Genomic DNA, 125,738 nt, shown 5'->3' with positions numbered 1-125,738 from the left:
CTTATCTCAGTGGTTTCAGGAAATAGACGGTGAAGACTCGATTCTAACCCATTGCCTTGTACATCAGTGCGTGATACCACAAGAGATAGAGTTCAATAGGCATTGGGAAGTGGGGGAGCATCTGTCATAAGAAGGCGATACACATGCACACACTTTCCAAGCCATATTCCAGTGCTGACCACTCCCCAGGCCCTGAGCCTTGCTGCACCCCCTCAGTGGAGCCCCCGCACTTGTGAACAGAGAGGAATTATGCACTTGGTCCTGGAGAACAGTGGCCAGTTATCCCAACACGTTTTTCCCTTCTCCAGCTGGGTGAGAGAGCCTCAGACCAGACCAACAGTGTGATGATCATGGCGACAGACACGCCCCACGACTGCGTACGCTTCCCAGGCCTCACATTATCGGGATAAGCAGGCCCAGTCTGCATGTTAGCAGTGTCTTCAGCTTTGTGTGTTCTCAGGCTATGACACCTGGGGATTTGGTGACCCTGGAGAGACTGCCCTTCCCAGGCATGGCCAGTTACACATACTAGAAGGCAACTTTCTCTGCAGGGAAATGGGATTTTCAAATGCAAATGAACAAAATCTGGAGCACAGTTCGCCAGCCACTTTCCTGGCAGAGTTCCTCTATGCTGAGTTACCATTCATCTGCTTATCAGCCCAGGACCAGGTGCCAGTCAAATGGGCACAACCCTATCCCCAGAGCGTACTGAAATGCCTCAGCAGCCAATCTTAAACCTACTAGCCCTCCCTGCCCTGCATTCTCAAGCAGCTGCAAGTAAAACAATATTTTTAGAAAAGAAAATGAGTGACTCACAGATGATATAGTCACATCAATCAGTGCAATATTATATGCACTACACATTTTTCAGATTTATTTATTGGAAAGGCAGATTTACAGAGCAAAGCAAAGACAGAGAGAAAGATCTTTGGTCCACTGGTTCACTCCCCAAATAGCCACAACAGCTGGAGCCAAGCCGATACAAAGCCAGGAGCTTCTTCCAGGTCTCCCATGCAGACACAGGGTCCCAAGGCTTTGGGCCATCCTCTACTGCTTTCCCAGACCATAGACAGGGAGCTGGTTGCGAAGTAGAGCAGCCAGGATACAAACTGTGTCCCTACAAGATGCCAGTGCTTGTACGTAGAGGATTAGCAATTAAGCCATCGTGCCAGCTATTGTGCAACACATTTTTGGAAAGATTTACTTATTTATTGCAAAGTCAGATATACAGAGAGAAAGAGAGACAGAGAGGAAGATCCTCCATTTGATGATTCACTCCCAAGTGACCGCAGCAGCTGGAGCTGTGCCGATCCGAAGCCAGGCGCCCAGAGCCTCCTCCAGGTCTCCCAAGTGGGTGCAGGGTACCAAGGAGTTGGGCTGTCTTCAACTGCCCTCTCAGACCACAAGCAGGGAGCTGGATGGGAAGTGGGGCTGCAGGAATTAGAACCGGCGCCCATATGGGATCCCAGCACATAAAGGCAAGGACTTTAGTGGCTAGGCCACTGCGCTGGGCCCTGTGCAACCCAATTTTAAAAAGAAAGAAATAAATGGGTCATTGGATTAAATGGGAAGCTTGACTGCACCGCTGTACCCTGTGCCTTTAGAATCCCAGCAAAACTACAATAAAAGTTTTTTAAAAATGATTTATTTTATTTTAATTTGAAAGGCAGAATCAAAGAGAAAAAGCAGGATTAAAGTGACGGAAAATCTGGATATCAGCCTTCAATGGGATGGCAAGAGCAACTGGACCAGCACGAAACAAACCTGAGAGCTTGAGGGGATACCCACAGAAGGGCAAACCTGAGAGCTTGAGGGGATACCCACAGAAGGGCAAACCTGAGAGCTTGAGGGGATACCCACAGAAGGGCAAACCTGAGAGCTTGAGGGGATACCCACAGAAGGGCAAAACCTACAAAAGAGACTGATGCAAGTGTCAGGGAGATAAACTTGGAAAAAGAAAATTCTGCACGGCTTTGCCATAAGTGACATTTGTGTCATCATAATGAGGTAATGGTAACATGATCTAAATGAAGGTTAAAATTTTTGTGCAAATGCATTTTATGAAAAAAGCATGTGTGGATTTAAAATTTTTTTTAAATAATTACATTTAGATTTAGATTTCCAAAGCAAAGGGCTAAGGGCAGGGAGAGAGAATGAGAGGGACTACTCCCATCCACGGGGGCACGCTCCTGGGGCCCAAGATGGCATGGCCTGGGCCAAGGCTAAAGCCAGATGCCAAAAACTCAATCCAGGCCTCCTGTGGAGGTGGCAGGAACCCACGGATCTGAATGCTCACCAAGCTGGAGTTAGGAGTCAGAGGCAAAGATTGGTGCCAGGCACTGTGACATTGGTACCCAGGAGTCTTTATTACAAAATAATTATTTAAAAAGCAGAGTGACAGAAAGAGGAGAAGTACAGAGCGAGAGGAGAGAGAATATGTTGCACCTTCTTGTTTATCCCACAAATGCCTACATCAAACAGACTTGCGACAGGCCATTGCCAAGATCCAGGAATTTCATCCAGGCCTCCCATGTGGGTGGCTGGAACCCAAGTACGTGGGCCATCATGTGCTGCCTGCCACATGTATTAGCAGGAAGCCAGGTTGAAAGTGGAGACGGGACTAAACCGCATGCACTCCAGGGTTCTTTCTACCACATAGGAGACCTGCATGGAGCTCCCAGATGCTAGCTCCCGCCTTGCCTAGTCTCAGCCACTACAAACATTGGAGAAGCGAACCAGCAGACAGGAGTTTTCATTCTCTCTTTCTCTTTGCTTCTCAAATTAAGATAAGCCAAACTTTAAAAAATAACAGTTAAAACATAAAATTGAAATTTAAAAAACAAAACCTCCCTTTAGCACTAGCCGTGAGATGTATCACGCTTTAAGAAGGAAGAAATTAACAAAGAAATTACCACTATCACTTTGTAACCCAATTCCCCCTTCATTCCTCCATCTCCTCCTCCACTCTCTTTACCTATTCACCTTATTTTCTTGCCACTTGTCTCTATGATTATTTTTCTTAAATTTTCTTTCCTTTTTCCTGTTCCCTCTATTGCTGGGACCATATACAGATGAAATATCTTGCTTATTATGCTTGGGGAATTTGATATTTCTTGGTGTAGGTTTGTGCTGTTAGAGCAGGATGGAGTGTTCTTTCTCTCCCCCAACCAAAGCAAACCAAAGAGTGACATGACTGGGGAGTTGCTGTTTTTGAAAGCAGTTGTTGTCCTCATCCCTTTCTGACTCAGCAATCTCAAGGTCATCTAAAATAGAAGACTTTTCTTTTCTTACGTGTCCCCCAGGAGCCTATTTACCATGTTTTGCATGTGAGAAGGTGTATTTTTTTTCCCAACATGGGTAGTGATTTACATTTATCCCGCTAAACCCCTGCTAGGGAGTTTTGGCCCAAGGTCGTGCCCTGTTTAAAGGCATTTCTTATGATTCACTTAGATGATCCTATCTGGCCACCAATTACAAATGGCTCATATTAAAATTATTTCATCATCTAATTCCCATACAGAATTTACATCATCTCAGTTCCAAGAAAGTTCCCATTAGAGGGTGTCCTGGGTCATGAGTCTGACAGTTTGCAGAGCTCTGGGCAAGTCCTGCTCTTGGGCCTCTGGTCTACAGCTCTGACAGCGAGGAGACTCATCTGTTTTACCACCTGCAACTCTGGGCCAATGTCAGAAAACCTGAGCTGTCTTACACCTTCTGGAAAAGGAATAAAGTGAGGCAAGCCCCTGGAGCGAAGCAGATGGTTGGGTGGTGTTCCGGGATGGATGACATGCAGGGAACGCCACGAGGAGCCTCTTGCTTCCACCACCTCGGACTTAGCAGCTGCCCACAGGAGAAATCCACATAGAGATGAGAATCCTGTTGGTCTGAGGCTGCCAGCTCTGAAAATAACACAGGCTGATACATGGGAAGTGCTCTAGCATTTTCAAAGCACCTGTCCCCTCATGATCAGGTGTGAGCTGGGAAGGCCTTGGTTTTGTAGACCTGGAAACATAGATTTGAAGGGGTTCCGAGTCTTGCTGTCATCCACAGAGCTGGGAAGGGTGAGCTGGACAACAAAAAGGGACTTGCTTTTTGGAATCCAGTCTTCTCCCATGACATCTGAAGTCCACCATCCTTGTAAGCAACTAGCAAGCACGCATTGAACACATGTCCTAGGCCTTTTTTTTTTGCCTAGACACAGAGTATTGCATGGGGCCTGGTGTTTCTGGTTAAGCCGCCAGTTGGGATGCAACCCTACCGTGTAGGCAATAATTCACGTCTCAACGGTTCTATTTCTGATCCAGCTCCTTGCTAATGTGCCTGGGGATTTAGCAGAAGATGGCCCAAGCGCTTGGGGCCCTGTCATCCATGGGGGCGACCCAGATGGAGTTCCAGGCTTCTGGCTTCAGTGTGGCTCAGCCCCAGCCATTGTAGCCATTGGTGGGAATGAAAGATTTTTCTCTGTCTTTCTGTTTGCAACTCTGCCATTCAGAGAAGTAATTTGTTTTGTTTTGTTTTTACCAAAAAGAAGAAGAAGAAGAAGAAGAAGAAGAAGAAGAAGAAGAAGGAAAAGAAAGGCTGGGATTCTTTTTCAAATTTGGGGGGCCCTGTCTTGATTCTATCTCCTGTGATTTAGCTACTCCTGGCAGGAGGCAGGAGCCTAGCAGCCCAGAGTGATAATGTCTTGCAATGAAGATCAGGTGGGTTCTTAGGACTAAACAATTAATAACAAATTAGAAAGCATCTGCTGTTGATTTGTAAATGTTTATGAAGAAAGTTAGATTCTTATTTCATGAGCGTAACAATTATTTTTCCAAAACTATTTCCTAAGCAAGACCTGTCTGACAAAAGTTTTTATATAAGTAGGCAGTAGTTATTAAAAATGACCAGTCCAGGGGAGCTGAACTGTGACATAGCAGGTAAAGCCACTGCCTGCGAAGCCTGGCATCCACATGGGTGCTGGTTCATGTTCTGGTTGTTCGACTTCTAATCCAGCTCCATGCTCATGTGTCTGGGAAAGCAGTGGAGGATGGTCCAGGACCTTGGACCCCACACCCTCATGGGAGACCTGCAGGAGACTCCTGGCTCCTGGCAGTGATGACAGCAACAAGTGCAGAAGTAATAATACTGTAAGTTGCATCCCAGGGCCTGATGCGGTAGCCTTGTGGCTAAGGTCCTTGCCTTGCATGTATCAGATCCCATAAGAGCGAATAAGCTAGGGCCGTTGCAGCCACTTGGGGCGTGAAATCAGCAGACAGAAGGGCTTTCTCCTTCTCTCTAAAGCTCTGATTTTCCGATAAAAATAAATAAAAACTCAGTAAGGGGGGAGAGAACTGCTGAGGGGTTAAGGGAAATCCCAGGACCTATGAAACTGTATCATAAAATGATAAAAATAAAAAGAAGTAATTTTTTTTTTAAAAAATCAATATATCTCTTAAAAATGCGCAAGAGTAAGAGAGTTTACTGACAATTCAAGTGGCCAGGCCAGGTTTCTACAACCTTGTCACAGGGTCCATGCAATCCCTCAGGTGCTATTGAAGCAATCTTTATATGTATCCTCATGTTACTCTCTTCAAATTAATCCTGTCCCATCTCCATGCCAAGATTTATCTCAAACAAATCAGAGGCAGGGTCTGGCACCGTAGCATAGTGGCTGAAGTCCCTGCCTTGCAGTGCTCGGATCCCATATGGGCGCCGGTACTAATCCCGGCGGCTCCACTTCCACTTTTTAAAAAGTGGGCATCATTTCCTTTATTTTCATGGATGCTACTACTTCAGAAGTTTTTGCTTGTTTTTTTAATCTTTCGTGTAGCTGCATTTTCCCACCTGACAACTTTAGGGGTGAGACAAATGCTTTCTGTGACTGAATGGGAGCCAACCAGTTTCTGGACGATCCTGACGTGAGAGGGGGCAAGAGCTTCTTGCTCAGAGCTAAGAGCTGCACAAAGGATCCGCTCACCGGGGAGCTTGCTGTATAGTTTCTTCCTGCTCGTCCCTTTCAAATAGGCTCTTGCCTCTTTAGGCTGTTTCATTTATAACAGATAACTCTCGGGAACAATACCCTCCAACAGGAAAATACACAAATGAATTGTGGCCTGGTCATGTTGCTATGGGTTGGACATGGTTTGACTGTGTCCCCCCAAAGGCTCCTGTTGGAGGCTTGGACTCCAGGGCGGTAACCTTGAAAGGCAGTGGCCCCTTTAAGAGCTGGAGCCTAGTGGTGGTGTGGTCTAGGTTTGCGCCAGATACTAAGCACAGGCACCAACACGGTAACCGTTTCCTCAGAGGGTGAGGAATACAGACAAATGTGGGCCATGTTCAGGAAGGAGCGAGCCAGAAAACGAAAGACTGTGGGAGAGAGATTGCTACTTGTGTCCTCCGAGTCTGCCGGCCCTCAGGAAGCAAGAGTAAGCGGCTGTGGGGGCGGGGAAGCCGACAGCCCTTGCTTGGGAGGTGAAGAGAGCTGAGCAAAGGGCTAGCGTCTCCTCAAGGACGGGCCTTTACAGGACTTGAGAGGGGCATGGTCGCGTAACAATGACCCTCATCTCCCCCAAACCCCAGGTATTGAAGGGTACCCACTCCCTGATGCACGGGCAGAAAGTATTGGGCAGGAGGGGCAGGTGCCGCTTCCAGACTGAACTAGCTGCCTTATCAGCAGGAGACCCTTGCGGCCTTGGAGGAGCTGCCCTCAGAAGAGATGAAGCAAGCTTGTGGGCATCTTGAGTTCTTTCTTTCTTAAAAAAAAAAAATTAAGTTGTTATTTGAAAGGAGGAGGGAGAGAGACTTCTCCCATCTGCTGCTTCACTCCCCTAGGGGTCGCAATGGCCGGACATGGGTCAGGCGGAGGCTGGGAACCCCATCCAGTTCTCCCACGTGAAGTACTTGAGCCACCATGTCCTGCTTTCCCAGGCCCCTTAGCGGGGAGCTGGATCCGGGGAGGCACGGCAGAGACCTGAGCTGGCTCTCCAGTGGGGCGTGCGGCAGGTGGCATGAGCCACCCTGCCCTGCTTACACATGGGCCCCCACGTCAGCGTGAGGTGAGAACAGCCAAGGAGACTCCACAGAGCCAAGCCATCACCGGTGCCGTGCCCGCCTTCCGGAAGGGTGAGCCCCATGGACCTCTTTTCCTTATAAAGTTAGTGTGCCTCAATATCTTGTTGTTGTGATGAAAAATGGGCTAAAACACATTATCATGGAATAGATTTCAGCAAACGAGCAAACAAAAAATAATCCAGAGAATAAAGTGCTGCTGCATACGACGATAGGACCTAATCTTGTCCGCGCTTTGCCTGGGACAATTGGGTGTAGACAGTTGGCAGCTTTGCAGTTGAATGGGCCTGTGCCCATCTGTGGGTCTTTTGGGTGGGGCATGCACCCTCCATGTCTGAGCTTCAGTGATCCATCCTCTTGGCTCAGCCACAGCTCTGGCGGCTGGGAAACCACCAATCCAGGCGCTGGCATCCGGGAAGCGTGTCTTGCCTGTCCTCACAGGGTGGAGGAGGAAGGGCAGGGGAGTGTGAGTCCCCACTCACACAGTGCTGTGGCCCCCCTCCCCGCCCTGGGTAGGCACTCAACCCGCATCAGCAGCCATGCACCCAGGTTCTTGCTGATATGCATGCAGCTGCCGTGAAGAGCTCTCAACGTCCCATTTTGAGCACTTTTCTGACTTTAAAAAAGCATTTGTTTATTTATTTGCAAAGGAAAAGTTACATAGAGAGAAGGGGAGACAGAGAAAGATCTTCCATCGGCTGCTTCACTCCCCAACTGGCAGCAACAACTGGGCAGGGCCAGGCAGAAGCCAGGAGGCTAGAGTTTCATTTAGCTCACTCATGTGGGCTTGGGCTTCTGCTGCTGTTCTGTGCCGTTAGCAGGGAGCTGAATGGGAAGTGAAGCAGCCGGGACTCGAACCAGTGCTGCTTTGGTATCTCAGGCAGTGGCTTAACTTCACATGCTATAGCGCTGGCCCCTTTGACTTGTTTTTCTTTTTAATTTTTATTTTTCATGATACCAGAAACCTTGGTAGATTGATTGTGACAGGAACATTGGTTTTCATGACAGATCCTACACAGGAGCAGGTGAACAGACCCTTGCGTCAGGCGGCCTGTGGTGCCTTTCCAGCTCACGCGCTGCTCACGTCGACGCCCACGGGCTGAGTGACCTTGGATGACTTCCTCCATCCATGCCCGTGAGGTGGGCGCAGCCGCGGTGCTGTCAGCCTTTCCTGGGCCTGGGTTCCATGTCGGAGGATCCTGCTGGCCCCAGAGAGTGCGCTGTGGGGCGAGGCCTACAGCGGCTGCCCAGTGGCTGCTGGTGAATCTACTAGGCGGAGACTTTTTCTTTTCTCATCATTATCCCTAAATGATCTAGAGTAACAACTCTGGGCTCAGGGCTTGCCTTGCACTGGTTATTGTAAATAATCTAATCTTTTTTAAAGCACCTGGGAAGATGTTCGTGGGTTATTTGCAGACTAGTATAAGAGCACACGCAGGACCTGAGACCCATCCCTGCTGGATACCAGGGACGACTGGATAGGTCCAAAGACCACAAGAAAAATCACTTAGAATTGCCAGGCGCATAGGATTTACTCCAAAGCATTTCTGCTTTTTTTTTCTTACTCCTCCTCCTTTCCCTCTCATTATTATGATAATTATATAATTGCTGGGGCTGTGTCCTGGTGAGCAGGGGCAGTGACTGAAAATGACTAAGTCATTTCTGAGCCAGCTGTGGGCTGGCAACCGGGGAGAGCTGAGCCTTGGCAAACCCTTCTCCTGCACGAAGCCTGACCCTGAAGCGCTGGGGCTCAGCTGCACCCAGCAAGTGGGGACCTACACAGGGGTCTTGCCTTGCGGGTGCCACCTCTAGAGGCCGTCCATGGCACAGGCCGTGTCCCCCATGGCTGGCTCACTCTCCAGGGGAGTTTCCCTGAGGTCTTCCTCTTGTCACTACCTCAGTCTGAATGGTCCCTTAACTTTTGGTTGGGTCTCCTTTGCTGTTGAAGCATTGATTACTACTTACTTGTGACAGGGAGAGAGCAAGAGCAGGAGTGTGGCACACACACAGGAACAAAGTCAAGGAGAGTGCTTATGGGTTAGGTCACTCGCCAGGTGCCTGCAGTGGCTGGGACATGAGAACTCCCAAGTTCCCTCCTGGGTGGTAGGGTCCCGGATGCTTGAGCCATCCCCCTTTCCCTTCCAGGCCATGTGTTAGCACAAGGCTGGAGTCGGATAGAATGGGGGATCCGGCCTAGGTACTCTGATAGGGGATACAGCCCTCTAAATTGGAACCCTAGCTGCAAGGCCCAAAAAAGGCCCATCCCTGATGTTTCTAGGCAGAATTGGTCATGGTTGGATTGACAGTCATTCGCCAGCTAGGCGGACTCAGGGTGCTTTGCTTTGGGAAGTTCCTTCAGAACGTCTGGATGTCTCCAGTGTGGTCCAGCCAGTGCCTGTTAGTGGGGGGTGGATGTGACTTCAGGACAATATATAAAGTGATTCTAGGCCAAGCAATGCCTGCTTAGTCCTATAAATAAATTTACAAGATTGGTTTTTTTGTGCAACTCCTGAAATCAAGTCTAGCTGCTATTCCTCCAGCAGCATTCCAAGAAGTATTTTTTAGCAAGGGCCTTTAGCTGATCCTTGCGTGGGAGATGTAATGCTGACATTGACCACAAGAGGGGGGCCGTGTTCCAGACCCCAGCGCTCCAACAGCTTTTCATAAAGACTGCTGGCGGGAGCAGCTGCAATTCACATCTCAGTCAGTATTTAGCAGAGCTCTGAGTTGCTCCACGGAGCCTTGCCGTCTGCTGCCTGAGACTGACCAAGTCCTCCACAACAAGGAGTCCCCCGGCGCAGAACTCAACCTGGCCACAGGATCCAATTTTTCCTCCCGACCTGGTCATCTTGCAGAAGTGACAACCCCCTTGGGATTTGTCCTGAGACAAGTCACTGGGTACCCCTGCAGCCTCCTTCTATGACTTCTCTTGGATCTGGCTAGTCGTGGGGACGAGCTGTGAGGGGCTGCCTGGATCGCAGTGTAGGGGGCAATCGGCTCTCTCCGACCACCATGGCGAAGGCTAGGAACTGAGGGCAGGGGTTCTGCAAGCTTCAACAAGGGTCCCTCAGGTGAGTCTTAGCCCTGGCTTTGTCCTTGCACCTGTCTGTTCGGGGTGTGGCATCCCAGGACAGTTGGAGGAGCCCGGGACATGCTGAGTGGAGTGGAGTACTTCAGGTGTGTGTGTGTGTGTGTGTGTGTGTGTGTGTGTGCGTGTGTCTGCAGGTAGGGCTGAGGCCGCACTGCAGGTGGGAAGATCACAGCTGGCTGAGCCTCAGCCGTCAGCAGGGCCCTCATGCAGTGCCTGGGCTGGAGGGTGTGAGGATATGTTTGGGTGCCGGAGAGAAACTGTTGCCTTGGTGGTAACTTGCCTGCTCCATGCATCGGCTTAGGAGCCGACTCAGGAAGTTGGTGCTACTGCTGCCAGCCCTTGCCAGTGTGCAGGGTGCCCACACATGCCCAAGGGTAGGGTCTCTGACGTCAAGGAGGAACTGTCTGTGGGCATGTTCACCTCTCCACTTTGGGATGTGAGTCAGGTAAATCAAGTGCAGATGGAAGAAGAAAGGATTGAAGAGCTACTAAGTGATGCTCCCCCTGGGACCACATTCATGGCGACATCTCCTGGGTGCTGATGAGTTTACAACTGAGTGATGCCAGGAAAAGCTGCCAGCCCCAGAGTGCCAAGGATCCCTCTGTAGAGCAGCAGGTGAGCTGGTGCCAGCCCTCGGGCAGGAAGGAGTGATTGCATCCCTCTGCTGCCCAGGGAAGGACTTGGAGAGTCCGGGTCCAGATTTCAGCTCGTGACTGGTTCTGCCTGCCTGCCAAGGGTCTCCTCATGCCCCTCCTGCCCATCCCTGTCTCCTGGAAAAATCTTGTTTCTGGGAATGGCTGGGCAAGAAGGAGAGAAGATGCTGGGGGTGTTGGTACCTCTCCTGGGTGGCCTTGTGACAAGGCCCTTCTGTGCACCTGTGTTTTCTTACCTGTGTGCACAGGTCCCCCAGGGGCTGGCACACAAGGACCTTCCCATCTTAGGGGTGGTGTCTCGAGGCTGAATGAGGTGTACTAACTAGAACAAGTTCCCCAAGTTAAGAAACACGTAGAACCAGCTTGGGAACTCTCATCCTCTTAGCTCCCTGTTCCCCACAAGCCTGCATAAGCCACCTACCTCCTGGTTGGGGAGAGGAGGGAAGTGGGAGGGAGGTAAGAGGTTTGATGAGGGTAGGGATTTGCAGCTCAAAGATGCAGAATCTGGCAGTAGAACTATCACTGGCCTCTCACCTGTCCCTTGAAGCATCTTAGGTAAAATTGCTGGGCCGAGGGTAGGGGGTGGGGTGGGAATCTCAGCTTTAGTTGGTCAGTCGGGTATTGCTCCCTGTGCACAGGACGGCCTCGCTCTCCCCGCACCCCCAATCACAGTGGCCTTCACACTCCGACCACAGTCCCTTGTTCCTTTCTCAGATCCCCTCCTTTGTCTTGGACCCCTACCTGCTGGGGGATGTAGGGTGGCCCTACAAGGGATGACACAGCTTGAGCCAAGCAGTTCTATGCCCAAGCCAGTTTTATGGACAGGGGAGCCTCTGGCCAGTGCCTGGTCCTGCTCTGATATCTTGCTGTCCTTGTCTCTTGAGTCTTGGTAGGTTTCTCTTTCCAGTGGTAATGATAGGATACCAGGCCACCCCCTTGCACAGTGTTGCTTGGTGGTTCTTACTGGTAGACCCTAGAGGACAGACCTTGGGCCCTACAGGGCGTGTGTGTGCATAGCAGCTGTTGATGCTGCATTTGCCACAGTGGACAGTCAGCTGTGTCTTGACTGAGCTGTGTCTTGCACGTGGCCCACAGGGGATGATGACACCTGTATGACCCGAGGGTCTGAACGCCTGCCCCGACTCTCCAAGAAAGACGGAGAGCCTCAAACAGAACCCGAGTGGGCAGGACAGGCTCCAGTTTCCTTTCCAAGCAGTGTCGGAAGCTGATCGCTTCCAAACCCCTCTCACATCTGGCTGTGCTCTCAGCCCCAGGCCCTCTCCCCAGTGGGCTCCTCTGGGCTCCTGCTCCCACCAGCTGTGGGGTGTGGAGCAGGCAGAGGAGGGGCAGCCTGCAGGCACATGCATTCCTGGCTCCTGAAGCTGCCCAGAGCAGGAAGGTGGGGGAGTGACAAGGGGACTCCCTTCCCCCACACCACAGGACAGCACCCAGCGGGTCTTGTATGTCCCTTCGGTGTCAGTAGAGTAAGGGTTATCACAGGCAGAAGCAATGCTGGCCTTCTGCTGTGTGGCTTCCTAGGAGCCGTGCCAGAGGGAGGGGAGCCCACACAGAGATGGGGGGAATGAGGGAGGGTCCCTGCAGCCTGCCGGGGACGGAGCTGGAGGCCCTCCCTGGGTGGAGGACCTGGGCTGAAGGCTGTATTGGGAGCTGTGCAGACCAGAGACTGCTGTGGCGCCGAGAGGCTGGCTGGGAGGTGTTTGGGCAGGGAGCAGAGATCCTGGCTGCACTGTGGACCACCCCCGCCTCTGTCACTCCCATTGGGACCCGGAATGCTGTGAGTGTGAGTGAGTGAGTGTGTGCGAGTGTATGCAACAAGTTCTTGCATATTATGAAAACAACATGGATTTAAACTTTTTTGCACCACAACATACCCATCTTTTCATTGCATTTTTCCTCTGAATGTCTTGAATACACACACACACACACACCCTCCCACACACATGCAGTCTTATTACTTGAAGAAGTGAAAGCAAAAGCCCTACGTTCTTGCAAGGAAAGTTGGACAGCTGGTCAGTTCCAGCTGCTGCATAGCCCTAAACTCAGAGGTCTGTGGAGATCAAGTTGAAGTCAGGAAAAGAAGGCGGTTGGGGTTTGTGGTTTGCTCAGCCTGGCAGGACGTTTCACGCAGCCCTCCTGCCACAGCCTCCCTTCTCACCCTGCCCCTGAGCCCTTCAACCAATGGGTTTTGTCCACCTTCCTTTCACCTGCAGGGTGCCCCATCATCTCCCAGCTGGGCACCTTCTGGCTTCTGGGTTGTGTTTGCTCCGCACTGGATCTTGTCGGTCCTCCCAGGGGGTTTGAGTTTTTGAAACCTGGGTGTTTTTGGTTGGATATCCAGACAATTAAAGAGTATCAGAAATGACAGAACTGATGGCTGGAACTGAGTGAAAGTGTGGAGTGGGTTTGTAACATCTGAGCATGTGTGTAAGAAGATTAGGGTTTTTTTATGTCAGTGAACACACTGACTTAGAGATGAGAGTTGTCTTGTGATATCGAAAGTGCAAATGTAACCTGAGAAGTCCAGAGAACCCACCCATGAGAAGACACTCAGGCCACACCTGTCCATCTCTGAGTCCCACATCCCATCACCCTTTGAAGCTGTAACATCTCCAATTGCAGCTTTCACTCTCTGCTCACATGCTCACTGAAGTGTATGGGGCCATTTCTCTGGGGACAGGATCTGCCTGAGTCTCTACGTTCATTCCTGGAGTTCTGTGGGGTGAACCCGAGCACCCTGTGGGTCAGTGCCATGCCAATGCTGGCTCCAACCCTCCCCTGGCCCGAGGCTGCTCAGTCCTGGAGCATCTCTAGGCCCCCAGGGCTTCCGTGAGAGGTGACTCCTTGCTAAGGTCTCACCAGGCCACACCTACGTCGGCTGGGGGCCTTGCACCCTGATCTCCACGCCCTGGTTGTGCCTGGTTTCCTTCATTTTCAATCGAGAGAAGGCCAGGTCTCTCTGATGTGCCCAGGGTGCTGGGGGCTTCTGAGAATGCTTCCTAGTCACCTTTGGGGTCAGCTGAGTTGGCTCCTAGACCACTCCCTGTGGTGCCCTGTCCCCAGTTCACAGCTCCAAGAGTTAGTGAAAGAAAGTGACAGAGCCCACCATCAGAAAGGTCGACTGGGGTGTCAGACCTGGAAGATGGCATCTGGTGGCTGGGGGTGTGGAGAAGCCCCAGTGCACAAGTTCGGGGACACAGCAGTGGGCACCTTGTCCTAGCCTTGCCTTCCACTTCCACCTGCAGTTGACTCTCTCTGTCTCTCTCTTCCCTCCCTCCCCTCTTGCCACCTCTGCCACTTGCAGGACGTAATGGAAAACAAAGGCATGTACCTGCACACCGTGAGTGACCGGGATACTGGCTCCATCTTCGAGGAGCCCTTTGATGGCAGGAGCCTGTCTAAGCTAAACCTGTGTGAGGATGGTGAGTGCTTCTACACTTGATCTTAGCCAATTGGAAGTGATGGTAGTGAGTGCTCCTGACGCCGCCCTTGGGGTGAGGCAGGATATGCTTCCCACCACCTGCAACCTTGGTATCACTCCTAGTGTTGAACTTCATGCTTGGAAAGGTCTTCTGTGTGATTTTTCACTCATTCATCATGACACACCTGTGTGATGAGCAAGATGTGGGCCCATTTCACAGAAGGGCTTGTCTAGTTGAGTCTGAGAACAGTATGAGGGATCCCCAGCTCATGAATCAAAGAGATGTTCCAGCCCCACGTCTGCTGATAGCTTAGGGCAGCCGTTTGGTCTCTGTGAGGGCAAGGTGGGATCAGACAAGATTGAACCAGTCATCCTAGGCCAACCTTTTCAGGTGCAAAGCTTCCAGTCTACTTCCAGTCTACACTGGTCTGGGGTGAGTAGCCAGGAGGGAAACACACAGCCTCCCTGGGGTGTACTGCCGAGCGGTCCTCCAGCTAGTGAGTGGCAGCAACTCTGAACCCAACTGATGCACACTTGGCTCCAGTGGGGCCCAGAGCACCTTGCCTGCAGCCTGACCCTGGGCACCCAGCACAGGCAGATGCTCAGCAAGTGTGTGACACTCAGCAGATGCTCAGCAAGTGTATGTTGCATTACAGCATGTGGGGGGAGAGGATGGTGTCACTCCCACAGGCAGGAGGGACATGAGGAAGCTGACAGGCAGGTCTTCAGAGACCAACAACCTTAACGTTTATGTGTGCTTATTTGTTGGACAGGCAAAATTATCTGAATGGGGCTGGAGAGCGAGAGAGAACCAGAGAGAGATTGGTCTTCCATCTGATGTTTCATTCCCAGAATGGCCACAACAAGCTGGGCCTGGGCCAGGCAGCCTGGCATTCCATCCAGATCCCTTCAGCTCTTTGTTCAGTCTGGTTCCTCCTTGAGGCCTTGCTGTCCACCGTGATTCCCCTTTCTCCACTTTCCTTGCCCACTTCTGCAGGCTGTTTCCCATCCCAATGATGCACAGAGTCCATCATCACTCACTGGGTTTGCCTTGGGTGGTGTGTTCCCTTGTGCCAGACTGGACGAGGGTGGGCACCCAGACTGGTTAACCACATGTGTGCCACAGGTGGTAAGTATTGATTGAATGAACAAAGACTTCCTTGAAATCTGAAGGCAACGAAACAAAGTCTCATTTCCAGGTTCTCTGGGTCTCCTTCACTTTTGGTCCCTAGTTGCTGGGTTTGGGGAGGGCGTTGCTGAGGTGAAACCTACGGCCTAGTTACTGCCTGCATTCCCTGCCTTCCCCATTTCTCTTTCACGTCTGGGAGGAAAGTGGTGAGCTTGGACTTGGGAGATTCCTAGCCAAGTTTGATCTGTTTCCAAAGGAGTTTGCTGCTTCTTTGATCCTAGAGAGTCTTACAGGAGAGGGAGAGTAAGAAGGGAGGGGCCTGGCCATGGGCAAGGGGAGGAAGGTGTAGGTCGGAGGGAGATGGGATTGGGGACCACCCGCGAGCTTTTGTTAAGTAAGATTGGTGACATAGAGGTTGGGGAGGAACTCTCAGTTCCTTAGAAGTTTCCTCTTTGGGTGAGATGGAAGAAGAGGGGCAGAGGTCCTATTGTTTTCTCCTGGTGGTGGTTGGTCCTGGAGAGATTGACATCAGGGGAGCAAATGTGCAACAATGTGCTGGCAAGCTCTTATTTGATGGGTGTGGGCAGAGAGAGATCATGCAGCCGCCAGAGGTGGGAGGTGGCACTGGGAAAAGCCCTCTCCTTTCTTTGGGGCCCGTGCTGCCTTCACTGCTCTCCTGTGTCATTTCCAAGGTGACAAGGGGCTGGGAGGGCTTGTCAGTCCCTTGGCTCCTCTGTCCTCCCCATCAGAAGGCACCTTGCCCAACTCTGGTGTGCTTCGGCACCAGCTCATCCTCTGTCCCTGATGCCAGCAGGCCCACCCCTGCTCCTAGTGCTTGACTGGATCATCTCTTGGGATCCTGCCTCAGTGGCCTGGGAGGATCCCAGCCAGTCCCTTTGTCATCTGCCCCCTCCTGAGCAGGATCAGGCCAGTGCCAGCCTCCCCCTGCCCTTACCCCTTTTCCCCCTCCTGGTCCGCCTTCTCCCTCCTCTCTCTGTCACCCTCTGCTTCCCTGCCTTTGCTTTATGCCTGGACAGCTGGGAGTCTCTAGCCTCGCCTGGCACTAGGAGGTGGTGGAGGTAGAGGCATGGGAGTGGGTGGGTGGAGGCCTGCGGGGCCTGGCTTCTCCATGGTGCTTTGTAGGGCTGGAGAGGGGTGTTAATGTCAGAAAAACATCGCAGCCCTACTGGCCCCGTGGCCCTAGTCCCACCAGTACACACGTGGCGTCATCTGTGGCCACAAATGGTAGGCTGGTGGAGGTAATGAGTTGCACATGCTGCTGGCGGCAGCTGGACGCCTGTAGCCTGGCCGCTTGCTGGGTGCGGGGCTCCCCATTCCTGTGCTCCTTCCCCATAAAATGAGATGATTCTCCTAGGGGAACCCTACATCCACCTTCTCATCCATCAAACCTCCCTGGTTCAGCTGGTGGGGCTGAGGGATGTTGGGCAGCTGCCCGAGCATGGGAGTGGATTTCTGGGAGGGTCTTGGCTGAGGCCTCTCGAGGGGTCACCACCCTCTATAGGTTGGAGCCTCCAAGCCCCAGTGCAGGGGACAAGCAGGAATATTAACTCCTTCAGCATTGTAGCACAGCCAGGGACTTGTCCTGGCTAAGGCAGAGGAGGAAGCCAAATAATGCTGGGTAAGTCTTGGAATACTGTAATTCCTGGTCTCTCTTGCCAGGAGACCAACCTCCATGGATGGGAGCACTCATGTGGTGTGGTGGGAGGATCCTGAGTGTGCCCATTTGTCAAGCTTAGGCTTGAGTTCATGGGCTGCCCAAGTCTACCTGCTGGACCACAAGCAGGAACCTCTGCTGGCTCTCTACACCTGCCTTCCCTCTTCTTCCTCTGCCTCCTTAGGAGTGGCTTCTGGGGACCAGGGTAGAGTAGGAGAAACACGAGCAGCAGCAGTATAGGGTTTTGCAATGGGGCTGGTGTGCGTGTGGCTTGAAGGCCCCAAGGACACAGCTATGTAAACAGAGCCAGTCTTGTGGTTTGATTAGTGCACAAATAGAAATCCAAGAGGGCCCTGAGGGTTCCTGGGGGAGTAGGAAGGCCTGCAGGAAAGGACACTGGAGGGGACCTGGATGGAAGGAGGAGCTGAGGTGTGCATTGCCAAGGGCAGGGAAAGGCTGTCCCAGCTTCCCAGGGAGCAGGGTGGCCCGGGCTGGGGAAGTGCAGCAGTAGGAGGTAGGGGGCGCTCTTTCCTTGAATTCTGCTGGGTACTGATCTGTTAGACCATTTGACCTCCAAATCTGCCCACTTTCCCACCCAGTTACTTACGTGGGCACAGAGCCTCAGTAAGCAGGGTCACAGAGAGGAGTGGAAGTCAAGACTCACTCTGCCACCTGCACTCTCTTAATGACACTAACATAAAATCCAAGGGAGGGCTCCTGTGGCACCCAGGGGAGTTTGGATCTCTGGAGGTACCAGGGCACCTGTGCAAGGGTTTCCAAGCAAACAAAGGCTGAGAGATGGCTTGGGTTTCAGAATAGGTGATTGAGCTGCAGCAGGAAGCAAGCTGTTCTCAGGGGGAAGATCACAGATACCTGCAAAATTGTCCTAGTAGAGTGGGCGCAGAAGGTGCTAGAGTGCCATGGATTTACATCAAACTTGAAAGATCACAGATGCTTTGTCTTCAAGGTGCTCAACTGTGAACCTGGAAAAAATAATCAGGTGAAGTCCAGTTAGAATCCCCTGGGTGAGGAGGAAGTGGTGTCTGTGGTGAAGAGAAATGACTCCGCTGCTTGGTGGGCTCTGAGGTGCTGGGAAGAGGTCCAGGAGAGAAGTCATGCTGAGAGGTCTGGGAGAGCAGCAGAGGAGGCTGTGCAGGAGCAGGTGGGAGGCCGTCAGAGCTGTGTGGCGCACGTGGAGAAGAGGAAGGGGCCAAGTGTTCCAGGTCAAGTTGGGAGAGCCCTGAGCACTGACTGGTCCCGTTGGAGGGCCTGGGTGACCCGGTGTTAACTGTGATAGGGCTGTGGTGACAAGACACCAAGACTGTGTGGCTTTAACAACAGAGTTGTGTTTTCTCACTGTCCCGGAGGCGGGATGACTAGGAGCAGGGTATCGGTAGAGTTCCTTCCTCTTTTTGTGGAAGTTTAGTTTTTAAAGTTGAGATTCAGAATCACTTTTACACACACTGATATATTTGCCATCCTTGGTTTCACTTTCCACATGCTTGCAGGACTTGGAGCTGGGCCAGGCCAAAGCCAGGAGCCAGAAACTCAATCCAGGTCTTCCTAATGGGCTTAGGGTTAGGGTTAACCTTTGATTGGGGAGAAGAGAGAATAGCAAGAGATAGATTGGAGACAAAGGGGGGTGTGATTCTTTTCAGATGTCTTGTGTAAGAAGACAAAAGGGAGCAGAAAGAAGAGGTCAACAGAGGTTTTGTTTTATTTCTTAAGATGGAAGCTATAGCAGTGCAGTTTATGCTGACAGAGTGGTGAAGGCTGGAGGACTGTGCTGGACAAGCAGAACTGATCAAGTTACCACCTTGAGCCACTCAGAGGAGATGCATTGTTAAGTCCAGCCAGAGGTATTGGCCTCAACTAGGAGGAAAGGGGAGGCCAAGAGGGTGGCAGGTGCAGCTGGTGACTGCCTTGGGGTAGGATCTTAGGGAAGTGCTCTCCTCATTGCCTCTGTCCTCTCTGTCATCTGGGAAGAAAATGAGAAGGCAGGAGGAAGTGTGAGGCAGTGTCCAGGAAAGGGACAGAGTGAAGAGACCAGGAAAGGAGAACAAGCCCTCTGGGTCCTAAGTTTAAATGAGTCTGTTTGCATGTGGCAGGGGGTAACAGGAGCTGGGAGTTGACCCCATGGTGGTGTGGCCATGGAACAGATTCTTGGCATTCAGGGTTTTGAGGTGGAGCTCTTCCGGGTCATGACGTAGCTAGGGTGGGGCCATGGGAATAAATGGCTAAGCACTCGGACAGATGGAATGCATTATCCTAGGAGGTACTGCTGGCAGGAAAGTGATGTAAGTTCCACTGACTTTGGACACAAGCATAATAACAGGGTCTTAAATGGCTTCTGAGGGACACTAAGCAACTTTAGGTTAGAGAATGTTCTGTGGCCCCAGCCCGGACTCCCTCTTCCTCTCCCCTCCCTCCACCCCAGAGCTGTCTGACCTGCAGTCTAGTGTCACATGGCATAACTCAACTGCAGGCTTACATATAAGCACACCCATGAGGAGCGGCTCTGACAGGGTTTTATTGGCTTGACTCCACTCTCAAGATTTGGTTGTGACTTAATGTCAAGGCCATCTGGGGCCCAGGATGACCCAGCCTTCAGCATGGTGTCCGGAAGCCTGCCTATCCCTCTGTCTCTGTTGCAGGCCTGCCTCACCTTCCTTATTCTGTGGCTGGAGTTTTAGTCCAAGGTAAGATAGTCTGAGATGATTGGAGTGGGTGGCAACTGGGGCAGTAGTCTTATCTCTATGAAGTCTGTGTTGAGACCCTGTTGGGGAGGCTCTCCTTACCCCTGGGATCCTCTTTGGATGGAGGTGGTTTTCATCATTGCAGGGTCACCTTGGTGGACACAGGGAACCTCATGGGTGGAGGAGGGACTGGGAAAGTAGGAAATGCTAGAGGCCTGGAGGGCGACCCATGGCAGCAGTGAGATACGGAGGGACAGATTGAGGACTAAGCGGAATGAGAAAATGAATAGAGTCCTCTCAGCTTGAAGGGGCCATCACGATTCATAGGCATACCTGCGCTCCTGGTGTGTTAACAGAAACGCTCCACTCTTGGCAATCTCTCTCTTTGCAAATTGATGTTGTAATTTTCCCATGAGTCAAAGTAAGTATGGCCCTGTCCCCGGGCTAGTGGGTTTTATCCTGGCATCCTCACTCCTCTTCTTGTTTGGGTCTCATTGCATTCTGCCAGTTCTTAGAATACGATTTCTTCCCTCTGAAGTTATGCCCACTTCCCAATCTAGACTCCAGGGAGTTTATTAAAATGTAAATGCCCTTGTGAATGCCTTGTTAACAGTTAAGATGCCCTTGTCTTACACAAGAATGCCTGGCTTCAATTCCTAGTTCCAGCTCCTGACTCCAAATTCCTAATCAGGCAGACCGTAAGAGGTAGTGATGATGGTCAAGGTCACTGGGTCCTTGCCACCTTCCTGGAAAGCCTGAATTGAATTCCTCACTTCTGGATTTAGTCTTGGCCAACCCTCCATCATCTTAGGCATTTGGGGAGTGAAGCAAAGGAGGGGAGCTCTTTAGTTCTTAAATTAAAACCATTGAAAATAGTATCTTCAATATTTTAAACATTTCTAGGCATCCAGCAGGAATGATGCTAACACAGATGTGTATCAGGGATCCTTATAGACAGCTGACTGAAGACATGAGGAGCCCTATCTCATCAGTCAGTGAATGTGAGCAGGGTGTGCCTGCTTGCTCAGCACTAAGGGACGTGTCTGGTGGCCTTAGCTTAGAGGGTGTGCTCTTTCCCCCTACTCTCCTATGAACGGCTGTCTAACAAAGGAATCAGGTTTTGTGGGTATGAAAATTGTTTTTCTATTTCTACAAAACTTTCTGAAGCTCCACTGTCTTTATGGTAACTAGTATAGTATAGATCCTAGATCCTAGGACAAAAGGAATCTTTCCTGGGGGAGAGGGGACACAAAGCTCCATCACCAAAGAAAACCTCAGCAGCAGAGCATCACCCAGGCACACAGGTGAGCAAGTACCCAAGAGGAGAACACTCCCAATCTCAGGTTCTCTGGTTCTAGTTCCTGCCTGGAAAAATCAAAAGAGACAAAGCCAGAAGTCATAGAGCTCTGCCCTGGGGGTGCCTGGAGCAGCACAGCTCTCTAGGATTTGCCAATCACTGGTCTTGGATCTGGCGGTCTTAAGGAGCAGGAACTGTCTGTTCTATGAAGAACATAAATGGGCAGGATGGAGATAGACTCCGGAAATCCACTCTCTTAACCCCTGCACCCTGCTCATAAAGTGGTTGCTCAAAGTCTGCATGTCTTCACATTCTTTCCACTGCCTTCCCCATTACCCACACACGCATTCCTTCTATTGACTTCACCTTACTTTCTACAAAGCTGAAAAATCTCAGCTCTGGCCCTAGTGTTGCGCAAGCGACCTGACTTCTGAGGCCCAGCTTTATCAGACGCAGCATGAGAGTAATAGTGCCCATCTCCATGGTTACTGTTGTGCTTTGAATTAATGGATCCAAAGTGCCCAGTTTTGGGGAGCTGTCGTTCATAATGCCACAGTGTTCAGAGCGGTTCTAAAAATTAGGATCCATCATTACTCCTGAGGCCAGAGCATCAGAAGATGACTGCCATAGAAGCCAGTTCATTAGTCACAGTTCTCAAGAGGAGAGTGCATCCTGTTCATGCAGAGCCACCAACAAAGCAACAGTGGGGGGGCAGGAGGCAAAGGGAGTGGAGGAAATCTTGAGCAAGAGGCTTTCTTACAGTTTCCATGGGAAGAAGAGGGTGAGACTGGGTAGGCAGGCTCCTGATGATCTAGTCTGGATAATTCATCAGGCTCTCGCCCTAGAGTTGTCTGGTACTTGGGGTGACTAGAGGAGAGGCCCAGAAGTCCAGAGTAGAAGAGCCCACTGAGAGAGGTGGTGGAAGGAAACAGGGCCTGCATTGGCTGACTTACATGTGGAAAGTGTGCATGGCTTTATTGTCTCTAGGGATTTGCTGACCTTGACAGGCGGTCTCTCAACCAGTTAAGAAATGGCTGGGCAATTCTTGTGCCTACCACTTGAAGGTGTGGTCAAGATTTTAACGGGCTGGGTTGGTCTAAGGATCCACCATGGCACAACTATTCCTGAACACAAACTGGTTTTTTTGGACACAGAGAAAAAGCTAGCCAAGCTGTTTATTTGTGTTTTGTTTTGTTTTGTTTTGTTTTTCTGTTCTCTCAACAGTTGATGATGGAAACCTTGCATCTGATGGGGGTTTTCTCTGCCAACAATGAGTTCCTTTTGTAGTGGTTATCAAGTGGACACTGCCCAGGTGTCCTCTTACTCAGTGAGGTTCTGATACTGTTGACCTGGAGGTAATTTCAGGTCCTGCAGGTGGGGTGTCAGGCCCCTGGACAGTCCCACTTCTGAGATTAGTCACAAACACAGGTTACAGCATGTAGACTTCTGATTAACCAGCTAACAATTCATTTAACTGGATACACAGGGAAATACTGTTCTCCCATTTACCCACTTACAAAGCAAGTTACAAAAAAACCAGAAAGGATTCAGATGTTAGGGATGCCCAGGGCGAGGTGTGGGAGGAGGGAGGTAACATTTCCAGTCCCTCTCTGAGGACACCACCAGGAGCGTACGAACTTCTGTGTGTCCAGCTATCAGAAGCTCTCCAAAACTTGTCCTTGGGTTTTTGGTTTTTTTTTTTTTAATGTATGCTTATATTTATTTTTGTGTTTGAGAGGCAGAAATAGAGAATCCGTCCACTCGTTCACTCCCCCCAAATGCTCTGGGGCTGGGAGCACAATCATCTATCAGGTGCGTACAGGGATCCAACAACTTGAGCCATTCCTGCTGCCTCCCAGGATGCACATCAGCCCACAACAGGCAACAAGAGTTGTGGGATTTGAACTCAGGCACTCCTGCACGGGATGTAAGCTTCTTAGCCACTGGGCCAAATGCCTGCCCCTGCTTTGAATTTTTGGAGGGTGTTGCATTACACAGGCATGATTGATGAAACCACTATCGTTTGGTGGATAATTCAACTGTCAGCCCCTCTCCCAGGGTTAGAAGGTGGGACTGAAAGTCCCAACCCTCTAATCATGTTGGTTTTTCTGTAGCTATCTAGGGAACATCAACAGGCAGTCAGCTCATTAGCATACAAAGACCAAGCTTACCACGGAGGATTGTAGTTACTTTAGAGGGAGGACATAGAACTCGGGATCACAGTTGTTCAGGAGTCCCTCCTCCAGGTCCAGGCAAGGCTTATTTTCTTGGGTCCCCTAACTCCAGGCTCTTTGCTCTCTTGGGCAGTGTCCCTGCCTCAGGAAGGTGAGTAGCGGTCCCTCCTAGAACCAGGAAGTTGTGATTGCAAAGGCAGAGGTTATTTGGGGCTGTCTATTACAGCGCAGATTGTACCGTGATGAGTAACTGGGGAGAGAGGAGAGGCTGAGCCCAGTGAAGTCAGCTGCGAGTGGGTTTAATCAAGTTCCTTGCATGCGCTGACTTCCCACCCATCAATAAAACACTATCTCCACCTGCTTTTCATGAGCTATGGAGACCAAAGAAAACAAAAAGAAAATGACTATTTGTTGTTAAAGCTCAAGCAGGGGACAGTTGAATCACTGAGTCCTGTTTTTATATTGTTTAGACCCAGTTTCTTTGGAAATGAAATATGCACTTTTATCAGTTCCAATTTATGAGTGTCTTTTTAAATGGCAGAAAAAGAAATCAAACAGATAATTTTCCCACATGTTCTGAAATGATGATTAAGAAATTGAAATACTAGTTTTCAAGAAGTTGGAAGCTCTGTTTTTCCAAGGGAGTGATACACTGGTGAAGAGGCTAACTCAGAACTCTCTCCCGTGGTCTCACTGTCCATACGTGGAGGAGGCAGAGTTTGAATTAGTCTCCAAAGAGCCTTGAGCCCACGCTTGTCAGGCATCAGGGATGCTGACCTGCCTAGCTAGGGAGGCTGGGTTCACAGGTACTAAGATTCCTTCTGCAATGTTACCTTCTCATTGGAGGGGGGGCCTCTCTGCACATCCTTAGCATAGTTCTCCAGGGCTGTTTTTGTGTGTATTTTTCTTTCTTCTTTAATTCCTACTGCCAATTCACCTCCCTAACCTTCAGCACGCGGTATTTTAGCAACGCTTTTTGGGTGTATCCTTGTTCACATTATAAAAAGGAGCCGATCACAATTATAACCTCTGAAGATTGATAAAGTATTTTCAGAGAATGTTATCTGAAGGTGTCACATTAAAAACAAATCAGGATTTTGTTTTTCCGGTAGTGCTCTTAGAATAGTCAGACTTCTTGTTTACTTTCCAAGAATGTGTTTTCACCTTCACTATTGATATAACAAATGCCTGCCTCTAGGGTGGTACACCTCTGGGTTACAGATGTGTGATTTTGGGCCCAGTGAAGCGTGATGGTTGAGTGGCTAAATTCTCATTTTACACGTATCTGAGATCCCATATGGGTGCTGATTTGTGTCCCAGCTGTTCTACTTCCAATTCAGCTCAATGTTTGTGGCCTGGGAAAGCAGTAGAGGAAGGCCCAAAGCCTTGGAACTCTGCACCCACATTGGAGACCAGAAGAAGCTCCTGGCTCCTGGCTTAAGAGTGACTAAGCTTCAGCCATTGTGACCACTTGGAGAGTGAACCAGTGGACAGAAAATCTTTCTCTCTGTATCTCCTTCTCTCTGTGCAAATATTCCTTTCCAATAAAATTAATGAATCTTTTTAAAATGTGATTTTACTACTAAATCAGAATCATAGCATCCAGGACAGAGTTCAGGCCTCCATGTGGCTAAGAGGCTGTGAGGATGATTTCTGTATGTTGCAGAGTCAGGTTCCAGGCAGTGCCAGTGAGCTAGTCCTACAGTTTATCACCTGGGAGTGATGTTGCAATCAGAAGCTATGGACATGCAAGGGAAGTCAAGCTTTTGTTGGACTTCAGGATGGAGTTTTGCTCAATAATATGTTTTTACAACCAATTTGAATATGTCAATTGTTTGCAAAAGGCCAGTGTAAGAGATGATCTTGGCAGCAAAAATAAATATTGGACACATGTGTTTGTTCTTACAAAGCAGCTGAGGGAGGCTTTGGTGTTTTCTGAGAGCTGCTGGCTGAGGGTGAGGCTCACCCTGCCCCAGAAGAGCCTACGAATTGCTGGGGCAGCTAACGAGGACAGCAGGCAATGCTACCCAGTGAGGATAGTGGTGGGGATGTATGCTGTGTTCTGACATGGTCCCAATAGTGGTATATAACATTCCTTAAGGTACTTAACCATCCAGAGCCTTCTGGGCACTAAAACGTTTGGTCTATCTTCTCTCTAAATGAAATCTTAGTGGTCCTTAATGTTGGTTTTGAACTGATACGGATCACTTTTACTAAAGTCAATGTTTCTGGAAATGTGGCTAAATACATAGCTAATATTTAATAGCTAGATATTTATTTTAATGTATGATAAGAAGATACTAATTTTCCACTTCTAGTGATGCAAAGTTTTCTGCTTAAATAAATTTAAAACAGTGGGAAGATTTCAGGAAAATCATAATCCAGAAATATATAGATCTGTCCAAGTTGTGCACACCCTGCACACAAAGATGCCTAAGATGAAGAAGCCATTGATCTGCCTGCTTCCAGCACTCACTAGGGCGCTGTTCTCCAGGCTGAGATAAAGAGTATCTCCCAGCCTGGCATTGTGGCTTGATTATTTATTTGATAGTGAAGCAGACACACAGAGAACAAGAAAGGCAGACAGAGCTCCCATCACCTGGATTATTCCTCCAAATACCCACAATCGTCAGGTTTCGGTCTTGCTAATGTTAGGAGCTGGGAATTCAATCCAGATCTCCCATTTGTGTGACAGAAACTCGATGACTTCACCCATCACCTGCTGCCTCCCAGGGTGTGCATTAGCTGGAGATGGGAATCAACGCGAGTTTGGACTTGAACCCAGAGGTCTAATAAGAGATAAGCCCATCCCAACTTGCAGCTCTACCACCAAATGCCTGCCACATTCCCACTCTGTGCTGACTCCTCGTCACCTTGTGTTTGTCTTTTCATTTCTGTTGGCTTGTTTGGAGCCACTGGCCCTGTGCTCTCTGGGCCTCTTGGGTCCCCTTCCCTTGACCTTGGTGTCTCCTGGTGATGCCACCCTCATTACTGGAGGACACTGTGAGATGGAGCTCTCCTCCCTATGACTCTTCTGCATCTTGGAAGAGTTTCTGCTGTAGTTGTTGTTGTCATCGTTGTTGTTAACATTTCCCCCTATCGATCTGGTCTCATGCGTGCCTTTGACTGCAAACACGAACTTCATGTAATAACAAACAGCTTTGTCTGACATCTCCGAAGCTGTTCTCATGCAGAGGAAGGAGGGGTTCTCAGAAAGACATAGCATTCACACTTGCAGTAGCTGTTCCAATAGACACTGAGGCTGAAAAGAGAGAGAACAAATTTCAGCCCATCTTGAAAAGTTGGTCTTTCAAGCTAGGTGGAATGGCTGGCTGTTCGACACAGCCCCTACAACAACCGCCCCAAGGCGGAGGCAGTCACCACCTCTACACAACAGCTGCATCTTGTCACCTGCTTCATTCTTCCTTGTATCCTGGCTTCCTGGTCACATGTCTTCTCCCTTTCCCATGGAAGCATCTGAAGAATAGGGGCTCCGTCTTCCTCTCTTGCTTGACAAATCATCACTGAGCACCTGCAAGTGCCAGGAAAGTGGCAAGTTGATGCAGAAAATGCCTCACCTTTGTGAAGCTTGTTCTCCTTGCATTTCTCCATGTCTATGTTATTTGCTATCTATTGCCGCTAAGAAATTATCCCAAAACTTAGCATATAAAACAACAGAAGTTTGTTCCACCCATAGTTTCTAAGGAAGTTATGAATGTGTAAGGAAAGTCAATATTTTTTGACTTGTGTAGATAATTGTTGTGCTGAGAAATGGGTTTTCTAAGAGGAAACTGGGAGAGGTTTAGAGAGTGGTTCTGATTCAGGCTCCCTCCTGAGAGTGCAGTCAAGCTAGCGGCCAGACCGCAGTGATGGGAAGGTTTGACCACGCTGGAGGATGTGGCTTCAGGGCTACACATGTGGTTGCAGGCCTAGGGCCTCGGTTTCTCACCACACTTCCCCTTGGGATGTTCATGATGTGGCAGCTGGCTGATTCCCACATGAATGTTCCAAGAGAGGCTGCAGTGTCTTCTGTCTCATCTCAGAAGTGACACATAGTCACTTCTTTTTTATTTGTCACACAAAGCCACCCTGGCACAGTTCTGAAAGAGATTACACAAGGGGGCAAAGTATCATTGGAGGAGGTTGTCTTGAAGACTCACTACCCCAGACAGGCAATAGAGATTGGGTATTCAATGAACATCTGGGAAAGGGGTTGCCCCTATAATTCTTAAGTCAAAACCTCTGTGTTTACTCATTTTTCTCAATTTTTATTTCTAATAGACTTCGTTTTTAGCACAGTTGCAAGTTCAAAATTAACTGGATAGAATGGGGTTCTCTTTCCTGCTCAGTTTCCCACACTGTCAACATCCCCCACTTACAGTGGAACCTTTTCTGGCATGAATGAATTTATACTGACATGCCATTGTCCTGTACTCTCTAGCTTGCATTAGGATTCTCTCCTGGTGTAGGGCATTCTCTATGGATCTCAACATGTGCATAATGAGAATGTCTTGAAAATGCATCAGGACTTTTAATATGTAGAGATGCGACTTGGTGACAACATGGAGTGGGAAATGCTACTGAAGTGAGAACCTCCTTTCAGCATTTCATGAGAGAAGAGGACATGCCTCACCATGCAGGGCCACAGGACTTGGTCAGGCAGATGCTGGAGGGAGAGGTGGGTAGTGGAAAGTGTCTTTACAGGTGTCCTTGGGAAAGGTAAAGACAGGGCAGGGTCAACACTTTGGGACTGGTATGAGTGATTCTGCCAGGCTCTGGTCTGTGTGTGTGGTCTCTAGCTCCTGGTACTTGGCCCTGGTGTTACTTAGGGTGGGGAGCTGGGGCTGGCTGTGTGAGAGGGATGAGGTGGTGGTGGGGAGGTGTCTTGCATCAGCCTTTGCATGTGAGAGGTAAGCTCCGTGCAAGCCAACTTGCAGGGCGACACTGGGGAGATACTTTGGCCAGCAGCTTGGCCTGTGGTTAGTAGATGCTAAAGAGACACACGGCTTCTAAGGAAATAAAGTCAGAGCATGTGGTCCACTGTTATAGAATCACACTGGGTATGTCACCACGTGTTACTTATGCTTCCTTCCTTCCCCTTCACCTCCTACAGCAACTGGCTATTTCATTTTATTTTTTACACACTGTCTCCATGGTTTTACCTTTCCCCAAATCTTGTGAGGTTGAAATCATGCAAAATACAGTCTTTTCAAGTTAATCTGTTTCACATCATAGTATGTTTTTAAATTTCCTCTCTTTTCATGACTTACATTTCATTTTTTTTACATGTTAGGTTTTTTTTTTCATTTTCTTTCTAATAAAATAGGAAGCACACTGGCTTTGCAAATCATACCATTTGGTGTTTTTAACTCTTCCCCACCAAGCTTAAAAAATGTGAAACATTTCCAAGTCTAAGGACCAAATGGGTGAGAATTCATTTCTCCAGGAGAGTATTTGGCCCAGCAATGAAGACGCATTGGGACCCCCATAACCTTTACCAGAGTCCCTGAGTTTGAGCCCCAGCTTTGATTCTGATTCCAGCTTCCTCTTAACGCACACACCCTGGGAGGCAGCAGGTGGCCGTTCAGGTACTCAAGTTCCTGCCACCCAAGTGAGAGACCTGCTTTGGCCTGCTCCAGTCTCGGCTGCTGTGGATATTGGGAAGGAGTAAGCCAGCAGATAGAAACCATCCCCCACTCCGACCACTCTGAAATAAACAAACATATAAACACAGAATTATAAAGACATTGGTCCTCACCTCCAGAGACCAAGGCTGTTTGGAACTTAAGGCATCAGGAGTCACTGCAGTTTCACTTGTGATGACAAAACTTCTTGAATATCAAGGAGGTGCTAATGTTTCCTGAGAGGTAAAACAGCACCTGAAACCTGCCAAGGAATTGCAGACATCGCACCACCTTTCAGGACATTTTCAGTGATTTCATCTTATCTTGCCAGCCTTAGCAAGTCAGCAAGTTCCTCTGGTAGAATGGCTTTGTCACCCACAGGGGCTGGGAATTAGTGTAATGGGTCCTTATATGCCTTATATGGGATCAGGGTGGGAAACTATCCCTTCCTTTGCTTTTACTTGACATAGCAGGTAGACTTTAGTAAATTTCCAGGTCGCTGCGTGGCTGTCTGAGAAGGCTGTCTTGAAGGACAAATAGAGTTGAAGGATCAACCAGGAGTCAAGGCACCTGGGACCTGGTGCAGGGTTTGCCACAATCTGACACTTGATGTTTTTGACCTTTAAACCAAAAGGGGTTGGTTGGTAGAATTCACTACAGTGTTGATATTGTGGTTCCATTTTGGGTGGAGGATGTCGGATCCTTTGTAGGTAGGAAGGTTGAGGCTGCCATGTTTTCTGGTAAATCTAAAACGAGAGTTGCAACAGGATATTCAGATTCAACTTGCAAATGTGTGTTTTTTACCCTCTCCAGATTTTGCTTTGTTTTCAAATTGGTTGCCAACAGTTGTAGAGATGTCTCCTAACCACTTCTAGCTTGTCTTCAAAATTCCAGATCTGGCAATGCCTGGCCCTCATTTCTACATAGCAACAGAAAGCCTCTGCCAGAGTGGTTGTGTGCTATTGGATTCTCTCTCTAGCCCATTTTGCCCATTCACATCCCTTCCTGGCCGCTGGAAAAGTCTGAGTTTGCAACTCTGAATTCCTGCGACATTCCCTGGATCACAAGGGGAAAATCCTGCATCACGAAGCTCTGTCACCCACAAGTCTACAGTTCGATTTTACTTATTGCAGTTGATACATGGCTCTTTGTTTGCAGTCACTTATGCCACTCCCTCTAGTGAGTTCTTGGTCTGGGTTCTTATATTAAATTTCCACCATGGTCTCTGTAGCCCCAGCTCCTGGCTCACCACTCTCCACCACCTTTGATACTATGCTGAGGCTGTACAACCTTTCTCCCACTTCTGGTTGGAGCAGGTCCAGGATTAAGGAGACACCAGGTGTCCTATATAGCTAGGTTGCTTTTGGTAGTAATCTTACAGGAACCTGTTGGCCTATTTTGACCCGTATGATACCATAGTCGGTATTATTTTCCCTGTGGGACCAGTGCATGCACAGCTCACCACTGTTCCTACAGTCTTCAATTCTTTGCCACACCATACAAAATGGTGTCCAATGAGCCACTACTAGAGTTCTTTTTTTTTTTTTTAAGATTTATTTATTTTATTACAAAGTCATATATACAGAGAGGAGGAGAGACAGAGAGGAAGATCTTCCCTGTCTGATGATTCACTCCCAAGTGAGCTGCAATGGGTCAGTGCGTGCCGATCCGATGCCGGGAACCAGGAACTTCTTCCAGACCTCCCACACAGGTGCAGGGTCCCAATGCATTGGGCCGTCCTCAACTGCTTTCCCAGGCCACAAGCAGGGAGCTGGATGGGAAGTGGAGCTGCTGGGATTAGAACCGGCGTCCATATGGGATCCTGGCGCGTTCAAGGCGAGGACTTTAGCTGCTAGGCCACGCCGCCAGGCCCACTACTAGCGTTCTTGATCTGCTGACCGTCAGGTCTGAGGGCTACTTGGACCTATCTTGGGTGAAAGCTGTAGGATGTCGTGTTGTTGCAGCTCACTGAGCCAGAAATTAGTTCACTCTCAGCTCAGTGCATGCACAGTACTGTCCATAGTCTTTGCTTTCTTAAACAAAAATGGTGGACTGGGCTGTGAAATCCACCCTGTTCCTTCACTGCTTATCTGGGATCTGCTGGTATGTCTATGCTCCTGGTAAAATCAAACAGATCAGCAAGATGGGAAGTTCTCTGTCTGGCTTCACCACCTGAGCTCTCAGTGAATGTCCCTTCCCACCTTGTTGCTGGTGGAGTTTTGGCTGCCAGTGGAGTTCAGATCGCCACTTGCTGAATGCTGTTGGGGTATCAGTCACTGCAACACCACACTGTTGTGTCCACTGCTTTCCAGTGTCTCTCATTCTCCAGTTACCCCTCTGCTGTTGTTCCATTTTCTCCTGTTTCCTGGAATGTGCCCTCTCTGTTTCACATTGGCTAGTGTTTCTCTGTCCATTTAAATGTGTTCCTACCCTATTCCTCTATCTTGATTCTCCCTGCCTCACAAAGGACCACATATCCCAACCTATCTCAGTGTTTTGCTGCTGCTGCACCTGACTCAGAGCCTGGCCTGGGTGAGCCTGTGAACTGTGGTCTTGCCTGTTAGGCTCTCTCATGGACGCAGACAATGGGAAGAGAGTCACAAGTTGAGCCTCTTGCAGCAGTGCTGGAAAGCCCCTCACCAAGATAGCTGTATTACAGATGTGCCAGAGGGTACAAGAGGTGCCTCTTGAACATCTGTATGTGTCATGGAGAGACGGGGCCAAAAGAGAAAAAGTAAGCATTTCAATTTTTTTTCTTGTCTCTTTTTTTGTGCAGGTCCATGCCATAAGCGACGGGCAGGTGGCTGTTGTACCCAGCTGGGTTCCCTGTCAGCTCTGAAGCATGCTGTCCTGGGACTCTACTTGCTGGTCTTCTTGATTCTTGTTGGCATCTTCATCTTGGCAGGTAAGAGCGGCCTTTCGTGCCCTGGCGTTTTGAGACAAGGAAGGGAGAACTGGAGTCTGCTGTCCACTCCCTCTGTCAGGAGCCTAGCCTTGTCACCATGGTAGCTTTGGCCTTTCCAGCCCAGCACGGCAGTAGAATTGGTTGTTTCATCTTGGGTTGGAAGGGGCTGCATGAACTTGTAGATTGTCTACAAGAGCTCAGCAGTTGATCTCCAGCTGCTTGCAGTGACTTCTGGCATTCTCTGCATTACTGTGGGCCTCCCTGCACCCCTGGGATGTGCTTTGCCCTAAGCAGCCTGGGTATTGCTTTCACTCCTGGGATGCCATGCAGAAAGCTGTAATGCACTTGGTGGCATACACTACTCAGGGTCATGGTCAACCTGCTTCCTTTAGTAATGTGGAATGTGGGAATGGTTTGCCCTGCTTCAGCCAGCCTCCTCTACAATTTCTGCCTGTGAGATGGTCAGGTGATGATCTTGAGTTTGGACCATATCCTCTAGCTTGGGAAAAGCAGAGCCTATAGATGTAGAAATGGATCCAATGGGGGCAGAGTGTCTCACTGACTTGATGCTTTGAGTGCCTCTGGCAGTCCCACTGTGAGGGACAGTGTGAAGGTCTGACTCCCCACCCAGTGTAAGAGTGGCTCAGTTCTCACCTTTCCCATTGGAGGTGTGAGAAATAAGGGCAAGAGACCAGTTTTAATCCAATGGGTCTTGCAGGAATCATTTCCTTGTGCTAGAATTAAAGATGCAGCTATACAAGACTTGGGACCTTCTCTCATGGACCTCCTAGTCTGGCCTCAAGGCAGGCTCATGCAGGTAGGGCCCAATCTCAAGGCAGGAGGTGCAAGATACTGTGATGGGATCAACACGGAGCGTTGGTGATGCATAGGAAACCTGTAAGCCACCCAGGCAACAGGACTGTTTCATGGAGCATGGTGAGTTGATTGAGTGAGGTTGTTGGCTAGCCAGAGCTGACTTGTAGCACTGAAAGCAGGCCCTTTAGTTAACTCTAGGGCAGGAATCTGGGGGTTCAAGTTCAGCCCCAATAGATGACCCTTCACTGGAAGTCCTGAGGTAGAAGCCCAGGACCTTTCTGGCTTGGAGCTCTGTCCATGAAATGAAGCAAGTCATTGGAGCTTGGTAAGGGGCCGGTCAATGCAGCCTATGTCAATTTCCACATTTAGGGCAAGGACACACATCAGGCAAGTAACTGTCCCACCAATCAGTGACCTGTGGGCAGCCAACTACAACTATAAGAGAAATTCATGATTCATCCCAGGGACCCAAAGATGGTGTCCAGCAAGAACTATCACAGACTGAGCCAGGAAGAGTTGAACATATGCTTGGGCTGTTTGGCGAGAGCTTGGGATTGGGGTTTTGTGGGTTTGGCCATCAGGACCATAACAAATTTCTGGAATGTTTGGAAAGAGCTTCAGCCCAGCAGGAAAGCTGGTCTAGGATGGTACAAGTGCTCTGCAGAGCAGAGCCTGGTAAGTGACAGAAGAGGGTCTAGGGGACATGGAGTAGGCTAGGAGGGGCCAGGAAAGGACTCTGGAAGCCTGGAGAGCCTGGACAGACATGCTAGGGTAGAAGAGACCTTTGTCTCTTCTGGTGTCTGAAGGTCTGCCCCGTGAAAAGGGCAGAATGTTCTGTGTGACCCAAGGGTCGAGCCAGGATGCTGTGAAGAAGCAGCTGACCATTCAGAAAAGAAGAGAGTGTCCAGCAGGACTTGGAAGAGCTTGGCCTGGCTGGGAGGCTGGACATGATTTATGGCAACAACCTGGCACATTCAGAACGGAGGGTGACCACAGTCTCTCAATCTGAAAAAAATGTTGCCGTGCTCCTGGTTTGTTCCAGCTGGAAATCTGGGGAGTCTGTTGATCATCGTGATCCCTCAGAAACTTGATATGGTGAAACAAACATCTGGGGTAGATTGGAACTGATCCAATGACACAAAGTGTTGTACTTGACCTTGTGAGTCTGGGTGTGTAGCCACTGTTGCCTCTCCAGGTTCTTGCCTGGAAAGTCACGCTGTGACTTGGAGCAGGGTGGTAGGAGAAGTCAGCAGTGGCCTCTCCCCAAGGAGCTCAGCATGTGGAGGAGTGGGGTTCTATTAAGGAGGACCCATCAGATGGGATGAGGGGAGCATTCTTCAGATGGCCTCAGAGATGCTGTCTTGCAGCAGGTACCAAAACAGCAGGGAGATTGGCAGTGAAGTGTGAGTCAGAGCTTTTCTGGACCATTTCTGGGTGTTCTGATGAAGCTGCTTCCTGTCTTGGGTGGGATCCACTGTCCGTGCCTGCAGCAGTTACCTGGCATAAAGATCTGTGTGAACCACTCTTAGGCTTCAAAACCTTCTCATCAACACAAATCTCATGTAGTCCACACTGGATGGTAAGATTATGCACTGCAGCCAGGGACATTTCTGAATACTTCATGGGGAATAGCTCATTAGGCTGTAAATACTTACTCTCATTGTTTCCCAACACAATATGGTTATAACCAATGACATACATATATTATAAACCCTACATGGAACTTGTCTCAACTCATCTCTTTGTCTGATTATTCAAAGTAAAAGACAGATACTGTACCTTGCACCTGTGAATCATCCAGGTTTCCTCTGTTGGAGGCTAACCTAGCCATCACCCCAATTATTCTCTCAGCTGAACTTTCGGCTACCATCTAACTATGCATTCCTGGTTAGTATCCTCTGAGGGACTGTTAGTTTCTCAGCATTTCTGGGTTCTGTTGCCTCAGCTCACAGATTCCCACTGTCTCCTAAGGAGGCTGTACTGCTATATTTCTCTAATCTTGTAATCCTCTTCAACACATTTTGTTTGTTGCCTGGAATGATAGTTCCCTACTAGCTTTCATTCTCCAGATTCATTTTGGACAGTATACACCATTGGATTTAAGTTTAGAAACAAGAGAACTGGTAGTGAATGATTATGTGATCAGGTGACCTTCAATCTAGCACTTTAAGCAAAGTGTTCTCTGTGATGGGGTTCGAGTACTTATAGTGGTTCCATCTCACTCATGCCTGGTATAAGAATCACTGGAGTGACAATGTGTGGTCACAAGGAACCATCTCTTCCTCTTTTCTCCTATAGAAAAGTGCAGGCATCTGAGGATCTAACTTGGAAGGAACCTTCAGAAAGATGTGGATTATAGCAATCGCTATAATCGCTGCAGAAGCCTCTGGTTGACACAATCCACCTTAGAGTCTCCGTTTGCCCAGATTTTCATTGCCAACACATGACTGGGGTAGTTGATTGATCTGCTCTGTCCTCCATCCTCTGTTGTGTTACCAGGTGTCCTCTGCAGGTTGCTATAGACTGCCATATCCTCTATGTGCACCTGAATATGCTGTCCACTGCTCCATCTGAGCCTCTGAGGAGGCTCAGCTTTGACACATGCACTCCCTGGTCAGACTATGGAACCTGCACTTCTCTTCATGGTTGGGGTTTTGAGTCCAGTAGTTTGATTGGAGAGATCCCAAAGGAACTTTGTCTGAGGTGATCCTAGACCAGATTCTTGTATGTGCTTGCCAGTACAGGCCCAGCACAATCCGTTGCCCTGATCAGTTGGTGGTTGCCATTGCTGGTCAGTTCTGTTTCCAGCCCTGTCTTCCACATGAACCAATGAGTGTTGCAGTTCAGCCTAATTCTGCCCAGTACACACTCAACCCTCACACAAACCAGTGGGAGCTGCAGCCTAGTCGGAGTGACCTGCAATAACCCCCACCAGGCCTGCCTCCTACTCTGGTTCCTGTGCTTGCCCGCATGTACTGTAGACTTGTCCAGTCTGTCCCACATCCCATTCAGCTCTCCTACATGTCAATGGGTATTGAAGCCTAATTCAACCCAACCCGGCCCACTATCCAGCCCATGCACATGCTGCTGGGTGCCTTTCTGTCCAGCCAGGTTTGCCCCAGTCCTGGTTTTCATGCTCTCCAGTTGGAGTGGTAACCCAAGAAGGAGGTGCCCACTGTTTCCCTCCTGGGCCCACTCCCGGATCATGCACTTTTCAGTGCTTCCGCAGTTTAACTTGACAGAATTAGCCCCAAGTACCAGCATCTGCCAGCTGATGCTGCCACAAAGCCCAATCCTCACCCATTCTGATTTATGTTTGCATCAGTAGGGACAGTCAATCAAGCCTGGCTCTTCTTTGATCTGTCTCACATGAGGTCCACTGGTGTTGTAGCTCTGCCCAGTCTGGTCTGTCCCCATCCCAACTCATGCTCTCCAGTGGGAGAGATGGTCCAGTAGGGGGGCTCTCCACATTCCCCCTACCAGCTTAACCCCCTCCCTCCCTGGTTCCTATATGTGCTGGTTGGGTGCTGTGGCCCTGTTTGGCATGGCCCCCCTCGCCTTGGCATTTGCCAGTAGGTGCAGTAGCCTGGCCTGGGTGGACCTACCCCCAATTTCAGTTGACACTGGTGAGGGTTATAGTTTAGCCCAGCCTGGCCGGCACCCAATCCCAGCTGTAATGTGTACTGGTATGGGTTGTGACTGAACCTGGCCCAACCTATACTGTTTTGGTGCTCGGATTCGCCAGCGGGTGATGTGAACTGGTTCAGCCTGGTCCGCCCCAACCTATGCCAAATGTATTCTGATGGGTACCTTTCCCTGGCCTGGTCTGGGATGCTCCCTATCATGGTTCTTGTGCTCAACTGCAGGGACTGTGTCCTGCCAGAGGAGTTGCCCAGGCTCCTCCATCAGAACTTCTCCAGTGCCAGATCTCGTGCATACTGGTGGGTCATGAGCCAGCCCTACTTAGTCCACCTCCTGTCCTAGCAGGAACAGTGGCCTTTCCTGACTGGCTTTCAACCCATTGCGGTTCTTACTGTTGGATGTTTCAGCCTAGCTAAGGGTCATCCATACCCAGACATGGCTCACACATGGCTCAGTAGGGGCAGAGACCTAGCCTAGTCCATCCTACATCTATCCTGGTCCTCCAGAGCACCAAATGGTGCTGGAGTCTAGCGCGGCTTGGTGTGTCTAGTCCCAGTCCACACTTGTGCCAAGGGAGACGGCAGCCATATCCGGACCAGAACGCAGCCCCCACTCCAGCCCCTGAACTCATCAGTGGGAACCCTAACCCAGTTAGAGTGTCTTCTTAGCTCCACAACTAGGCCTATTCCCAGCCATAGATCACTCACATGCCAGTGGTTGCTCTGACCCAGCTTGGCATAGCCCCTTACCTGTCTTGGCCTTTGCCTTAGATCCTGTGGCCTAGCATCCCTGTCATGCAGACCAACAGGTGTAAGAGCCTAGCTCAGCATGACCTGTGCACCATCCTGATTTCTATTCTTGCTTGTGAGCTAAAGTTTACTCGGCCCTGCCCCTTCCATAACCAACCCCCTTCCATTACCAAATCATACATTAGCCAGCTGTTGGAGCTATTCTTGCCCAACTTGCCCAACTCGCAGGCCTGGATCATGTGATCATCAGTGAGAGCTGTAACCCACTAGGGGAGCTTCCTAAGTTCCCCCACTTGACCCACTCCCAGACCCAGTTCTCATACATGCCAGTGGGTGTTACACCATTGCCTGGCATAGTCTGACTTTCTATTTTGGCCTTGTATGAGCTGGTGAATGTTGCCTACCCCACACCCTGTTTTAGGATGTACATTCAGGTGCTGCTGCCTTGACCAGCCCAGACTGTTGTCGGTTCCTTTACCCGTGAGTGATGGCAGGTTCCCTGGTCACACCTAGCTCAGCCCATCACCATCTCAGACTTTTAATAAAAGATTTATTTATTTACTTAAAAAAAAAAAACAGAGTTACAGAGATCAAGAGGAAGAGATAAAAAGAGAGAACTTCCATTTTCTGGTTCACTCCCCAAATGGCTATAATGGCCAGAGATGGCCTGATCTGAAGCCAGGAGCTTCTTCCAAGTCTCCCATGTGGGTTCAGGGACCCAAGCTCTTGGACCACCCTCTGCTACTTTCCCAAGAACATTAGCAGGGAGTTAGAAGTGGATGCATTTGGGACATGAACTTATATGGAGGCTGGCATCAGAGCTGGTAACTCAATGTGTTATATCACAGCCACAGCCCCTTGACTCTTTTTTTTTTTTTTATAATCTATTTTATTGTGTTGTTGACAATCTTTACATAGTTAATTACAGTTAAAGAAAGAAAAAGAAAAGAAAAAAAAAAGGTTCAGGGGGATAGGGAAGTGGGTAATACTATTATGTCCACATTGTTTCCATCTTGTATCTGAGGTAAAGGGGGATATTGAGGGGGAAGCCCCACCCGGTTTCCCGCCCACCCCAAGTCCCGGATGTGGGGCATGCTCTGAGATATGTGCTCGAGTGGTGTTAATAGTTCTCCGGTTATGAATCGCTGCCAGTTTCGCTCGATGAGGTCGTCCACTGATTGATATGGTCCATCATAAAGTCTCTGTTTGCCCCATATATCGCTGCCAACATATAGCTGAGATGAATGATTGATCTGCTCTGTCTTCTGTCTTTTCTTGATTAGAGTTCTGAGTCCAGCAGTTCGATTAGGGAGATCTCCAAAGAAACTTTGAGGTATTCCCAGACTAGTTTCTTGTATGCTCTAGCAAGCACAGGGCCCGGCACAGTTCATCACCACGATCAGCTGGTGGTTGCAATTGCTGGGTTGGTTCTGTTTTCAGTCCCGAGTTGCACTGGAACCAATGGGTGTTGCAGTCCAGTCTGGTTCTGCCCAGCACGTACTCGGCCCTCACACAAACCAGTGGGAGCTGCAGCCTAGTCGGGGCGACCCACAATAACCCCCACCAGGCCCGCCCCCTACCCTGGTTTGCCAGTATGTGTACAGAGATCAAGAGGAAGAGACAAAAAGAGAGAACTTCCATTTTCTGGTTCACTCCCCAAATGGCTATAATGGCCAGAGATGGCCTGATCTGAAGCCAGGAGCTTCTTCCAAGTCTCCCATGTGGGTTCAGGGACCCAAGCTCTTGGACCACCCTCTGCTACTTTCCCAAGAACATTAGCAGGGAGTTAGAAGTGGACGCATTTGGGACATGAACTTATATGGAGGCTGGCATCAGAGCTGGTAACTCAATGTGCTATATCACAGCCACAGCCCCTTGACTCTTTATCTCAATTCTTTCTTTGTGGAGGAACTAACTGGTCATTGTCATAAACATCCTCAACAAGTGCATAATTTTTGTATGAGCACTTGATGAGTGTGATCAGGGTGAAAAACCCTGGGAATTTAAAGTTTTGAGACATGGTCCTTGCCTGGGGAGGATTTAATCTCTCTCTCTCTCTCTCTCTCTCTCTCTCTCTCTCTCAAACACACACACACACACACACACACACACACACACACACACACACAATGGAGCTATGATGTAGCTATATCAGATACTGACTTAGGCAAATGAGAGCCTCATTTCTGAGAACTCTAATGGTAGCAGAAGGCCTCAGTCTGGGTGAGACTTGTCAAATTGTTGTTTGAACTTAGCTTTTTTCTTTGATCACCCTGTTTCAAGCAGATCTATCCTTGGACTCCCCTTCTGGAGAACATGTGTTCAGGGTTCATGTCCATTTATACTGTAGATTCTGATTTCCTCTCACATTTGGAGACAAGAGCATGATGCCATCAGCCTTTACTAAGAGACCATCAGAAATATCCCCCTGAAGCTTGCTCCTTATTGTAAGGTTGTATAGTTGAGGGTGCTGTGGATTCTATCACCTTATGCAATGTCAGCCTCAGGGGACCTGTACAGGAAATTGTTTTCTGTTTCTGACAAAGAAGTCAACATTCATTTGTTTTTAGTTTATAGAAATGGGGCATCTAAAAGTGATTAAAGTTATTTTGAGGAAGTAAACTACTTTCCTATGTAATCAATTAAACTTCATAGTGCAAACTGTAATTTAGTCTCGCTTCACCTGCTAACACTCCATGATGTTGGGAACATCAGTTAGCTATGTGAATATTAGAACATTCATTTGTGAAATAAGCAGGTTGGACAAGATCGATGTTTCTCAAACTTTGTTGACCATGACATACACACATTTTACATTGTAATTAGTCTATGTGTAGAAACAAAACTGATTATTAAATGTGCAATGAATGCTGATGGATTTCTATTCTGCTGTTTTTGAAATGATCACAATCAATCCATAATCCACCAAGAGGACATAGCTATTGCTATTGTCCAAATAACAGTATGCTAAAAGACAACTGAATCATATGTGTTTCAAACATTTCAAGAAGCTAGCTGTATTTCTCTAACATATGGGTTTTATGGCCAAAATTCCACCTTCGAATTCAGGTTTTGTTCCACTGGAAATCTTTATCAATTTGGGAAAAATAATTTAACCTCTAAGTTTCTTTAGTTTCCCTATCTATAAATGGGATGGTGATGGTACCAATCCTGTAGAGTGGTTGTGATGATTGCGTTAAGTAAAGCGTGCAAGCTGTTAGTGCCTGGCACAAAGAAATTATTCAATATTATTCATATTATGCTAGGTATTGTCACAGTCATGGGGATTTTGCTCTCAGAATAGCAAAGGGTAAGAGACCTATTTGCTTAGCGTGAGCACCTAGGACTATGTGTGTAAACAGAAATGTGCAATATGTGCCCAACCCACATGTTCCTTACAAATACACGAAGGAAGTCTAGAAGCACTGCTCTTGACCTGCTGGGAGAATTCATGGCTCAGTGAGCCTATAAGCAGTATTTCCTGCACTGTGGCTCTTGAGTAGAGAGAGCACCTAAGCCAGCTGCATGGCAGTCCCCCTCCCACTTCACTCCCCTCCCTCACAATGGCACTGAGAAGCTTAGCTTTGGAAGGGACCTCAGATGACCTCTCAACCTCCCAGATGAACCAAGTGTTGTGCGTTCACTTAAGAGCAGCTCTGAGTGACAGAGCCTTCTTCCTCATCCTTTCTGACTGTCCCACAAGCTGTTTCTAACTCTTTTTGCAGAAAGAACACATGAGTAAACATTCTTTTCATTCTCAAGATTGCTCACGAGGGAGTTGGAAACACCTTCCTGAGCAAGCCCAGTTCCTCCAGAAGTAGCGGACCCTCAGACCTGATTTGGAGACCTCTGAGTGTGGAAGCCTCTGCCTTCACATTTGTCCCATCTTACTGAAAGCATAACTTTGTGTGCTGTATTAGTCTGCTGTATTAGTCTGCTTTTCATTATGATAATGAAATACCTGAGGCTGAGTAGCTTATAAAGAAGTTTATTTTGGCTCATGGTTCTGGTCTGAAGCTGAAGGCCCACTCTGGGGATGGTCTCCCCCCTGGCAGAGTCCAAAGGTAACACGGGGCTTTGCATATAAGATACAGTGTGTGTGTGTGTGGCCTCTATCTGCTTATAAAACCACCTATACTCAGTAATGGAGACTCTACCATGTTGATTGTATCCTAATCACCCCCAAGAAGTGTAACCTCTAAACACCACAGCTGAATTAAATTTATATATATGTTTATAACTTCTAATGGAGACTCATTTCAACAAATGAGCCCTTGAGGGACAGGATCACTCAAGCTGTTTCCAAAGTTTAGCATGTACCTGCTCCCTTTGCAGTCTTATTCGTTCACAGTAAGGTGCCATATCGTCTTCATTTTTATGCCCTCAAAGTTCAACACAATTCCCTGTGTATAGCAAGGGCTCAGCAAATGGACAGACTAAACTAAATGCCTACACATAATGACTATCCTTCCCATCCTATCTCCACATAACCAGTTCCAGATTTGTGTGGTGAGATCAATTAGACAGTCCTCTTGGTGTGTTCTTGCCAGGTTCTCAGCCAAGAGCGCTGAGTTGTGATCATCTTTGATCTGGTCCACAAATGCTGATGTAGCGTTAACTTGCATGAGCCTTTCTAGTAATGACTAATAGTAATTCACACACTGTATCCAAATAAAATATTGTGCAACCCTTAATGGCCAAATCCACTCACCTCCCCATACCAACTCAAGAGCTCTTTCCAAGGACTCAGTGCCCAGTGAGGACCCTGGGCATTTCATGTCAGTATAACTGACTTTGTTTTATTTTGTTTTGTTTCTGCTTCACCTTCAGTGCAGATCTTGTTAGTAATCTCAGTTCAATGTCATCACATTGGTTTCTGCCAAGCATTACAGCCTGTTGGATTAGTCTGATGTTGGATTCAGACATTTGTCATCTCAGCCTATGTCATCAGTCATGTTTAAGCCTCTGCCCCAACTTGATCCCCATTCCATTGCCTGGTGCCACGTTTGCAGTTCCCTGGAGGATGTGATCCAGGGCTCGCTAGCTCATGCATGTGCTTGTGTTGTGGGTGGCGAGGCAAGCTCACCTAAGAGACCTCCATAGTCTCTTCTCTGGATGTCAACTGCACTTTCCTGAGATGCTGATGCCCCTTTGTCCTGCATCCATCTTGGGCTTCATTGGGCTTCCTCAGCAGGAAGTACCTGTCTCACTTTGGGCCCGGAGACTGGGAGGAAAGAGGATCAAGAGAACTTGAAATCCTGACTTCCTCTGTGAAAGCTTCTACTTCCCACGATGATGTGTCTGATATCAATTGTGGCTAGAAGAAAAGGAGGCAGCCAACGTGATGTCTGCAAATGTAACAGGCGTACCACTGGGGGCATCAGAAGACTCCTCATTGATGAGGGTGAACCAAGAGGAGGACAGGTCTTGCTGGAACCTTTCCTGCCGAGACAAATGTCCAGATCTGGCCACTGTCTGTTTTCGTAAATAAAGTTTTATAGGAACGTAGCCACCCGCAGTCACTTGTGCATGGTGTCTGTGGCTGCTTTCACACCACCGCCGAAAGTTGAGTGGCTGTGTTCAAGACTACATGGCCCATGGCGCCTGAAATATTTACTGCCTGGCCTGTTATAGAAAATGTTCTCCAACCCTACTCCAGGCTTAACTCAGGGGTGGAGAAGCTTGTTTCTGCCAAGGGCTGTTTGGATACTTAGAACATCATTTGGGGGCCGTACAGAATTGTCAGTTTCAAAATTAGCCTGCTATAGATTTATTGAATTTTGAGTCCTGCCTGTGGTTGCCTGGGCAGGGGCAGGGCAAATGATTTTGTGGGCCTTATATGGCCTATGGACTGTATATTCCCTGTGTCTGGCTTGATTGATCACTAATAATTAGCCCTTTCAGCCTTTGCTCCTGGCTTATGCTTTATAGTTTTCACAGATTTTTATGTAAGTGATGTCATCTATTCCTTACAGCAATTTAAGGAATCCAGAAAATAGTTCAGTTTATGGAAAGGGAAACTGAGACCCAAAGGAGTTTCCAGTTCTGGCTCACAGTCCTCAGGTGGGGGTTGGGAGCCTAGACTTAGATAGGAATGACATGAATTATCAGGCTTTTGGTCAAAGGCAGACTCTCATCCAGTAGCAAAGAGCATGGGCCACGACACAATTCGTGGCTTTGCCACTTAACTATAGGACCTTGGGCAAGTTTCTCAACTTACCTGGTTCTTATAAATTTGTAAAATCTATCTGAAAACCAGATAGGCAGAAGAGAGAAGAGAGATAGTAACAGAAACCAACAGAGATCTTCCACCAAATGCCTACACAGCCAGGACTAAGCTAGCCCAAAGCCAGAAGCTGGGAACTCAATCCAGATCTTTCGTGAAGATGGCAGTGACCCAACTACTCGAGCCATCACATACTGCCTCTCAGAGTACACATTAGCAAGAAGAATTAGAAGTCGAGCTGGGACTCAAATTCAGGCACTCCAATATGGGATGTGGGAATCCCAAATGACATCTTAACCAAATGCCTGCCCCCATACCTGATTCTTACTGTCCTCACCTATAAAATGAAACTTATAGCGCTACCTGCTTCAGTTTTGTGGCAAATGCTGGCCTTGTGGCAGATTTTGATGCCAACATCTTATATTCAATGTACAATAGAAGATGGCAGATGGCCCAGTTACTTGGATCCCTGCTGCCCACATGGAAGACTCTGATGAAGTTCCAAGCTCCTGGCTTCATCTTGGCGAACCCTGGTTATGGTAGTTACTTGACAAGTGAACCAGCAGATGGAAGATTTTCTCTCTCACATACTCTGCTTCCAAATAAATTATTCTTCAAAAAGTGTTGTGATGAGATTGAAATTAGTTCATCCATGTAAGCAGTGTAGAATAGTATTTGGCAAGCTGTCAGTATCCTCAGTGTTTATTAGGTGATTATAACCACATAGTACTGCCACCCACTGTGTTACAATCCAGTCCTTATTTCACCATGCACTATAGAAAATATCAAGAGAAGCTTTGGTTTGTACTGAAAGTACAGGATGGAGGGAACTTTGGGGTGCTGTGTAGGTCTCAGGGCTTGCTGCGATGTGAGCTTACCTGCTTAATCAAAAAGAAAACTAGAGTGGACTGGAAATAATTGCTTGCTTCTTTCCACAAATTCACGACTCCCTATCAGTTGCTCAGCCTTGCTGTCTGACAGATCCCTCTTTCCCTCTGCTTTCTGTGACTTCTTCAGCAAGGTGTGCCACTGCTAGGAAACAAATGGAGCCTTTGAGTGTGGGCTTTAATTGAAGCCCAGCAACAAGCAAACTCTTGTTCCTCACCTTTTTATTTGAGAGAAGAAGTTATGAACGCTACAGTTTCTGCCTCAATCCTGTAAGCTTTGTGCCTTGGCTGACCATGCCCAAGGCCTTGAACCCTGTCCTATCAACACCAAAACAACAGCTCCTTATTGGGTGCCCATGATGAGCCTGGCACCACTGTTTGAGACATGGGGAGTTGTGAGGAAGGATCAAGAGAGGCCCTGCCTTGAGAAAGCATGAACGGATAGAGCAGATAGCTTAACAGAAACTATAAGGTGGTGTGGAATAGAAGGTTGGGAACTTGGCAAGCCCAAATTCCAATAACAATTTGACATTTATGAGCTGTGATGAGAGAAAATTATTCAAGCCTCTCTGAGCTTCTTTCAAAACCCATTAAAATGGGGGTAATAATGATCACTTGTCTGCATCATGAAGACTCCATGAGCTAGCGCATGAAGAGTCTTCACCCAATGTCTCGCCTACAGCAGGATTCAATTGATGTGTGCCTGAAAATATCAAGACAGAGGTCCTAAAGTATTCTGGCAAGCTCCAGTTAAATTTCATGAGGCAATATCTGGGTTCCCTTTGCTGTCTCATCTCTGCCTACCCCACCTGTAAACCTTGACATAATTAGAAATTCAGTCCTTGGCTTCCTCCTGCAAATTTTCTACTGAATGATATTCCTAGTGATCATTAATTCCATCAGATTTTGTCTTGTCTTAACCTCTGACTCTTGCCCTGAATTCCAGACTAACGTGATATGCCCAGTTGTTCATTTAGGAAGCATCTCAAATTCAATGTGGAATCAAAACTTACAGTTTTCCTTCCCAAGCCTGTTTTCCCTTAGGTCTGCTCCATATCTGTACTGACACCTTGATCTACCCAGGTGTATGAACCCCAAACCAAGGAATGTGTCTGCGCTTACCTCACCCACTTCCCCTGTTCATGCCATCAGCAAACCCAGTGGTTCCTTGCCATGTTTTTTGGGCAGGGTTACTAATCGATGCTCAGCAGTCATTGGTGGCCAATATCCCTTGTCTCAGTGTTGCCCATCTCTGCTGGGGTCTTTGGAATACCTCTCCCTCAATTGTCCCCTGGATGGACATGGAGGACAGCAATGAGGAAAGTGTCCACATTGACTTCCAGATGGCGAAGGAGCCACTTCCACAGGCCCATGCTGATCCTCTCCAGAGGGAGTCCTGCTGGGATGCACTGTGTTTCTCCTTTTTGCTGTTGTCAAAAACAACAGAATCTGGCCAGTGTCCTCTGTGAAGCGTTGTCTGTGTCTTGTCTGCCAGAGTTTTGGGAAAACTGCATCATTCTGGGAGGAGCTGTGGAAAGGCATCTCTCATTTGCCGTTAGCACTTACCCCCGACCCTTAGCCATGATCATTGAGCAATGGATAAACAGATTTCTTTGAGGGAGTCTGTGTCCTTTTAGAGCCCATTAAAACAGTTTATAAACCTTTAACTCAGAACTCCTTCTCTACTGTCTCAAGGATATGATTACAAGGAGACTGGCATATGTAAACTCTTAGGCACGTGACACACAATCACTCAAAACCGGAAAAAAAAAACCCTAAGTGGTCAGTCCTAGGGGGTGGTTTAGCTAAATCACAACAACTCAACACAAAGGAATATTACACAGCCTTTCCCAACGATAACTGAAGCCATGAACTGGTTTTCATGTTTATGAGATCAGATGAAGGTAATAGGCACCCCAGCTGTGTGCATGTGTGGTAAGCACTGTTATGCAAATTTGTATACACAAGAACAAGGGCTGGAAGGGAGCTTGGAGGAATGCAAACAGCTATGGGGTGTGTGTGTGTGTGTGTGTGTGTGTGTGTGTTGTCAGGCAGGGCAGGGCAGAGGTGGGGGGTATAGCTTGTGCTCCAATTATTCTCTTGCAGTTCTCTGATGTTGCTGCTAATGGAGCCACCTTCTTACAAAGTCCCAAGGATCCCTCTCAGCCCTGCCTTCACAGCACCTGCTTCAGACTGTCCCCATTAGGAAGAGGAACTAGATGTCTAATAGTCGTTCTCCAGGGGCTGGCCCACCTGTCACAGACCCTGAAGGCTGAGGTGTGCCTAGTCAGGTGGATGAGGTGGCCCTCATCCTCACTGCAGGATTTTTATCGGACTCCCTCCCAGTGAATGCAGATCAACCAGGAACCAGAGTGCTGAGCCAGGGGGGCTTAGATCTTGGATGGTAACAGCTCTCCTGGGACTCCAGTGTTCCTAAGTCCACTGCTCTGGCCAGCATACCAGCAGACTATAGTGGAGAAGGAGAAGGAGACAGGGCAAGTAGGGCCCCAAGAGTGAAGAGAAAGCAGGGTGCTTTCCACAGGGAAGACCAGTGCCAGCTACTCTTCTGTCTGCCCATCTGTGTGCAGCTCACACAGGACGACTGTGGGCATTTGTATGGGGTCTGCTGTTAGGGTAAGATCTATGAATTCACATACCTCATATACACACAGAAAGGGTTATGTGACCATGCTGCCAGTGACTAAACAAAGCACATGAACTCTCAGAGATGGGTGTGCAAATGTCTTTGATAAAAAGGCTTTTTTTTTTTTTTTGCCTTTGTGTCTTGGACCGTATCCCGCAGCCATAGCAGCCAGCCCTCAGCTGTTTGTTTTCCTTCCTTGGAGAGGGACTTGGGAATGTTACCCACCAAACCCCAAGGGAATGGCCAGTTTGAAGAGTTCTCAAGTCTTGGGCCATACAAACCACAAACACACGGAGCCCCCAAACTGCTGCCTTCTTTAGTCAACAAATACTATTTGAACTAAAAATGTAGCGACACTGTTAGGATATGGACTAAAATTTACAATGCTATCACTCTAAAGTCACTTTGGACAATTCTGGTTTTTAAGAAACCTTTTTGTGTTGATGCGTATATGTTTGCTTGCTATTAATGGCATGAGCATAACCCATGTCATTATTTAGTAGACCCCACAGCAGTCATTTTGAGAGCTTTATCAAAGCCCATCTAGTTGATGTGCATTGATTTGGTTACTGTCAATTGCTCATTCATGACTTCTCCAGCTCTTCACTGTTCTAAGTAAGATTGCATTGATTTTTTTTCCCCTACACTCTTTCTTTTGGATTATTCCTTGGCACAAATTCCCAGGAGTGAGATTATTTTACAAATGATATAAACATTTTTATGGTTCTTAATACTTTTGCCAAATTGCTTTCCAAAGTTGTTTTGCACAGTCATCAGCAATGCACAAACACCAGTTTTCACCATAGCTTTGTCAGCATGATATAGCGTTGTTTCATTATTTTAAAAGAGATTTCCTTTCTTAAACTTTGTATTTCTTTGCTAGTTAATGATCTCATAAATTTTTTCCATACATTTGATTATTGTATCATTTATTAAAAGGAACAGACTCTTTAAGCCTTTTGTCTGTTTGCTAGGTAGAGCAAATTGGGCATTTATTAAGTATTTACTCAATGTTCAGTACCATAATGTATTTGGGGTGACCGAGAAATTTAAAGACCTGGTTTTTATCTTCCAGAAAACAATAATCAGCAATCATGACTTATTTATTTGTTATTGATTTCTTTGCACACAACCCACTGGTTTGTACATGTAATAAATTTTTGTTGCATTTAGTTTAATCCCAGATGGCATGTTTATCTTCTTTGTGGTTCATGGAGATCTACACCAATTTCAAAGGAATGCAGAGTCAGAATGCAAAATGAGCCTGGAAACTAGAGAGATGATTTAATATGGATGAACATGATTAGTGCATTTTGGAGTGGGGGAAGAGCTGGCATGACAAAAAAATGTTTTATTTTTAAATTTTGAATTGATACTTTACAACTATACATATTCGTGGGGGATCATGTGATGTTCCAACAGATGTTTGGCTGCACTTTTAGTGGAAGGTATAGGGGTTAAGATTGACTATTTGATCAGTTTGTGTAAATGTGTCATGCAGCCACCCACTAACAGCTACTGCCATTGAAGTTACAGTAACAGAGATGCAATATGAAGAACAAGGGAGCTGATATTCTTGTTTGGCTCCCTGAGAATCAGATATCAATGTGTCTTTGTTTCCCTGTGATTGATGTAGCTTAAACCTTCTCAATGCCAACAATGTATGAATTGTACTGAGGAGGAAGTTCATGTGAATTTGCTCCTTGATCGGTTATATTAGTTAGCTTCTTATTACTGCAGCAAAATGCCTGAGACAAGCTGCTGATGGAAGAAAGAGGAGTTTATGTAGCTCACAGTTTTGGAGGTCAAAAGTCTGAACATATGATGTAGACGTTAGTGGAGGCTATATGGCAGTTAGTGAGCCAGGAAGCAAAGAGAAGATGAGCCCACCTTAAGCTTTGAAAACCAATCTCTCTCGAGAACTCAAGAGAGCACATGAGAATTGCCTCCCTATAGCATAGTCCAAGACTTAAGGACCTTTCCCAAACCCCAGCTCTTAAACGTCCCACCATCTACCACTAGCACTACCCTAGGAACCAAAGTAGTTCAAGGAGATACCTAGACTACTGTCTGTCCATAGCACTGGTGATGGTCCATTTGATTACCTAGTTAAGGTGAGCCCCGCCTGAATTATCAATTGCAAATGTATCTTCGATTCCCTCTGATTGCCTCCATAGTTAAGAAATGTCCTATGGGGAGACACTTTAATGATATGTTGGTATACTGATTCCTAACATTCCATCTCTCAGTCTACTGATGTTTTCCTGAATTATACATTGAGCATTCCTTATCCAAATTTCTGGAGTCCAAAATGCTTCAGATTTGGTAATATTTGCATAAACATAATGAGATATCTTGGGAATGGGACTCAAATCTAACATGAAATTCACTTCTGTCTCATATACACACAGCATCTGAAGGGGACTGTGTTTGCTATATTAGTACATCTGCGTTTTGACTGCAACCAGTCATGTGAAATCAAACGTAGAATTTTCTGCTTGTGGCATCATGTTGGTGTTCAAAGCTTCAGATTTTGAAGTATTTTGGATTTCAGATTTGAAGTTAGGAATATCCAATCTGTATTATAAAGATTTTCATGAGATGGTGGTCTTTCTAACACCCTTGTATTATTGTTCTTTTGGGGTACCACAGTTTGAGATGGATGCAGGCAGTGGCATCCTGAGGTTAGCTCCAAATAAGCTCATGTTTTCTTAATTCCTTGTTCAGTGACATCATGTTGCTATCTTGAAGTTGGTCATAGTGGGGACATTTACACTTTTAGAAACTGGCAATTACAGGAACTGGCATTGTGGCTTAACAAGTTAAACCTCAGCCTTCGATGCCAGGATTTCATATAAACACTGATCAAGACTGGCTGCTTCCCTTCTGATTCAGCTCCCTGGTAATACACTTAGGAAAGCAGCAGAAGGTGGTCCTATGGCTTGGACTGCTGTACCCACATGGGAGAGCTGGTTGTATCTCCAGCTTCCAAGCTTCAGGTTGACCCAGCTTTGACCATTACACCTATTTGGGGAGTCGCAAGTTGAGGGATGATTCTCTCTGTGTCTGTCTGTCTCCTTTTCCTTTTCTCTATAATTTTGCCTTTTAAATAATAATAAGTTTTTTTAAAAAGAAGAAGCTAGCAAGCACCATAAATAAGGGCTTTTCCCCGCTTGGGGAATCAGTCGTTAAATATGTATCAGCATACCACTCACTGGATGCAGGAAACTGAAACACATTCAAGGAGGAATGGAGGACTTGAAACTTTAAGGAAAATGGATCTGTTTTCAAATATCTAAAAGGCCATTTTCCAGTTAGTCCCTGTTAGTTGGGAGGCAACCCCTTAATATGCCCCCAACTTCTGCCCCTTGGAGCTCTAGTCATGCCCATGTCCTTGAAGAACTCTTGGGACTGCACATCTCCCACTTCTACCTCTACATGGAGGAGCTTGCAGCAGGAAGAATAAAACACAGAGGGCTCCAGTCAGGTGCAAAAGGGGAACAGTTGCTTTTTACTTTGATTCTGGCAGAAGCGATGTGGGTACAGGGGATACAATGAGGTACAGAGAGGATAGAGTTCCTGTTCAATCACTTTTTTGTGTATGTGCAATGGGTACAGACCTATCTCCAGGAATGAGAGAAATAAAGCCAGCCTGTGCATTGAGGAGCAGGGACTTTTGGTGAGCAGCAAAGTGTTTTCTCCATGCTAGCAAACCGTACTAGGCAGTCCAATCCCAGGTATGTTGACATAGCACAAGGACTGACAGTGCAATTGTGGATCAATACAATTCTCAGTCAGTCCTTACTGATTCAAGAGTTAAAATAGGGAAAGGAGGTGGATGTCATAGCTGAGTCCATAACCAATGAATGTAGATGTAGACAAACTCCTCCCAAAAGCTGAGGGCATGTAAAAGTGGCACCGAATCCAGGCTCCATTATCAGCTAAAGGAGAAAGAAGGTCAAGGTGCTGGACCCACTTGTTCCTTAAGGACAATGGGAGGCTTCTCTTCAGGTTTGAGTGCTGATAACCTCAGCAGAGGTGATTGGAAAAAAATAAAACAAACAAACAAACAAAAAAAGAATGTTCCAGATCTCTTTGGAGAGTACCAAGTGATTGCCAGGTCTTGGGGAAGATCCTGGTGATGAAGAAGATAGCTAGCTATGTGTGTAGGTAATCAGCAACTGTGTGAAAACGACAAGGCATAAAAGGGTTGGAGCATACATTGACTTACATTTTTTAACTTAGTCTGAAAACCTTACTCTTACTGACTGGGGTGGAGAGAATCTTTGCTCTTACAGACTTGGGTTCTTCACCTACTGTAACTGGGGATTAACTTCTGGTCAAGGTGTTGGTGGTTAACAGTGGTCTATAACCTGAAGTTCTATACTGCTGTTTGAATGAAGCTCTAAATAAATATCATCGCTGATAAATCTGACAACTAATGAGAAGGGAGGGATTTAAAGGAGAGGATGTATGTGGGAAGGAGTTAATGATGGCACCAAGAGCTCAGGTTTGAACAAGGCCTTTCCTCCCACATAGTTGACTTCCTCAAAAGAAACAAAATCTGACTAAAACATAAAGCACAGTGCCCATAGTACATGCTGCCTTAGAGTTCATCCCCTTACACGGATCTTTTACCATTGTGTGAGATAGACCATCATTTACTCACTTTTAGAGGAAAAGGAAGAAACTGAGGATGATTCATTTCCTTAAACTAGACAACGCAGGGTGACCAGACCTTGAACACAGGTATTTGAATTCCAGCCTCAATGGATATGCTTATTTTTCTATTTTAACTATGTCCCAGGAGCCAGCAAATTTGCAGAGTCTAGAAAATCCTTAAACCTACTTCCTCTATATTGTCATTGCACTTCATATATATCTGCCAGTGTTTGAAAAACTTGTAAACATAAGAAGCATACAATGGATTTTTATCACAAGATGTTAAACATTGTCATCAAAATTTTTCACTTTTGTAGAAAAGGCAGTGAATAACACACATTGTGATTGATGATTGTTACTGGCACAATTTCATATGACTCTTTTGCAATATTAAATATTTTTACAATACTGGAAATTTCCAGCCAACTTAACATGTGAAATACTTGGGGACCAAATAGTCCTTCAGAGGAACTCTCACTCTTAGTCTTAATATTTTTAACTGGGTAGACTCTGCCTGCTTGGATGATAATGCACACACAGATAGTTTGGATGAATAGAGGCAGGGATGGGTGGATGGATGGAAGTATGGATGAATGAATTGGAAAGTGAATGTAAGAGTGGTGGGTAGATAGATAGATGGGTGATCTGAGGTAAACATATAATTCTGGTTTCTTCCACAGCAGTGCTATAGTAGAAAGAGATGTGTACTGGGTTTTAGAAGTGTGAATACTAGCTCTAGTTGTGCCACTTTTGACCGAGATGGCTTGGGATATTTCATATCAACTTTGAAATCTTTGTTTATTCATCTGAAAATGAGAAGTAAATAATTATGAGGATCCCTTTCAGTTCAGAGTGTCTATGGTTTTTGCTGTACCATAAGTCTACTTTTTGAAGAACAGCAACATGAGAAATGTGACACGTGGGCTCTGGTGTTCTGAGAGAGGAAACCCAATAAATATCTCAATTCCTGGCAAGCTTGGCCTAGATTCCTTAAATGCTTATTAGTGAGAATAATTTTCAACTTTCTTAAAATACTTTATGACAGGCTCAACGAGTGAAGAAAGATGGATCAGAAAAAAGCAGCCAACAGGGAGAGCTTACAGCACTCTAACCCAAAGCCATGTGGAAACCCTGGGGGAATGATATTGAACCATTTGAAAACAAGTACTTAAGGAACAAATTGTCCAGAAAGATAGAAACAGAAACATACTGGCTGTCCTTGCTGATTTCAGATTGCAGTGTTATGGGACTGTGGCCACGAGGCCGAACAGAGAGATATAGGAGAGGCCTCTATATCCCAGCCTTACTGCTGCAGTAAGAAGGGGTGGATTATGCACTGTGGTGTAGTAGAAGGAGTCATATAGTCAGGGCTTAGAGTCTGGATTTTGTTCTTGCTTGCAGTGTTGAAAAAATTTTCATCTCTTTAAGCTTCACCTATAAAGCTGGACATGTGAACAATGATCTTCGAGGCTCACAGGACACAAATTCATACTTACACTGAGCAGATACTCTCACATGTTCCTTTTCTGTCTTGTTCCATCCAGAGAAGTGAGCAGACCTTTGGGCTCTTCATCTCATCTAAATTTTATTGAACGTCATGATCTGGAGCAAGAAAATTTTTTCTAAGACTCCATCTCCTTACCTGGAAAATAGGGAGGACATTCTAGAGGTCACCAAGGTGACTTTAAGACCTGAAGTGACCACATTTTGTTTAATTCCTGCTGAGACCACAAGGGCATTTGGGGGAGCTAAAAGGACAGAGACAAATGGCCCTGATGGGGGACCTGGAAAAGACAAGGCACATCTGCTAGCTTAAAGGTGGAATGCATGCAACTGGGCATGTGAGCACAGACCCCGGCTCTGACACAGTGGCCTGTACTGAGTGCTCTCCTTAGAGTCCCCCAGCCTCCCACCCCTGAGTCCTAACCAGGGGCCCAGCATTTCATGAATCAATGAGAAAGGACATGGTGTTTGGGATGGTGGAGCATAGGAAGAACCTGTTCCACCACACTCATTTAATTTTACAGTGATGTGAGCATCTGGTCTGCAGATCCAGAACCCTAAGTTTCCACAACATCCAGGGATTGCTAATAAAAGCCAAAAGATCTAAGCACATAGTGGATATCCCACATATGACAAAGCAGTCAACACAGTGCCTGCCCATGCTTAAGTGCTGAAAATGTGAAAGTCTTTTCCCATTAGTTATTCAGGGCCCAATAATTATATAAACAGAGATAATATGTCTTCAGTAAGTGTTGAAACTGTCTCATATTTTTTCTTAATAAAGTTTGAAACACTTACTTATGGGTTAAAATATATACATGGCCAACTTGCCAGCTCTATAATGAAAGGAAATTCCAGAAAGAAGTTACTGCTTTATGATGGGTGGGTGCTACATTTATATAAAAGGGCTGCATATTAAGCAAAACACAGCAAATTAGGATCCTCCCCTTTTCCAAATAAAATGAAAAGTGCCAGAAACACGTTTAACCCTAGGCTCTGAAAGAGTAGTGCTCACACGTATCTTATCATTGCAGGTTGGGACTTGCTTGTATTGTGTGCACTATGGCATATTTGGCCGAAGTGCCAAAGAAGGGTACCTGGCCTAGTCAGTGTCTGCCATGGGACAAGTCACCTTTTTCTAAATGAGATCCTGCTTTCCCTGTGAGATTTGAGAAAAGGATCTAAGTTCATGAGAAGACTTTTTATATTTCTTGGTAGCTATATTCAGTTATTAAGTCTTTGAGTGTCCCTTTCTAGAAATAACTGTACGAAAGTGCCAGAGCCGCTGTTAAAGTATGGAGAAGATTTCCCACAGGGAGATTTTTAAGTTTCTAAACTGAGTAGTCAGATCCTTAAAGCACATCATCGCAGCAGTAGGAGCAATTTGAAGATGCACTTGTTCCTGGGAGGAGTGGGCAGCTTGGCCCAAGCAGAAGCTCACCACAGAACTGGCTGAGTCAGTGTACTGGTAATGTGGCTAAGGCTGGGAAGCCAGCACCTGCCGTTATTATTCCCCAAACTTCTTTTCAGGTCATGTCCTATAGGAGCTGTCTCTGATCCCTAATTTTTGGCTGAGTTTTTTTCCTCCTAAATTCTTTTGTTGAAGCCCTCACAGTCTACATGTTAGAATGTGACTGAATATGGAAATAGGGCCTTTAAAAAGTTTTAATTTACAGTGAAGTTTTGCAGTGAACCCTACTCCAGCGAGACTGGTATCCTTTGAAAAGAAGAGGAGGTTGGTGCACACAGTAAGTCACTACAGATGTGGAAACACAAAGGAAAGACTGTGTGAGAATATAGAAAAGGTACTCATCTCAGAGCAAGGAAGGGGGACACTCAGAAGGAGCCAAAACTAACAATAAACTTGATCTCAGACTTCAGAACTGTCAGAAGATAAATGTGTGTTCAGGCCATTCAGTTTGTGGAGTCAAGTTAGGGCAATCAGAGCATACTAACACCTTTCTCATGGGTGTTTTAAAAAAATATGTATTGGAGCTGGTGCCATGGCTTAACAGGCTAATTCTCCACTCTATGGCACCGGCATCCAATATGGGTACATTTTTGTGTCCTGGTTGCTCCACTTCGAATCCAGCTGACTGCTTGTGGCCTGAAAAAGCTAAGTCCTTGCGATCCTGCACCCACGTAGGAGACCTGAAAGAGACTCCTGGTCCCGGCTTCAAATCAGATCAGCTCTGGCTGTTGCAGCCATTTGAGGAGTGAACCAGTGGATGGAAGATTTTTTCTCTCTGTAAATCTGCCTTTCCAATAAAAATAAATAAATCTCACATACACACACATACATATGTGCATACTATATATATATATATAGTGTGTGTGTGTGTGTATATATATATATTATATATATATATATATACATACATACATATATATATCCCTCACTCCAATCCCTCATGAGGTGAAGCCAAGAGAAGGATTGTGGTCAAGAATTTATCCTTCTCAGCTCTTTAAAATAGGCATAAGAATGATCACTTACAAGGGTAGCTTTGAAGATTACAGGACATGAGTTATGTGAAATGTCTTAGGAATATGATAAATGGAAGAAGACTCATGGTGCATCAAGCGATCCCTTTTAGAGTCTTGTAAATGCAAATGACCACGTCTGTCCTTTCACACAAGGTAATCATCTTACCTTCAGTGGAACCTGTGTGTCTATGAAGACAATTTTGATTTTTCATTTACCGTATCACTCCAGCAACTTTGCCCCTGCTGGGTGTCATCAACAAGCCCACTGGCCCAAAGGAGCTGAGGGTTGCATTTCATCAGTATGGTCTCTTTTAGACATGATAAGGTCTTCCTGTTCTTCAATATCCAATTCCCTGGGGCCTCTGAGTCTTGTATTATTTGTTGTGTCCACTCCAGCACCCCAGCCTGAGTGTGGCTTTAGATTCAGGGCCTTCTGTCTCACTAGCATCACAGACTCATCTATTTCCCTCGCCCAAGTTCCAGTTTCTTTGCAGCTCATTCTTCATACCACTGGCAGAGAGATTTCATGAAAACAAAAAAAGGATTCCCCTCCCCTATAGACAAATGAAAGGTGGTCACTAATTATACTACTAGTATTCAACCTCTTTAGATCATCTCAATATCCAATTTTATGCTTGTCCTTAAAATTTTTTAAAGATTTGTTTTTATTTATTTGAAAGACACAATTATAGAGCAGGAGGGAGGGAGAGAGATCTTCCATCCACTCTTTTACTCCCTAAATGGCTGCGGTTACCCAAATGACTGGGCCAAGCTGAAGTCAGAAGCCAGGAGTTTTCTCCAGGTCTCCCACAGGGGTGGGTGCAGAGGCCCAAGGACTTGAACCTTTCTTCAGTGAGTTAGCAAGGAGTTGGATTGGAAATGGAACAGCTTGGTCTCAAATCATTGCCCTAATGGACTTAACTTGTTACATTATAATACCAACTCCCCTACACTTGCCCTTTATCCAATAATCATTCTAATATATTAAGACAGAATATTTTAAAATAGAGGTATATGTAGATTTCTCTTTTATGTGTGGTTTTCTCCCCAAACATTAGATTAACAGGAGGACTTGTGATTTAGGATTCTCTACTCACCATCATCCAGGCTAGAAAGTGAATTGGTGCCTCACATACTCATTGTGAATGACTTCATGCAGGTGTGAACAAACTAGTAGCCAAAATTTGAGCTTACCTGGGATAAGGAGGAATCTGGACATAAGAGAGCCAAGAGCAAACAGGAAGATGAGGCAAGTGCTTGGCCAGTTGGTGCTACAGGAGGAAGGGATGCTTCTTGTCTCAGCGAGGGATTTCATTGGAAATCAGCCTGAGCCAGAGTCTTGGTGGCTGATTGTGACAAGTGGTCCTGGGAAGCAGGAATGGGAATTTGGAGCTACAGGAATGAGGAAGTCGAGAAAGCAACAGTGGCAGGTGGCCTTGAGTTGTTCCCTGCTGTGGCAACAAGGGCTCCATCCCATCAGAACAAAGGGCTGTGTTGTCTAGAGACAGCATTTGTCCCTCAGCTCTTGCTCTCAGTGGCCATGCATGTCTGAGTCCCAAGTAATTTCCAAGGATCACATCCTAGAATGGCACCACTCTACATCATAACACACTCTACTTTCCTTAAGTCACTATACAATTGACAAATAGAGGTTGAGTGTTCCATATCCAAAATGCTTGGGACTAGAAATGTTTGGAATTTCATATTTTCTCAGATTTTGGAATATTTGTGTATACTTAATGAGATATCTTGGGATATGGGACCCAAGTCTAAAATACAAAACTTATTTCTGCTTCATAGGTACCTTATACACATAGGCTAAATATAATTTTGCCCAATATTTTAAATAATTTTCCACATAAAACTAAGTTTGTGGTTGTATTTTCTACTTTGAGGGCTTTCTCACAGCACTCAAAAAATGTTAGATGGCAAAGGATTTCAGATTTCAGATTTTCAGATCAGGAATGCTCAGTATGTTTAGTGATCACCTCCCAAGTTCAAGGTTGTGTGAGAGTCTAAATAGAAAGTCCTGAAGTTAATTTTGAAATCTATGCAGAATTGGACTCTTCCTATTAGGTGTATGGTTTCCAATATAACTGTGGGTTCCTGGCATTGCTGGCTATGGTTTCAGGCACTCTATCCTCAAAGATGTAGAAGGGGATAATAGTTTCATGAGGAGGCTTTGATTTGTAATTCATCTTGAATCTCATTTTTTATACCATCCAGCACTAAGTTATCAGAGAGCTCATGTGCTTGGACTGCTCCCCCCCCCACCCAATAGCTAACCTCTGTGCCAAGGGCTTAGAGTATCCAGCCCCACCTCTGGGGATAATAATAAACATATTGATGAGGGTTTCTTCTTTGGAACTTCTAACAGACCGTCCTAGTACAAATCTCCGTGATCATCTACTGGCCACGGGGCAGCACGTGTTCTCTGCATCCTCCAGTTGCAGTTTGTGATCCCCAGTGGACTAGAGATAGGATGGAATTGTAGATCCAGGGCATCTGGATTGTGGCCAATGTACCATTCCAGTGGGTGAGCCCTTTGCTTTGTTAGCTAGAACCTACTAGAGTTAGAGTTGGCCTGCGCTTGATATGGTTCCTCAGTGGGGTTTCAGCAAGGTGAAGTTTTCAAAGGTGTGAACAGACTGGATAAGCACTGGGGAAGGAACTCTATTCTGGGGCCTGACATGGCCCAGCCTAAGCCTAGTTCTGCTGCCTCAGGGCTTTGCTACTGTGCTGGGGCTGGGCAGGCCTGGTGACCTGCCCATCTTTCCCATGTTACAGAGGCAGAGACCCAGGCCAGGAGGGCAACACCTCATGACACGCCTGGTGGTCCTTGTGCCAGGTTCAGGATATGGCTCCCTCCAGAAGCTTCACTATTGAGTCATCCATATGAGGAAAGATTCCCTAAAATCGCAAGGCTTCCAGGGACTGCCCACAGCACATCTTACCCTGGAACTGCTGAAATCACCCCTGTTAGGAGTTGATGAGAACCTGGTGTATCTGTCCAGGATTTCACTCGCCCTGGTGATGAGATTGGGCATGGCAGGTGGGGAACATGATGGTCTCCGGTTAGTCTCCCTCACTTGAGAGAGACCAGATCAGGGAGACCCATGGCCTCTCAGAGGCAGCAAGGACACGCGCTGAGCCATGTCAGTGCTGGCTTTACAGTGGGCCTGTGCCTCACTGGGAAAACTGCACAGCCTCCTGAATTGGAAGCACAGGGCTGCTTGGAGGCCACATTTGTCCATCATGGGCACCGTTTGCTTCCTCCCCTCTCTCTCCAGGTCCCAGCCTCCTCCTTTCTTCCTCAGGTGGTCCCTGTGCCCACCTGGCCTTCTGTGACCTTGCAGGGCCCTAACCCTGCCCACCAGCCAACTCTCTTGGGCACCTAACAGTTCAAGGTTTTCTCTCTGCACAGGAACCTGCACTGGAATCTTGTTGGTGGGGAGACGGCTGATGGTCAGCTCCCTTTTCTAGATAGTCCTTGTGGGGACATTATGTTGTCCATTGCACAATCAACATGAACATGCACCCAAATAAAGGAAAGGAAAATTCTTCCATTACTCCACAGCTTCCAACAGAGTATGCTGGTTTTCTTCTCATTTTCTTTTCCCAGTCCTTTCCATATGCACACTCAATCTTTACAATTTGATTTCTGGGTCCCTCTTCATTTATTATTATTACTATAATTGCTTTATAAGCTTTTTCCCATCTTTCACAATTACAGTTGTGACGACTGAGAAAGAGCTCCCCCTACCCCCCGCAAGATGACACACTGTAATTTTCCCATTATCTTTCACCATCATGGTAAATAAGTACACAAAGCTTTCCCTCTCTTTTGAAATCTTTCTGAACGTTAAATTCCCAGAAGTTGAATTAGTTGGTTTAAGACAGGGACATTTTTATGTTCTAGCCCAACCACTTTCCAAAAGTTATATTAATTTGTATTTTCATTTCAGCTTTTGAAATAAGACAATCTTTTTTTGAAGGTTTATTTGTTTTTATTGGAAAAACAGATATAGAGAGAGGAGGAGAGACATAGAGAAAGATCTTCCATCCAATGATTCACTCCTCAAGCGACCTCAACTGCCAGAGCTCAGCTGATCCAAAGCCAGGAGCTTCTTCCAGGTCTCCCAAGAAGGTGCAGGGTCCCAAGGCTTTGGGCCGTCCTCCACTGCTTTCCCTGGCCAAAAGCAGGGAACTGGATGGGAAGCGTGGCCACCAGGATTAGAACCGGCGCCCATATGGGATCCTGGTGCGATCAAGGCGAGGACTTTAGCTGTTAGGCTACTGTGCTGGGCCCCTGAATTATGACAAATCTTAATGCAGCCTCACTGTACTGAGTGTCACAATGTTCATTTTGCTAATTTCTCTGCCAGCAATTGGTGCTGTGTTCTTTTCTTACTTGTGCTTCCCGAGTGCCCTGTTTAAGATGATGCATGATCTCATAGGATTGATACAGATGTTCTAGGTAACCAGGCTACTCAGAAAGTACGTGACTTGGTGGGGTACAGCTGTGGTGGGGGTGGCGGAAATATCCTCAGGGCATTAGAGCATGCAGGAATAGCCTAGAATGGTCCTCTTGTTTAAGGATCACTTACACACTCCAGGATGAATTATCTCCTCCCAGCAGTCACAGTGTGTTCTCTGCTTCCCTTCCTCCACCTCCCATCCTCCCCTCATTTGATTCCTTCCAGATGTTTGCTGTCCTCAACAGGGAACAAGTCTTACTTGAGTGTGACTCTCTTAATTCGTGTTTGTGCAAACAGCTCATCTTTCTCTCTGCCTGGCATATGTAGTTGATTCTTCAACTTTTATACTTTCACAAATATCAATATAAATCAAAGAATAACAATAATGGCTGGCATTTACAACTCTGTAAGTATTGCTGATATCTTCATTTTCCAAATAAAGAAACTAAGACAGGGATGGTAAACAACTCACAAAGTCATTGTCAGTAAATGCTGGAAACTGACTTTGCCCCACAGGTTGATTCTAAGGTCTCAGCTCCTAACCCCATTGCTATACCAACTGAAAAGGTAGCAGACTGAGAATGAGATTGTGAATGGTCGGACACACAAGGAAGTGAGGTTTACAAGGAGTGAGTTCTTCATGAGAAAACTTTGCTGGAGTCAGCCTGCTTGGAGAAGTGCAGTTGGGATGCAACTTTGAATTCTGAATAAGTATTGATTACAGAATACTAATAGCCCATGAATGCATGTTTGTGGTGGTATATGATGAATGTATCAGTGGCTGTGGCCAGGTGGGAAGCTCCAGCCACTTCCTTGTTGGTGCCTGCCACCCAAGTCTGCTCTGTTCCCTAGTTAGCCTTTATGAGGGTTTAGACCCAGTGCTTTCTCTAAATGCTGCAAGCAGACCCACAACCCCAGCTAGGCACATATGAATGTGTGAGGTAGGGAGAGGGATGCTCAGCATTGTATTAGGCATTTAGCTTCCCAAAGCCTACACACTGGTGTTCATAACCCTTTGCATGGATTTCCGTATGTGTTACCTCACTTAATTTTCAGCCTAACTAACCTTGGAAGGTGAGGAGGGCTGGTCTTTGTAGTCTTACTGAAGGATGAGCTGATAAAGGCTCAGGACGTCGAGAAAACAAATGGATGAAGCACAAAACAAGTATGAGTTCAGGCTATCTACCCTGTCTTCTGGTACTCTGTCCTCTAAACCTCTTTCTGGGATAGACAGCCACTGGCTAAAGTCCAAACTGGTGCAGCAGGAAAGATGACATTTAGTAAACACCAACTGTATGCTAAATGTGGTTTTAATCCCTTACCAGAAATTGCTTCCTTTCCTTTCTCAGTAACCTTTTCAAAGTTGGGACTGCCATGCCCATTTCTGGATGGGGAAGTTCAGGAGGGTGGCAGGATATGACAGCAGCCCTGCCACTCTCTTCCCTTGCATGTGAAGCAGCAGGGAGCATCTCCTCTCCTCCTAGGGGAGCCCTGGTGGAAAGCATGGTGTCAAAGGTCCATGCTGCCAGCAGGTGGTATCAACATTTCCCAGAAGAAAAAACCCAACTAGAGTCCTTCGGAAACTAGTTTAAGTCTACCACTCCAGGAGACAGTGGCACTGAGCCAGGCTCCTTCTGTGGCCCAGCCTAGGTCCTGCCTTTCCTTCAGGTCAGTGACCAATGAGGACAGCAAGAATCAGAATGCCTAGGACATGATGATAAGAATGGGCTGAAGAGCAGCTGCCATGCACACGTATCTGTGGCAGTGTGTGCCTGGGAGACTTCTTCAGGCAGTCTGCAAGCCTGTGCTGTTCAGATAAGGTCACGGTGGCTGGGAGTTCAGTGGGCAATTCTTGTCAAAGCAGTGAAGAATGTTCATTAGGATCTCCTAACGAACAAGTTATCAGTAGAGCATTAGCACTTAAAGTAACACACACAGACTTCAATGAGGGGGTCCCTGACCTCCAAAGATGCGGGAGAACACTAAGGCCTGGCCTCATGATGTAGTGTCTGCACCTTTGCATAAGGCCCCAAGCTTGGAATCCAGTGTTCTGCAGTCATCTTCCTGGTACTGCTGATGACTTGATCTTGGAGGTTGTATTTCCTTGGTGAGGTCCCCCTGGGGACAGTAGCACTTAGCCTCTGTGCACTTCCACCTCCCATGACCCCCTTGTTAGCTCAGGATGAAGGCTCCACCTCCTGCCTGTTTCTGTCTCCTCTATCCCTGTGGGGTTGCTCAGAGTAGGACGTGTGTGTGTGTGTGTGTGTGTGTGTGTGTGTAAGGGTCAAGTTCCAGGCACCTGGGCTAGTCTGCACTGGGCCCTCAGAGGGACAGATGCCACAGTAGCAACAAATGAAACCCACAGGGACATGTCAAGAGAGACATTATAGAAACAAGGAAATACTCCCCTGAGCTATTTTGGACAAAAACTCTGTTTTTGCTGAGCACGGAGCTTGCAAATTACAAAATTGATGCAGGGAAGTAATCAAGCCGTGGATGTTCTGGGGCCAGGAGAGGGACCGTGCGTCAGCAGGTCCCAGGGGCCATGTGAGTGTCCAGAGGCCAGGGCAGGCCGCTCCAACAGCAAATAGCTGCTATCCTGCTGTGAAGATCAAGGTGCCGCTGGTGGCTGGGTTCCTCCTGAGGCCTGTCCTCCCTGCTGGCACAAGACACTCTTCCTGTGTCCTCACATGGCCCTTTTCCTGGTGTCCTGGTGTGTCCTACACCACCTACTACAACACCAGTGATAGTCCCAGTCACAGGGGACTAGGACACACCCTTACCAGCCTCTTCACTGAATGGCTTCCTTTTAGGCTGTAGATCCAAATCCAGTTACATTAGGGAGCAGGACTCCCCATGTATGGATATGCAGAGAGGGGTGCAGATGTTCAGTCCACCACAGAGTCAGGAAGGGTTTCCGCTGCCCACATGGGGTGTAGGGAAAGGTCTTTAGGACTCCGTATATAGTATATATTCTTCACAGGAGGCAGTGAGAAGTGGCCAGAATAGAATAGACCTGAGGGGCATGTGGGAAACATTAAGCCGCCCATAATGTAAATTTGTGGAAATAATTTGGCTGAAATTTTAAAAATTTATTTGGGACGTATATTGTAGTACAGTAGGTTAAAATGCCACTTGCAATGCTGGTATCCCCTATAAGAGTACTGGCTCAAGTCCCAGCCACTCTACTTCTGATCCAGCTTCCTGCCAATGTTCCTGGGAAGGAAGTGGATAATAACCGAAGTGCTTGGGTTCCTGCTGTTCATGTAGGAGATCAGGATGGAGTTCCTGGCTTTTGACTTCTGCCTTCTCAGATACTAGCAAGTATCTGAGGAATGAACCAGTAGATGGAAGATTCTCTCCCCTGTTCCTACCCACTTGACCCCCTTCTGTTCTCTGTTTCTCTGACATAATGTCTTTGGAATAAACAATGAAATGTTTTAAAGATTACTTTATTGAGACCTGTATTGTGGTGAAGCTGATTAAGTCACCACCTGCAATGCTAGCATTACGTAGGGACACTGACTTAAATCTCTACTGCTCTGCTTTCAATCCACTTCCTGATGATGAACCTGGTAAAGCAGTGGAAGATGGCCCAAGCGTTTGGGCTCCTACACCCATGTGGAATTAAGGCTCCTGGCTTTAGCCTAGACATTATGGCCATTTGGGGAGTGAATCAGAGCTGGCAGATCTTAGATCTCTTTCTCTCTCTCTCACTCTGTCTTTAAAATAAATAAATAGATAAATAAATAAATAAATAAATAAATAAATGGGTTGTTGCACTAGCTCAATTGGCTAATCCTCTACCTGCAAGCACTAGCATCCCATATAAGCACTAGTTCATGTCCTGGCTGCTCCACTTGCCATCCAGCTCCCTATTGTGGCCTGGGAAAGCAGTTGAGGACGGCCCAAAGCCTTGGGAGCCTGCACCCAAGTGGGAGATCTGGAAGAAGCTCCTGGCTCCTGGCTTCAATCGGCTGAGCTCCAGCCATTGAGGCCATTTGAGAAGTGAACCAGCCAAAGGAAGATCCTTCATTCTGTCTCTTTGTAAATCTGGCTTTCCAATAAAGATAAATAAGTCTTTAAAAAATAGATTTAAAAGCTGCTTATTACATGAATGAATCTTAAAGAATTTTTTTTTTAATTCTGAAAGGCAGAGACATTTGGAGAGATTTCCTATCTTCTGGTTGACTCCTCAAATGCCCTAAAGAGCCAGGGCAGGGCCGGGTCAAAGCCAGGAGCCAGTAACCTGGTACTGATCACCTGTGTGAATAGCAGGGTCCAAGTACTTGAGCCATACCTGTTTCCTCCCCAGGAGGCAAGAATTGGAGCCAAGATTGGAACTCAGGTACTCCAACATGGGATGTAGGCAACCTGAGAGATGCCACAACTTCTGTGCCAAACACCTGCCCCTGGAATTAAGAGTCATTAAAAACTCCCAGGCCTTTTGACCTATTCATCTAACTTCTAGGAATTTTTGGTCTGGAAATATTTCACAAGGGTGAAATTCTTTGCATTAATTTACCATGATTGAAACTGATGCACCACTAAAAGACTGGGTCAATTGCCATGCATATCTGTGAGTCTGTAAAACATAAATTTGCTCTTCCCTCCATTTCCAGACTGAAGGTCTTAGAAACTGCTGAGTGATCCCAGTTGCTTTGATGCTGGTTACTGGCAGCTCCAGGATTGGGCTTCAGTGGAAAGACCAAGGTATAAGTTGAGGGCCGGTCTTTCAACCTGTGAATTTATCCCCAGTGGCCAATGATGTGGTCAATCATGCTTGCAGAATTAAATTTTCATTAAAATGATCAGGCTCGAAGACTGAACCACTGACCAGTGGGGGTGCTAGGAGCTTGGGCTGCTGGAGAGGGTATGAAAGCCCATGCCCCTTACTCCATACCTTGCCCTGTGTTTCTCGTCATTCATATCCTTGGTAACAACCTTTATAACACATCAGCATGGACGTTTTCCTGAGTTCTGTGAGCCACTCCAGCAAATTACCAACCCAAGTGTGGGAGCTGTGGGAACCCTGACTTACCACCAGTCTGTCACAAGGACAGCTAACTGGAGCTTAGGATGGCATCAGAAGTAGTGGGAGCAGCCTTAGGGACTGAGCTCTCCACCTGTGGGATGCAACGCTAGTTCTACTTGGACAATGTTAAAATGGAGTTAGGGGACACCCAGCTGGCATCTATGCATAATCACTTGCTTGCTTGACATGTGGAGAAAGCTGTGACATGTGTGGCCACAGCAATGTCCTGTGTTGACTGTTGAGCAACAGCAGGGGCATGCCTATGTTTCCTCAGTCCCTTGGAATCATCAGAATTTTGATTATCAAAACAAGAAGCAGGACTGGAAATGGTAAGAAGTAATTATAGTAATAATAATAACGGATGGGAGGCGGAGCCCAGATATCAACTTGTAAGGATTGATTGTGCATTGTTGGAAGCTGTGGAGTAATGGAAGAATTTTCCTTTCCTTTATTTGGGTGCATGTTCATGTTGATTGTGCAATGGACAACATAATGTCCCCACAAGGACTATCTAGAAAAGGGAGCTGACCATCAGCCGTCTCCCCACCAACAAGATTCCAGTGCAGGTTCCTGTGCAGAGAGAAAACCTTGAACCATTAGGTGCCCAAGAGAGTTGGCTGGTGGGCAGGGTTAGGGCCCTGCAAGGTCACAGAAGGCCAGGTGGGCACAGGGACCACCTGAGGAAGAAAGGAGGAGGCTGGGACCTGGAGAGAGAGGGGAGGAAGCAAACGGTGCCCATGATGGACAAATGTGGCCTCCAAGCAGCCCTGTGCTTCCAATTCAGGAGGCTGTGCAGTTTTCCCAGTGAGGCACAGGCCCACTGTAAAGCCAGCACTGACATTGCTCAGCGCGTGTCCTTGCTGCCTCTGAGAGGCCATGGGTCTCCCATGGGTCTCTCTCAAGTGAGGGAGACTAACCGGAGACCATCAAGCTGGTTGTTCCCCACCTGCCATGTAGAGGCAGTCCTTCCCCAGCGCTTGCCCAGTCTGTCCACACCTTGGAAAACCTCACTTTGCTGAAGCCCCACCTGCTAAGGGAGGTTGCAAGACTGGAATCTGTACTGACAAAAGGCAATGTGAGAAGATTTAGTCATGAGAAAAGAAATGAAAGAATCAAAGGTTTTCCACTAGAACAGTTACTGTGTAACCTGATGTGATAAGTCTGAAATTTTGAAGTGCTGTTTTTCAGGCAGGGTAAAAATTTTGTTTTACCCTCAAAGGGCAGCATCAATAAGTTGAAACTGGGGGAAAGCAAAGTGAAGTCCAGGCACGTGCACAGCATTCCAGCACCCAGACTAACTGAAAGTGTAATAACCACTTGGCCATGTAACTTTCTTGGATTATATTCTGGGATGGTGCCAGTGTTGTGGCACAGTCAGTTAAGCCACCACCTGTAACAACAGCATCCTTCTTGAGTGTGAGTTTGAGTTCCTGCTGATCCACCTCTCTGCTAATGTGTCTGGGAAAGCAGCAGAAGATGGCACAGGTGCTTGGGCACCTGCTACTTATGTAGGAGATCCAGATGAAGCCCTTGGCCTGGCTCCGGCCATTGTGTTCATTTGGGAAGCAAACCAGTGAATGGAAGATCCCCTGTTCTCTCTGTCTCTCCCTCTCTCTGTAATTCTTTTATAAATCCTTTTTAAAAATAAAAAAAAAATTCTGGGTGCAGAAGAAATTGAAACAGAATTACAGGGGCCCATTTAGCCCTTACTAACTAGAAGTAGCTCATCTCCAAGGCAATCATCTCAAATGTTCTGAGCTTCCAGAAGCTTCTGTGAGGAACTGCCACAGCTGGTCTTCATGTGGCCCCAGAATCCTTCCAACTTCCTTCCTTCCTTCCTTCCTTTTCAATATGACATTCTGGAAGACCATTTATTCTGTCCAGATTTTCTAGCTATTTGAACCAGCCAGAAACCAAGTTCCCTGGTACTCTGCATTCCAAGATTTCCAGGCCCAGTTCCCTCTATGCTTTCTCTACCCCAAACTCTTATCCAGTCTGACCTCCACTACCAATGCCATGTCCCTGGTTCACAAAGCAAAGCCAGGGAATAAGCATCCTAGGCCTCTCCTGGCAGGGTTTGTAGAGGGTCTCAGCACGGCAGTCCCCAGGCTCCAAGGAGCACAGGGAGGCTAGAATAAGGAGACGAGGCTCATGTCCTTGCTCCTAGGGTTGTGAAACCAACTGCTGCCCATTAGCCAAAAGCAGGAGATGGCTCCAAGTGGAGAAGGTAGAGAAGACCCAAGGTGGTCATTAGTTGAGGAAGGAAACAGGGGAACTAGGAGGAAGGCTGGTCGATACAGAAGAGGGAGAGGTAGATGACTAGGGAAGCATTCTTCAGCCACCTCGATCGCTCCTGGCTGCCACATGTGTGCAGCAAGGCCCTGGGGTCCTGGCTCCGTGGGCTATACCAACAGCTCTAACCATACAAGGGGAATAAGGATGGCACAGTCTCCATCTACCATTTGGGCTGCTGTAAGGAAACACCACAGACTGCACAATTTACAACAGGATTATATTGCTGGGCTGGTACAGTGGATTAAGCCTCCGCTGTGATGCTGGCATCTCAGAACAGAGTGCTGGCTCAGATCATGACGACTTTGTTTCCAATCCTGCCTCCTGCTAACTCTCCTGGGAAGGCAGAGGATAATAGCCTAATCATCTGGACCTCTGCCACCCATGTGGGAGACCTGGATGGAATTTTGGATTCCTGGCTTCACCTTAGCCCAGCCATAGCCATTTGGGCCACTTGGGTATTGAACCTGTAGATGGAAAATCTCTCTGTCACTTTCCTTTACAAATACATTTTTTAAAATGTATTGCTCACTGTTCCAGAGGCTGGAAATCCAAGGCCAAGACTGCCAGAAAATTCAGGGCTAGTCAGGGCCTGGTTCCCATAGCTGACAAGTCCTATGTGCCAACGGCTCCCTCGGCCCCTTTTTACAAGGCTACTGATCTCATTTATGAGGGCTCTGCCCTTCTGAGGGCCCTACCTCTTAATACTGTCATCTTGGCAATGAAGTTTCCACATATAAACAGGGTGAGGGAGGACCTAAGAAGAACTTCCCTCCTGAAGTTGACAGAATCACAACCCCAGGCATCTCAAGCTGTCCTACACTAAACTGCTGCTGCTACTGTCACCCCTTTGAGGTATGAGAAACTGACAGCTTCCCCAGCATCCACCTGATAGGCAGTTCGGCAATTAGTTGAACATGTCAGCACCTCAGACTCATGTTGAGCTCTTTTGAAAAGGCCAGGCCACACCCTAGAGCAATTCAATCATATTTTTCAGCAGGTGGGACACCTGGCCAGGTGATGCAAATGAGCAGGTGAATTTAGGATCTCCCTCCACTGGCTCAGGTCACACAATGCCTGGGGCCTGTGAAAGCGCTCCACCTTAGCCACTTCTGCCTTTTCATTCTTCTTTCCTGGCTGGAGCTCAACTGAATGCCAGGCTTCAGTCAGACTTGATTCCTGTTAGATCGAGACCTCCCTCGGCAGTGGTGCTCACATCTCCCCTCCTCCTCTGCAGTGTCCAGGCCCCGCAGTTCCCCGGATGACCTGAAGGCCCTAACTCGGCACGTGAACCGGCTAAATGAGAGTTTTCGGGACTTGCAGCTGCGGCTGCTACAGGCGGACCTGATGGAGCAAGCATGGAAGGTTCAGGATGCACTGCAGAACCAGACAGATTCGCTTCTGGCACTGGCAGGGGCCGTGCAGCGACTGGAGGGCGCCCTGTGGGGGCTACAAGCTCAGGCGGCACAGACAGAGCAGGCGGTGGCCTTGCTACGTGACCACACTGGCCAGCAGAGCGACACAACGCAGCTGGAGCTGTACCAGCTGCAGGTGGAGAGCAATCGCAGTCAGCTGCTGCTGCAACGCCACGCGGGCCTACTGGATGGGCTGGCGCACAGGGTGGGCGGCCTGGGCGAGGAGCTGGCTGACATGGGTGGTGCGCTGCGTGGCCTCAACCACAGCCTGTCCTACGACGTGGCCCTGCACAGCACGCGTCTGCAGGACCTGCAGGTGCTTGTGAGCAACGCCAGTGAGGACACACGTCATATGCGCCTGGTGCACATGGCCATGGAACTTCAGCTCAAGCAGGAACTGGCCTTGCTCAACACTGTCACCGAGGACCTGCGCCTCAAGGATTGGGAGCACTCGATCGCGCTTAAGAACATCTCTTTGGCCAAAGGTACCTGTCTAGCCCACCCCAGTCCCCCACATCTCCTTGCAACTCTTCTGCTTAGCTAACTCTTAGGTGCACCCCTCCCCAAGATTCCAGGTGTCCCCACATCCCCAAGTGCATTTGCTGTGACATTTCTACTTGCTTTGCCATGCCTTACCTATACATCCTTCTCTTAAGTCTTGCCCTACAGGACTCTGGAATTTTCTGCTCACCTCCAAGACCTACACTATTCTGTCCCTGGGTAGACCTCCTTAGGGCATAAAGCAGATTCAGTGGGAAAATGTGTGCCATACAACCACCAAGGTTAGTGCCTCAGAATCCAGTTTTCCCCTCTTTACTCATAATAAGCTAGTGCCCTGCTTCCTCTTGTACCCTTGCTTTCCTGCCCCCAACACACTGCCAGAGGAGCCTTCCTGAAGAGCCTTTTTCCCACATCACTCCTCACCCCTCAAACAAAACCCACCATGGCTCCCCAAAGTGTGCTCAAATGATGGACGACTCCATAGCTCAACAGGCACTGTCACCACCTACTATATGCTGGGAACCATGCCAACATAAGGCATCTTTTCAAAGTAATTCTCCAAGATAGTTATGTGGTCCCTTTGCTTGCCCGTGAGGTGATGGAGCAGGAGCTGTGCTCACCTTTCTTTCTCATGGCTAGATGAAGGGGCACTTCAACCCACTCTGCAGCTCACGTGAGGTGTTTCCCCCTGAACTTCCACATTCATCAAAGCAAAAACTAGTTGTGATGGGGCCTCCCATCTGGGTCCTCCTTTCCAGCATGCGGGGCGTTTGCTGTGGCTGTCATTTTTTTTTTTTGAGTGGGTCCTTATGACAAGCTGTAGGGTTGATCTGATGCAGGTGCTGTTACTGAGGGAGGGGCAGGGTTCTGGCAGGAAGGTGACTGAGGCATGAGGAGCAAATACCTGGCTTATACAAGGCCACACGGCTGGTAATGGAACCCAGGACCTTTGTTTTCAACAAGGTGTAGGTTACATCCCTAAAACTCACCCATTCTCAGGGTACAATTCAAGGAACAGTCCACAACTTTAAAAAAAATGTCTTAATATAAAGAGAACAGCTTTTAGGTATTCCATAAGGGCAATTCCAAGAAGACAGCCACACATGTGGGAGACCTGGAAGAAGCTCCTGGCTTCAGATGGACTCAGCTCCAGTCATTGCAGCTATCTGGGGAGTGAACAGCAGGTGGACTATTATTTCCAATAAAAATTTTTTTAAAGGCAGAGCTACAGAGAGCAGAGACAGAGAGGAAAGAGTGGTCTCCCATCCACTGTTTCACTTACCAAATGGTTGCAATGGCGAGGCAAAGTTGGAGCCAAGAAACTAGAGTCTCTTTCAGGTCTCTCTTAAGAACCTAGGCACTTGGGCTGTCCTCTGCTGCTTTCCCACATGCTTTAGCAGAGAGCTGGATTAGAAGTAGAACAACCAGTTCTTGAATAGGCATCAATATGGGATGCAGGCACCACAGGAGAGGTTCAATCTGATACACTATAATGACAAATAGCATCTCTTTTCTGAGACCATGAATACCATCAACAAGGGCCCCACTCTTATGACCTGATCACCTCCTTAGAACCCCCACCTGACAACACCATCACACTGCTGATTAGGGCTCTAACATTCCCATCACAGCACTGGGGCTCCTGGCTCTTCTGGGATGACCATAACTTGGTCTCTCCAGCTCTCTGTATCACCATCCTATCTGCTGGCTTCCTGTTCCACCTCCCCATCTCATTGTTGCCAAGTAACTATTATTATGTAAAAGGCTCCTGTTGATGTATCTATATGTCATTACCATTCCACTGATTGTGAATATGCTTACAAATCTTCATTTATTTGAGAGGCAGAAAGAGAGAAATCCCATCAATTGGTTCATTCTCCCACTCTCCCAATACCCACAACAGCATGGCAGGGAAGGGCACCAATTGGAAGCCAGGACTCCTGTATTGGTGGCAGTAGCCACATTTCTTGAGCCGTCACCATTGGACCATTTAATCTTAATAAGAAAAAACTCCCTTCGCTTTTGGACAAGCGATCTTTCATCAAATAAGCTTCCATGCATCCCCGTACAGCTGTCTGGAATGACCTTGCCACCCTCACTTTATCCAGCTCCTCTTATGGGCTGAGAACTGTGTGTACACTTATGTGCATGTGTGTTCACACACACACACACACACACACACACACACAACCTTCCCACTCTGCCCTTTCCTGCTTCAGAATTCACAAAGATTAACTCCATGTATTTTTCAAATATAAACTTATTTACATTATCCTGAGCTTAACTCAAGTGGTTTTCATTTCCTCACTCTGTTACACACTTTCCTATCACTTTGGTCTGCAGTTTGTCTTGTGTGTGCATCCACCCTGGGGCTTTCTGGGTTGTGTCTGGGATTTTCTGAATCAGTCAGAGCTGTTGGAATCTGTCTTGGGCTGGAGAGAAGCATGAGAAGTTCAACAGTGAGAGGGGAGGCATCCCAGAATAGGGAGGGGTAGCAAGGAAAGGGGTCACACCAGAAGGGAATGTAGGCCCACTGCCCTCCTTTCTCCCCTGCTCCCCCCAAACCACCCAGCCATTCTCAGAGGTTTGGTCTGCTGGAGGACAAATATGACAGAAGCACAACACAGTGGAGAGGCCATGCATCTCTGCATCACCCAGTCCCATCCTTTGGCTCTGCAGAGGAGGACCTGGGCCTGGGGAGGAGACTTGATTGGTCCAACTGGAATACCAAGCCCATGGCTAGCAAATGGACTAGCAAATTAGTCTCTTGATTTGTGAAAGCAAGATCACAAGGCAGAGTTCCTTCAAGCACCACGTAGGAGAGTAGAGTCTAGTTGAACAAGCATTTATATAGGGAAGGCCTGTCACGGAGGGGGCCTTGGACCCTAGGCTCTGACCTTGACTCCAGCTAACAGGGGTCTGCAGGATGGCTGGGGCTTCCCTGGGAAGAGACTGATGGGAGATCTGAGGTTTCTACTCCAGAGCACTACCCAGAGATCCCAGGTCACTTCCATGACCCCTTGGCCTCTCATCTTCCGCACCTGCCTCTGCCAGGCATGGGGTCGCTGGGATACTGTGAACATGAGCACTTCCTAGGCACTGTTTTGGCCCCTGGGGCTTGGAAGGCTGTAGCTGGACAGACCCCTGGGCCTTATGGGGCACAAGTCTCCTTGGCTGTGGCACAAGACTGACGATTCATTGGGGGTCCTCGATGACGGAGGTAAGGCTTCTCCTGAGACTACAAAGGGAGTGAGTGTCAGGAGCCACTGCAGGGGCTTGAGAACGGAGGGATTAATCTAAGAACTCTACTCTCTCCCCATGACCCTGGGGTTAGTGTGTGTTAGAGTCCGGGCCAAAGCCCCCGGACATCAGGGTGTGAGCTAGTCAACCCCCAGAGAATGACAAAGAGTCTCGCTGGTAATGCAAGCAGCAAACAGAGTTTATCGCGCCAGCATGCTGGGGTCAGACCGCACTTGGGCCAGGCAAGCAGGGCGGTCGGACCCTGAACAAGCCCAAGATAGAAGCTTATGTAGGCCCTTTTGGGCTGGGAAATACATCAAAAGTAGCAACCTTTAGGCACAGGCAGCCTGTTCTGTTCCCATACCCATTATCTGTATGGCTCATCCCATTCTCACACCCTTATCTTCCTCCTGGTTCCTGGGACTGGAGAAAAATTGCACCCTTGCCTTCACAAAGTTGCAAGGCAGCAAAGAACAGATTTATCGCTAAGGCGGAATCCTCCCAAAGTCCAGGCACCTCCTGGCCCAGCAAAGTAGCAGTTTTTCAGTACAAAGGAATGTCACACTGCCCAACAATAACATTTTACCCAGACTCTAACATTTGGTCCTGGGGTGCTGTCTCCATCAAGACCTTGGTTGCTGTGCTGCTGGCTTCAGGTGGGTCTGATCATCTGCTCTTGGCACACACACAGGTCCTGGCCTCACCATCAGGGTTCTGGGATGCAGGAATGGAGAAAGCATTGCTTTCCCCTCCCATTGGTTGCTCCCCAGGAAAACCACAATGCTTACCCTAAATATTCAGTCCCGGGTCTTCTCTTCTGTTCAGAGCATACTTCCAAGCAGTGTTTCCTGGCAGTTCAGTGAGATCCACATGGAGTATGTAGGGGGCGAGGAGGGATGGGTGCTAGACAGTTGGATAGGTCCTGGGAGGAGAGGGACCCTAGGATCCCGCTTGTCCTCCCAGCCACCTCCATACCCTGGCCTACCCCAGTAATGCAGAAGATGACGTGTGGCTGAGGAAAAAGAAGTGAGAAGCAGGTGGGACCAATGAGACTGTAACTTCTTCGGGGTCACCCAAACGTTGTTTGAACCCTAGCTGTGTCCCAGGTGTAGCGCGATGTTGAGGCTTTGACCCTACAGGCAGACCTATCATCTTTGGGACCACAGTGCCAGGACAGGGAACCACATCAGCGGGCAGGGTCTGCCTGACTAGGCCCTGGGTGCTCCAGTGAGATTTTAGATGGCAGGGTTGATCTCCCACACAAGGCGTTGGAGCTATTTTAGACCCACTATGTCACTGACTCCACCTACTCCTCACTACAGAGCATAGGAAAGGGGTAGAAGCAACAATGATCAAAATCACAACCTAGACCCAAGATGTTCTGTATCCACACTTGGCTCGTATCTGTACCCCTACCTGCCAGTCTCTGCTACCCTAGTGCCCTGCTTGCAGGCTGCCCTGGGTAGTGGCCTCCCTTTGTGGGAACTGTTTCTAGAAAGGGCCAGACATTGGTTTGCACCAGCATCAGCCTGAACAGGACAAAGTCAAGTGTATGGTGCTTTGCATCTGTGACCAGCTCAATGTCTAGAGCCCCTGGATTCCCAATGGGGAGGGTGAAGGGTGTCCAGGGGTTGGGGTCTTGCCCAGACATCCTCTCTATTCCCTTTACTGCAGTCTTGACCTGGAGGGACAGCTATGGGAGGGGAACTATGGTTTTCATCTGTGTCTTAACTTGGCTTCCCATTGGCTGAACAACCTTCACTCTGGCTCCAACACGTCTGTGTCTCAATCCTAAGGTCAGTGTGGCCAGTTCTTTGTAGAAAATCAGTTGATGGTGCCATAACCCGGTCCTCCTTAAATACACTGGGCAACTCATAGTTTTAACAACGCTGATTGCTTTTTCCCTGTGCATGTGCCATTGAATTATTAAACAGCTGTCAACTTCGGTTAGGGTCTGAGGACAATGCCAACTTTCGGAATGTATCAGTACATCGTGATCCTGGCGTCCTGGTTGTTTTGCATGTATTAACACCCTCTGAGCTCATATAACTCCTTCATTCATCAAATATGTATTGTGCAAGACAAAGCTGCTAGGCTACAAGTGTCTGTGTGTAGGATTCCTTGCCACAATGAGGTCCCACACCCTGGGCAGCTGAAGACAACACCACAGCTTACTTGCTCTGGGCTCTGGGGGCTGGAAGTGGGAAATCAAGGTGTCTGTGGGGCTGCATTCCTTGGCAAAGCCCCACAGAAGGATTCCTGCCTGGCTGCTCTTTGTCAGCAGTCCTTGGTGTGCCTTTGCTTGCAGAAGTGTCGCTCAAAGCTCTGCCTCTGTCATCACATGGTGTGCTTCCTGCGTGTCTGTACAAGTCTTCTTATTTAGTAGGCCCTGCCTTGCCTAACCTGACCTTATCTTGACCGCTGTCCTGCAAAGGCCTCATTTCCTAATGAGGTCACATCTGGGGGTTCCAGGTGGGCGTGACTGCCACCTTCTTGCTGTCTCCTCCCCCAGAAGAGGATGGGGAGGAAGAGCACTTTCTGTTGGCTTTCACTATGAAGCTGCCTTTTGTAAGATCCCTGTGCTCACGGCCTCATCTCAACCTAATCACCTGTCCAGGGTCTTCACTTTTAAACTCATCCCACTGAGGGGTGACAGCCTTAAGGTAGGTATCTGGGCCCAGCAAACACAGATTCAATCCATCACACATGGCCATCCTCTCTTTACCTTGGCATCCTCTGTGGTTTCCCTTTGGATACTACTTCCTCCAGGAAGCCTTCCTCAACTTTCCCCTGATTTGGTACTTCCCTCTGTACTTCCGAAGTGCAACAGCAGCCCTTCCTCTTACAGAGAAGGGAGTCTGCATTTCCTCCAGGCCCACCTGCTCCTCTAACCTTAGTGCTCTCTCAACCCTTTTAGGGCCACCAGGACCCAAAGGAGATCCAGGCAATGAAGGGAAGGAAGGCGAGCCCGGCATCCCTGGGTTACCTGGACTTCGAGGTAATGGGGAAGCCCCTGGGAGCGGGGGTACTGAGGAAGACCTCTAAATCTGTCCCTGCTACCCCCTTCCCATTGGTGTACCCAGCCAGCACACTCAGCTGGCTGTGCTGTGTTCCATCAGGGGATGAGCAGGCTGTTGGCACAACAGGGGGGTGCAGCAAATACTTTTTCCTAGGAAGTGCCAGGATCTGAATGGAAAGGTTGCATGAGAGGCCTGTGGCTCTCTGAAACCAGCCCTCCTGCCTGACCCTCTTAGAGCTGTGTGGCCATGACCTTCAGAAAGAACTGGGGGAAGGGGTGTGTTCTGGGGTCCAGACCTACCCTCTAAGTAATGCTGTGTCCTCTCTTTGTTCCCTGAGTCACCAGGTGGCTTATACTCCCACTCTACCTCCCCAGCCTGCTACTCACAGGGACAGCCCTATAGGACTCGCTGGCTGGTGGAGAGGGTCCTTCCAGGGCAAAGCGACATTTTTAGTAGCCTCACTGTCTCAGATATCCAGTTATCTAGTTACTTGGTCCCCATCAGTCCATTCCTGAACCCAGGTGGGCCACTGGCAACATTTTCCCAAGAGAGAACTGTCTGATAAGTGCAACAAGGAAAAGGTGATAAAACAGGAGAAAGTATCTGGTTATCATAGGAATTATAGCTGCAAGGCAACTCTTTCCTAAGCCTGTATGGGAATCGCACACATAGGGGAGAGGCTGAGGCAGAGGAGAAAGAGCCCCAGTCATGCCTCCTCTTCTGGCTTCTCCTCCCCAAGCTCAGAATGGAGGCGCCCAGGGCCGTGGGATCACTTTTTGTGCCTAATGAACCATAGATAGGGTGGGGAACCTGGGGCACAGCCTGCACTGGGTCCAAACTGTTGTGGCCACAGGCTCTGGGAATAGACACATCATGTCAGAATGGAAAAGGCAGAAATCCGATCTACACTCCCCGGTTCCGCCCTCTCTCCGGAGTCCCTGCCTTGGCCACTTGACGTTAGCAATGTGGGCAGAAGTCCTGGGGGACAGGTTGCAAGAAAGCTCACATTTCGAGCAGGAAAGAGCAATTAGTCAGAGAATGAAGGGTACTCCAATGAGCTTAGGCCAGGCTTCTTGGGAGCCCAGAGGTCCCGCCTGCTCAAAGCATTTGTTGATTCTGGCTCTCAGTGATGCAGTGCAGGCCGTGGGGCCTGGAGCCCAGGAGCCATGAGGCCTGATCCCACTTAGTGACCTTGCTGACTTCATCCTTCTCGGCCTCCAGTCCCCTTTGCTATACCCCCCTGTGCTTACAGAGGGTTAGGGATCTTTTCATTTTGCTTTTAAATAGGATGGGGACCTGCCTCTTTCTCCCGCTTCCTAATGACCCACCCCATTACCCTCCTGAAGTACCCAGGAACCCTATTGATCTAGCATGTGGTAGAGCTGACCTGCTATGAACTTTTGGCTCAGAAAGAGTAGGGCTCAGATCCCACTCTATCTCTGTGTCCTCAGGCAAGTTACTTAACCTCTCTGAGCCTCTGTGTCCTCAGGTGGAATGATGCCCATGAAGCCTCAGTGAGACAGTTTATGAGAAGCATCCCGTGCGGTGCCTGGCACCTGTAATGTGCTCCAGAGAGTATTGGCTGTTTGCCTCTCTCCAGCAGCATGCAGGGGAAAGGACATCTCCCTGATGGATGGGCGTTGCCTCCACCACCACCATCATACACTTTTCAGTAAAACAGGATCTGGGCCCAACCAAAAGAGGTGTTCACAGGGAAGGTCCATGCCCACCTGCTTGACTTAGCTTTGTCTGTGTCCTGAAATGAATGAAGAAAAAATCAGGAAGCAAGGGCTATCATTGAACCAGACCATGACCTCTCAGGGTGCTTGCAGTTTCAAGTCTAATGCTCCACCATTTGTCTCTTTGCTCCCTAGGCCTGCCTGGGGAGAGAGGTACTCCAGGATTGCCTGGCCCCAAGGGTGATGATGGGAAGCTGGGGGCCACAGGACCAATGGGCATGCGTGGGTTCAAAGGTAATAACTGGTGATAGGGTACCCAGGGCCTTGCTCACCGGCAGCTGCTGGGCAGGACAGGGGCATGGGCTTTGCCTGGCTGATCAACTCTGATCAAGTCACTATCTCTTAACCAGCATCGATTTTCATCTAAAAATTAGAGATTCTCAAGGTACCAAGTCACACAGACCTTTTCCCAGGCACAAAAAAGAATATAGGTGTATAAATGTTTTCAATACTGTAGGCTTATGCAAGGAGAGTGTTGCTGCTAGGTGCAGCTGAGAGATGTGAGCAGAGGCGGCCAGGAGGGTGGGTCCAGCAGGCCCAGGACTGCACCTTCTTGCCAGGACTGCCGCATTCCTCCTCTCTGTAAGACTCTTCATTCTTCTCATATTTACAACTCTAGTTCACTTTTCAAGTCTGCAATGCCTAAAAAGTCCCTTTGTTCATGCTTTGGGGGACCCACTTTATAGTAATAGGTCCCAATCTTTTCATGGTGTTTTCGAGATTGTTCAGACCTCCTGTCACCATGGCAGAAGGCAGGACCTCGATGCCCTCCCTCCAGGCTTCCGACTCTGCACCTGTGAGAGTGAAAACAGAAAACTCTATTCATCATCCCTCCCTCGGGAATGTCTCAGAAGGACTCTTGATCTTGGGACTTTTTGTTTTGTTTTTTGATTGATAATGAGGCAGGCTGAAGTTTTCCTGTCTTTTCCCTATTTCACAAAAATATGAATCCTCTAACAGCTTTTAAAGCCATTCATATTCACTGACAAACATTAAATCATAAACAAGGTACAAAGGATCAAGTAAAGAAGTGGGTTCTTTTCTCCCCAGCTCCTTTAAAATAACTACTGCCTGTGTTCAGGAGCACATCCTGCCAGACCTTTCTCAAACCACTTTCAAACACGTGTGTGGTTGCCCGTTTTTGTTTTGTTTGTCAAAACTTGGATCACCTCAGGCTTTCTCCCTTAGAACTTTCTGACTTGCTTTTTAAATTTTTTTTTTAACCAGTGTGCTCTGGACTTTTGGTTTGCAGCTATCTTTCTAGACATTCTTGAACTAGGATGCCCTCATCAATTTAGCGTCCTCTGAGGGCTGCCAGGATTTTCTACATCTCTGTAGGAGGAGATGCCAGCTGGGGAAAGAACTTGCTCTTTTAACCACATCCTGGGAAGGAAATCCCACAGTGGCAATCCTCAGTCATGGTTTAGCGTCTGATAGACAACGTGCCTCTATCCTAACATAACTGAAGTCCCTTTGATGGAACACACTTGGCCGTGCACAGCTAAGACTTTGACTGTCTAATAGGAGCATCTTTGCTTTGCCTTCTGGCAGCTGACTGTCTGGCAGTCTTTGGGTTTGTGTTGTGGATGCCACTTTCCTCAGGGAGTGAGCCATCCTCAGCTGTGCCCTTTCCTGCCTGGGCTGATCACAGCAGGTGGTCTCCCGGGCTCTGTGCTGCTCTCCACTGCATGGGTGCCGGCTCCTGCCTGAGACATTCTCTAGTGAAGTCTTCAACAGATGCTGTTTAATCATGCCTGGGGTTATTTCCATTCCTTACACCACTTTCCTCTGTTTCAGGTGACCGAGGCCCAAAAGGAGAGAAGGGAGAAAGAGGAGACAGAGCAGGAGACGGCAGTAAGGAAATTCTGCTGGGTCACTGGGTCTTGGGGTGGCGCAGGTGGAGCAGTGGCCCAGGCAGCCCCACAAACATGGGTGACTTAGTCGGCTGGGCCCCACCGCACTCCCCTTTTCTGGGGTGCTGCTGGTCAGGGAGGGATAAACCTTGTGTTTTCATGGATGCACCTGGAGGCTTCTGCCAATCTGTCACTGGCTGTGTGTAATCACTGTGCCTCAGATTTTTCATCTGTGAAAATGGGGATAATAGGAGCCCAGGGTTGTTGCAAGAATTAATGCATGCAAAGTGCTCACTGCAGTGCCTTGATACCAGGTTAGGACACAGCAGATGTTCACTATCATTTTGCCATGTCATTCACCAGTTCTAACACATGAAAGAGCTTACGAATGTTCATGTAAAATTCACATTGCCTTTTAACTGTATCTTCCCATGTATGTGTCGGAGTACACTTTGATGCCCTAAAGCCATCAGTTGCTTGTTAAATATCACTTTCTCTGCGTTACACAGGGAGCTGTACAGAGGCAGCGTGAGATCCACTTTGTTTTCCTCCTTTGCTTTGGGTTGTGCTATGAGTTGGGAGATCTCTGTATCTGATGGGCCGCCCAGGGTAGGACTGGGCATCTTACTGGTGAGGGTCTCCTCTTAATTATTCACCAAGGAGGCCAGCATATTTTGGACTGCTGTTTTCTAGGGTTAGATTATTGCCTTGCCACGTGGGAATGCTCTACTATGCTCTCCTGTGGAGCACTGAGGCTTGGGGAGGGAGCACCTACCTTCCAGGTTCTCCTGTGGGCCCCTGGGGTCATGGACCACTGCAGAGACACAAGCTTTCCTTCTTCCCCGAGACAGTGAAATGCACAAAGCAATTTGTGTGCTCACAGTGCTCCTGGTTTCATTCAGAGTCCCTCCAGCGGGCTTGCATGCGAGTGTCCAAGCAGACGAGGGGGTCGGGCGGATGCTGCCAGTGGCCAGAAAGACATCTTGAATACCAGGCTGGGAGGCGAAGAGAACTGTGACATATCTAGGTCACGCTTATCTAAAGGGCTGGGTGCTGAAAGCTCTCTTTGGGGTGCTGCCGGGCTCTGCCTGGCTTGCTGGCTGTGTGTGTGTAGCAGAACACTGCCAAGTCGGCTCAGAAGGACCGAGGCATTTAGTTCTGAGGAATAAATAACAGCCACCACTGGGGTGGGCAGTTAGGGAGGTGCTGTGGGGAAAGATGACCTTTGAGGAGGGAATCAGACATGCTGCCCTGTTGCCCTAGCCAGGGGATGGATGGGTCTTGCCAGTGGTACCCTGGTCACTGACTGGAGAGAGGAGATGGAGGGCCGTGGGAGGGCAGAGCTGGAGCTGCCCCTGATAGGAAGGGCACTCTGGTCACTGCATGTTTACCTGCCCACCATGGGCTGAGCCACATGGGCTCTGCACTTGGACTTGGCCAGGGTGGGACATACACAGTATCTGGGTAGGGAGGGAGGTATGGAAGCAGGGGCCCAGCAATGGGCGGGAAGGCCTGGGGGAAGGACGCCCAGTGCACTTGGCCCTGGTACTTCTTGGCCCTACAACAAAAGGCTGACCTCAACTCTGAACAGTCATCCTCGGGGACTGGGCTACACCCTCACTGGAGCCCTGAACTCAGACACCGGCTCCCAACATCTCCCTCCAAGACCTCCAATGCGGTCGGCCTGAGCCATGGAGCCAAAATGTGACAGGACTGCACAGATGGCTGCATGGGCCAGGGGCTTTATACAGTGTTAGGGAGGACCTGGGGGCACCAGCATCAGCGAGAAAGGCAGAGAGGCCCAGACGGGAGCACTGATTTCTGCATGGCTTTTTTTTTTTTCACCTTTTTTTTTTTTTAATTGAAAAGAGAGTTGGAGAGAGAAAAAGAAAGATCTTTCTTCAATCCACTGATTCCCCAAATGGCTCAAACTTCTGGGGCTAGGTCAGGCAAAAGCTTCTTCCAGATCTCCCACGTGGGCACAGGGGTCAAAGCACTTGGGTCATCCTCCATTACTCTTCCAAATGCATTATTAGGAAGCATCATCAGAAGTGGAGCAGCCAGGACTCGAACCAGTGCTCAGTGGGATGCTGGTGTTGCAGGTGACGGCTTAACCTATTGTGCCACAGGGCTGGCTCCTCTGTATGTCTTGCGGCAGGGCAGAGCCCAAAAGGGAAACCCTCAGTCTCAACTTCCTTCTGCCTGGGATGAGACCATGAGCCCAAGTCAATGGACAGAAGAACCATTCCGGCTCCTCCAAACCCTGCCCCACTGGTGGCTACAGATGGGTGGGGAATTGCTGAAGGCATTCAGGGTGTCCACGGCACACAGGAAGGCTACCACCTTCCCACGGCCTCACTGCCTTCCCATGGCCTCCACCCCCCTGGCCTGCCTTGGGCTACACCAAAGCCAAGCTTTATTCAGCCTCCCCCACTGTGTTTCCAAGGCCCCATGTCCCAGAGGTGTTAACCAGATCCCAGAGACCCAGGCTCCAAGTAGAGAGCTGAGGCTCAGCTTTCAGAAAAGTGCCAAAGTGCTGACCAGCACATTGCCGCTCTGGAGAGTGCCTTGTCATCCCCTGGGCCCTGGGGCAGCCCCACCCGAGGACGCACAGGGTGGGAAGGGGGAGTTCTGAGCACAAAAGAGCTCCTCCCCTCCAAACACCACCACTCCCCGTGCCCCTGCGCCCCCGGTCCCACACACACCTTCAGTGTGTACCTTCAGCAGCAAGCACCTCCACTTCCAGCAGATGTTCCCATGTCAAAGGTATTTGGTGAGAAAAGCAAGAGATACCGCTCCTGCCTGGGGAATGAGACAGAGGGCTTTTCCTTCGAGATGTCTCAGCGCCAGGGTTTGAGTCAATATTACAATATGCTTCAAAGCACAGTCTTACCATTTTTTAGCCATGCAGTGAACTGGAGTCACGGGATTTGGGGGTTGGATGTGTTTCAGGTCAGTTCCCTCTCTCAACCCCACCCCACCAATGAACAGAAACACAAGAACAGACAAGTGGAGGGAATCCCAAGGTCACGCTATGGAGGCCATGGCCAAATTGGGTGTAGAGTCCAGATCACTTGATTTCTATTTGATGAGAGGTGAAAGTTTTGTGAGTGTTTCTTTTTATGTTTTTTGGGTTGTCTTTCCTTTTGTTTTGTTTTGTTTTGCTTTTCAAAGTAGAGCAAAATCAATCACTTTGTTAGCTGCCGAACTTTTGGAAGTTTGGCCAAGAAGAAAAAAAAAAGAAACTAACATGTACACAACTTAAGAGAAAAAAGCATTTGTTTTACCCTGGTAAATGGCCCATTTGCAGGGAAAATAAATAGTATTTTTGCAGTGAGCGGGTGAGTTTAAGATTCTGTTTAGTTTAAGTCCCACAGCCTGAACATACAGCAAGGTGTAAATTTATATTGTTTATGGAAATTTTCTCAATTAGTTTCCACACAGAAAGGAATACACAAAGTGATGCAGAGGTGAATTCTGGGCCAGTTGAGGACGTGAAGTTGATAGTTACCACTGGCAGCTCAGAAAGCTTGGAATCCATTGAATACTTAGTGTGTATTTGGTATTTAAGGGTGGGGGACTGGGGAAACTCAGAAGCAGTGGTCAGGTGAGGGGCTTCCACATGCTTGTCCCCAGGCCCGCTGGGCGGCTTGCACCTTGGTTCCAATGGAGAGGAGGCAAAGGGTCAGCTTTGGAGTCCGGGAGCCACCTACCTCCCCCACCGCTGCCTAGAGTGAGCTGGGGGAATCAATTTAGGAATCAACACAGCCTCGAAAGCGAGCCTCATCCAGGACCAGTGAGACAGGGCGGTCACACACACATCCTTAATGTCTGGCATCACTTTACTAGCCCAGTGATAGTGCGATTTAATAGTAAACCACACCCCTGCCCACCCAGAGTGGGCACTGTGGTGCAGTTAGGTCAGGGCATGAGATGCCCTCATTCTGTACTGGGGTGCCAGGATTCCAGTTCTGCATACACTTCCTGTCTCAGCTTTGTGCGAATAGATGACCTGGAAGGTGGCAAATGACAGCTCACATACTTGGGCTCCTGCCAACTTCACTGAGTCTTGGGTGGAATTCCTGGCTCTGGCTTTGGCCTGACCCATCCTGGATGTGGCAAGCATTTGGAGAATGAGAAAGGACAGAATATCTCCTTTCTCATTCTCTCTAGCTTTCAAATAAATGCAACTTTTTTTAAAAAAAGATTTATTTATTTTTATTGGAAAGTCAGATTTACAGAGAGAAGGAAAGACAGAAAGCTCTTCCATCCGCTGATTCACTCCCCAAGTAGCTGCAATGCCCAGAACTGAGCCAATCTGAAACCAAGAGTCAGGAGCTTTTTCCAGGTCTCCCACATGGATGCAGGGTCCCAAGGCTTTGGGCCATCCTCCACTGTTTTCCCAGGCTATAAGCAGGGAATTAGATGGAAAGTATAGCAGCTGGGACACTAACCGGTGCCCAAATGAAATCCTGGTGTGTGCAAAGCGAGGACTTTAGCCACTAGGCTACTGCACCGGGCCTAAAATCCAACTTTTTAAAAACAATAAAACACTGGTAAGAAAAATAGCATCTTCACATTTTACTACCAATTCATTCACACCTGGGCCAACAGGAAGCCGGTTCCTTAGCAGAAGACATAGTTCTCCAAGAGAGATGTGGGAGGCAGGAGTCCACCCCTGTGAGATGGCAGATGGAAGACAGGATCATGGACTGGCCTCCATCACCAGAGTTTGTAAAAGAGCAACACTTAAACCAGTCCTGTCTGGCCTGGAGCCCTCACTGTCACCCCTTTCATGGTGATCTTCGATCATCATTCCTGAAGTCTGGGGTCCTCCTGGGTCCCCGTATGTTCTTAGTGGTCTGATATGACACTGCTAATTTTGTCCTTAGCAATTCATTCTTGTGAAGGCACCCTTCTGTGTCCCAGAATTCACTCTGTCAGTCACCAAGCTTTGATTGCCTTGACTCATTTCTGAGACTCTGAGCTAGACAAGCACAAACTGTCACATGACAGGAGCGGGACTCTGCAGGGCCACAGCCCTTCTGAGCCAGTTGCCTTCCCCAGGCTTCCTGGCTGTGTGCATCAATCACAGGTTCATCGAGCTGAAGGCTGCCAGAGTACCCAGGATTCCTCTGATGCAGCTTGTTTACTCATGCGTTTGTTCACTCATTCACTCTCTCTTTTGTCCTTATAATATCTAACATGTGTTGCCAGATGCAAACATGAAAGTGTATGTGGAAATGGAAAAGTGTTTTTCAAATATTTTCTCCCCTGAGTTTGTGCCTGGTAACTGAAACTACACAGGGATGTGTCCTCAGGCTGAAACCAAAGCAGAGGGGGAGACACCAGGGAGGGAGAACAGTGAGCTCCAAGCAGTGGTCAATGAGATAATGGGGAGAGTGGAATGATGCCTGGCAGAGCAGGCTGCAGTGTGGACAGGGCCAGGGAAGGTGCTGGAAGGTGCTGGCTTCCCAAAGGAAATGAGGCCTAGAGATTGAGGGGGACACTCAGGGAAGCAGGAGCTGGCTTCTCTCACTCCTGTCACACTGGAAGGCAGATATGTAGACAGAGGTAAAGCATCCAGGGTAGAAGGCATTGGCTTACTCACTTACTCGGTACACCTTTGTAGAATATTCAAGATTTACCTAGCCCCTAACTGGAAGACTGGACAAGAGGAAGGCCTAACCTCACCTTTGAGGAGCCCATGGCATGGAAGAGTGTGGGGAGGGACTGTGCTAAATAGAGAGGGGGACAAAGTCTTGAACCTGAGTCTTAAAGGGAAACTTGGTGTCCAACAGGTGCATGTGGAAGGCGAGGGTGTCCCTCACACGGAACAGCACAGTGTTGGCTGATAGTCCAGGGTTAGCACAGCAAAGGTCTGGGATATAAGCAGCCAAGGATCACAAAGGGCCTGGTAATGTCGGGAACTTTGGGCTTGTCTCTCTGGGCCCTAGGAGGATACTGAGGGACTGAAATCATGGGTGGCAGGGCAGCAGTGTCAGGAGGCTGGGAGGAACCAGTGCTAATGAGTAATGAGGCCAAGGCCCTAGCAGCAACGCCTCGGCATCCACAGGTGTTGAGTCTGGCTGGCAGCCCATTGTCCCCAGGGGTGAGTCCCTGTTCCAAACCCACATTTCTCTTCTGCTCCAACTCCCTCTGCTAGTCGGAGCTGCTGCCCCCTTGTAAAGCTTGCCTTTTGAGCGATACATTTACCCCAGAATATGACACTTGAATGTTACGCCTTTCTCGGGTGCAGCCCTGGCTGTGGAGTAACTGAAAGGAAAATTACATTTCCCCTGTGCTCATTCACGTGCTTCTGGCCCCCAGGGTGAGTCTCCCTGACACTCCCCAATGCTCTGGCACTGAATTCAGCTCCAACACTCATGGCTTGGAGTTGGCAGGCACCCAAGCTAAGGGCTCAATTTGTCAAGGCTGCCAACACCTTTGCGTGTCAAGTTCAAGGGCCAGGTGTGCAAAACTTCTGACTACCCAGCTCAGACTCCTTGGGTTTGATTTCTGCTCACCGAACTCAGGAAATCATCCACATCTATCAGCTTATTACCAAGGACAGAACTCATGTACAGCTACACAGAACAGGTGCACAAGGCAAAGTACTGCGTGGGGGGAAGAAGCTAAGAGGAATATCCCTGCCTATAGGGGGTACTACCCAGCTGCTTCTGCAATCACAGAGCTCTCCAGACCTGTCCCGTTGTGTTTTGGGGGAGGCTTCATTATGTAAGCACCCTGGGCTAAATCCAGCCAAGGATTTAGCCCACATAAAATGCCTACATCTCCAGCCCCTCCCCCCTTCCTGGAGGCTGGTGGATAAGGCACCGAATGTCACAAACTCCTAATCCTGTGTTTGATTTCTCTGCCATCCAGCTCCCACACTTCCAAATTCCCCATCTTCAAGGTCACCTCTGTAACTCAGGTGTGGTTGAAAAGGGCTTATCATGAATAATAAAAGATGCCCCTGGTACATGTTTGGCAAGCCAGGGACAAATAGCAAATGACACACACAAAGATACTCCTGGGATTCTTGCAACTTAGGAAGTTACAAGAGTTTAAGGTGCTTTGGCCAAAAGCTAGGGCAGCAGAGCGAATACATTTTGTTGACTGTCTCAAGATCCCAGTATGTCTCAAGATCCCAGGTCTGGCTTCCTGACTGACAGGCTGTGTGGCCCTGAGAACCAGTTACTCAGCCTCCCTGGCCACAATTGCCTCTTGTTGCTCTTGTTTGTACAGAGGATGGAATCTGGCCTCCCGGATGTTCTGGTTTGCTGAGATCCTGTCTCAAGTCTTCCAAAAACAAACTCAGTGACTGTTCTTGAAGCTCCTGCTGACCCCTCCCAGGAGAGCCCTCCCAGGGCCATGTGCAGAAAATACTGCAATTCAGATTCCTCCATGCTCGCTTCACACAGACCCAAGAGGGCCTGGTGACATTCGAAGGCTGGCTCCCTTAAGAAGTTAGGAGGTCAAATTGATGTGGGCATGGGGGTTTTAATGTTTTACTGCAGGTCCTTGTCTTGCAGGAATACAGAGTTCTAAGTGGAGACATGGGCATAAGAGGTGTGGAGTGGTAACGGGATGTATTCAAATGGTGAGAAAGTGAGCATAGATACGCATCAGAGTAGAGTACCCCCATATAGGGCCAGGAGAGCAAAGGAGGAGAGAGAAAAAGAGTATCTTGAAGCAGCTCCAGGTGTGGTCCCCAGCAAGAGAGCTCTCTCCAGTTATTGGCCTCTTTTATGAAATAGAGAGTGGTGCCTCTGCAGCATGAAGCCACCTGACAATTTTATGATACCTCTGCTGGCTGCACCTGGAGATTTGTACCCATACTTTCATGGTGTCCCCTATAGGTCCCAGATGAAGCAAGTATTTGGATTGATAGGCAGCAGAGTAGAATGACATATGAGGGCTTGTAACTCACACTTAGAAGACTTCAGCTAACTGCCTGCCTGTTTCTCCTGTGAGGCAAGGGAGCCAAAGCTGTTCCCTTCCCTTCCTCTCTCATTAAAGGCGTTTGCAGCATCCCTAGCCAGACAAAAGCTGGGGTTCTGTGCCCAGATGAGAAAGAGATGCTAAGGCCGGAGGCAATGAATCCCCTTAGGAATGGAGTCATTCACCAGGTAACCCACATTTGTGCTTTAAATGTAAGCTAGGTGAAAGCAAGAACTGGGCCAGAGCCCCACGAAGGCTGCTTGGTGGATAAATAAAAAGTCAGCCAGTGTTGGGAGAAGCCAGCTGTGTAAGTGGAACTTGGGACATGGTTCAGCCATTGTGCTGCTCCCCCAACCTCCAGTGGCTTTGGGGTAAGGGAGCTGCCCATCTACCAGCCTGCTCCCCACTTTCTCCATTTCCTGTTGGCTGTGCTAAGCTCAGGCTGCTGAGCCTACACCTCCCACCAGGGACCTAGAGACCACCCATCCCCAAAGGCTGCCTTGTCCAATCCCTGGGCCAATAGGCAGCAGTTTCCAGAAATCCTTCCACCTCATGAAAGCAGAGTAATGTAAACCTCAGATTGAAGGTAAGCACAGAACAAGTTCACTTCAAACACAGGGCCTTGAAGCCACCAAAAGAATTGTTTGGGTCTTTGATGTGGCTTAGGTTAGAAACAACTTTTCATTTGAGACAGAAAGGCATATGTTAAAACCAAGCATGGGCTCATTGTTTATTTAGAAAACATTTCGAACAACTTTGGGGCTTGTTCTGGATCCCCCGTGACCCTGCCCCTGTCCCGCTAATGCTGAGGGCCAAGTGTGTGCTGTGGGCATGTGGTTGAAATCTGAGGGGTCCCCACGGTGCCTTCATGCTGAAATTGGATTGGCTTTTGCTACCACTGTATCACCCACACTCAGGGCTCCAAGTCCCCTGCTGTTCTTTGATGCAGAAACCACCCTGCAGGGGTAGAAGGCTTGGGACCAGCCCTATGGGTGGATTGACTTTCCTGTTTTCCCTGGGGAACTGGTGGAAGAGGAGGAAGATGAGAGAGACAATGCCTGTGGTCCCTTGTGGAGGCTGTGGCAACAGGGTTGGGCGGTTTGCTTTCTCACTGACTCAAGCCGGCCTCAGACTTGTCCTTGTTCCCCTTTTGGGGCACTGCATGGGGTCCCTGAACCCCTCCCCACCGGTCCTCAAGCCTTTATGTCTTTCAGGATAACTCCAAGGAGCAGGGTCCTGATCCCATTGCACCGAGGGGGAAACTGCTCAGAGGGGTCATATCCCTGGCCCAAGTCAGATTTGGAAAGTAGAAGCCTACTTTACCGGGCTGTCTATGGACTTGAAGGAGGCGCAGGACAGAGACAGGATGACGATGAGGTAGGGACAGCAAACAAAGGCAGGGGCATGAAAGAGTCCCCCAGGTCCCCAGAGATGGTCACTAGTGCGGTTATGGAGTCTGTTGTAACAGGTTCAGGAAGCCCCTGAGAGGTGGCCCTGCAGATGCCAGCATGCCCAAGGAGGTGGGCACCCAGGGCCTCTTGACTATGGCTCTCACTGCCCTGTGAAAGGTCCAGGAGAAAAGGGGGTTCAGCTTGCTGGCCAGGTACCCAAGACAATCCAAACAGTTCAGTTCTGGGCATTGCCTGTGGGCCTCAAGGGCATGCCCCCTCCTCTCCTCCACTACCACTACCACCATCACCAAGGAAGGGGCAGGGTAGCCCTTCAGTTAGTATTGATCTGACACATTGCTGGAGGCCCAGCCCCTGGGAACAGTGACACCACAGACTAATTCTCAGTCCCCAAAGAAGGAGCAAGCAGAGTCAGTCGCTGGATGATGTGCAATGTGAGCTTGATGTGACTGGACAGGGCTGACTCGAGATATTCCAGTTCCTTCCTAAGCCCATGTGACCCGTGGAAGACAAACACAATGTAGACCTGAGAGCAGCCAGGTGACCTTGAGAGAGACACTGGCCTTCTCCCAGCCTCAGCTTCCGTGCCTGTACCATGGGGATGGAGAAGGGACTAGGATCGAGGGAGCCAGGCTAAGGAGCCTGGCCAAGCTCTCCCTAGGCTGCAGGTGGAGCTGGAAGAAGTTACCAGGAAGAAGCAGCGGCCTATGGAGCACTTCTGCAAGCCACCTTTAAAAAGCAGTGCATGCCATGATTAGAACTGCCTTTTTTTTTTCCTTTGATGATAGCTTCTGTCCTTCCCATGTGGCTCCCATTTCCCATTGAGAAGTGGTACCCCAGCCTGCGTGCTGAGGAAGGGACCCAGAGCCCCTGGGCTGCAGGCTGGCTGAGGGCACTGAGAGTTCTTTCTTTACAAGAGAATGAAAGTTCAACTTCCTTAATGGGCAGATGGTCCGAATTATCCCTGGGGCTCTCTTCTGCAGCTGCGGAGAATCAGGGCCGATTTTCCCAGCGCCCTGTGTTTATTTCTGTTCTCCACAGCCTCCTTTCTTGCGTCTTGTTGTGCTTTGGCAGGGGAACTGCGAGGCAGGAAAAACAAACAAGGGGCTGTGATACTCCAAGCTGGGTTTGGGTGTTCTCTGCCTACTTTTCTTCAGAAGCGAAGTGTCTGGGGACCCCAGGGCCCTTGGAATGTGTGAGCCATGCAGATTCTGTGGTAGAGAGCAGTTCCACTTCTAGAGCCCATCAGAGTGCCGTGGGCCCCGTCAGTAATTCTCGCTCCCTGTGCAATGTGCGGAGTGTTACTGCATGCCGTGCTCTCTGTGTGCATATGGGAATGCCATGGAACATGAAGGCTGATTGACAGTGCCTGTCACATGGCTTTGATGCAGAATGCATAGAGGCTGGGGAGAGAGTAGCAGGGCAATATTTCTGATAACCCAGTGGGACATAGGGAACATGTATTGGGGGTCACAGGTCAGGAAACTTGTGGACAATCCCTGTGCTTCTCTGTTGTTGTGTGTGAAGGTTGTGAGCTGAGTGGTCAGAACTTGCCTGCCTTGGCACACTGCCAAGCTGCCCCAGAGAGCTCTCAGAGGCAGTCGGGACCAGGATTCTCTACTTCAGTCCAGGACACAGTCCTGGAAGTCCCAGATGGTGAGAGGGGTAGAACCCATGTGAACCTGGTGGGAAAGTTTCCACAGAAGGGAGAAGACTGTGGTCTGGTCCCGTATCTCTCTGAAAGTTCACAGCCAGAGTTGGTGCTGAGGGGTTGAATATGAAAGGCTTTTGCTCTTCTCTCCTGTTTGTCCTTGGAGCAGTGATGTGACTTTGGGTGAATTACTTGCCTTTTCCAAGCCAGTTGCAGGCTCATAAATCATAACACACTGCAAGGCTTTTGTGAATGATAAGTGAGAAAATGCCATGGAAAGCGCTTTGCACAAAGCCTGGCGTATAGAGGAAGCTCAGTAGACATATTCATTCTCTTGGCTGTTAGTGCTTGATTTGACATCTCTCCTGGGAAATGCCCAGAACTTGGCTTTGTGGTTGTTGGGTATGGGGCAGGTTGTGAGCCAGACATGGCCAAGTGCTGATGGCAGTGGCGATTCTGAGGCTATGGTGGCTGGTTCTGAGAGATGGAAGTTACCAGCCTCTTCTCCTACACCTGCAAAGGGGCCCCTACTTGCTTAGCTGTGCTGAGTGGATGGGAGACTGTGCCGCTCACTTGCTAGTGATAACCATGGAAGCAGAGCATAGAGTTAGGTGGGGAGTTGGGGTGAAAACCCACCAGTCAGAGATGCCGGTGCTTAGTGAAGGGGGCCAGGTGCTGGTTTCAAAACCCTGGAGTGGATTTCCTTGAGATATGGGTGAGTACCCTGGCATACCCAGGGCTGGGAAGAGCAATTGTCAGGCCAGGCACACAGAAGAGGATTCCTGAGCTTGAGTTGGGTAGGAGGGGCTTCAGGCCAGTGGTCAATGCTCTTATAGCTCCAGAGGCCAAGATCCAAAGCCACAGCAGCTGGGATGAGACCAGCTTGCTCTTGTCCCAAGCCTTGCTTTTCTTTCCTAGAGATATACAAAACAGAGAAAGCAGAGTATTTTGAGAGAATTCTCTCTCCCTGCTTATTGCTTCCCACCACCAGGGAGGATTTGCAAGGTCTGTGCTAGGAGCCCAGGAGTGGCCTTGAGTTCCTGGCCTGTTCTGGAGTTGCCTTGCTCACCTAGTCACATCCCATTTGCATTAGTGAACAGAAAGTTGCTGATGGCAGCAGCCAGCCTTCTGCCACTTGTCCTCACTCCCCCCATGGAATACAGGGAGGAGTCAGAGACTGAGCAGCCGAAGTTAGGAGGAGATTGATCTAACTGAGGGGATGCACCCACCCCTTATCCCTCTCCCCACACAGCTCAGTTGCTCTGCAAAGAGGCTTTCAAGGGTTTGATCCATTCTTAGGCTGTTGGTGGCCAGACTGTCCTCAGCAATGTAGGGAGCCTGCTCCAAGTTGATCCACATGCTGGGCAGTGGACTGCCACTGGCAAAGGCTGGGAGCTCACAGTATCGGGTCACTTTTGAACACTTTTCATTTATTATTTTATTTGAAAGACTGAAAAACAAGCAAAAAGGGATTGTCAGTCTATTAGTTCTCTCCCCTCAAATATCTGCAACAGCCAAGGCCCACCCAGGCTGAAGCCAGAATCCTGGAACTACATTTAGGTTTCCTGTACTGCTGGCAGGGACCAAAGTAGCCGAACCATCACCTCTGTCCCCCTAGGATGCGCATTATCAGGAAGCTGCACAGGAGAAGAGGAGCAGGGATGCCAGTAGCATTTTAATTACTGCACCTGAGACCTTTGACTAGTGCTGCTGCTATGCAATGCCACCATTCCATCCATTTCAAGAGGAGGTTGGGCATCTGGAAGTCATATCTGGCCAATTGTAGAGTTGAATTTGAAGCTTAATTCCAAGTGCAGAGCTAGCCCCCATTCACCTTCTCAGGTTGTCTTCCCGCAAACATGTTTGCCTCTGTCCAAACTCTCTAGTCTACACCATTGGTACACAAGGAGGCAAGGAGCTAATCAGCCCTTAAATGGGATTCAGGCTTGCCTTCTTTGGGCTTTACTGGCAGCAAGGGCCAAAGACTCAAATGAAGACCACCCAGTAAGAGGCCTTGGAAGACATTCTAAGCTTAGCACCCATATGGCAGGTAGGCTATGCAGAGCCCACAATGACCTGGTCATTTAGAATCCAAGGTGGTTCCAAGGGCTGGGGGACCCAGGGTTTGGCTGTTTGCTCTGATGCCTCCCCGTTCACAGGCTCATGGCCGCTACCATCCTGCCTCTCTTCTTTGTGTTTCTGCTTTGCTTTTCACTTCTCCCTGTGTTCCCCAACTCATTCTTGCAGCAGAAATGGGTGGTTCTGGTACTCCTATAGTGCTTTAGACAGAACTTCTGCGCTTGGCTAATCCCGCACCATCTTTCCCATGCATAAGGGAGTGTTTCCAGAGGAGAGCACAGCACACGCCTTGGCAGCTTATCTGCAGCTATAGTCTTACCACATCTAATGGCAAAGACAAGGGCAGACACTAGCTAAAATGGTTAGGATGAATTTGAATCAGGAATAACTTTTGCTAAAGTGCCCAGCATGGACTGACTCAACCCAATTTCCACCAAAGTGAAGAGGCATCTTATTTTTTTTAATTTTATTTATTTTTTGCATTAATTTTTTTATTATGTTTTTTACAATGTTTACATAGTTAATTAGGGTAAAAAAAAAAAGGTTCAAGGGCTATAGGAAAGTGGGTAAGACTATTATTTCCATATTGGTTCCTTCATGTTTAAAGGGGATTTTAAGGGAGAAGGCCCACCCAATTTCCCACCCTCCCCAGGTCCCAGATGTAGGGCATGCTCCGAGGTTCTTGCTCAAGTGGTTTGGATAGTTCACCAGTTATGAATCGCTGCCAATCTTGCCACTCCAAGCACGATGAGGTCTCTGAAGAATCCACTGATTGACATAGTCCATCATAGAGTCTCCGTTTGCCCAGTATTTCGCTGCCAACATATAGCTGAGATAGCTGATTGACCTGTCTGTCTTCTGTCTTTTCTTGGTTAGGGTTCTGAGTCCAGCATTTCGATTGGGCAGATCCCCAAAGAAACTTTGTCTGAGGTGTTCTCAGACCAGATTCTTGTATGTACTATCAAGTACAGGGCCCGGCACAGTCCATTGTCCCAATCAGCTGGTGGTTGCGATCGCTGGGTTGGTTCTGTTTTCAGCCCCGACTTCCACTGGAACCAATGGGTATTGCAGTCCAGCCTGGTTCTGCCCAGCACATACTCGGCCCTCGCATAAACCAGTGGGAGCTGCAGCCTAGTTGGAGCAACCCACAATAACCCCCACCAGGCCCGCCCCCTACCCTGGTTTGCCAGTATGTGTAGCAATAGTCCAGTCTGTCCCACATCCCATTCAGCTCTCATACATGTCAATGGGTATTAAGGCTTAGTTCCATCTAACCAGCTCCACTATGCAGCCCACACAGATGCTGTTGGGTGTCTGTCTAGCCACCCCAGCCCCTGTCCTAGTTTTCATGCCTGAAGAGGAATCTTAAAAGGGGAAATTGGGGGCAGACATTTGGCACAGTGGCTAAGATGCCACTTGGGGTGCTATTATCCCGGATCAGAGTTCTGGGTTTGAGTTGGCTCTGCTTCTAGCTTCCTACTAAGGTACACCCTGGAAGGCTTCAAGTAATGGCTCAAGTACTTGGGTCCTGCCACTCATGTGGGAGGCCTGGATTGAGTACCTGGTTCCTGGCTTCAGCCTGGCCTAACACTAGCTGTTGCAGGCATTTGGAGAGTTAGCCAGCAGGTGGAAGATCTCCCGCTTTTCAAATATATAAAATTTTAAAAATACTTAAAACAAGGGAGAACAAGGGACTAAGGAACAGGGTAAATCGGGTACAATAGAATCAAAGTGAGAAATTGCAAAGACAAAAAGTGGGGTAGGGAATACAGGAAGCCCCTGTGACTTTGCTAACTGGAATTTATCCAAGTTAAGTTTTTGTCATCCACAGAGGCCAGGACACAGGGACCCTGTCTTTGGGTTTTGGCTAGAATTAGTGGTAAATTCTTCTGGTGGCCTTGAGTTTTCTCAGGCAGGAACTGTAATGGTCATTCGACAGATGTGGTGTGGGGCTTTTAACACCAGGTGAGTGCTTGTTATAGTTTTTCCAAGCAGAGGACTCAGATGAGCATGGGAAAGGTCCTTTTTCATGGAGTGCTCCCAGTGATCCTGCAGAGGAAGCAGAAACATGCAGACAGATATAAGGCTAGGCCACAGTTGCCTGAAAGAAGCTCCATGCACCAAGTGGTGAGACATCTGTGTTCTACAGGTAGGCTCATGGAGCTTGTTACAAGCAATGCATTCAAAACTACAAAGCTTCACCAGTCCCAGCCCTCCATGACCCAATCCCCCGTTTGCTAGAGAACTGGGTCAGAATTTGAGAGATAAAAGGGCCACCAGGTTAGTGCCTGGCATAGCCTGGGTGCTGGGTAAGCTCAGAGCAGCGTGTCAGGGAACAGGACAGTGGGATCTGTAACTTGGGACTGTAGTGAGGCAGAAAGCTGTAAGCACAGGTCATACACCCCAGTGCTTTAGAAAATTCAGGGAGTGAAATGACAAGCCTGGTGCCCTGGGAGGGAACAAGGAGGCCATCCAGTCAAAAGGGGGGCTGCCTTGTACCCTGAGTTTCCCCCATCTGAGGGTATGCAGCCACCCCTAACAGTTACTGTCCTGAACTGGAATTTGAGTTGAAGGTACATTTTGGCGTTTCTCTGTCAAAAAAGAGTGAACCTCCTTACCAGGTGGTGTTGGGGCTTCTAACTCACCCAAGGACAGCAGGGTACAGGGACCCAATCCTGTAGACACCTGGGTGTCCCTCTAGGTGGGAGTGAGGTTGACAAACAGAAGCTTTGCTCAGAACTTGTTGAATTAGAACATGCTCTACCTCTCCTCCATGTTTTGAGTGAGAAACAGCTATCTGGCAATTCTCATAAGCTTGGCTCTTCCAGCCAAGACATGGAGGGCAGATGGTACAAATCCAGCACAGAGCTCAGCGACTGGCCTTGTGGTCAGAATAATGCTCTCCCTTGCAAACCACGGGCACACAGGCACACAGATCCAGTCTGCAGGTGGAGGATGCAGAGGAAGAGCCAAAGTGTGGTTTTCTTTACCCAAGACCTTTGACTGATGAATGCATATCAAGAATCCACATGGGGATAATGGGACAGGGCTGGGGGCTTTCCTGGGGGTTGCTAATCTCCATTTTGCTCAACAAGGATTTTCCAGGGCTTGGTGAAGTTGGATGCAAAGAGGAAGGTAGAGGGGCCTGCTGGCGGATGGAGGGAGATTATGGAGTGGCTGCTGGCTCTAAAGCCTGGGGTTCCATTTCTCACGAGATCCCTTTTCCTGCTGCAGAGTTGAGAGGGCCTGAATGGAGTTCAACTAGCTTTCCTGCCATCCCTTTGCATCTTGTATCACACACAGAGCACAGACCCCTGACCCCAAGGAACTACACACTCCCAGCAGGGACCCCCATGGAGGGGGATGGTCTGAGGAAGAAGCTGCCAGGGTTAGTCAGCAGCATCATGGGGGGGTGGGTCACACAGCTGGGGCCACCTCTCAGGCACCATGTCTGGTTAAGTGGAGGCTGGCACTTGTGTGGGGTGAGAGTGTTTCCAAGTGGCGCTTGGTCATTGGATGGGAAAGCTTCACCCTGGGGCAGAAACTCCTGGGGAAAAAAAAGCAGAATGCAATCTTTCTGCCCACAGAAACCCAAACCTCTTAGCAAGACAGGGCATTCACAGGCTTGGGGATAGGTGGGATCACCGTTGGCATATGTTTTGTTAATCCCCAAGAGCATTACTGTGGGTGGCATCATCACTTAGGCCTGGGAAAGGCGCTTGCCTGCCCACTGGACTCCCCTGGGTTGTTCAGGGGGAAAGCAAAGTGGCGATGCTTCGTGGAACAGCCCTTTGGGCTTTGAATTCCTGAACCAGAGGCAGACTAGATCACAAGCAGATCCAGGCTCAGCTTACAGTTTTCCAGGGAGACTGTAGAACAACTGAGACTTAGCAAGCAGAAAGGATGTGAAAACCACAGCTTAGGGCCACATTCTATAAGATGCAACAGGAGCAAGATGGGCCATCTGGTTTGCATGAGTGCAGGGGCTTACAGCATAGTTTTGACCCTTCTGAAGCTTGCAGCATCTGTTGGCTCAGTGGGCGGGAGGTCAACCACTGGGAGCAGCCAGCGGTGCTCTGGGAACCAGTGCTGAGGCCTGAATGGGTTGCTGCTGCTGAACAGTGCTCTCTGGCTGTTCAGCCCACTCAAGGACATTTCTTCTCTTTTCAGCCACCAAGGTCAGTGTGGTCCTAGGCGGGGGCAGGTCACCCCCCCACCAAGGGAGCCTTGACTTGGCTTGGTGTATGGGGGCCACAAGCCAGAGACATCCCAGAAATCAATTCTGTAGTCCCATCATTACGGTTACCACATGTTTCCAATCTTTAGCAGTTGCCCTGTTGGCAAATATTCTCTTGTCATGTCCATATACATTGAAACCTCCCAGGAATTTCAATATTTCAGCATCTGAGTGATATTTTCCAGACTTCCTCCAGGGCCCACTATAAACATATGACAGATCACATCCCTGTTTTCTCCTGTGGAACATATGGTCATTGTACCAAGAGATTGAGCTCTGAGTCTAAAACCCAGAATCATTAAATAGAAGCCAATGGGCAAGTGAACAGAAGGGGCTGTGATGTCCCAACCAGGACGTTGGATCCATGGGTACCCTGGGGAAGATGCTCCAATCTGTGTCTCTCCTTGAAAAGTCACCAGGATTTAATGGAAGAGGGGAGGGTTCCACCTTAGCAAAGTGATCACTTCTCAAAGGCCCCAACTATGAATGGCATCATTGGCTTACGTTTCTATCCTCTGGGTGCCACTAACAGGTGACCTTGGGGACCAAGTCTTTGATACATGGGTCTTTAGAGGACACTCCGTGTCCAAGTTAATAGACAAACCACAGCACTCCCTTTCCCTTGTGTAGCTGAAGGACCACATGAACAGTGAGCTGAGGGTGGCCATGGCGAAGGCACCAAGTGGGAGGATCTCAGTGGGCATGTCAGTTCCAGCTGCCCCACAAGCCTGACTCTGGGAGTTAGTTCCACCCAATACCCTGCAGCTTGGAGCACACAGCATCCTCCCGTCCCAGCTCACTCAACTCATCCTCCTTATATAAGGCCCTGATCTGGGCCTCGTGGTGTGCCATGGTTCATTGCCCAGTGACCACAGGCTGACAGAGATGAAGCAGGTCTGGTAGAAACCAGGACTGACTGTTCAGCCCCAGCCAACCCTGATCTCAATTGGTGCTGCTGACTTCACGAGAGCTTGGTGGTATGGACCCTTGTGGGGGTTTCTCTGAGTCCAACCCAGCTTCAGATTTCTCACTTTCTTCTCCGTGATGACTATGTTTTTTTTGCACACCCTACGCCCCACCCCCACCTGTTTTGGGCAGTCTGTGGAAACTTGTACTTGGTGATGACTTAGTCTAGGGAGAAGGGCTGTCTTGCCCAAAGGTAAAGGGGCTACCTGGTACATTGCATTAGCTATAGAGAGGGGCTGTTCAAAGTGATCTTGCAGAATGTTAAGGGTGGTGTGGTTTCCTGGGACCTGCTTGGCTCCATTCTGCAGAATATTCTGAGGTTTTCCTCTGCCGTGTAGCATGTAACAGATGCATGGCCAGTTCCAAGTCCCCCCTTGTCCCATGGAGCACAGATGTGGATTTGGCAGCTCTGTTGTCCCTTCAGGGGCCTACAAGGTCTTTGCCAGTAACAGCAACTATAAGGAAGATTCCTAAGCTTGCTTTGCCACCAAAAACAAAATGGGGTGTGGTACCTATTGTAGCAATATTTCTTGGGAGCAGTATTGATGGAGGATGCTGTTCCCCCTGGATGTTCCCATAGCAGTGTTCCTGCATTGTCACCCACTTGTCACTGTGTCACAGTGCAGTGTTTCCCACTCTTATCCCGTGTGTCCAGGATAGTTTCTGATTAGGGAAACAATGACCCTGACCTCTTCTTTGGACTCAGAACCAAGGAACTGAATTTTGGCTCTGGAAATGGACTTGATATTTGTCTAATCTTGTGTCTCCCAAATGCAAGTGCATTGGCTATTTGCCACTGAATCATTTGGGAGACTCAAGAAAATATAGCTGCCCTGGTCCTACCACTCAGATTCTGATTCTAAAGGGCCAGCTTAGCCCAGGAATCTGCATTTGAATAGTCCTAATGATGTGGATGTGTACCCCAACTCAGGACCCACTGGTTGTTCCAGTCAGTGTCTTTAATAATTAAGGGTGCTTAAGTCTCTGAGGAATTAAGTAGCCTCCTATGAGTAACAGGGCAGGCTCGATGGTAGATCTGTCTCTCCCTCTCTTTCTCTGTATTTCTAAGCTACAAAATAGATAAACAAAGACACACCAGTGACCTAACTCTGGTGCTAACTGTGTGTGTTGCCCTGGGTCTGTGACCCCTCAGCCAAACCCCACCTTTGCTGCAAGAAGTCCACGGTTTTCAGTTTCCTCAATGTCTTTCTGAGTGCCCAGAAGTGCCTATGGAGAACACAGGCAAATTCTTTGTAATGCCGAAAAATGAACCTTTGGCCATCCTGCAAGCATTTCCGGTCTGTTTCTACCAGCCAGGTTCTACACCAAATCGTGACTTAGAGATGTGAAGACACCAGTAATCCAGCAATTAGAGAAGGAGTAAACCAGGGTATATTATACCTGGCCCTATTCTCAAAGCTTTACAGGCATCATTTCATTACTCCTGCAGGACAGCCTGGTGAAGCAGGTGCTGTCCCCATAACTGAGGAAATAGAATGGGGAACTTCCCTTGTGCCAGGTGCCAGATTGTTCTGTATTTATATTTCTGTATTTCATTGATTCTGGGATAGCTTTTAGCATGTAATAGATCAGGAAGCACCCAGCAATATATATAGTTTGTCACCATAACTGGCGGAAATTTCTCCTTTTTAGTGATATGTAAGATAGTTATACGCCTTTCAAAATAACGCATTTTAAATTTGTGGAATTGTTGTGTCTCACAGATAATAAAAATGTATAGCCATGTCTCTATGGCTTCAGGCATTGTCACACTGACAGTCTAGCAGGAAAATCCACGTGAATGACAAATTCAGAGCATAAACACTCCTCAGAGAATCTCCCACCTCTGAGCCATGCAGCGAGGCCTGTCCTGTTCTTGGGTTTCTCTGTTTACCTCCTACACCCTCCTTCCTAGCAGGTGTGGCTGCTGGTCACCAGGTCTTGAACAGTGGGGAGAAATCCATGCCTCGCATTCTCTGATATACACCCAAGGGAGCTGAAACCCTTTGTGTACGTACAAGTCTGTGCACACTTATGTTTGCAGTAGCTTCTCCCATGATTGTCTAAACGTGGAAGCAATTAAGATGTCTTCAGCAGGCAAAGGGATAAACAAATTGGGCCACATCCAAACGATAGAATATTAGCCATCACTAAAAGGAAATGATCTCTCGAGCCACGAAAAGACATGGAATACATGCATATCATGAAGTACAAGAAGCCAGTCTAGCTTCCAGAAAAGGCCAAACTCTGAAGACAGGGAAAGAGCTGCAGCTGCTGGGGTGAGCGGTGATGACTAAGTGGAGCCCAGGGGACCCAGGGGTGGAGGCTGTGGAGGGCGGGCAGTGAAGCTACTGTGACTATGGGGATGGTTCATTCATGTTGTTGGACATTTATACACTCCCAGAGAGAACACTAATGCAAACTGTGGACTCTGGGAGAACATGGCTGATCATGCAGATTCACCCTGCAATGGAGGATGCTGACAGTAAAGGAGGTGGTACAGGTGTCATGAGATGTATGCATTCATCTGGATACTTCCCAATTAACTTTATGACAAAACTCAAACAATGCTAAAAAGTATATTTCAAGATAGAGAGACTCAATGGAAATTGGCCAAACACTTAAAATATTTGTTAAGGTACCCACATCCCAAACGGAAGTACTTGGGTTTGGTATCTGGGTCCAACCTCCTGGCAATGCAAACCCTGAGAGGCAGCAAAGATGGTTCAAGCAATTGGCTTCCTGCCTTCTACATGAGAGGTCTAGATTGAGTTCCTGGCTCTCCGCTTTAGCTCAGTCCAGCCCTACAGGTATTTGGGAGTGAATCCGTGGATAGAAGCTCGCTCTCTCTCTCTCTATCTCTACTTGCCTCTCAAATACATAAATGAAGTCGTAAGTATATAGAGAGAGAGTTGGGGAGACAGCTGACCCAGGGCAAGAGAAGCTCACTATGACTTCTGGGATCCCACCACTCTCTTCCCTCTTGCCCAGGGTACCAGGGAATCAGAGAAGGTGCCCCATGGTGGGGTGTGTCCACAGCTGTCTGTAACAGTAACTGTCTTTGCAGGTATTGTGGAGGCCTCGATGGTTCGCCTGGTAAACGGCTCAGGCCCCTATGAAGGCCGTGTGGAAGTGTACCACGAGCGGCGCTGGGGCACCGTGTGTGATGATGGCTGGGACAGGAAGGATGGCGATGTGGTGTGCCGCATGCTGGGTTTCCGCGGCGTGGAGGAGGTGTACCGCACAGCTCGCTTCGGGCAAGGTAATGCTTCCAGAGACAAGATACAGGGAGATGGTTCCCAATCCTAGAAATGGTCTCCTCTCCAAAGCCCAGGTCCCCTTGACTGTCCCCAGGCCACCCCCTGGACACTTACAGGGAGTTGTTGTTTAGAGTTCTCACTGTTACCCAGATATGTGTCTGGGGTGTCTTCAGACAATTCTGATCGTGAGAGCATGCTTCCTTTTGCCACAGCTTAATCTGTTCTCTGCCAATTTCCCCCATTGGCTCTCATTGCACTCCTGAGTTCTGGGTACGTAACCAGTCTCTCCCACACTGGGCAGCTCTTAATGCACTCTCTTCCTGCACTGGGCAGCTCTTAATGCACTCTCTTATCTCAATCATGTTGTTCTTCTTGCTTAATGTTTATTCCAAAGCACTCACTGCCTGCCAGCCAGGCTGTTATTAAATGTGTCACAAATAGTCACGCACTCAATCCTTATGGCCCTCTGAAGGAGATATGGCTATCCCATATCCAAATGAGAGACAGAGAGGGCAAGCAACTTGTCCAGTGTCCACCAGCTGACAGAGAGCAGAGCCTGGATTCAGACCCAAGGAGGTCTGGCAAAACTCAAACAATGGCTTGGGAGGCAATGCCCTCAGCCACTCTGCTGGCTGCTTATGCCTCTCAGAGTCACTTTGTCCCCAGTTAAGATCCCCAGGTAGTCCATTGTGTCTTAATATCACGTTTCCAAAGCCTTTCCCTTGGATTGCTCTCTTGACACTGTTGAGCACATCTGCAGATGGGGGAACCTTGCCCAGGAAAGTGGCCAACTGTAACTACTCATCCGGTCCCCACTATGTGGAGGCCAGCTCTCTCCTGGTTCCTGTCTCTGCTCACTCCCTGGTGTGTCTCTCAGGTTGGTTCTCAAGGTTCTTACACGAGTGCTATCCCAACCAATGTTACATGTTGGCAGTTAAAATGTGCACATCCTGCATCCCGCTCTTAGTTCTGGAGGCTGGGATGTTCAAGATCAAGGCCCTGGTGGATTTCGTGTCACCCAAGGGCGTTCGGTTTCTGAGACACACACCATGTTTTGACTGTGTTCTGACGTTAGAAACTGGGCAGGGGTGCTCTGGAGTCTTTCCCATAAGGGCACTAAGCACATCCTTGAGGGCTCTACCCCCAGGACATAATGACCTCCCAAGATGCCACCTTCTAATACCGTCACGTGAGCCATTAGGCTTTCCATACATGTGTTTTGGGGTGACAGGTAGTCTTGGGCCACCCCCCAAGCTGATGCAAAGATCTTCAGAAATGCAAACAGGGAACCTGCATGCCACCCCCAACACTGGCTGAGCACCCAGTGCAGCCTGGACACTCATAATCACGCCAGCTTTCTTCAGCCTTGAAAAGGGAGAGACCCATTTTGATTCACAACCCAAACTCTTGATGCCCATGGAATGGGGGCTGCCATTAGCTGTGTGGTCTTGGACCTGTCACTTCTCCTTTGGGTCTCAAGGTCTTCATGTGTCACTAAAGGGGTATGCAGTTGGGAGACACTGCTGCTCACCTGCTGAGAGCCGCTGCTCTGGTGGCCACGGTAGGGCTGATGTACCATGACCCCTGGAGATTGTTGGGCTCCTGGTCTTGTGGCCTGCAGGAGCTGGGAGTCTTGCCCAAGGCTTTGGCTATCCAATTCTCTTGTTAATGGACTCCAAGGACCCCTGGTACTGTGTGAGGACCACTGTGTTGGTTGCCCCTAGGAAACTGAGCCAGGACACATGAAGACCCCTATGGATGTACCACTTTCCCTGCTCATACCCAAGATGGGGTTTGCTCAGAATTGCATCCTTTCCAAGCCCCTGTCAGGTGGACTGAAAGAAACTCTTGGTGAAGTCTGTTGAGAAAGCTACCAGAGAGCACCAACTGATTGTGATGCACCCCAGACGGGGAGCATGTTGGGAAATCCAGGGCCCAGCACCCACTGGGAGAAAGTCCCTCCTCCGGAAGGCAGGCTGGACTGACACTGCCTTCTTCCAGGTCAGCCACCACTGTTTTCCCAAGAAAAAGCATCAACAGCCCTCACTTTTCTATCTCAGGTTCCAATGAGGATTTTTTCCTCCCAAGTGGGTGTAAAGCCATTTTAGGAAGGAAAAAAATTATAAGCTCTTTCCAAGAAGCCAAAGAAGTGGTTTGATAGTCACGGGTCATGTTAGCTTCAAACCACAGGTTGGTGAGAAACAGTCCAGGCCCAAACTTGTGGGCTTGGAGTGCTTGGCCTGCCTTGATACAGGCTTCACGGCTTCCTCCAGACCCCCACAGAGCACCCCTGTGAAAGCCCTAAGCTTCTGCCAAGGCAGCCTTCCCACTGTAGTTCAGCAGCTGCTCCCGGGTGCCATTCAAGACCTTGGCAGGTTTCCCTACAGGTGTCGCTAGTGAGTGCACAGAGGGATGTGGGGCTTGTGCAGGCGGGAATGACACCACTAAGGCCTGTCTGGGAATCTTCCTAGCAGCCCCGACTGTGCTCCAGGCCATCTCTTCCTTCTCTCCATAATGGTTTCTGGACACCTGCCATGGGCCACGTGCCAGGGGCAAGAGTAAGAGCAGAGGGCTGAGGAAGGGGGCTTTCATTCTGCAGCTTGGAAAGGATGGCTGCTCTGTAGGAGCTGTGGGTGGGGAGAAGGGAAAACCCACCTCTTCTGGCAGCAGGCGACACTGTGGACATGATGTCTCCAACTCCAGCTTCCTCCCCACCAGTGCCCAGTCCTGCACTCCCAGTTCATCTACTCTTAAGCCACACAAAGCCTCCAAGGTCCAGGCCGCTCTACCAGTTCTGTCCCTCTCAGTTTAGTCTTCCCTGCTGGCCAAGACCACAGGCCCCTCCCCTCTCCCTCCCTCCCCCCAGCCCACCGGGAGCCATCACTCTGCCTCTTGGCCCTGTCTGCGTGCCCTTTCTTCCTCCTCCTCCGTCTCAGCTGCCACTGCCATCCTTGCCCCCTGTCTCTCCCACACTCTGCATGCTCTCCCAGACCTGGGGCTTGAGTCACCATCTAAGTCTTCCTCACTGCCAACAGATGGTAGCTCCACTTGAGACTCCACCAGCACCCCTAGTGCTCCTATCTGAAGGATACACATTCCCTTCCCCACATGCTGTACCTCGCCCGTTGGACCCTGACACCACTGCCTCAGCTGAACCCTATCTGAGGCAGGTCCCTTCCCCCTTTGCTCTCACTGGCTTCAATTCAGAAGCCTGTGCGGGGAAATGCACAGGGTTGTCAGGAGACAACCCTGCCCCTCCATGCCAGCACCCTATTGCACCTGCTGCTTAGCAGATGGTGACCTTGAGCAGATTTCTTAGCCTGTCTCAGCTTTAGTTTATCCACTTTGTAAGGATGGTTGCAAGCGTTAGATGAGTCCACAGATGTCGAGCAGCTAGCCCAGAGCAAACATGGTTACACACATCTGCCTAGTACACACTGGGTGTTGTGTGTTACACACACTGCCTAGTCCTCCCTGGGCTGCCCTTGGCTGCAGCCTCACCCGCTCTGCCTCCCTCTTGTGGTTACCAGGGATGAGCTTTCTACTACAAGCACTTGTTCATGTCACTCCATGTTTATTTTTTCATTTTAAAATTTAGAGAGAGTGAGAGAGAGTGAGAGAGAGACCCCATCCATTACTTCACTACCCAGATGGCTACAATAGTCAGGACTGGGCCAGCCTGAAGTAGGGAGCTTCATTGAAGTCTCCCCCATAGGTACAGGGACTCAAGCATCCCAGGCACTCGGGCCATCTGCTGCTGCTCTCCCAGGCACATTAGTAGGCAGCTAAATCAGAAGTAGAGCAGTCCAGACTTGAGCCAGTACCCATATGCAATGCTGGGGTAGCAGGCAGCAGCTTTACCCGCTGTGCCCCAGTACTAGTACAAATATTCCCTGTTTAGGTCTTCCACAGATCTTTGCCCTCAAGGTGGAACTTGGTTCCTTTAGCTTAACACCTGATGTGCTCTGTGCCTGTCCTCCTCCCACCTTGTCATGCTGCCCTTCCATCCTAGGCACCTGCTTAGTGCCGCTTTGTGTGTGTCTTGTGTGCTGCTGCTCTCACTGCAAGATACTCCTTCAGCCAGCAAATTCCTGCTCAGCTTTTATTGTATATATGTATGAAAGATTCATTACATTTGTTTGAAAGGCACACCAGAGAGGTAGAGACAGAGATCTTACATTCATTGGTTCACCCCCCAAGAGGACCACAACAGCCACAGATGAACCAGGTGTGGGCAAGAGACCCAAGCACCTGAGCCATGTTCTGCTACTTTCTGGGATGTATGAGCAGGGAACTTGGTGGGAAGCGGAGTGGCTGTGGCTTGGACCAGGGCTCATAAGGGAGGCCAGTGTCTCAGCTGGCTACTTTAACAGTGCAGGCCCCTCCCTACTCAGGTTTTAAGTCAGCTCAGTTATCAACTTCTGAGAAAACGTATGCTCCGTTCCATCCCTCACTCCATGATGTATATGTCCCTTACTCTATATTCCTGTGTCCTTTTTTTTTTTTAAAAAAAAATGTTTATTTATTTGAAAGACCAATACAGAGTGAGAGACTAAGATATGGAGAGGTGTTTTCATTCACCAGTTCACTCTCCAAATGGCTGCAACAACTAGAGCTAAGCTAGTCCAAAGCCAGGAGCCAAGAGCCAGGAGCTTCTTTCAGGTCTCCCAAGTGGGTACAGGGGCCCAAGCCTTGAGCCATTGCTTCCCCAGGCACATTAGCAGGGAGCTGGATCAGAAGTGGAGCAGCCAGGACTCAACCCAGTGCCCAAATGGGATGGCAGCAGTGAAGGTGGCAGGTTTAGCCAACAACACAGTGCCAGCCCCTGTCATGTCCTGTGTGTGTGTGTGTGTGTGTGTGTGTGTGTGAGAGAGAGAGAGAGAGAGAGAGAGAGAGAGAGAGAGATAAGACTTCTCACATTCTCCAGGTCTCTGCTACATTCATATGTGTGAGCCTCTTGAGGGCTTTGCATTGAATGTTCAGAAACCCAGCCTGTGCCTGGAGCACAGGAAGCATGGAGTAAACAAGGAAAAGCCAGAGGAACCCCAGAGCCTGCCTCCCAGAGCCCTCCCCAGTGTAATGAAAGATGCCTCCAACCCCTGGCACTTCTCCCAGTACTCTGGCACCATAAAATGTTTCTTGGACAGGGCTCAGTAATCAAATAAAATTATCTGTTTCCCTGGGGAAAAATCATGGAACGATCCAAATGGAGAGACTTAAAGAAGTCTTAAATTTTAAATGTGTCCAGCAGGAATTGGAGAAGAGATGTGAATGGCGAAGGCGCAGGGGGTGCTGGCTAGAATAGATGTTGGGGAAGCAGAAAGGGGGGATGCAGCACAACTAGGAATAGCCGGGAGTCAGCAGGAAAACTCTCCTTGGGAGACAGCAAAGGAGGAGAAGATGGGTTCAAATCAGAGAGCTGTAGGCGGCTGTGGGTGCATGGAATTGGGAAGATTCACTAGTAATTTCACTGTGGCAGTCATTTATTTTATTCAGTTGCTCTGGGTTATGAACAGTGAAAGATGGATCAGTGCAAATGTCTGCCAGCATCCTCTGTAGAAAGCCAAAGAGTCAACATTTGGAGCTTTTTCCATCACAACTGCTCCATTCTGCATTTGTAGCAGGAAATTAGGGCCCATACGTAACCCAGCGGGTGAGGCTTGTTCCAATAAAACTTTATTGATAAAACTGCACTGACCCAGATGTGGCCCTTGGCTTGCCACTCCCTGGGGCAGTGTTAATGCCGTGAGCAGTGGTTCTGAGGAGCAGGCCCTGTGTGGGCTGAGCATCAGGCCTGAGGCTTAGCCTCTGCCCCCTTAAGAGTTACAGGATCATGGACAAGTCATTCTATCCAGGCCCTGGGGGGAGCCCAGTCGTCTTCACTCTGAAACACCTGTTAAATAACTGGCCTGCTTTCTTGGTGAGGCCCAGCAGCGGGCTGTAAGATTCAGTATAACTTATTCCTACTCTTAATGTTACTCTAAATAAACAGAGATGCTCCAATGTTAGCTCAATGAGGCGGAGAAGTTTTACTTCTGTTTGTTTTATTCAGTGATGTATACCAAATGCTCTGAGCATAACGGAGGCTTTTGAATGTCAGTTGAGTGAATGAATGATAAGGGCAAAATAAAATCTCCTCTTATTCACCCAAACAAGATCACCTTCCCAGAGTTCCAGGTGCTGTAGCCAACCACCTGGGTTTTTTCTCCTCAAGAGGATATGAGAACCATGGTTGGTTTTTCTCATTTGTAAAATGGAGCGCATAGGACCCTCCCCTGCTGACCTGGTAAGGCTCTACTGCACAGATCATGAAAGGGAGCTGGTGTGGAAATACAGACAATAGAGACCTGGACACTAACAAGCAGATGCCTCACCTGGGGTTGCATTTCTTTTTAAGTTTATTTGAAAGGCAGAGTTACGGAGAAAGAGAAATATCTTTCATCTCTGGTTCACTCCCTGGCTGAGTCACACTGAAGCCAGGAGACTGAAACTCCATCCAGGTCTGTGTGGGTGTCAGGGGCCCAAAAGCTTGGGCCACCCTCCACTGCCTTCCCAGGTGCATGAGGAGGAAGAAAAGATTGCAATCTCTACATTGCAAGAGAAGATGCTGGTGCTCCAACCAGTGCTCATCTGGGATGCTGATGTTGCAGATGGCAGCTTGACTGGATTTGCCACAATACTACCTTGGTTGGGCTCTCAGCAGTATCTATACTTCTGGCCCAGGTCCCACACCTGGAACTGTCCTTTCAATTTGAAAGCTAAAGCAATGGTCGGTACCCACAGTCCACAAAGTTCTAGCCTCTATGGTGAGATGTGAAGAACAACCCGGGCTTGCAGGATAATTAACCTTTCTTCAGTGATGACAACATTGTCATAGCTGCAAAGCCACAGTGCTGCTCAGGCAATGATTTTACTTCCATTTTATGGGCCTTCCCATGCGGGGACATTGGCCAGAACATTAGCAAAACGCCAGTGAGCATTTGGGGATTGGAGATCCTATGTACACCTTAGGGCTGGGGAGCATCAGGCCTGTTCTTCATTTGTCAGTTTCCTTTTTGTGCTTCTTGATTTGCTTTGGGTGTGACTAATCCCACAGAGCTCTTGGGCGTGCAGCCTTTTCCTGGGTAATTTGTAAACTGATGTGTTTTCCAGGAGATGTTTAATCTGCAAATTATTGCTCTGCCTCAAAGGGCTTATTGTGTAAGGGCCACAGCTCTGCAGGCCAGCGAGAGCTCTGGATAAGACACAGCCCAAGAGGATGGCAGAAGGAGGAATCCCCTCCCTGCTGTTTCCAGCTCCACTGTGTGGCCCCTCCATGACATTCATGCTGAACAGCTCTGAATAATAAACACATGGCTGAACAGCTTAATTCACACTGTGGCTTCATCAATGGTGAGATGGTTTAGATGTCCCCTTGACATTCTTGGAAAAGGGATTTCACCCATGCAGTTCAGAAGTGAACAACAGAGCATGAGATTTTAGCTGTCAGGGCCGGCCTGGTAGCACAGTGGATTAAGCTGCCACCAGACACACAACATCCCATATGGGCATCAGCTCAAGTCCTAACTGTTTTACTTCTGATCTAGCCCTGTGCTATTGTGCCTAGGAAATAGTGAAAGATGGCCCAAGTGCACAGGTCCCTGAGACTTATGTGAAAGATCAGGATGCAGTTCTAGGCCCCTGCCTTTGACCTGGCCTGGCCTTGGCTACTATGGCCTCCTGGAGCCCAGTTTGTTACCTGGAACCCTGTACATTTTGGTACCAGGTTATAGACCCAACAATTGGCTAAGAACCACCATGGTTTGGCCAGAATTTACCAGCTTTTAGCATCAAAACCCCCACATCAGGGGCCAGTCTTGTACCACGAAGACGTGCCTGCCATGCTGCCATCCCATACTGAGCATGGGTTTACATCCTGGCTACTTCCCTTCCTATCTAGCTCCCTGGTAATGTGCCTGGGAGAGCAAAGGAAGAAGGTCCAAACACTGCGTCCCCTATCACCTGTATGAGTTCCAGGTTCCTGGTTTGCCCTGGCCTAGCATTAGCACTGGGGGCCATTTGGAAAGTGACCTGGGGTTGAAAGATCTTTGTTGCTCTCTCTATTCCCAACAATTCATGGTATCTTGTCATTCTGTTTCTCCGTGACCATTAAGAAGGCAAATCCGTCACCATTGTAGGCTGCCCCTGCATGTGTTTGTGTATGTGTCTGATTTTAATGTGAAATGTAGGGCTCCCCTGCTGTGCCTGCACCACTGTTCCAGGCTCACAGAATGGCCCCCTGAACCATAAACATCACAGGATCAGAAGCAATGTTGGTATGTTCATAGCAGGCCAGAGAGCAGCAAGGGGTCCAGGAGCTATGAATGACTGTGAGTTCTTGAAGGGGTGGAGAAGGCACTGGAAGCCATCAGACTGCTTGCAAAGCCAGGGGCAGCATGGTCCAGAGGAGACACCGGGGTGCTCCCATTCCTTCCTGCTCCTGTGCACCTGCTGAGAAACCCTATTGACCTGTCTCCACAGGCACTGGGAAGATCTGGATGGATGATGTGGCCTGCAAGGGCACGGAGGACTCCATCTTCCGCTGCAGCTTCTCCAAATGGGGGGTAACAAACTGTGGACACGCGGAGGATGCTGGGGTGACATGCAGCATACACTGAAAGTGAGCATGGTCCATGGCTGGGACCCTGCCCAGGAGCCTCCTCCCAGCATTCCTAGAGTGAGGGCAAAACTAGAGGCAACCCTGACCATGCCTCTGCCCCCACACCCCTAATGCAGGACCATGGTGACTGTCATCTTTCTCCTCCTGGACTCCAAAGTCATCTCTGGGATCTACTGCTTTCTACCAGTGTTCCTCCACAGGGAGTTCTGGTCAGCTGGATCACCAATTGTCCCAGCCCCCTGAACACCAGCACTGGGTCTCAAAATCCAGGTTTGCTTCGGTCTGTTCCAGAAGAGTGCCCAGATGTCAAAGCAAAAAAAAAAACATACATAGCAGTGGGGATAGGCGGTATTATGGACCATTTATTCTTCATACACTTCCCAAACCTGGAATTTTGATATCTTCCTCCCAGCAAGTGACAGCACTGCATGATTCATGCTCCTCTCTTTCCTCTGCCTCCACACACCATTTGTTAGTTTGGGGAAGTGACATAGAGAAGCCAGCTGCAAGAGCTAGAGGGAAATGCAAATCACACCTGCAGGAATCCAACTGGGTTTGGAGAAGGGGTGTGAGATTAGCATTTATGACTACCTTGTGTGCGCAATAGTATCTTGGGTGCTAAATCCATTATATCTCCTTTGCCGCATTGTGCAAGGCACATCAGCCCCATGGAAGCCCTGATCTCCAAGTAGCACACATAAGGCCTGACTTACAAGCCAGAAGACTCAGACTGACAGACCAGGTTCCCCCTGGAACTTCAGTGTGTCCGCGCTGCCTGAGCAAGAAGATTGAGACTGAAACAAGTGTGGCTAGAAAGTTGCCTACTCCCAAAATTAAAGCATGTGAGTCTGAGACGACATGATGGGCTTCCAGGTCAACGGTCTGGGTAGAAGGAGAGCTGGCTTGGAGGGTGCCACAGGGGCAGGCTGGGTTAACGCTGGGTCACTTGTGTCTCAGACTTGCTTGACAGTGATGATGCTGCACCTTCTGGGTCACTTAAGGTGTGACCCTTTGGTCAGGAAAACAAGTTCTGATGTGTCCTACAGACATAGGAGGAAGAGAGGATTACCCCTAATTCCTGGGCCCTGGAAGGGATTAGGGGCCTCTGTGAGTTGGTGATCCACATTGCTCTCTTAGGGCAGGGAGATCCATATGCTCTGTTCCATCTGTGTTCTAGTACTAGGGGAGTCACATGGCAGCAAGTGAGTACAGACTGACCTCCCCTTGAAGGCATCAGAAACTCAGATTTAGGCCTTGGATGCACAATCACCTGTCATATCAGGTGCACATTGGCCTCCCCAGGGTCCCTGGCTAACAACTAAGCCAATATGTGATCTTGGTCATTGCTTGCTTACAGGATGCTTATTATTCATTAATGCCAGATCAGAAATGTTTCTCCTTCTGACAATTGCTACATTTATGTAACACACATGTACTCATTTTTTTCCAGAGCTAATATATGTATACATATATAAACTTAGCACTCTTTACTACATAGCTTATCACAGTGCCAAGTTTGTACTAAAATAATCATACACTACAGGTGGCAAGATGCCACCTCGGATGTGATAAATTCTGAACTCAATTCTGCCAAGACTCCAGTCATCCCACCTGTGGAGAACCACATCACCATCTTACTTGGTCTTTTCATTTGGGAAAACAAATGAAAAAGTCTTGTTTTACACCAAGTAAAACTATCGAAAAGTGTTTTAACTTAAAACAATCTATTAGTTTACATGCCTATTTAAGAGGACATGGAAATGACCATGGACCTGTGTTTCAGGGACTAAAGAAAATTAGGCCTGGCCTAAAATACATCATACTCTTTTGTAAGGAAGAATTTCAATAAAGTAAAACACATGTCACTCAGTAGCATTTCATCATGTTCTTTCTCCTGAAAAACCCATTGCATGTGGAGATGGCAGGAGGCCTGCGAGAGTGTTTCTCATTTTTCAGCAGGGATCAGCAGTTGATTCAGTGGACAACTGAATACTTTTTGAAGACCATCAGCATGGCCCAGGACAAGAACATGAAGGAAGATGATCTCTCAAGCTTTACTTGGTAACTAGAGGAAGCAAGTCCCAAGCAATAACAAGGCCATCTCATCAGAGAATTGCATTTGTATCCCACAGGAAAGAGATCTCCCTGCTCTCGCCATCCCCAACATTCTCCCTTGGGGCTGCACTTCCTTTTGGAGTTTCATTCACACATAAGCACAATCGTTCCAAGTTTGGTGAGCGGCCCATGAAGCCACTCGGCCTGTTCATCTAATATGACAGCAGTTCTAGGGATAGGACCTGGGCAGTGTGGGAATGCCTCCAGATCCCTCAGAGTCCAGGCCACCTGCTCAGATCAGCCCCTCCAGAAATTCTCATTGCCCCGAGATGCCCATGGGACACAGTCATTGGCTAAAAGGCAACTGAAAAGATGTCCTTCTGAAAATCCACAAAGGATGTACTTTTTTTCCCTCTCCTCTACAAGGCCCAGTGCTAGGTGTCCCCCTACCCCAGGATGGCTTCCATTCTGGAAACAGCCTCCACGGGGAAGTCCATCAGCCTCTTTCCCTGCCCTGGCTCCTTTCTAGAAGTCACCATACTTTCCCTCATCTCAAGTGCCTGTGAGCACCTGTCTTGCTCCCTATGTGGATCAAAGTTTAATGCAACCACAGGCACCCCTTAGATTCTTCAGTGTCATTATGTGATAATAATCAGTTATTCTAGTGTATCTTTAAGATGTCAAGTGTGGGGGCCTGTGCTGTGGCTCAGTGGGTTAAGCTGCAGCCTGTAGCATTGGCATCCCATGTGGGCAGCAATTCAAGTATCAGCTATGCCCCCTTCTGATGTGCCTGGGAAAACAGCGGGAGATGGCCCAAGTCCTTGGGACCCTGCCACCCATGTGGGAGACCAAGAAGCTGCTCTAAGCTCCTAGTTCCAACCTGGCCCAGCCCTTGTCATTGCAGCCATTTGGGGAATGAATCTCTTCCTCTGTCTTCCCTTTATCTATATAGAACTCTGCCTTCCAAATAAATATTTTTAAAAAGATGTCACAAATATAGATCATTTTTTAAATTAACTTATTTGAATGGCAGAATGACAAAGGCAAAAACTCCCAGAATTGGACCAAGCTAAAGCCAAAAGCCAGAAACTCCATCTGGGTCTTTCCTATGAGTAGCAAAAGGCCAAGTACTTGGACCACGCTCTGCTACCTTACGAGGCACATTAGCATGGAGCTGGATTGGAAGCAGAGCTGCCCAAGAGTCAAACTGGCACTCCAGTGCAAACTGCTTCTGCTACAGGTAGTAGCCCAACCTAGAACACCACAACACAGACCCCCTAAACACCGGTCTTCTTTCTTAGCATAGCTGTACTTTCATTTTGCCTCCCCGAAGCCTCATTCTGCCCATCCCTCCTCCTCTGGCTTTTTGGAACTGAAGCAAGGCTCTGACCGAGTGGGCTCCCTCTGCCAGGTGGAATGGCTTATAGAACTTCCAACGAGGACTTCCAGTGCCTGGGTAGGTGTTCCTCTTGATGGAGGTTAATGAGTTGTGTGTGCAGTGGTCATGGCTCTTTGCTCAGATGTTGATCTTGCCAGCCGAAGACCCGAACCCCCATGCACCTTTCTGGGAACTTTTCTGGGTAGTTTCCTTCCCTTGGGTGCTATATCCTGCCAATCCTGGTCACATTGCCTTCTCCTATTTCCAGCCTTTGCTTCTTAATCTTAAACAGCCAAACTTTGGGGGTCTGCCCCTGGTGTTGCAATCAGAAAAGCCAAAGTCAAAATAGGGATCTACTTAACCCTTTCCCCTCTCTCAGGGATCACAGCCTTGTGTTACATGCTGTCAAATCTCTGAAACATTAGGTTTCTGATATTTCTGCACAACTCACAATTATGTAGTGATGATAGAGAGGGTTATTCTGGTTCATACTCTCTGGCGGCTAGAAGCAGAAGTCCTCCCTGTGGTTATTTTCTGGTCAAAGAAAATCACAGGGAAACATCTTTATTGTTCAAACAAAATGCAACACGAAGATCTGGCCAAGACCACCTCTGGCAAGAGAGTCTCGGGCGGGGAGGGGTGACTGAGCTTGCAGAGGCTTCTGCTAACATTCTCTCGTCATCCCTGCCATGGTTCCCTCCCCACCAGATTCCTCTCACAAATTAACTCCAAGACTCTTGCTTCGTTCTTCTTAGCACTGGCAGAAATCACCTATGGAAGAGCAAATAGGAAATAATTTCAGAAAAATCCGAACAGCTTTAAAATAAAGAAGCATCCAAAATATTTTAAAAATTCCTGTTGCATTTCTCAAAGGGCTGGAAACAATATCCTGGCCCCTTATTTGGCTGCCTTCTCAGCTCCTGTCTAGGTTCCCATCATGCATACTTTCTTCCCACCCATCCAGTGTTCCCTGCTACACGCCGAGACACGGCCCTGGCTCCGCGGAACAGACCCCACACTTCTGCAACTGATGGATCCAGAAACATTTTCATGGACACAATCAGCTTTCTCTCCCTGTGGGTGCCTATGCCCTATTCACAGGGGAATATTATGAACACAATTCTTGTCATTCAATTGCATACTCACCTACCTGTTGAGTTCCTGCCACGTGCAAAGCCCTGTACTAAGCACAGGACATCTGCTAGTGGACTCAGTGAATCAGTTTGTGCTCCTCTGGAGCTGACCTGGTAGCTCTCATCCTGTCCATGGACTTTTGATATCACATTAGCCATACTTAAACAATAACGTCCAACAGAAATCTACACGTGAAGAGGACAGAGGTTGTTTATTGAACTACTTAAGCAAAACAGAAATGTAACTCAGTGTTGAAAACAAATGAAAACAGTCTTGATTGCTAGTGAATTAGAAGTAGCATAGGTGACTCTCATTATACAAATCATCAACCATATGAGAGATGGTTAAGCATTAATACTGCAAACCCATTTGTGCACACAACGGTGGTAGGCAGTCATCCCTTGAGCATCACCATGTGGAAGCTCTGAGGGTTTCACAGGCATGAATTCCTGAAATCTTATAATCGTGAGTTCTTTTTTCATCATTCCCATTCTACATAGGGTGTGAGGAACAGAAAATTAAGCATTAGGAGAATCACATAGTAAATGGAGAAGTTAGGATCTGAATGCAAGAAATCATAAACATTACTTTGATGTTACTAATGTAACAGAAACAGTAGTAGTAGTAGAAGAAGAATTCTGAAACATCAATGCTAAAGAAAATAGAAGCCAGGCCCAGCACAGTAGATTAGCGGCTAAAGTCCTCTCCTTGCACGCACCAGGATCCTATATGGATGCCAGTTTTAATCCTGGCAGCCCCACTTTCCATCCATTCCCTGTTTGTGGCCTGGAAAAAGCAGTTGAGGAGGACCCAATGCCTTGGGACCCTGCACCTGCATGGGAGACCTGGAAGAGACTCTTGGATTCAGATTGGCTGAGCTCCAGCCATTGCAGCCGCTTGGGGAATGAACCAATGGACGAAGATCTTCCTCAAAATCTTCCTCTCTGTCTCTCCTCCTCTCTCTGTGTATCTGGCTTTACAATAAAAATAAAAAATAAATCTTTAAGGAAAGAAGAAGATAGAAGCCAAGACCATGGATCAGCTGTGTTAAAAAAATCAGCCTTTGGAGGCGACAAGGGAGCATGGGAGCCTAAACTTCACCTGCTGCACCCTCACAGAGGCCCATCCGTGATGCAGAAAACTCTGGGTTCCTTTGTTTCCTCTCCCATCTAATGCAATACCTTTGGCCTTTCAGAAATTGTTCCTCAAACTTTGTTTCTTTCTTGGCAAATAGCTTCAAGCTAAACCACTTTTTGTGCGTGATTTCTCTCCTCTCAGAATCCAGTTGACATCGATGCCTTTATTCTTGAATCACCAATGAGCCTGAGGAGGAAGTTGCTGGACATTTGGGGCTGTATAACCTTAGACAAAGAATGTGAGGCAGCTCTCACCATGGCACAGGCTGACAGTGGAGAATTCAGTGGCATCTCCAGAATCAGGATGAAAAGTCACTTAACTATTTACATGGAACTTATTCTTTGGGTTATCTAGGTATAGTCAGACAGTAGTTTATTTTTTCCATGTGTTTTGGAGACGTATGCACAAGTGTACAAAACCAGGGAGCTAAGAGACTTATAAAGCTTAGTCTTTTGAGCTCCTTCCTGAAGAGCTTAGTATTGGTTGGCAGGGGCACATGGTGTGGATGGAAATCCCTGCATTTTTATAGGCGTGGTGTGCCAGAGCCTGATGTGGTTCAGACTGAGGGAGCAGAGGTGATGGAAAATCTGGATAGCAGTTGACCTTGTGGAAACCTGGAGCCTCTGTGAAGGCTCAGAGTTTTATGCTGTGGAACCAGAAAGTTCTGACTTTGTCTTATAAACATACCCTGAGGAAGATCATTAGCATGAGGAAGTCTGATGAAGTGTGATAGCCCTCGTCCTGCCAGCTTCCTATGGACAGTCCCAGGCAGTATTAGCTTCCAACAGAAGACTCTCCTAAGAAAAAGAATGGCTGGCCCTGATTTGATCAGTATACATTGAAGGCATTTACTGAAATATGAAGCCATCTCTGATAGATTACTAAGTTCCATCAAAAATATTCTTTAGTTTTTAAAGGAAATGGAAATGTTAACGAACCTGATTACCTGACTTCATTATCACATTGAAAAATATGTAGAATTATCACAATGTACAACTCAAATTTAAAATGTCCATGAAAAGAAGACTAAGTACATCACTTGGTGGTTGTTGATTCATATCTTGGATATTGAGCCTTCGTTTAGGGTCATCTCCCATCAGGTGGCCAGTGATGATCCTGCTCACACAGGAGCCTTGCTGGAATGACCTGCCTGCAGTTGTCACCAGAAGATCCAGAGCCACTCATTCTCTCCTCATTTTAGTAAATGTAAAACAAGAACTCTTCATAATAATGTTCACTCATTTTACACAAAGGTGACTAACATGCCAGATTTGATGAAATATTCAGCCAACTACCAACTTCTGCTTCAGTGCCCACTCAGACTCTAAATGTTTTGCAAGGGCTGAATTGGAAGCTGCAGTCGTAATTCTTCACTGCTTATAGAGTCAAAAGTCCTGTCCATATGGTCGGGGGCGATGGACTGACCTGCTTGGCATGTCAGCTGTCACATGGCAGTCTCTCAGCCCAGCCCAACTCTGCCCTCCCACCCAGCTTTGCCATGCTTTCAGGTTCTCTGTTCCTGGTGTTTCTGTGCTGGGGGCTTCCTGGTGGGCTCAGTACTTAGTACACTGGAGGGAGACTGGAGCTGTGACCTGTTCCTGCTTGCGTGAAGTTTCTACAAGCATTTCCCGCAAGTGAGGCTCCTGAGGCTTTGTCCCCCAGCATTCAGCATCTGTTGGATCTCTCCACACACATGCAGAATCTGCCTCCTCACTTCCTCTCCCAGACAGCGTCCCTCCTCACAGGTTCAGCTCTGCAGTGCCCCTCCTTAAAGGCTCCCACAGCTTCCCCCTGAGTTTTCTTGGTGCCCTCAGCCGTAAGGGAACACAGTTGTGCCACACAGCTGTTACCACCATGATGCTTTCCAGTTACCAACCTAACAATTTTTTATATTGAATTTCCTGTCAAATAGCTGGTGTGGTTCTGCCTCCTGGCAGCTCCCTGACTGATCTACCTCAAAGAGACATGAACTCATGGTCGAGAACTCCCATCTTCAAAGGTAGCCATCAAGTCAAGTCATATTATTAAACAGTGAAAACAAAGAAACAAAATTCTCAAGGTTTGTATCAACACCACTACCAACAACAATAACATCAACATTTGGCTCTCACCTTATTTAGAATGTAAGAAATGAAATTTAGGGAGTACTTACAGCTTTCAAGAGGCTATACTTGCATCCTAAGCCCTGACATGATTCCATGGGTTAGTTTTCTCCCTTTACAGATGAGGAAATGGAAACTCAGAAAAGATTATAATTAGTACAGGGTCATACAGTTGGTAAGTGTCAGACTTGTGACTTTACTGCAAACTTGAACATGAAGTTCTACCATGTTGCTTGCACGAGTTGCATAGCATAAATCCATTCCTTCTCAGAGGAACGGGAATGAGTGAATTCCAAATAAATTCTTTTTTTAAAGATTTATTATATTTTTATTGGAAAGTCAGATATACAGAGAAGAGGAGAGACAGAGAGGAAGATGTTCTGTCCATTGATTCACTCCCCAAGTGGTCACAATGGCCAGAACTCAGCCGATCCAAAGCCAGGATCCTCTTCTGGGTCTCTCACGCTGGGCAGGTTCCCAAGGCTTTGGGCCGTCCTCAACTGCTTTCCCAGGCTGCGAACAGGGAGCTGGATGGGAAGTGGGGCCCTGGGATTAGAACTGGCACCCATATGGAATCCTGGTAAATGAAAGGTGAAGACTTTAGCTGCTAGGCTACTGTGCCGGGCCCCTAAATTCTTATGCTGTGCTCTAGGACATAGGAAATTAGATACTGAAATGAATAAAGCAGAATTATTTCCTTCCAGTAAGATCTTTATGTAATGGGAAAGACAATTACCATGTAGTACAATTAGTACAATCTAGAAGAGTTGAACACATTGCACTGAGATAAAGACTAACTTTTATTATGATTGCTATTATGGATAATGATCCTTAGATTACTAAATCATTAGCAGCTTTTCTTTAGCAGTCAGTAAGGGGCTCTGCTGTGGAATATCGAGAATGGATATTTGCACCATTTGCTGGTGCATTCCCCCAAATACTTTCAACATCCATGGCTGGTCCAAGAAAAGGCCAAGAGCAAACAACTTAATCTAGGATCTCCACGTGGATGATATAGGAACCCAAGTACTTGAGCCATCACATTACCAGAGAGGAGAACCAAGACTTGAACCCAGGCACTCTGATAGGGAATGTGGATACCCAAAGCAGCATCTTACCTGCTAGGTCAAATGCTGACCTAGAGAAGACATTTAAACTCAGGTCTGGACTAAAGCCATGGGCATGGACACAAGGGGTTAGATTGAAGAGAACTTTAGGAAATGAGTAAACACCTGTGAGACTTCTAGTCTCCTTAATTTAAAATGACAGATGAGAAATTGCTTTTCCAACCACTAGGTACCTCAGCTGTGTCGTACACCTGCTGTTGGTGGTTTCCCATTGTTGTGTTTCTCAAAGAAAAGAGACAAGCACTCCTTCCGTAAGAAAAATCAGATTCATTCTCTTCTGACTGTGTCAGGAAGGAACTGCTCTATCCTGTTCTTCAGTATGTTTTTTGTTGTTGTTGTTTTTAAAGATTTATTCAGTTTATTACAGTCAGATATACACAGAGGAGGAGAGACAGAGAGGAAGATCTTCCGTCCGATGATTCACTCCCCAAGTGAGCCGTAACAGGCCGATGAGTGCTGATCCGATGCCGGGAACCAGGAACCTCTTCCGGGTCTCTCACGCGGGTGCAGGGTCCCAATGCATTGGGCCGTTCTTGACTGCTTTCCCAGGCCACAAGCAGGGAGCTGGATGGGAAGTGGAGCTGCCGGGATTAGAACCGGCGCCCATATGGGATCCCGGGGCTTTCAAGGCGAGGACTTTAGCCGCTAGGCCATGCTGCCGGGCCCCTTCAGTATGTTTTTACAGGTAGCATATACTGTCAACCTTCATGGACATGCTTAGAATCTAAACTAGTTTCTCATCAAACCATATCTACACAGAGTTCAACTAAGGTAAGGATTCGGAAACACCCTTCTTGGCAGTTGGCTTCTTTTCTTATTCCTTAAAAAAGGGGGGTGGTATTTATTTTTATGTAAAAGGGAGATTCTAAAGAGAAAGAAGAGCCAGAGAGATCGTTCACCCACTGGTTCATGGTTCACTCCCCAAACAGCTGGAGCTGAGCCACTTCCTGGGTGAGGTAGAAATACCTCAGAACAAAATAGAACCTCCTCAGAAGCACATAGAATGTAAAACTTAAGAATTGTTTACTTCTGGAATTTTCCATTCAATCTTTTCAGGCTGATTAACCAAAAGCTGCTATACAGATACTATGTATGCAGAGGTCAATAATGCTGGAAATGCACACTCCACAGTTACATACAACCAATATTTTTCTTGGCACTGCACTCCATTTGAAGAAGAATGATAGGCAAAAATAAAAATAATAATAATTTACATTTAAAAGAATGTGGGGTAACGAGCTCTCATATAGTGCTGATGGGGGTTGTAAAATGATATCATCACTTTGGAAAAGCAATTTGGCAGCTTTCTTACAGAGTTCCCCACATACTTGCCATACCACCTAGCTATCTGAATCCTAGGTACTTACCTAAGATAATTGAGAGCATGTGACACGCAGAAAGTTGTATATACAGGTTTTCACAGAAGTTGTATCTAGAGTACACAAGAAATAGTAACCGCCTAAAAGTCCACCAACAGATGAATTGGCAAATTGTGGTGTACCCACAGAATGGCTAGAATTGTGAATGGACAAAGCAAAATTGGAACTTTATTAAGACAAGTAAGGGTGGACATGAGGCACAACCATTAAGATCACACTTGAAATGCCTGTGTCCCGCATCAGAGCACTTGAGCTCTAGACCTGGTTCTGCTTCCAGGTCTAGCTTTCCACTAATGAGCAGTAAAGGCTCAAGGACCTGGGTCCCTGCCACCCACATGGGAGACTTGAATCTAGTTATGTGTTTCTGGCTTCGGGAGGCCAGCTCTGGATGTGGTGGGCATTTGGGAAATGAACCAGCAGATAAATAATCTGTGTATGTGTGTGTGTCTACTCTTCAAATTTTCAAAAACAACACTATTTACAGTTTTGAAGCAAAACTGACCAAGAAGAAAAAGAAAATATACAAAAAATATTACGAATTTCAGTGAGAACAAGTGAGAAACATAATAGAGGGTAAAAAGCTTTTATAAGGAACTTCCTGCCAGTGTGTTTTGGGAGAACATTTAGATGGAACTGCAAATAGTTTTAAAATACCAAGTAAAACTTGCCTGCTGTAACAACGTTGAAGGAAATAGGATCTGTAGTCAAAAATATTCTTACAAAGGAAACACTCAGCCCAGATGATTTACACGATAAGCTCTAACAAGCACTCAAAGACCCTAGCATCTGACTCTCATACAAATACTCTCAGAGAATAGAGAAAAACATTCCATCCCAATTCATCCCATGAAACTTGAATAGCTTTCATAACAAAATGACGCAAAAGCATATGAAAAGGGAAATATTATCGACCCATCTCATCCATCAACACTTGTAGATGCAAAAGGCATAAATAACATTTTAGCAAATAGAATTCAAAAAAATATAAAAAAAACTTTCTATGTCATGCCAAGTTGGATTATCCTAGGAATGCAAACTTGGTTTAACATTAGACTGTGTATTGAAAGTAAGGTAGTTGGGATTAAAGGAGGAAAAGTGTGCAGTTTCTCAATAGGTATAGAAAATTAAATATTCATTAATAAAAACTGAAAATTAAGGATAGGTGGAAAAATCTCAAAACAATGTTACACAAAAACTAATATATATTCTTTAATATAAACATAAACAACATTCCTTTTAAACTTTAAAACTGGACAAAAGCAATTGACAATCTCTGCAACCTCTCAGCAAGGTGTCAGAGACCTTGATATTCATAGCAAGGAAAGAAAAAGGAATAAAAGCTATGTGCACTGGAAAGAAAGGAGCAAAAACTTAGTACTTGTAAATGATATGACTGCATACATAGACAGCCCAGAATAATCTATAATAAACAACTTTTTAAAAAGACAACAAAAATTATATTCCTGTCTTAATTTTTGTAAGCATCTCAAAACATACGAATGAGTGACAGAATACTCCCACTGAGATATTTAATTTTTTTATGTATTTGCATGATGGGGGAGTGGAAGAGAATCAGAGTTACCTTTTTCTTGGTTTACTCCTCAGATGCCTGCAACAGTTGAAATGGGGCCAGGCCAAAGCCTGGAGTTGGGGACAGCATCCAGCACTCCCCTGTGGCAGGGATGCACATGAGCTGTTACCTGCTGCCTCCCAGGGTATGCATTAGCAGGAAGCTGAAATGGGACCAGAACCAACACAAATTCGGGAACCGTTGATACGGGATGCAGAAGTGCCAGAAAACATCTTAACCACTAGGCCAAATGGCTAATCCCCTCTGAAGCTCTTGAAAAGATGAACTCACCACCAACAATTTTGGAGCAAAAAAAAAAATGCCACATATAGAGATTAGTGTTCTGGTGCTGTGGATTAAGCCACCATTTAGGACACTGGCATCCTTGAGTACTACTTTGATGCCTGCGGTTCCACTTGTGATTCAGCTTCCTGCTAATGTGCCTGAGGAGACAGCAGGCGATGGCCCACACACTGGAGTCCCGTCACCCATGTGCGAGATCCAGATGAAGTTCCTAGCTCTTAGCTTCAGCCTTGCCCAACCCCATTTGCTGCAGCCATTGGAGTACATGAAAGATCCGTCTCTTCTCTGAACCTCTGCCTTTCAAATCAGTAATTGTTTTTTAAAGAAAGTATCAAATTTGATTTTGTGAAGTCCTTCCCATGTGGTCCAGAACTATCTCTGCAGTCACATCTTGGCTCCTGGGCACACTCTCCTGATCTCTCCATCCCTCTTGCTCTGCCCAACACAGCATGGAGTGCATTCTGTTGCCCCACTCCCACCCCTAACTTCTAGGTCTCAGACTAAACATCTGCTCCAGAGGGGGGCCTTCCCTGATCTCCACACAAGCAGATGTCCTGCTGGATCAACTCCCACAGAACCCTGCTCCTCCCTTTCACATCACTACCCCTATCTGCCTACTGTGGACTTCCTGGAGAGACCATCAGCCTCATAAGGACAGGAACTGGGGCTTATTCTCCACTGAATCAACACCTCACTAGAGGACCTGATAAACACTAGGCACGTTAGATGAATGTTTGTGTTTTCCTTGGGTTTATGTACTTGAATCCTGACCCCTCAGTAGGATGGTGTTAGAAGGTGGGGCCTTTGGAGGGGGCTACTTTGTGAAGATAGATTCCAGATGAATAGATTAGCGTCCTTGCACCAGAGGTCTTAGAAAATTCCCTGTCCTTTCTGCCACATAGGGAGGCAGTGAGAGGACAGCTGACTTGGAACCAGGGAGTCCTGACACGGAATCTGGTTGTGCCTGGATCTGGGACATTGCCAGCCAGAGCTTGAGAAGCGAGTTTCTTTTAGTTTCAAGCTGCTTGCTCTGTGAGAGTTTGTTATAACAACCTGAAGGAGCCACTAAGCATGTATTTGAAAGGAATAAAGACAGGAAGGTGGGAAGAAAAAAATCTGTATCTATGTAGGAGATCTGGAGTGAGTTCTAACATCCCAGCTTCAGCCTGGCCCAACCTGGACCATCACAGGCATTTGGGGAGTGAATCAGTAAACAGCAGCTTGCTTGCTCTCTCTTTTTTGTAAGTTTTTCTCTCTCTCGCTCTCTGGGCTTTTCAAATATATGAAAATTTAATAAGCACATTCAAAAAAGGAAGGCCTGGATTTAAGTCCCGGTTCCACAACTTGTTGATGAACCTCAGACTTAAGAGTCGTTATTCTAAATGGGGTATACTCCACATCCCGTGTCATGAGGATTTTTCAAAGTTAACTGGAAAGTATTCTACAAACTCTACACTGATATATACGCAATTGTGCACAGCAAAGAAAACTTTGGCTTTTGTCTTATTGGCAAGATTGTCACTAAAATTAAAAACAGTAGGAACTGATAGAATAATAAAATACATACAAATGCCTTAATAAGCAAATAAATTCTAGTACCAAAATAAATTAGATTCATTAGATTGTATTGTTAGAATAGTAATATCTAGGTCTGATTTATCTGAAACTTTTTGCTTTTTAACTCATCCTGTGAATTTTTCTACTCATAGTCTTGGCTCCAGCTCCTCTCTGAAAAGGCGGAACTGGGGGTATCTGTGATGTCTACAGCTTCAGAACCCATTGCCCTGTAATTCTACTAGGTCACAGGGCAGCTGAAAAGCTGGAGTGTGGAGAGGGGAAAGAAACTTTCTGTACTTCCCTCTTCGCAAGTAGGACCATGCTTAGCTCTTTGGTGACACCTGCAGGCTAACTAGAAAGGAAGAACTGAGAGCTTTAGGGTAATGACAAAATATCCAGGGGAAAAATGAGTTTGCTCCCCAAAGCTGACTCTAACAAGTACTTAAGTCATTCACGGGCATTGCTCAAATCCATATTTTCATCCACCCAAAATGCTTCACTCTAAGAAGCTTCTGACTGTAGTGGCAAGGCTCTTGTTCACATCACCTGTTGAGCAGCAAAACATAAAGGGACAAACGTCCAGAATGCAGCTGTCAGAGGTGGAAAGGCTGTTAGAAGTCATCTTATCAACCTTTGCATTTCACAGCTGAGGAAGAGGAAAACAAAGAGGCAGGCACCACCACAGACGTGTACAGGACACAGAATGGTTCAGTGACCTTGGCCTGGGTTTCTTGTCCGTATTATCAAACTATGTGAGCTTAAAGAAAAATCTCCAAGGGTAGTAGCATATGTGGCCCTGGAATATGTCACTTGGGCATAGGATTATTTTCTCTTTTTTAAAAAAAAGATTTATTTATTTTTATTATTGGAAATTCAGCTATATAGAGAGGAGGAGAGACAGAAAGAAAGATTTTCCGTCCAATTATTCACTCCTCAAGTGACCACAACGGCCGTAGCTGAACCGATCCGAAGCCAGGAACTTCTTCTGGGTCGCCCACATGGGTGCAGGGTCTCAAGGCTTTGAGCAGTCCTCAACTGCTTTCCCAGGCCACAAGCCGGGAGCTGGATGGGAAGCAGGGCTCACAGGATTAGAACCAGCACCCAAATGAGATCTCAGTGCATGCAAGAGGAGGACTTCAGCTGCTAGGCTACTGCAGCGGGCTGGGACATAGGATTATTTTCAACTGAAGGTAATCAGCAAAAAAATATGATAAAAGCGCTCTGTTCTGCCCCGGATGCCTACAAGCAAGACACAAATTTGTGAAGGGATCCATCCCTGCTCTCTCCGCTCTAGCCGAAGGCACTATGTGGCCAGCTGAAGGCCACTTCAGGCACTCTGCCTACCAATGGCCCCAGAGGAATCTGCGGCCCCAGAGGCATCTGCTTGAGACTTCATTTGTTTGCCTTCTGATGAAATCTGTTGCTCCAGAAACTCCAATTCGAGTTCTTTCTTGTCAGTCTTTAAAACTACATTGATCTGCGTTGAAGAGACTGCACTAACAGGCCTCTTCGAGGGCTACTTTGTCCCTAAATGTGCCCATGGCATGTGAACTGCACATTTATAGACCCTTCTCATTTTTCTCTTGTTACACTGTTTGTAAAGAGGTTCCAGACAAGAAGGTAGCAGGATAAAGGGAACATAACTTTTTCCTTCCCCACATTTTCCAGCTCCAATATTTAGCAATGATTTTACTTGCTCCAGGCCACATGGCTCGCTGAAGCAGAGCAGGACTAGTTTTTGCTCTGGTGAGAGATTGGATGGGATGGCAGAGGCCACCAGTGTTCGTTATGATTGTCCAAAGTCTTGAGCATAAAAGCAGTTGTTTTATATAACAAGGAGAAAAAGCCAACTCCCAAAGCCGACTTCCCCAGCTTGTCACCCGCCAGGTGACTACAGGTTGCTTCACGAGCCTGAGCAAGCTCTATGGTATCCATTAACACAGAACACTCTCCCGTTGCCAAATCACAACTGCTTCTAGTAGCCACGCTATGGGGAAAACGAACAGGAGTGCTGGTTTTTAATTCAAGGACATTAGACACAAATTCAGCTAACTTGCAACTCTATTAGGCATAATTAGTCCAAACTTTGGAATGAATTACCTTCCAAAAAACAGCTGACACCACATTTTATAATCCAGGACCCCTAAACCACAATTAATTGGCAGAATATGGTGGAGGCGAGGGCAGGGAAAGCACTGACTCGTGGAATTCATTAACAAGGAATGGTTAAGCTATATGAATTTAGAAGTGCAGGAATGGACACGTGTGTGCATAATCTGGCATGGGGTGGGGGAAATGTTCGTGAACTGGGAAGCAGAAGATAAGGGTCTTATCCCTGAACCTGTCACTTCCAGAACATGTGCCCTTGAGCAAACTAGTGCTGTTGGGACTCAGAAAAGGGGATTTGTGTGATGAAGGGACAGCTTGCACGATCGCTTGGTTTCTTTCCACCTCCCATGTTTTATGGTCTCAATACCTCTGTAACCTAAAACAAAATTTACAATGTCCATGGAAGGCAAACATAAGTGGCCAGGACTCTCTTATACCTTCATGTCAAGGATGCCAAACTATTCTTCTGGGTGGGGTGATCTCGGGGAGACGACTGGATCCACAGTTTGATGCTGGTCCCCCTGAGGCCTCCATCACATTCAGCATTCATCCTTCAGGGAGGCACATGGTATTTGGCTCAGTGAAACGCCTCACCAATACTGAATGAGGGAATGAAAAGAAATTCAAGGCTTGATTTGGAAATTCTAAAATTCTGGCAGTGCTTTAAGAATACAATTTCCGGGCCCGGCGGCGTGGCCTAGCGGCTAAAGTCCTCGCCTTGAAAGCCCCGGGATCCCATACGGACGCCGGTTCTAATCCTGGC

The 125,738-nt window shown here is 47.9% G+C and overlaps 1 protein-coding gene across 1 annotated transcript; it reads left to right on the top strand.

Annotated features, from left to right (window-relative positions):
- Positions 1-9,739: 9,739 nt before the first annotated feature.
- Positions 9,740-110,993, top strand: SCARA5 (scavenger receptor class A member 5). The gene is made up of 9 exons (XM_004579088.3): positions 9,740-10,121; positions 14,117-14,234; positions 31,605-31,733; positions 68,389-69,051; positions 75,225-75,305; positions 77,202-77,300; positions 78,864-78,920; positions 100,273-100,467; positions 108,986-110,993. Exons 2-9 carry the CDS (start codon positions 14,123-14,125, stop codon positions 109,120-109,122), a joined length of 1,473 nt encoding a protein of 490 aa, XP_004579145.2. The 5' UTR covers positions 9,740-10,121; positions 14,117-14,122; the 3' UTR covers positions 109,123-110,993.
- The last annotated feature ends 14,745 nt before the right edge of the window (positions 110,994-125,738 follow it).

The sequence above is a fragment of the Ochotona princeps genome, chromosome 11, assembly GCF_030435755.1.
Source record: "Ochotona princeps isolate mOchPri1 chromosome 11, mOchPri1.hap1, whole genome shotgun sequence".
NCBI lineage: Eukaryota > Metazoa > Chordata > Mammalia > Lagomorpha > Ochotonidae > Ochotona > Ochotona princeps.
This window is presented reverse-complemented; position numbering and strand designations above follow the sequence as displayed.

Coding starts and splice junctions, on each gene's coding strand:
- SCARA5 (XM_004579088.3), top strand. CDS start 14,123: ATGGAAAACAAAGGCATGTACCTGCACACCGTGAGTGACCGGGATACT. Junction 14,235..31,604: donor GCTAAACCTGTGTGAGGATG/GTGAGTGCTTCT, acceptor TTTTTTGTGCAG/GTCCATGCCATAAGCGACGG. Junction 100,468..108,985: donor CACAGCTCGCTTCGGGCAAG/GTAATGCTTCCA, acceptor CTGTCTCCACAG/GCACTGGGAAGATCTGGATG.